The sequence below is a fragment of the Spinacia oleracea genome, chromosome 5 (assembly GCF_020520425.1).
Source record: "Spinacia oleracea cultivar Varoflay chromosome 5, BTI_SOV_V1, whole genome shotgun sequence".
Classification (NCBI taxonomy): domain Eukaryota; kingdom Viridiplantae; phylum Streptophyta; class Magnoliopsida; order Caryophyllales; family Amaranthaceae; genus Spinacia; species Spinacia oleracea.
Window position 1 is genome coordinate 86710016 of NC_079491.1, and position 144179 is coordinate 86854194.

Below are 144179 nucleotides of genomic sequence, written 5' to 3' on the forward strand. Positions count from 1 at the left end.
TTCTCAGATGTATTGTAGAAGTACCCCTTTGTTTCCTTTGGATAGCCCACAAGGATACATTTGTCAGATTTTGGATGAAGTTTGTCTAAAATTAATCGTTTGACGTATACTTCACATCCCCAAATCTTAAGAAAAGACACTTTTGGACGCTTTCCAAACCATAACTCATTTGAAGCCTTCTCAACAGCTTTAGACGGAGCTCTATTTATAGTGAGTGCAGCTGTATTTAGTGCATGTCCCCAAAATTCTATTGGAAGTTCGGCCTGACCCATCATTGATCTAACCATGTCTAGCAAGGTTCTATTCCTCCGTTCCGACACACCGTTCCACTATGGTGTTCCAGGAGGAGTCAATTCTGATAGAATTCCACATTCTTTCAGATGGTCATCAAATTCATAGCTCAGATATTCACCGCCTCTATCAGACCGCAGTGCCTTAATCTTCTTGCCTAATTGATTCTCTAGTTCACTCTGAAATTCCTTGAATTTGTCAAAGGATTCAGACTTATGCTTCATTAGGTAGACATAACCATATCTACTGAAGTCATCAGTGAAAGTGATAAAGTAGCTTAAACCACCTCTAGCATTTGTACTCATTGGTCCACATACATCTGTATAGATTAAACCCAATAGTTCATTTGCTCTTTCTCCAACTTTAGAGAAAGGTTGCTTTGTCATTTTGCCAAGTAAACATGATTCGCACTTACCATAATCCTCTAAGTCAAATGGTTCTAGAATTCCTTTTTTTGAAGTCTTTCTATGCGTTTCAAGTTAATATGGCCTAACCGACAATGCCACAGATAGGTGAGATTTGAATCATTCTTTTTGGCCTTTTTGGTATTTATGTTATAAACTTTTTTGTCGTCATCTAATATATAAAGTCCATTGACTAATCTAGCAGATCCATAAAACATCTCTTTAAAATAAAACGAACAACTATTGTCTTTTATTAAAAAGGAAAATCCCTTAGCATCTAAGCAAGAAACAGAAATGATGTTTTTAGTAAGACTTGGAACATGGAAACAATCTTTCAGTTCCAAAACTATCCCAGAGGGCAACGACAAATAATAAGTTCCTACAGCTAATGCAGCAATCCGTGCTCCATTTCCCACTCGTAGGTCGACTTCACCCTTGCTTAACCTTCTACTTCTTCTTAGTCCCTGCGAATTGGAACATAAGTGTGAGCCACAACCTGTATCTAATACCCAAGAAGTTGAATTAGCAAGTATACAGTCTATAACGAAAATACCTGAAGATGGAACGAATGTTCCGTTCTTCTGATCTTCCTTAAGCTTCAAGCAACCTCTCTTCCAATGCCCCTTCTTCTTGTAGTAGAAGCATTCAGATTCAGAAGTGGGTTGGCTCACCTTCTTCTTTTCAGATTTGGTGCCGCCAGACTGCTTAGTCGGGCTGGCCTTGCCACCTTTCTTAGCATTCCTCTTCTTTCTAGATTTCTTGAACTTGCCCCCACGCACCATAAGCACATCTTGCTTATCACTTTTGAGCGTCTTCTCGGCGTTCTTCGGCATACCGTGAAGCTCAGTGAGCGTTTATTCCAGACTATTCATACTGTATTTTAGTTTGAACTGATCATACCCGGATGAAGAGAATGGAGGATGGTGTCTACAGCCATTTCCTGAGAGAATTGTTGATCCAGCCGACTCATATTCTCAATGAGTCCAATCATTTTGAGAACATGTGGACTTACGGGCTCGCCTTTCTTAAGCTTAGTCTCAAGAATTTGCCTATGAGTCTCGAATCTTTCGACTCGAGCTAGATCTTGGAACATGTTCTTTAACTCACTGATGATCGTGAAAGCATCTGAGTTGATGAACGTTTTCTGTAGATCTGCACTCATGGTTGCAAGCATTAGACATTTCACATCCTTGTTGGCATCAATCCAATGATTGAGGGATGCCTGAGTGACCCCGTCGCCCGCGGCTTCGGGCATCGCCTCTTCCAGGACATACTCCTTTTCTTCCTGCATAAGAACTATTTGCAAGTTCCGTTGCCAGTCAAGGAAGTTTTTCCCGTTCAACTTCTCATTTTCGAGAATTGATCGGATGTTGAATGACTTGTTGTTTGCCATAGTAAAAACTACAATTGAAAAGAATAAACAAATAAATAACCATTCACAGTTTCTCTTAATAAACTTTAAATTCTAGCAAACATGCATAATTTATCATTTATTAAGCATTTTATTCAAGTTATGTGTTCCGGCAGGTGTGAATAAAATGATTCCAAGATCCTTAAATCATTGAAAAATTAAGCACATTATGTATTTAGACTCAATTCTAAAATATTTTAGGTAAGCAAAGCCTTTGCTAATAGTCTAAAAACTACTCTTGGTTGATAGGTACGTCTAAGAACTTATTAGGTAAACCTATCTCATTTGCCACGACATAAAAGGAATCCTTACTTATATCGTTGAGTTTCACCAAAACTAACATGTACTCACAATTATTTGTGTACCTTACCCCTTTAGGATCAATAAGTAACACCTCGCTGAGCGTAAAACTATTACTAGATTGATGTAAAGGTTTATCCAAGTAAGTGTTATTTTGGCATGGCACCTTTTAACTCATTTTTAAAGTTTCGAACTTAAGGCTCTTATATGTTGGTTAGATTTTAAAGTGAACTAAAATCCTTAATCATGCAACATAATCAAGCCAGAATCTCATGCATAATTAAGACATATTTAAAGCAATAAATAACTTAAAACATGTATAAGATATAAATGTGATCTAGTATGGCCCGACTTCATCTTGAAGCTTCAACTTCAAAGTCCATCTTGAAAATGGATTGGGAACTCCGTCTTGAATTTCACCATGGGAGGCGCCATTTTCTTCAAATAGGATAAGCTATAATTAAACTAATTACAACTATTTGATGGTACGCAGACCATATTTAAATTAAAAATTTTGGTGCATTAGACCAATTTTACATTCAAATTAATGGTACGCAGACCATATTTTCTATCCTATTTGGGCCATACTAGTCACTTTCAATAACCTGCAAAACAGTACATATACAATATATACCATTCACCCATTCATTATCATGAAAGACCCACATAGCTGGTTAGTAGAACATATTATGCATCACATAAATATTTGCAGCAATTAATCAAGGGTTCCAATAATCTACCAATTATTCAATCCTTATTAATTCTAATCAAGTTGTTTTAACCTTAAAGGAATGTAGACCTAATCAAGAGTTCATGACTAAAAGCTCCCACTTAAACCAATAAATTTACATGCTTTACTAATTTTAAACATAAAATTGTATTTCCTAGTCTAACCGGAAACATACAAATTTAATTTAAAATTTAAAGCTCATATAAATTATAATTGAATCCTTTTTAATTTTTTTTCAGTTGAATTAAATAAATGAATTTAAATTTATTAAAGGTTTTAATTTTAGTAAAATAATTAGTATAAATTAGAATTTATAATAATTAGATTATTCAAAATTAAATTCGGAGAAAACAATTTAAATTACGAATTTTAAAGTTAATTAAAATCGTTTCCGAACTGAAAAATTAAAATTAAATTCAAAACGCATCAATCGTAACAAGACGAGGCACTTGGGCTTGCGCCCAAGCCCCATCGAGTCACGAGGCAGCATCGCCCCAATGATTGATCGCACAACAAAGCACGGGCAGGCCACACGCATCGCAGCCAGCCCAGGCCACGCTGCGCGCAGCCCGCCTCACTCGACGCGCCTGGTCTGCTCGCTGGGCGAGGCAGCGTGCGCTGTGGCGCAGCATCCATCGCTGCCCACACGCGTTTGCTCGCTCGGCTGTGCCTTGCCCCCATCGCCCATCGCCCATCGTGCTGCACACACGCCCAGGCAGCAATGCCTTGCGCACGCGCCACACGCTTGTTCCTCGCTGCATTCGTACCGCATGGCGACGAGCTCCCTTGCTCGTCGTCGCATGCCCGCACTATACAACACCCCTTAAGGGTAACACGTAGTGTCCTTTGCTTTGTGCGTGCAACATTCATGAGCGAATTTCATAAAAATTAAAACTTTTTAATTCAAATTTATTGACAAATTAATAAATTATATTAATTTCATAAATTTAGGGCGAAAAATCAAAAATTTATTAATTAATTAATTTCCAATTATCATGGATTGAAGTCTAGGTCATAAAAATTTAAAATTTATCATAAATTAACAATTTTTATGATGGTTTTTAATCATTGATGCCTAATTAAATCGTCAATTAATTATGAAAATCAAATTAAATTCTAAATTATTTGAATTTCAACAAATTAATTACAATTACAAATTAGGTTGTATAATTAACAAGCTTAGGCACTTAAATTTGTTAAACATATACAGTAGGTCAATCCAAAATTCAAGATTTAACAACAAGAAGAACAAATATTTATTTTAACATCTTAAAATTATAAACTTTGCGTTTGAAAAACTAAAACCTCCGAAAAGTCATAGTTAGGCTTCGAATTAGGGAATTCTGGGTTCGGCCGAAAAATCGTCTTTTTGTCAAAATTTTAGAATGCCTTTTACATACAGAATTGACACAAAAATCACTCGATTTCGTTGAGTAACGAAGAAACTGCCGAAAAACTGCGAACATATAATCAAATAATCGCAAATTTGCAATTAATTACAATTACGAAATTAATCACCCCTTTTAATTCCTTGCAAATTTATAAAATTTAACCATGTTAAGAAATTATTATGAAATTAATTAGAGGCCCGTGATACCACTGTTAAGTTATGATACATATAAATGAATATAAATCATGCGGAAAAACCATAAAAGCCAGGATTCCAAATTAATTGTCACATAACAATTAGCATAATTTAGGATGCATACTCTTTGAGCGTGCCCTCCCTTGCTGCGCCGGAACCGAGCAAGAACAAGTCTTTGGGACCCCAAACGTCGTCCCTCCGTAGATAGTCCACAGCACGTCCGGATCCGCCTTAGGTTTAATTAACTAAAATTGCCCCAAAGGTACTATGTGTTTTTCGGTTTTTTTGTAGCAAATAATGACTGAGTTTTATGCCTAAATTGTGAACTATGATCACTTATTTATAGGGTATGGAAACGGGTATTCGAATCCTACTAGGAAACGAATTAACTAATCTGAATTTAATTTAAATTCTTTTAATTAATTATCTACTAGATTTAGGGATTTAATCTTTAAACGAATCCTACATGGTTAAGGTTTCGTACGCAAGCATAAACACACACGAGCATGGCCCGCATGCGAGCAGGCCACGCCCGCGCAGACGCAAAGCTCGAGCAGGCTACGAAGCCCAAGCTTGCTCGCTGCCATTGTGCTCGCAGCCTTGGCGCGCTGGGCCTGGCCTTGCGCTGGGCCTAGCATTGCCTTGGGATGCTATGACGCACGCTAGGCTTGCTGGACGTGGGCCTGGCTTCGTGGTGGGCCTTCGTCTAGCAAGCTAGTCCGATGCTAATTCGTACGACGCGCTTTCGATTAATTTCCCGATTCCGAAATTCATTTTCGATACGAACAATATTTAACATTTTCGATTCCGGAATTAATTTCCGTTTCGGACAAATATTTAATGTTTCCGTTTCCGGAATCATTTTCCGATTCCGATAATATTTCTGATTCTGACAATATTTCTGTTTCCGACAATATTTCCGATTCCGTTAATATTTTCATTTCCGATAATATTTTCCGATACGTACCATGTTTCCGTTTCCAGCAACATCTACGACTTGGATAATATTTATATTTCCGATACGATCCATATTTCCGTTTCCGGCAATATCATCGTTTCCGGAGTATTCATTATTTGCCTTTGACGATCTCAGCTCCCACTGGAACCAAGATCCGTCGATTCCGAATATCCATAGATGGAGTATTTAATGCTATTAAATACTTGATCCGTTTACGTATTATTTGTGTGACCCTACGGGTTCAGTCAAGAGTAAGTTGTGGATTAATATCATTAATCCACTTTAACTGAAGCGGCCTCTAGCTAGGCATACAGTTCACTTGATCTCACTGAATTATTAACTTGTATAATTAATATTGAACCGCATTTATTAGACTTACCATTAAATGCATACTTGGACCAAGAGCATTATTTCCTTCAACATAATGGTCTCCCCTCGCTAGACGTCACTCAGTGGGTTCCAAACCTCATGTGGCTCGCCAGCAGGGTACTCGAAAGCTTTATCCAGTTCAGGAGACAAGGCCACTTTCTCATCCTCAATGTAGTTCCTAGTCCGAACAGGAACCTCATACTTCAAACCAGAGCTGGCTGACTTGGTTGGACTGTGGCGACGATGGGACATCGTCCTGTGAGGAGGAGTAGGAATCAAAGCCGACTGCACCTGTTTGTGGTTAAGCTTCGACAAAGGATCCGCATCCAGTAACTCCAGTGAATCCTCAGGCTCTTCGACATCCTTAGCATTGAAAGCGCCTTTGTCGGCTCCAATAGCAGGTTGATCATGCACCCCAACCGGCTTAGCATCTCCATCCTGCTTATTGCGCTTAGTCTTCGCAGGCTCCTCATCACCGTCGAGAGTGGACCGTTTCCTCCTATTTTGGCCACCTCCGCGACCACTGGGAATGGCCTTATATCTATGGACCCCACAAATCTCAGCTTCTTCTACCTTTTTCTGAACAACGGTAGTTGGCTTGTTAATTTGAATACGTTCCGTACGTGGCACCTGACCCCAACTAAGGACTACAGCCGGAGTAGTCTGAGCAGACGTACGATTTTGAAAGATACGCCAACAGTAAGGGGGAAGCGTAACGTATTTTTTCTTTGACGGCCCAGGAGCAGAGTGCACAATCTTCTAGTTCTTGTCAAGTCCCAGTGACTCCCTTTTCAGCAAGTGATGACCTGCAGGAACACAACACAACAATGATTATATTCACAATAACAAGATCAAAAATTAACACAACACAACACTTACTATTACCAGTAGGATGAGTAGGACTAAGACCGACCGCACCCAATGTGGGGTTGGACAAAATATAATGGGTGTTCGGCAACCAGTAGGCCGACACTGTCTGTGGCATGCTTAAACCAGCGTCAATATATTCGCAGAGAACAAGGTCAAATGCCCTCTGTTCTCGTGCACATAACTCCCTCTGCTCAAAGTGTTCCATCAGAGGCCGCACACGATAAAAAGTCTGGCGAAGGGGATAATCAGCCGATACCTTCAGCCAGTAAAAATGATATTTCCAATCCCGTAAATTGGTTAGCTTGGGCCTTGGGGTATACAGTCATCCTTTGTGGCTTGGTTAAAATTGTATACCACCCAGTCATACTCTCATCCTTCTTCAGCCAGTGTAACTCCTTCAAATTCAACGTCAACGGCCACTGCTTGAAGTAGCACAGCCAGAAAAATGCAATCAGATCGCGAATCACTATTGGCGAGATCTGCGCCAGACAAACATTCCACGCCCGTATCACTCTAACTGTGAAAGGGTGGAGAGGAAAACGGAGACCAAAATCCAAATGCTTTGAGTAAACGGCAACACAACCGTCAGGACAATTAAATAAAGTCTCATCCTCCCCCGGTAAGATGAGGGATTATCCCGGAGGAAATTTGTAAAACGCAGAAGCGTGGACGGCATAACCATACTTCAGCGCGTCATTCCGAAAATTACTAGAAATTTTTTGACTCACCACCTTGCAAGTCGTAGCAGGCAAGGTAACTGTATTATACTGAGCCGATTCGTCCTCATAATCGGCAGCCTCCTCATCCATTACAATCTTTAGAAGCACCTCAGGCGGATCATCCTCAACAGACTCCACGATCGGCTTCGGCCTTAAACCCTTTCCCTCGGACTGGTTATCGTCTGACTCCAATATGGAGTCACCCGGAGTGCTAGGATCACTCTGGTGTTCGTCAGAACTTGCATCCACAATAGTGGGCTCCTTACCAGGTCGACGGCCACTCGTAGACGACTCTCCAGCATACGTCATTAACCTAGAAACTGCAAAATTTTCGGTGTTAGTTCCATATTCACCAAAACTGGCACCACCAGGGAGGGAAAACTACCGATAACTCCTAATATGATAACGAAAGGCTAAGGGTTCTACATCCAACATCTGCTCCGAGTCAAGGACATTATGCAAATCAGGGGCCGCAACTCCCTTTCCATCCTAGCCCGCAGATCATGCAGCTGCTTCGACTGACGTTCGACAACTGTTAGAGGCGCAGCCGAGCCAGAACGTCTGCGCATACCCATAAAATTGGGAAAAGGGGAGGAAAGGAGTCCTAGGTAAACCCCAACCGACATAGGGTCCACTAGGGCGTGGAGGCGGAACAGGGGGCCCGGAACTCGTGGCTAACCCAAAATAATCCCCCTCAGAAACACCACCAGAATCAACTAGAGGAGACGACTCACCAGCCACCATCGTCATACCCTGCCCCACTAATCCCATTCGCACTATCATCACTACCCGACATATTCAAGAGAAAATAAGCAATCAAAAGGGAAAATACGAAAGAAAGGGGAGAAATTTGTACCTCGTTATCACTCAGAAGAGAAGCGGGAAGGATTGCAGAACAGCCACCAAGAATCCCATGCAAAATTAATGAAATACCACCCGAACGAGCAACAACGGCAACAAAAGTGACGAGCTTGGTAGGCAAATGTGAGAGAGAGAGAGAGAGAGAGAGAGAGAGAGAGAGAGAGAGAGAGAGAGAGAGAGGGAGAGAGAGAGAAAGAACTTAAATTTTTTTCGAAAGAGGAAATAAAAACCGGCAAAATACGGAGGAAATCAGCTTATATACCAATCAAGGAACGGAAGCCGAAGAGTCATCATTAATCACCAAGTGAAAAGACATATACCCAAACACGTGGACGGTCATGATGAAACTATCATCCAGATAATGACACATGCATGGCAAATTTAAAAGCTAATTATCCCGCCACGCGTCCACTCGTCCAAGAAAAGCAAGGGGGCTAGTCCTCCAAGAAAAACAAAGGGGCTAGTTGTCCAAGAAAAGCAAGGGGGCTAGTAGTCCAATAAAATAAAGGGGGCCAGTTGTCCAAGAAAATCAAGGGGGCTAGTCGTCCAACAAAAGCAAGGGGGCTAGTCGTCCAAGAAAAGCAAGGGGGCTATTCGTCCAAGAAAAGCAAGGGGGCTAGTCATCCAAGAAAAAAAAGGGGGCTAGAAGTCCAATAAAAGCAAGGGGCTAGTCGTCCAATAAAAGCAAGGGGGCTAGTTGTCCTATAAGAGCAAGGGGGCCAGTCGTCCAAGAAAAGAAAGGGGGCCAGTCGCCCAAACACATACCAAGAAACTATTTAAGCAGACCACCCAGACCTGATGGAGGCTAGTCATGAGATCAAGCCTGGCTACCAACTCCTCAACTAGCATCTTTTACCATGTATTCTTATATCTTTTTTCTTTTTCAGAGCAACTACATCAGTAAACATACTACAGTCACTCTGAGGGGGCTAGTTGTACGGGGTCGTTCTTATCCCTTTTTTCTCAGAGCAACTGCAGCACTAAACATACTACAGTCACTCTGAAAGGGCTAGTTGTACGGGATGCCCTATCGGCATATGGCAGGACACCCTTCATGGGCAGAATGGTTAAAATGACCAGCCATAGGCATTTAGTCTCAGTCGACATTCTAACCTAATCAGGTTCAGTCGGCCTAATTAGGAAGGTACGGCCATGTAAGCCTAAACATGTCGATGCCCCACGAGTTTCCCGCTAGATCGTCCATACGGGCCACCCGTCTATATATATGGATCCTCGTTTATTGCCAAAGGTACGTGCACTCACCAATCATTATATTTCACAATTCATTAATTACAGAGCAATCTGCATTACTGACTTAAGCATGGGAAGGGTGATACTCGGACCACCCCCGAGGCTAGTTAACCCATTTTGCTGAGCAAGTCACTGTCGGATACGACACATACAATCTCAGGTCAAGTCCTCAAACCGTTCCAAGTTCTCAATCAGAACAGTAAAGTTATATTATTTCGAAACGGAGGTAGTAATTGATTAGGTAGATGCTCAACAAAGTCTAAGATGTCCAATCAATTAATCTATCTATACTTATATATTAAAAGGCGTTCTTAAGAACGTATACGTGTCACGTATACCTCTCCTTATTTTGCCACGTCATCACTAATTAGCATTATGGCACGTCATTACAACCAAAAAACATGTAACAAAGATCGAACACCAAACCTCTTTGTTAAAAGTTACACTTCCTACCATCTTAACCAACCACAACTTATGTTATATTTTTCTATATAAACATATACAGAGTATATTCTTTTTACGATAAATAATTCATTGAATAAAAGTGAATGCAAAAAAGGGAAAAAAAAGGAATGCTTACTTAATTTATATATGTACATGCAATTATTACTTTCTTAGTTTAAGCCTTAATAAAATCCCGGTGTAATAAAGTGTAAAAATGAGTAAGTGGGGAAACATTGACGGAGGTTGAGTAATAAATCAACTAATGATGAAGAAAAGGATCCGACTTTATTTTGATTTTCGTATTTGGGGTTTCAGATTGAGAAGGTTGTTGATCTGCCATTACTCTTGTGTCACCACTGTAATGTGATAACGATATCATCTATATGTGCACATATTTGCAAAAAAATCCCTAATAAAAGTCAAAACCCGGAGCAACGCCCGAACCACACACTAGATGACTTATAAATGTAGAAAAAATTGATTGATGTGAAATAAACTTTACTTTATACATTGCCAAATATAAATAAACCAGGAGATGCTTTTGGATCTTCCAGGACCATTACAAGGTATAGCTACGGTCTGATCCTCCTAGTAGACTACTCAAACCGAGCGTAAAAAATTTACAAGCTAACCAATCATTTAAGTTAGCTGCATGGTATAAAACATAGCCTGATATACCCTTAAGGACGCCGCGCAGTGAGTACAATTTCTCCCAGCACGGCTAAGGGTGATAAAAATAATTTACACTATAATGCACATCTTTGACTCTTAATTCATTGATGCTAAAGTTTATATACGTACACAAAAGTATAGAACTAGAAATTAAACAGCCAAAGATGTTGGCCATATATATATGTGTGTGTGTGGAGGAGTTCAATGTTACAATGCTTGTAAACTGCGCCAAGTTAATGGATACTTCATCAATTTATCGGTTCCAAAAACATAGGCTCCTGCTCAAAAGAAAGTTGTTAGAAACTTATAGTGCAAAAAGCCAAAAAGACAAGAGTGAAGTAGATGTTTAAATTTTTATTTTTTATTTATTTAAAGGAAGTAGATGTTTAAAATTAATCATCAAATGTACGTATGTGGATATATCTACTCTTTTGTTATTACTGCTTCTTTTCAAAATATTTTTTTGGGTGATGATAAAGGTTGCAAGTTGCGACAACATTTAGTTGTCGCAATCTTACATGTCGGAGTTTAATTGGTACATTTAAGCGTCACGTAGGATATTAGTCATCATAATATTTTTACTACCAATGCAAAATATTTATTATGAAAATATGTAAATAAGGTAATCGATATAAAGAAAGAAACAAATTAGAATATTTGTTATTTGCATCTCCTCATATTGGACGTTCCATGGTCCCAAGTCTGAACGTGCACCACACATTTGGACGTGCAAGAAATGTACAGCAAACTTAAAACTTTTAGTTATTTACATCGATCTTTTTAATTAACTAAAAAATATGGCATGAACTTAATTAGAAGGTAAAGAAGAAGTTGCTTACCAAGAGTAGGCATTAGAAGAGACAGAGCAATGGTGCTAAAAATCTTCAAAGGGAGGCCAACTTTCAGCATATCTTTGATCTCAATATGGCCAGTAGAAAACCCAACAATATTCGAAGGGGTTCCAGTAGGAAGCAAGAAAGCAAATTGGGCTCCAATTGCACCAGGGACCATGAGTAACAGTGGGTGCAAGTGCATTGTTTGTGCAATTTGAATAAGTAACGGGACCAACAATGTCGTGGTGGAGTTATTAGAGGTGAACTCGGTTATGACTCCACCTATGAGACACACTGCTGGGGAGATCGCCCAAAACGGGGCGGCCTCAAGAAAGTCTAACGCCTTGGACAACACATCTGCTAGGCCGCTTGAACGTACTCCTTCTGCTATAGCAAAACCGGCCCCTAGTAGGAGGACAATGTTCCAAGGCAGTTTCTTGCATTTGTTCCAATCCATTAGTTTTTCTCCCTTTCGTCTCTTGTTTGGTATTATGAATAACAAAGTTGCCATCAACACCTATACATTATACATACATATATGTACACAAGTATTATATAATGTGGTTTTATTATTAGCAAAGTTAATTAGGTCTAGTGTCAAATTTACAAGTTTGTTTAGAGTGTACTTACACTAGCAGTGCCATCACCAGCTCTCCCTTTAAAAAGAGCTCCCCATCCAGGAAGCTCATCTGTCAAGTTCCTTGTCATCCATAGCACTATTAGCCCCTACACATCCAAGGGATTTGAAACATTAGGATCCTATAGTTCAAGTGTTCAACCTTTACCATTGCGTTAATAGTTCAAATTAAGTTTTCAGGCCCGTTGTAATTGTATGCCCCACTTTCAAAAAAGGGAATTATCAAAATACTCTTCATAGGAAAATTAATGAAATACTCTTGACGATAATCCCTATATGGGCTTGTTTGAGAATCATCCATAATTAAGCTCAATAATTGCAAATGTTTACCCCCAATGGTATCACACGTTCCTATGAATACTGAATAGCCACATTATTTTTCAGATATAAATTCTGGTCATAATACCTTTTCTCTCTACTATTCTCTTTTTATTCTCTTTTTATTTACACAAATGATTGACCTGAGCGTTTCAAAGGATTTTTTCGATAACTCACTCTGTTAAATTTGTAGGACACAACTCTTTAAAAGAATAGGACGGTGGTCGTTATTAGATGAGCTCCCCGCATAATTCATTAATTACAGTGCCGAGGGGATGTTGAGGCCCAGGTAGGACATATATGGCCCCCCTCAAGCTTACTGCTGGACCTATAAAATATTTGTAAGAGTATATTTTTCTTAAGTATGTAATAGTTTGGTTCCCCTAGGAATATAGAATAGCTAGTTTAGATTTGTACTGGTATAAATCGAAAGGCTACATATATACGTTGGATAGCAAATAGTAACATACCCTGCCTGTGATTGGTTTAGAATTTTAAATTTCATGTGGGGTTGCTATTTTAGATTTAAATTTTAATTTCGTGTGGGGTTGTTTATGCGAAAACAACCAATATGAGCTCACGGTATGTTACTATTTGATACAAAGGGGGTGTATGTATTAGCTTCCGGTATAAATAGGTGTAGTTCTCTACAAAAATGTGGAGTAAATTATTTTTCTAGCATGAGAATAATGGCAGTTAATTGGGAAATATAAACTTTTGTTTTCATTTCAATATCTATTCAATGTTACAGAGTACTCAATTATCTTTTATTTTGTGGCACTAGAATTTATCAACTTGCTATTAAAAAATACTCTGTCCTTCAGATTTTTTACCTAATTTTTGATCGATACTCTTAAGTACAAAAACTAAGTTTGTCTATCTTTCATATATATCTTTATGTTTTTGGGTTGATTATTTTTTCTATCACCTAAACTACTCTACGTCTCTACTCTCTTTCATTCCTTTTAACTATTTTCATTTAGCGCGAAACACTTGCTAATGTATCATATAGTAATTAATTATCTTAATTTTGTATTGTAAAAAATATAAAATATACATTGTGATTTGTGACTAATCGAGCAACGTTTTACATAATAATATTTAATATTCATCTATTAATTAAAAAATTCAATTCAAAGTAAGTATGAGAACAGAATAAAAGTTAAAGGAATAGAAGATTTTTTTTCCCCTATTGTATATCGATCATTCATATTTTTTAATCCAATATCTATAATTTATTTTGTTTGATTAATACTTCTACTTTTTATGTGTTATTTCACCATTTATCAATTGTCATCTAATTAATTATGATTATCACTTACCCCGTACGTAATAGACTAATATGAAGTAGCTAGTATATTGTGAGAAAAATTTCACTCCCATCATAAAAAATTGTATGAGATTGGAGCAGATGGAAAAGTAATAATGAAGTCAATATGAGTTATTTTTAAATTTATACTTTGTTTATCACTAGTATTTTGTATTACTGTTTGTGTTTTAAAAGTTGTTGACTGACATCTGACTCCCTTCATGATCGATTATGGCTTCGTCCCTGATTACATAGAATATCTTTACGGAAACAATATATGATCATAATTTTCGAACAAGCGGAATAGTTTTGTTTAAAATAAAATAAAATAAAAGAAGTAGAAACTCACCGAGAAGACAAACAACACCATCTTTTCTGCAAAGGACATTGGACCTATTTCAAGAAACAAAACAATTAAATCGAACAGTCAAATAGTCCTTTGACAATAATCAATGGTCAAATATAGATTTGGATAAGTTCTAATTAAGGACTTAGCATACAACGTGTAATTCACACATAAGCATCAAAAAAGCCACGTATATAATATATTAATATGACATCTTCATAGTTTTGGATAAGATGTTTTGCACTTTGCTCATCTCTTTCCTACTTGTCAACTAATCAATCAATTTTAGAAGAGATTCTTAATTATTGCTTTTTGCAAATATTAAGTTCTTAATTCACCTATTTACACGTATAATATTACCTACTTGACTACTAATTAGCTACTATCATTACCTATACCATTTACGTATTGGTTTAACCATTAAAATTGAGGACATGGATACAATAGATCACACGTTCGAATATCTAAATCTCCATTTATAATTTGTATTTACTGACATCAATACAACAAACTACAAACTACTGTCGCTACATCATTATGAATCATTATACTACAATAATAATCTAATTAACAAAGTGGATGTCAACTATTACATAGCTTAGTTGGTAAGGTATTGAAAGGTGGTATCCAAGACATATGATAAAATCCCGTCTATAAATATTTTTCGCTTTGCCTTTTATAGCTCTCCCTACCCAAAAAGATTAATCTAATGAACGAGATATAAGTATGTGTCACAGCTAAATTAATTGTTTTGACTCATTTATGCCAAAAATTACTGAATTAGTACATATAATCCTAACATGTACTACCTCCGTTTCAAAATGATCTATACGCTTTCTGTTTTAGTTCGTCTCTTAATGTTCTTACACTTTATTTATTCTATTTTGAAACATAAATATACTACCTTATCTTTTTTACCCTGCAATATTTACAGTTTTCACTCACTTTATCTTACTTTATTCATATTTTTTACTTTATCTTAATGTTCGGCAAATAGTAACCGTAAAGATTTTATGAAACGGAGGTAGTATAGCCTCATTACTTTTGGAATAGATGAGTATCGAGACTCCTTAAAGTTTATTGAATATTTGAATGCATCTACTATCCTTAAATATCTTTAAGAGTGATATCGAATTTTCTTATATTTTTCCCAATATATAGGTTTGGTCAATTTATTTTATATCTTTATCCATGGAAAATTAAAGATGATCGAAATTATGCGTTGATATGTGTGTTCAGTTAAAATAAAATAAGTGGAAAAATCAAGTAAGTAGGGAGTATATTTTACCTAGCAAGTCGAGTTCTGTTTTAAGATGAGCCTTATCCAAGTAATTAGAAAGTGCCCTTGACGCGCCTTTTTTGCAATACAAGCAACAAAGAATGAGCCACATAAAGAAGAAGATGACGAGTGCCAAAGGAAACCCAAAGAAGAACCAAGTGTTGAAGCTAATGGGGCCCGCTTCAGGAAAATAACTCTTCCACATCCCAACCAATATCAGATTGACACCTGTACCTGTCAACGTGGACATTCCACCGATAGCCGCAGAGTATATCACCCCCAACACTACTGCCCTACAAAACTTGTCCACGGCGTCGGTTTGTTGCCCTACTCTCCTTGTCGTTGGAAGTCGTTGTAGGATACCTGTGGCTACGGGCATCATCATCACGGCCGCCGCCACGTTGTGCATCCACATGCTCACAAATGCCGTCGTGGCACATATGCCTAGGAGTAAAAGCGGAGGGTTTACTGGGTCCCCGCAAAATAATAGAGTAATCTGTATCCGATTCATCAGATATATTAACATCATATCATTTGTACTAATATTTTTTTATCATTATGTAAGACAAAATTATGAAATTATCCTATTAGGTTGTGCACTTTACCTTTAATGAGTTGTTTCAATTCATGTATAAATATTAGAGTGGTTTACAAATAAAACTCAGTTAACAAATATTTTCCATATAAACTACTCTTAATTGTTACTCTTATAGTCTTATGTAAAATATGTTGTACTATGTATTTAATGGTTAAGCGGATTTAAATTTGTGACGTACTGTACAAATGTTCAATTACAAATAGTTCTCCATAATTATGTCATTGTGGTGCATAATGTTGTGTATATACACGGAGTACTAGTAGTCAGACAATTTGACATGTTATTTGAATGAACAAATTCAATAATTTTGAATATTGAATATATTGTATTTGGACCAATATTAAATCAACAAGCCTCAATTATACGTGGCAATTAAATGAGTGGAAATGAATTATTAATCAGAGTGATGGGATCTAATCTTCGACAACACTAATTCATTGTACCAGCTGTCGTCTTTACAAAATGATTTGTTCTATCACCTACTTTGTACTAGTTTAACATGCATGTCTTTGTCAAGGAATGGAATGATTAAAAGTTTTGCAATTTCACTTGGTAAAATTAAAGTGACAACCCAATTTCTTACAATGATCCTACGTGATCGTGTGTTCATTAATTACGTAGACGGTTATAGGATAGTGTATAATCTGAGTAGTGTAAAAGTAAAATCGAAAACGAAAAAGTAAATACGAAAATGATAAAGGTCGCAACACGCGACCTTTAAGCTGTGTCACAATGATGACATGACATGCTTATGTGTCATGATTTAAATTGGAAACTAAAATATTTAACTTATATAATCCATTATACATGATTCAAAAAAGGTAAGAAAATTTTAATATTCTAATTTGTTTCCTTTTTTATATCGATTAATCTATTTACATATTTTCATAGTAAAAATATTGAATTGATAATAAAAATATCATGATGACACATAGCCTACGTGGCGCCTATATGTACCAATTAAACTGCGACACGTAAGATTGTGACAACTAAATGTTGTCGCAACTTGCGACCTTTATCATCACCCAAATACGAAAATGATATTTTTACCATTTCACTTAATCGTATTAGTGAACTTAATTATGGTCATATGTGAGTAAAAAAAATTGCGTGTCCAATTATACATTTATACGAAGAAACAGTATCTTCATACTCCCTTGTAACTTGAAGTTGTTTTCATTTTTCCTATTTAAGACATACGTACGTTACTATGTATCTCTAAAATTAATAGTTACCTTAATATTACGCAGAAAATAGTTGGTTACCAGCAACGGAAAAGTCTAAATTAAAAAAAAGTGCCGTCGATCATCAACTACGAAAACTTTTGGTATTTTTCAGTAATTATATTTTTTTGTACACATCCAATTAGCTAAATTAGTTGATAAAGTTTTAACGGAAATATGAATTATCGGAGCTCTAAAACTGAAAAAGTAGCGTAACAAAAAGAATAAAAAGTCAGGACTTACATTCAAGGCCAACCTCTTATGAATATTATAATGCTCAACAGCAAGAGCAAGAATGAAGCTACCAAGCACAAGAGAAATCACATCATCCATATAAGACTTGGCAACCACATCGGCCGACGAGATTCCGAAGACCGGAAAAAGAAACAACGGCGACATGGAGGTGACCGGCATAGGGACCGCCTCGGTTAGCCACCACGTAAAAATCCATGCAAGGATACCTAACATGTTTCTACTTGAGTCCAATTCACCAACTTTCAACCATAAGCATATTGCTCCACATAACAAAGGTCCTAGAAGGATGAAGAATGTATTGGGTGTGGCAAGGGACATGATAACGGAAGATGAACCCTCTTCATTAGTATCGTTGAGATTGATTGGGAGAAGGGGTGTTTTAAAATCATCGGTCGAGATTGGTTGATGATCATGTTTATCCATGGTTTAGAAACAAGGAAGAAATTAAATGAAGGAAAATTACTAGGAATATTAATTTAGTAATTATGAGAAAATAAAGGGGGGAAAAAATAGAAAGGTGGGGGATTTTATTTATGGAATTTGGATAATGTGATAGAACGTGGATAGCCTTGATGTCTTTTTGGACATTTTATGACCATTCTCTAATTTTCATAATATTTGATTTGGCTTTGGAAGCAATAATTGTTGATTATTTTTAGTAGTCTATTTCGAAATAGTGTCACATATATTAATATATAAAATTGTTCTTCTTGATCGTTTTTCGTTGAATCGAAAAGAAAATATAATTAAATTAGTATTGATGCCCGTGCGATACACGGGTTTGTAACGAAAAATACATATGTCTTATTATATCATTGTATACAGATAAGTGTTTTATAAATGCACGAGTTTGTAATAATAATCAGATAAAAATATAGGTTTAATGTAAGTAGAATCAATTATAATATGAATTAGTTCAAATATTAAATGTTTAATGTAAATAAAATTCTATAAGAATTTTTATCTAAAATTCTATTTGGTTCATAATAAAGTCCAATCTGGTCATCCTTGTACATGTACAAGTTCAACCCAAGAACAAAATACTCATCTTGCACCTCTACGCCTATCTCAAAGAATGGAATCACATCTACCGTATATTTATCTTTTTATCTTTATCGTAATAAGGTAGATTTCATAACTATCACTCTATCAGTTTAAATATTTATCTTTTTTTGAGAAGTTTAATTTCGATTTTTATTTTAAAGCTTAATGTGAATACAAATTCTATCTATTTTTCTTCTTTGACTATTCTATCCACTCTCTATGGTATTTTACATTTGAGAAAACTCACTATTTATAATTCTATCTTATTTTTTAAAAGGGGATAATTGTATCTTTTATACTATTACCGAAATTTATCTCTTCGTAATAGTAATTATCATATTCAGATTTGAGGATAAGTATATCAAAGATTGACAAACTATAAGGGGTTTGACAAAAAAAATCAATCAAAATTACATCTAACAATAGGAGGTTAATTATAGTTAGATCATCACTACCCCAACTCCTAATCAAGTTTAAGATCTAAAGAAATCAGACTTGATTCTTCAGTCCAATACACAACATAACAAACTGTTTCTGATTTATTCAAATTAATTAATTAATACGTAGTAGGTATCTATATAATATTTGAACCTATATATTTGAATATGACCAATCTATATACGTATTTAACACTGCAACAATATGATTTACCAATATTACCTACTCGTTAATTGTGTTTTATATTTTATAAAACTACATTTGAGCTTTATTTAAATATGTCTTTCATAGATAGTTAAGTTAGTGGAATGCTTCCAAGTAAAATATTTTTTAAATTTTTTGATGCAATATGATATTGGGGCGACCTTCCAGCTGTTGTCCTTCTAATTCTACCTATCTCAGGTTTGCGGTGAATATATTATGGACACATGTAGGCTTGCAACCGCGGTTACACACCTATATTGTAGTTCGTTGTGCTGTATAAAAGAAAACCTTTTGTCATCAATTGAACAGTAGCAGTCCAATATAACTTGTTGCATCAATCTCCCTCCTTGCATTAAAGTTTGTGTTTCACTTGTTATTGTGTGCAACCTATATGCGTAATACTCCACCATCGACTTTTACGCTGAAACACAATAAATAATTAATGTGCGTGAGTTAATTAAACAAGATGAAATCAAGCACAATAAATACTTAAATAATACAATACATACAAATCAAGGAAACTAATTCATTGCATACAAATCAAGGGAAACTAACTCATTGCATACAAATCAAGGGAAACTAATTCATACACCGACCAACAAAACTTAATGCATACATATGAAAGAAAACTAATTCATACACCAAGCAACAAAACTTAAATAATACAACGCATACAAATCAAGGGGAACTAATATGTTCTCATGGCCCGTTCATAGGCTAGCTCCGTTTGCATCTCCTCCATTAACTCACCTTTGTACTCGAACAAATCCCACCTGCAGCATTGTAAACCAATATTACTACCTACGTCCTGGGTTACAATATTTGAGAATGATTTGATTGTGAACGACGTTTGTCGTGGATGGTTTAATTGCATACTACGTTATTTATACAATAATATATAAGAATGATATATTTGTACGTGGTGGTTCTGTTAAGCTATAACTTATCATTTAATTAGATAAATTTTGTAAAGTAGCTTGTAAAAGATATTTGTGATAAGTTATTCAACCATATTATTTTATCCCCATTCATTTTTATCTTTTACGTAGTATTTAATATAGAATAAAATAAAATTGTGACTGTACAATCCTACGTGGCGCTCCAAAATCTCTTGAAAAAACTCCCCTTTATATATATATATATATTAGATTTTCCCTCCTCCTCACCATTTTCTATAATCTATCGCAAAATATATCAACTAAACTAGTTAGTCATTTACGACCGATCAGTCTTTGTAATACGATTTACAAATGCGCATCAAAGTGTATGGCTAACCGCCTAAACCCTCTTCTCCCGTCTTTGATTGATGAATCGCAACATGTGTTCATACCGGGCTGTTATATGTCTCACAATATTCTTATCAGTCATGAATCATTGACTTGTATAAATGGCCGAAGAGGAACTGGACCACCACTGGCTGTAATTAAAGTTGACATGAGTAAAGCTTATGATAGGGTTCACTGGAGTACATTTACTGCTTAAAGTCTTCAGGAGTTATGGTTTCCCACCTTTTTGGATTCATCTAGTGGAACAATGTATTTCAACGGTGTCGTACAAGGTTCTAGTAAATGGAAGAGCATCTCCTCATTTTAAGCCCAACTTATACGACACGGTGATCCTTTATCATCATGTCTATTTCTTTTCTGCATGGATATTTTGTGCCGCATGACAAAGTTAGGGCAAGGTTTTAATTTATTTTATGGTATTCAGACTGCACGACGTGGGCCACACATCTTACATCTGTTTTTTTGCTAATGACGCGATGATATATTTTCATGCCAAAAATATGCAACTGCAAACTGAGTTCTATAATTGGTACATTTTGCACGGCTTCGGGACAACAGTTGAATCTGCACAAATCATTTGTAAAATTTAACCCTAATTCAACACTTGAAACACAACAATGTTGCAAAGAAGAATTACGGATACCACAAGTTCCTGTGTTCCAAACTCATCTAGGAGTTCGACATTATTGGAAAGAAAACAACTCACTTCACATTTTTGGTAGTGTAGATGCCTACATTTGTCCCTACACCCGAAGCGGTGTGTTCGATGATAAAACTATAACCCACTTGCCGGAAATGCACTCTGATTAGCTGAAGAACGACCCTCGACTGACTGAAGAGACCATCCGGAGCATAATCTGTTAAATATAGTAAACTTCCATAAATAGAAAGCTATTTAAATAGACTGGACACATATTTAGTCGCATTCGCATTCCGATACGGCTTAATATGTGGTTGCATCGATAGAAAGATAGAATATGATTGTCCGCATTACAGCACACATGTATGCGCCACAATGTTCTAGTGCTTTCCTTTAGGCTCTAGAATAGCATAGCTCGAACAATAACACTTCTCAAACTCATACTTACTGGGCACAATACATGTAAATGTTAACCCAAGTTACTTAAAGTGCTTACGAGTGCCTAGAATACGCTCGTTAGCCCGCTTAGCAAATGATACGTCCTTACGAAGTCAAATTTTGTCTTATAATTTATGATTTGGATCATGAACATCACATGATTGTATAGGCCTTGGAATAAGCTTTCCATAGATTTATTGTTGTGGGAACTTTGTTGGTGATGATGTGTCACCCTTTTCTCGGAGGTATCAAGTATGCGCTGTCACGATCTTTCTGCAACCTGCAAAACAAGAATATTCCCGTAGGAATATTCCCTCCGATGCCTAAGTAAGTATTGGCTAGAGAGAGAAATAATTTGTAGAGAGAAGGCAGAGCAAAATAGTTTGAGGTAGGTAACCCTGAATTGATTGCCCTTTTACCTTGGGATTTGAACTATATATAGGGCTAGGGTTTTTGGAAAGTGTTCAGAAAAATCCTATTCATATGATTGGATTATCTTAGAGTTGAGGACATGTGTCCTTATCTGGTATTTCAGAAGAAAGGGCTTAAAGTGCCTTTGTAGTACTTGGGCATCTATAGGGCTTTTGGGCTTTTATGCTGTGCGTTTTAGAGATGATTTGTTTAGTCATATGCTTCTGACCAGCAAGTATAAGTCATATGTTGCCCCTTGTTAGGTACAGGTAGAGCCTGCCACACATAAGGCCACATCATTTGCCCCTCAAAGGGGTGCTCTATTTTTAGAGTATTCTCCTTTACATAGGTGTGTGCTGTTAGGTTATGATAAATATAAACAATATATTTCTTGTGGAAAAACCATAAATCCAGGAATCCAAATTAATTTCCACATAGTCAATTAGCATAATTTAGGATACATACATGTGATTCGTGCCTTCCCTAGCTGCTCCCGAACCGAACAAGAACAAGTTTAGGACTCCAAATGTCGCCCCTCCGTAGATAGTCCACAGCACGTTCGGATCCGCCTTAGATTCAACCAACTAGGATATTCTCTAAGGTATTATGTTTATTCGGAAAGCTTAATTATTAATTTAGGCAAATTATTAAATTCTTACTTGAACTTAATCGATGTGAATACTTATTGAATTATTGTGTATTAATTGTGATTATGAACCACATATTTATAGGGTGGAAATAACGGAATTAGAATTCTACTAGGATTCCAATAACTAAATCCATTAGGTTTCTAGTTGAATTAAATCATTAGAATTTAATGTTTAATCAAACACCTAAGTGTTTCAGATTTAACAAAAACATTCAATTTGAGTAGAATTAGGAAAACGATATTAAGCAAGCAATCCTAAACGACCAAGGACTCGGTCGTACGTAGCCTCGCAGCCACGCAGCCCACTAGGGGCGCTGGTGCACGGCTCGGCCCAAGGCTGGGGCGCTGGCAGCACGCGGCCCATTGATGGGTGCTGCTGCTGGGCCTGCCTTGGCGCTTGCGGGCTGGGCCTTCCTCGTTGCTCGCTTGTGCGCGCGGGCCTCGCTAGGCGTTGGGCCTGGCTTTGTGCTGGGCCTTGCGTCTAGCAAGCTCGTCCGACGATCGTTTCGTACATCGCGCTTCCGATTCATTTTTCGATTTCGGAATTCATTTCCGATTCGAACAACATTTAATATTTCAGATTCCGAAATTTATTTCCGATTTGAACAAATATTTAATATTTTCGATTCCGAAATTTATTTCTGATTCCGACAATATTTCCGATTCCGGAAATATTTCCGTTTCCGGCAATATTTCCGAATCCGACAATATTTCTATTTCCGATAATATTTTCCGATACTTAACATGTTTCCGTTTCCGGCAACATCTACGACTTGGAAAATATTTATATTTCCGTTATGATCCATATTTCCGTTTCCGGCAATATCATTATTTCCGGAGTTTTCGTATTTTGTCTTTTGACGATTTTAGCTCCCACGGGAACTGAGATCCGTCGTTTCCGAATATTCATAAATAGAGTATTTAATTCACTTAAATACTTGATCCATTCACGTACTATTTGTGTGACCCTATGGGTTCACTCAAGAGTAAGTTGTGGATTAATATTATTAATTCCACTTGAACTGACGAAACCCAGATTCCCTAAAATGGTTAGGGACAAGTGTGCATTGCCTAATTCCTTTGTCGCTTGATGCTTGCTCATGAACATAAAGGTAAGAGTAGTCATCCTTATTATGTCCAGAGGTATTTCTCGGTTTCAGAGTTCAACTGATCAAATAAACAGATAATCAGAGCCTATGATTCATCTGAGCACGACCATGCATTTTTCAGTTTCTAGCTCTCCGAGTGGCCTTGTACAACTTTCAGAATCTCATCCGATTTATGGGAGGACAATCCCAATCTTGTGATCTTGAGGTTAGACTTCATTTGATAGGTGATTACCTGAGCGTTGCCGTTATAGTCTCCTTTTACGGTGCGACGGTTGACAACGTCAAAGTAACCAGTTCTCAAACAAGTAATCTCAAATCACTCAGGTATTGAGGATTAGTGTTTAATAATGTAATGAACTTTACTTATGACAGATTTTCATCTCTTACAGTAAAGTTTCATAGGTCTGTCCGATACTAATCTTCTCAAAGTAAGTATCTATGCAAATGATTTCGACATTGCCATGCCCACATAGTTCAAGAAACAGAACTACTAGTCATCTTGCATTCTAGTCGTCTAGCGTTTTCTATGCGTCCACCTTTATAGAAAACTTCCGACCAGGGACCTTTTTTCAACTTTTGACATTCAAGTTTACTTGATAGACGTTTCTTAGTCATAGGACTGGTCCTAACAGTCTATCTTGAATATATCGTTAAATTGAAAGGACTCGTCATTTAATACTAAACCAAGATTAAATGGAATATGAAATTACATTTCATATATAATAAATGTTCAACTCCATTGTTTTACAACCATGGGACTCGAACCCATCTTTAAAATAATTAATGGAACTCAAAACTATGTTTGACTTCCAGTGCCTCAATGTGAGTGTTGTATTTCACTTGTTGCATAGGTTTAGTTATCATGCTTTGCCAATCTTAATATCTTTTTTCATCGAATGTCTTTTGAGATAGGATGATAAGATCTTTTGAGTATGTTTATTTTGTGATCTAGTCTTTCTTGCTACAATAGTGGTTCTACGCATTCTGCAATGAAGAACCATCAAGTCACAGACATGTGATCCACCCAAGTTCAGTGAAGAACTCTTTACGTAAACAACTATGTTTCATTGCTTCTTAGGCAATAAGTACTTTTACTTCAACTGTATAGGTTGCTAGTGATGCTTTGTTTGGATTTATTTATCCAAGTAGTTCACAGATATGTGGAAGACTTTCCATCTGTATCTCTGAACATATATATTAATGTTTAATTTCCGACACATGCAACAACTCATGGTCTTCAATCCATGTTGCCATTTCAAAACACGATGCATATAGCTCGTTCTTGCCAATGGTTAACTCCAAAGGGATATTTGCTTGATCCTTTGCCAGTGTTTATGCGTGTAGCATCAATATTTAGCATATCTTTATTTCCCTGAATCAAGAACTATTCCTATGTACCTTTTCAAGTACCATAAATTTTTCTTGATCTCAATCTAGTTGATCTTCACTTAGATCAATAGAGATTGGTATATGTTCGTCATGCCTAAAGCCATACGATACATTTTTGGCGATCCTCATATTATATCATATATGATAAATTCTTTTGCAGAATAATTCCCAATTGAATTCTATTCATTTAACTTTAGCTCATTCAGGTTCAGTAGATACTGAATCCAGCTGAATTCTTTGACATATAATATAGGTGAAGAATCTCATTAGATTCTTTGATGTTTAACTTAGTAAATTCTTATACATAGTTCAAACATTCATTAGTTAGATTTAATCATATGGTTCGAATATCTCCGATGGAGTCTTTCGTGTTTGATTTAGTAAATTCCATTACTTAATCCAAAACAATATTCTAAGATATTTGTAAATAGATCTTAATACCCAGTATGTACTAAGTTTCGCCTTGGTCCATCATTGATGAATAATTTCAAATCTAAGTCATTAGCATTTGAATGTTATTTCAAAATAGAGAGATATGTGTGTGATACACATATGACCAATTAAGTTTTACGTACTCCCACTAAACTTCTTATATATCTATAATACATTTTATGAAACTAAAATACTTATTAGCTTCACTATAATACAGTTCCCATTCCCAATTGCTTGCTTAAATCTGTACTTAGATTTTATAAGCTAGCTTTCCTTTTCAAGCATTTATTTGGATCCACAAATCCTATGACATACCATGTACATAGTTTATTCCAACATTTGATTGAGGAATACGTTTTGTCATCCAATTGCTATATGTACCAATATGCAATCATTGCTTGAATATAGACTTGAGCATTACGATTATGCATGAGGTTTCAACACAATCCATGTCATGAATTTGCTTGTAACCTTTAGCAACTAATCTAGTTTTGTGTGTGAACACAATTCCATGTTTGGTGGTTTTTATCCTTAAAACCAATTTGCAACCAATAGATCTAAACCATTCTTGCAAATCAACAAAATTTCAATTTTGTCATCCAAACATTGAGTGTGTTTTATGGCCTTTAACCATCTAAAACATTTGAGTCTATATATGGCCTCTAACCATTTTAGGGAGTTTGGGTTTCGTCATAGCTTTTTTACAAGTCACAAACTCATTAATCTTCATGATAATAGTTTAACTGCAAGTTTTAGGTTTCTTCACTATCTAATAGAAGAATCTCATAGCTTCAGTAACCTGAACTCTATGCCTACATGGGTATAGAACATCAAACAATAGAATATTAACAGACACCTGAAAGTCCTTTGATTATTTTGTTCTCTTTGAAGCACTTGTAAAGTCTTCTAAGAGATGTCCATTCTTTAAAGCCACTTCTAAAGTCCTTAAAGAATAAGTGTTCGGATTTTCTGAAGAACTTCTAAAAGCCTCCGGAATGTCCGTTTATGTTTGTTGTTCGCTTCGAAGACTTTCGAGGTCTATTTTCTCCAACTTGTCATTTTGGAAACGAATCTCCAAAATGACATTATTTCGAGCAAACAAACATTATGTTCTCAAAAATTCGTGGTAGAAACAATACCCTTGTGTCTCATTTGAATAAATCACAATGAAACATATATCTACATCTGGTCCTTAGTTTGTTGAATAACAAACACTAAGCTCCCACTGAGTTTAGCAACTCTTTAGATATATATTATTGAAAAGATATTCAGAAATTACTTTTCAATAGCTTTGACGAATTTGGTTTAGTTTGGTGGTAGTTGAGCATTTTGTTTTAGAAATTATAGGAAAAATCTTTATGATTCATCATTGATCGAATCAAGTACTAATTGACTTCGATCATTCCAACGTAGATATGACATATCTTATGGAGCTAGATCGTGAAATTACAACACACAATCATTGATGATTATTTTTGGCCTTAAAGTAACCATCGTCATGATCTAACCTAGATCTTTATGATTTCTTGCCATGTGAATTTTATACTTCTGAATCTTTGAACTAGCCAAACAGATTCAAACTTATATCACTTTGAGTAAATAAACCAATATTCACTCAAATCTAGGTGAAATATAAAGTCATAAAATCTTTCTTTAGCTTTAAACTCTATTGTCTAGGCGTTCTAAAAATAGCTCATTTTCTTTTGTTACTTTCAACAAGTAAGACTAGCTTGTCTTGAATGTTAACTTGTTCATATGGTCTAAGCAACAATGCCAAAGATTAGTGGAACTCAAATCAAGGGGTTGATTTGAACCTAGTAAATTTTTTATTGTTAAGGAGTTGTTTGTTTTAATCAAGCACACATGACTCAACCCGTAAATGACCATTGTATTCAAATAAACAAACAAACATTGTTTTTGTTTTTCTTGAATGTGAGTCTTTTTGTGTTTGAAGCAGAAATTCAGGTATGCTGATTATGGAACAAAATAGCCATTAAGTTCCAGCCTTGTAAGGACTTAAAACAAACTAGCTGACCCTACAACTAATGTAGCATTGCCATGCTTCATTTCCCACTTGTAGGCCATTAGTGTAGCATAGCTTCCACTGTTTGAGTTATTACAGAAGTAAGAACCTCAAGCGGTATATGATACCAAGGAAGTTTGATTGCTAGGTCACTTATCTTTAAACATAAACTTATAGGTAGAAACGGAATCGTAAATTCCTTTCATTTGTTCTTTATTTTCCTATTTCTTGTACCCTTTCTTATAGTCTTAAGAATTGACTTCTCTAGTGTTGACTTTTATACTTTGTTAGACATGTCCAATGTCACTCCAACAAATTTCTTACCATTTTATTTATGTTGAATATTCTGTTTCAACTAGATGATCTTACCAGAAGCTTCTAAATTCTCTAAGCATCGATCTATTCGAATGTCTAGGGACTAGACTCATTCGAGAATTAAATGGATAAAAGATATTATGTTGTTAACCATTGGTAAAGCTGAGCGTTTAAACTCAATGCTTTATGATCTCAAAACTACATTGTATTTTGAATTCACAAGCACCAATCGGTTTGCCATTCGACTTTGATACTCGAAAACAACCATAAAATCGCTAAAAGAAACGTACATTTTAAATTGCTCATTTCCTCTCATTTCCGTGAATCGTTCTTGGATTCACTACCAATCGAGGAAATTTACTGTTACCCTTCTAAAAGGATTTATTGCAGTAAAATATATTTAATTATAAACAATAGTTAAAACATACATTGAAGCATGCAAAGTATAAACATTTATCATGAGTAATAACTTGAAAATTAAAGCAATCATGCAATTTACACTACTACAGGCTAAGCAACCATTGGTAAGGCACCGCATAAGTCACTTATTAGGTTTCTTAGATAAAGAAACCAATTATCTTAGAAGTGTGGTTTCCTAGGAAAAATATAGGAAACCTCATACCTAAATTATATGGTTTCTTAGATAATATTATATTTAAGAAAGAATCAAAGAAACCAGAGATATTACAAAATTAGTTTCTTACTTATATATTATATAATAAAATTATAATTTTTATTTTTAATGTAAATAAGATTATGAGTTTTTTTTCCTACCTGCCGCCTAGCCTTAGGAAAGAAAAAACCCACGAACATTAGGCTCCTCGTACCAAAAAAAAACCTAACTTCAATTCACCAGGAAACCTTCACAAAGCTCAAGAAATTCACCACCGCCGGCGAAGGGCCGACACGTCTCCTTCCCGATCGATTCTCCATCTTCCCATTATCGGTGGCGAGTCCTGCACTTCATGGTTTTTCATTCTCTTTATTTTCCAGCTTGTCTGCATCAAACTCCTAAACATTGGTAAGAATTTCGTTTTCTACTATATTGAATGTGAAACTCCTCTTTTGTTTGAATTTCTTGATTAATTTCATATTTTCTGGTATTTAATTTTGATTTAGGGTTTCTGTTTGAGTACCCTTTGAATTTGATTTTTATTTTAGGCTTGTCAATTGTATAAAAGGGTTTTCAATCTTACACCCTAATTTTTAAATTGGCTCTCGTATGATATCTAGAAACATTTTAATTAAAATTCATCATATGTCTATCTGATTCTGATTGTTGCGAGAATGTGCGTTTGAGGATTAGTCAATTTCCCTAAATTTTGTTGGCTTTTGGTTATTATTTGTTGTCCATTTAGAAATGGGCTAATTTTCTATAGAGTGCTTTCACCTTTGTAATTAGTATGATTAGGTATGATTAATGAGTACTTGATTATTCTAGTAAAAAGTTTCTGATTTTTAGTTTGGTCCTCATTTTCCTATTCCACATTCGGTCTGTAGACAACTTATTCTTGTTGTATGAAACCAATTATGTGTTAAGCTTTCTGTGTTATGAAATTAAATAATTCTATGTATGTTCTAAAGAAATCATAGGGCATGTATATACAAGAAGTAGCTAGGATATTATTCTTGTTATATCAGGAACTCTCGAATTTTGGTTGTTGAGTTTAGATGTGGGTTTAGCGATCATGTAATGGAGTTGAACTGCTTTCATCTTTACTGACATCAAATGCATATTTCATTGATCATTGATCAAATCCAATTAATTAAACAGAAGGTAACAACTTACCACGTGATGCTAGAGCATCTTATATAGCAAATTGATGTGGGCTTGAATATCTCCACCACAAGGCCCAAAGAGGATATAACGATCAATACCGGCCAGCTGGGCTCAAACCTAGTAAGAAGGCCCAAACCATGGTACCCAAACGAAATAAGAGCAGAACCCCATTTTGGAAGGCCCATCCTCTCTGAGAAGGCAGGTCCAAATGGTAAAAGGTTCATCATTGCGGGCCGAGGGCCACGTGTCCTAAATCCCCAAGGGGCACACACCCCACAGCTAGGGTTGAGGGCACAGTCCCCAAGAAACCCTAACACTATAAATAGCTCAGATCCCAAGGTAAAAGGGCATTCAATTCATCCCCACCAACAAAAACTTATCTTTGCTCTGCCTTCTCTCTACAAATTACTTATCTCTCTAGCTTATACTTACTTAAGCATCGGAGGGAATATTCCTACGGGAATATTCTTGTTTTGCAGGTTGCCAGAAGTTCGTGCCAGGTCATACTTGATACCTCCGAGGAACGCGTGCCACGTCAGCACCGTAAAAGATCCCACAACATTTGGCGCCGTTTGTGGGGAGGTATAGTGTCATGGCTGAACTTCAAACTGACTGCGGAAAAACCAAGGGCAAAACAGAACTCCCAGCCAGAGAAGGGGTGTCTAAAGATGGGTCCAACACTCATTGTGACGCGGCAGCTAGCCGGCCTGCTGCCGTCATTTCTGTGCGGCCCTTGTTGGATGGTTCTCACGAAGTCAATCCTAAGCACGATAATGGCAGGATGGTAGAGTTTTTGTCAGAAGATCTCGACTCACCGATGAAGAGACGCACCCTGGAGGGAGAGAGTCGGCATTTCAAAGAGGAACGTCCAGGAAGACGGACGAAACGAACTTTACAAAAGAAAAGTGAGGCCCAGGGCCATTACTCTCTAGAGGCTCCTAGAAGACAGCATGAGAGCGTCACCCGAAGGAAGAATGGCTGTGGCTCCGAGGGAAAAAGGGGGCGAAGGAGGTCGTCCTCTAGGGGTCCCTTTATGTTCAACACGACTCTTGACGAGATCCTCCTTGCTGAAGGACCGAGTCTGGGAATAGAACCGTCTCCCCGACGATTGACCACCTCTTGCGCACAAGCCCCTTTATGTGCTTTCCACAACGACGAAGGGCATGACACCCAAAGTTGTCGGATGTTGAGGAAGATATTAGCTGATCGCGCGGCTGGAAGACACCTCCGCCAGTACGTCCATTTAGAGGACGCACACAAAGAAGTGAGCCCCACTCAGTATTCAAACGAAAGAGTTATGGTAATATCATGGGGAATAGCTGCAGGAGAACCATGTAAGGAAGGACGGCAAAAAGGTCCATCTCATCTTCACCCAGCACAGAAGAATCTACCCTCTGTAGAAATTTCCAAAGACGATTACAGAAGGGCGGCAGCGCCATATGATGATGACCCTCTGGTTATAGAGATTAAGGTGGCTAATCTCAAGGTGAAGAGAGTATTTGTGGACACGGGGAGCTCGTCCGACATAATCAGTCTGCAATGTCTGCGGAAATTAAGACACAATCCTGAAGATATAGAAAAAGTGTACGAGCCCTTGGTAGGATTCGGAGGGAGCATCGTTCGTCCAATCGGCTCCATTTTGCTCCCGGCCTCTGTTGGAGTTCCCCCAGTGACCAAAGAAGTTGTCATCAGGTTTATAATTGTAGCAAACCTCACCACATTCAACATCATACTTGGTCGTCCAACGCTCAACGACCTAAAAGTTGTGATCGTTCCTCATTTACTGTTGGTCAAATTTGTCGGAAGTAACGGACGCGTTGGGTCTCTCTATGGAAATCAACAGTTGGCCAGGGATTCTTACTTATCGACATTGGAGCCGACGGCCTTGGGAGCCTCTCCGAAGGGAAAAGAGCAAGCTAAACCTCTGGCAAGCCGTCGTAAAACCCGGGAGACACCAACGGAGCACAATGCAGAAAGACGACCTGAGCCAGTGGGAGCACACTATGCTATAATTCTGGACTTAGCAGACCCATCTCGAACGGTCCCCATTGGGGTCCACCCTGACGACCCCATGTTAGCAGCATTAGTGCAACTGCTCCGAGAATACAAGGAAATATTTGCCTTCACGGTAGAGGAGATGCCAGGTATAGACCCGGCGGTGGCCGTGCACAAGTTGAATGTGGACAGCGCTGTAAAGCCAGTACGACAAAAGAAGAGAAATCATGGAGAAGCAAGAAATTTGGCCGCCGCTGCCGAGGTTAAGAAACTAATGGATGCAGGCTTCATACGTCCGTAGCTAACGTAGTCCTGGTACCCAAGCCCAATGGGACGTGAAGGATGTGTGTTGATTACACCGATCTCAATAAAGCCTGCCCTAAGGACAGTTTCCCACTGCCAAAGATAGACTGACTCGTCGACTCAACAGCCGGACATGCCATGATGAGCTTCATGGACGCCTACTCCGGATTTCACCAGATCCCATTATGGCCCGAAGATCAGGAGAAGACATCATTCGTCACGGAACAAGGATTGTACTGCTACAAAGTAATGCCGTTCGGTTTAAAAAATGCTCCCGCCACCTTCCAACGGTTGGTGAACACAGTTTTTGCAAAGCAGCTGGGGAGGAATATAGAAGCCTATATCGACGACATGATTGTAAAAAGCAAGCAGAAGACGGATCACCTCGACGATTTGAGAGAAACCTTTGAGACCCTCAGGACATACCAGATGAGACTCAATCCCAAGAAGTGCATATTTGGGGTATCTTCTGGAAAGTTCCTTGGCTTCTTGATTGACGAAAGGGGCATTGAAGCAAATCCGGACAAAGTGCAGGCGGTCATCAATATGACGTCGCCAAGGATGGTCAAAGATGTGCAACGCCTAACTGGGTGTCTTGCCGCCTTGGGACAATTTTTATCTAGAGCTGGAGACAAGTGTCACTACTTTTTCAGTACCATCAAAAAGGGCACTCAGTTTGAGTGGACGCCGCAAGCTGAGGCTGCCTTCCTTCGCCTAAAAGAACATCTGCATACTTTGCCTCGACTAGTCAGCCCTCTCTTAGGGGAAGTTTTGTATATGTACCTTGCCATCTCAGAATACGCACTAAGTGCCGTCTTTCTTACAGAGAAGGATGGGACGCAACTACGTGTCTACTTTGTCAGTCACATGCTGCAGAATGCTGAACTCAAATATCCAACAGTAAAATTTTTTGGCTTTGCTCTGTTCTTGGCTAGTAAGAAGCTTCGTCCATATTTCCTGGCTCATCGACTGGTAGTATACACGGATCAACCGCTAAAGCGTCCTTTCACCAATCTTGAAGCTTCCGGAAGGATGCTCAACTGGGCAATTGAGCTTAACGCGTTTGATATCTCGTATGAACCGCGGAAGGAAATAAAGGGACAGGCATTTGCTGACTTCATCACGGAACTGACCAAGCCACCCTATTTGAAGAATGAGAAAACCCAGTGGATAGTACATGTGGACGCCTCTGCCACTCAGAACGGGTCAGGAGCCGGCATTATCTGCGAATCACCAGAAGGGGATATCTATGAATATGCAATGCGGTTTAACTTTCAGGCGTCGAACAACGAAGCTGAATACGAAGCCCTGATATGTGGAATTGAGATGAGCAGAGCCGCAGGGGCAACAGACGTCCTGGTTTTGTCTGACTCGCAGTTAATCGTCAGTCAGGTCAAAGGAGAATATGAGGCCAAGGATGAGGCCATGATAAAATATCTGGAAAGAGTCCGTCAAGAAGTTCAACAGTTGTCTAACTTTAAAGTACAACACATACCCCGGTATGAAAATAACAAGGCAGACGCTTTATCCAAACTGGCAAGCTCAGCATCCTGCGACACGCCACGTCATGTATTCTGGGAGGTAAAATAGTCCAAAAGCACTGACGCCTCGAGAAAAGACATCTTAGACCGAACAGCCACCTGGATGGATGATATTGTCAACTTCAAAATGAATGGAGTACTCCCTGATGACCCCAAGCAGGCAGAAAGATTACAAAAGAAATGCACCTGATTTGAGATATGGAATGGAACTCTATACAAAAAAGCCTTCTCACGGCCTCTTCTTCGCTGCGTAACCCCCGAGAAGGGGCAAGAGGTACTGGAAGATCTTCATCATGGATTATGCAGCTCTCACATAGGAGGGAGGGCCCTGGCCGAAAAAGCTTTAAGAACCGGATACTATTGGCCCACTCTCAAAGAAGACACCCTCAATTTGGTCAAGTTGTGTGATAAATGCCAACGATTTGCTCACCTAATTCGACGACCAGCACAGAAACTGACGCCAACCACCAGCCCTATACCATTTGCCAAGTGGGGGATAGACTTATTAGGCCCCTATACGACGGCGCCTGGAGGACTGCGATATGTAATAGTAGCCGTCGACTACTTCACTAAATGGGTAGAAGCTGAAGCTCTAAAGAACACTAAGGCACAAGATGTGAGAGCATTCATCTGGAAAAACATAATCACAAGATTTGGCGTGCCTCAGTCTATTGTCTTCGACAATGGGCCACAATTCAAGACGCCCAAATTGGAAGATTGGTTGGCTGACCATGGTATCACAACATGTTTTGCATCAGTAGGACGCCCCCAAGCTAACGGACAAGTAGAAGCATTCAACAAAATCATCTCTGAAGGGATGAAGAAGAAGCTTGATGAGGCAAAGGGTTTATGGGCCGACGAGTTACCCAATGTTTTATGGTCTATACGGACCACGGCAAAAAATTCCACAGGAGAAACACCATTCTTGTTAGCTTATGGGGCTGAAGCCGTTCTACCCATTGAAATGGGTGAACCAACCCTGCGCGTCATGTTGTTTAATGAAGATGCCAATTGGGAAATGATGAAGGCGGCCTGGGATTTCTTACCAGAAACCAGAGGGAACGCGGCTCTACGATAGCAGCTATACAAACTCCGAATGACGAGGGAGTACAACAAAAGGGTTTCTAGAAGAATACTTAAGGTTGGAGATTTTGTACTTAGGAAAATGGAAGCCGTCGGACGCGCCAATGAACAAGGGAAACTCACCCCTACTTGGGAAGGTCCGTATGAGATTTACGAGGAGGTTCGAGACGGAACATACCGGATCCAGGACATGCAGGGACGTCCGATCTTGCGTACATGGAATGCGAATAACCTCAAGAAGTACTTTTTCTAGATTGACACTTATCTTGATTATATGCTTTGTAAAGACGTCTAGAACCTAGACGCACCATGTAGCATGTTTTAAACATTAAATGAACAATTCCCTGCAAGCCGGCCTTGCTGGGAAATCCTTATGGCAAATATGTTATCAAATTCCTCGGAGAAATGCAAACTAACGCTCTCCCAAAAAAGACTAGTCGTTTAAAGGCCTAAGAAGTGGCCCAGATTAGCACCCTCACTAGGCTGATCACCTAGAACACAGGGGTTACACATTTCTAACACATAGCTATATAAAGTAGCAAAAGACCTTGGCAAAAAGACCAGGGCAGACATCTGACGTCTCAAGTTGGAGGCGTCAGACATAATCATAGCAAAAAAAAATGATGACAAAAGCTAAAAAGCAATAAGACGTTCAAAAGACGCCATGTCATTCCCAAAAAGTTAGTCATAATTACAAATATTATGCACAAAGCCACTAAGCAAGGCGTCACGAAAACATGTTCAAAATAAATACAAGACGCTTAGGAGCTCATTCCTCATCCTCGCTGGGTACAAACTCAGGAGGAGTGCGTCCTTCCTTTTGAGCCTTCTCCACCTCAATCTGATAGGTGAGGAACTTCTCGAACCAGCTAAAGGGACGTTCACTTGCAAATTCAGCATTCCATGCAAGCTCCATACCCTTTCGAATTGATTTCTCACCTAGCATGGCCGACTGGTCGAGAACGCTCTGTGACGAAGCAACCTCCTTGCTAGCCGCCTCCAGCTGGACCTCCAACTCCTTAAACTGAGTCTGAAGACGAGAAAACTCAGCTTCTTTCTCCTTGATTTTCTTGGAAAGGTCCTCCATTTCAGAAAAGTTCTGATCAATTTGCAGGAGACGAGTTGTGTTCTCAGCATTTTGGGAGGCCAGGGCGGTAGTCACAGCGTCAATCTGCTCCCGCCTGTCAAAGCGAAGCATCTCCAGCTCAGCAAAATGCTGGTCGCCACACTGACTGGCCAGAAGACGGTGTCGCGCTTCTTCATGCACTAAAGTAGTGCGCCACTTTTTCAGTGAGTCCAGCAGAATGAACATCTGCACGAAAATAGCAAGAGTCAAACAAAGAGAAACGAGTGTGTAAAAATAAAGGCATAATGAAACTCACGTCCAGTGCCGAGGACTGCATGGCGGCAAGCATATTCTCGGCCGCCTCGGGGAGAGTCTCAACATATTGGGGAGGAATGGCATTGCGCATCAACGTCATTATCTTCCTGCGGTCATGAGAATTGAACCCGCCCGAAGAAGGGATCTGATCCAATTCAGCATCAATGTCTTTCTGAGGATCGGGAATTTCTATGGGAAAAACAACGGCCTTAGAATCCCTGGGGGAAACTAGAGAACTGCTAGACGAGGAACGACAGGTGGTTACGATGTTGGAGTAAAACTTACCCCCAGAATTCCTAGCTCTTTCCGCCGTCTTCAGAGGGATGTTTCGGCGGACGACTTCAGGAATCCCCGCAAGAGGATCAACCGTCTCACCAGCTTTCTGGAAGCTAGGAGAAGCGGATGCAGCCTTGAGGACGGCAAACCCCTTAGAAGCCTTCGAAGCCACTGACTTGAAGACGGGTTTCCCTGTGCCGCCAGCCCTGCGCTTAAAAGAAGGAGCCGCGTCCGTGGCCGCCTTCCTCGTCTTCTGAAGAAATGAAAACATATAAGTTGCAAACAATAAAGGGAATTACATAGGAAGGTTTGATCAATACCTTCTCCTCAGCAGGAGGGGGAGCCATTTGCTCTGGGATGGCTTGCTCGGCCGCCTGCTGACGCTGCCAAGCCTTATAGGTGCTGGCGTCGAGTACCTTCGCCAACTAGGACGACATATCCACTTGGCCTTTGGAGGCATCGTCCAGCTTATCCATGGCCTCGTCTGAAAAAACAAATAAAGACATTGGTACAGTTTTGATAAAACAGTGAAGGATTGGAAGTATAGATACATTACCTCTCGGCATATACGGACACAAGCCTACAGCCGAGAGGAAAACGGGATCGCCCAGTTGATCCAGATGAGGCAACCACCCCTCGGGTATGTAGGACGTCTTGTCCTTAATGACGAGTGGCTTGGCCTTGAACAACGACAAGATCCGTTCCCAGAGATCGGCGGAGACTAGAGGAAAAGAGCTGCCTTTTCCAACCAAGTTGGGCTTGACGTTCCAACGTCTCATCCGCTCGCACATCTCCAGATTTGTGGTTTTGATGACCACCCACTTCTTCCTCCAGTGATGCCATTTAGACGCCTTCCCCATCACCGTCCGATAAGCTCCCTTGTATGTAAGAATTAGCCAGCCCGCGGCGGCTCTTGAAACTTGGGACATGGAGGCGATCCTTAGGAACGCCGGAAGGGAAGGGGTGATACCTGCGAGCTCGCAACGAGCGATATAGCCAAACACACCCGCCCAGGAGTTGGGGGACATTTGGTTCAGGCCAATGTTGAAGTCGTCCAGCAACTCCACCACAAAGGGGTGAGGGGGGAATCTCATACCCAGCTTCAGAAATGAGCTGTACACGGCGAACTCTCCTTCCACCAGTCCAAAGCTGGTGCAGTCCATGCCAGCCGGCATACGAAACTTGTACTCCGAACCTAGATTCAGAGACTTCCCATAGACCTTCCCCTTGAGAGTGAGAAAGTTCAGCCACGTCTGAAGTGGGAAGATTGCACTGGGATGAAGGTGACCTTGCTCCCCACCTGACGTGCTCGCCGGCGCGACATCGGTGCATTCAGGGACGTTCTCCTCTATAGGAGAAGAGGATTCTCCTTCGAATTGCTCTTCGTCCTCTATCCGCGCCATTTAATCCTGCACAGGCTAGAGACTTGGCTCAAGACATGGGCATACTTGAAAAGAGAAGGCGTCAAAGGGGACAAGTTGACGCCCTCAGTTTGACGAGACCCTTGCATGATTAAGAAAAGAATTGGGAAGGATCAAAATCAACAAACAAATTTTTCTAAAGAAAGCATTTACCTGATAGATCAAAGAGAGTTTGTGAAAGAACTTTGATGAAGAACTGCAAGAACACGACTTTGAAGATCGTGGCGGTGCTACAGTGGATTTCGGTGGATGTTAGACGCCGGAAATCGCCTTCTCCTATTTGCTCTCAAATGATCACTAGAAATGAGGGGGAAAATCACTCAAATTGGCCACTTATTTATAGAGGGGTAAGAAATGATTACCCCTGCCACGCGTCATCACCTCATTGGACACTCCATGAGCAGTGAAAACTAACGTCTGTTTTCACTCCTCATGAGGGGCAAATGATGTGGGCTTGAATATCTCCACCACAAGGCCCAAAGAGGATACAACGATCAATACCGGCCAGCTGGGCTCAAACCTAATCAGAAGGCCCAAACCATGGTACCCAAACGAAATAAGAGCAGAACCCCATTTTGGAAGGCCCATCCTCTCTGAGAAGGCAGGTCCAAATGGTAAAAGGTTCATCATTGCGGGCCGAGGGCCACGTGTCCTAAATCCCCAAGGGGCACACACCCCACAGCTAGGGTTGAGGGCACAGTCCCCAAGAAACCCTAACACTATAAATTGCTCAGATCCCAAGGTAAAAGGGCATTCAATTCATCCCCACCAACAAAAACTTATCTTTGCTCTGCCTTCTCTCTACAAATTACTTATCTCTCTAGCTTATACTTACTTAAGCATCGGAGGGAATATTCCTACGGGAATATTCTTGTTTTGCAGGTTGCCAGAAGTTCGTGCCAGGTCATACTTGATACCTCCGAGGAACGCGTGCCACGTCAGCACCGTAAAAGATCCCACAACACAAATCTTAAACAGACATCAATTATCCTTAAACTTCCTCACTGTAGCTTCAAATAAAGAAAAAGGAGAGTTTATGTTTTTTGAATTATAGTTAGGTTGATTTTTGTTGTCCTTCGTGCACTTTATAGGCTCGAGTTGATCGTGAGTATTATTTGAGGTACAAATTACATGGCACATTGGCCATTATCTTTGCTCATTGGCTCATCTGGAGAGCATGAGAAAAAATGAGTGTGGACACACCATTATAACAAAGTTGATATGTTCATTGTGACTATAAATGTAAGATGTGTTAGACATATTTATCATGGAAAAAATGCAAGATGCACTGTATCTAAATGCAGGTATAGTGGACATTCTTGGATCCCATATGGTTAAAAAAAGTTGGGTGTAACTAGGTTATTTGTGCAAGGGTCAACTTGCATCAGCAATATCTCGTTCAGTACTCATCTTTTAAAGGTTAGTCCACTGGCATACAAATTATGTTAGAGAGCTTTCCAACAATGGATTAGAGACCGAAATCAACCAAAAGAATGGACCACAAAATGAACTTGGAAATTTTTTATTAGACTAGATCATAAAGGAAAATAAAATTAAAGGAGTTCGGAAACGACAGAATACAGTTTTTTCCTTCTCTTTGTTGAACTTTGTGATTTTTTTAGATTTACTTAGCTGCTTACATATTAATAAAAAATTAGAGTACTAATTATTGATGGAGTGATGAACACCTACCAACTTCTAAGTTTTGGGCTTGCAACTTATCAAAAGATATTGAATAAACTTTTTGGCACCTAATTACCAACAAAGATTAGCAGAACAGCAGAAAAAAATTGTGAGAAGAGAATTTTATTTTTCGTTAGATGCAGCATTGCCCTTTCTCCACCATCCTGGTTTTTCATATTCACTTAAAATCTCAACAAATTAGTATTGGTAGGTTTCCAAATAAAGACACAAGTAAATTATAGGATTCGTTGCACGGTTTTAAATCTTGGGTACAATAGCAATTGAGATAAAAGCCGCAGACTCAATTTTGCGGGCAATGAATAGGTTAACAGTTCAGACACCCAAATGGTGCAGTGAGCTCAAGTGCAGCTTGTTGCTGTGACTCCCGAAACCAAAACATTATCTGATTCAAACTGGGAAATTTAGGGTCTGGACCAGACCACAACCCAAGCTCCGGAAAATAAGCTATGATGACCTAACCATAATTTTCAAATCCGGGTTTATTTTGGAATCTATGTCCAAGGTTCTGGTCTGGCAGGATTCTAATCATTCAACAAGCCTACCCAAGAAATAAGACAGACAAGGTAGTTTGAAATTGAAATTTCCACGGCAGTGCAATGGCGACGCACAATTGCTAGCTAATTAGGTAAGTACACTCGAGGACAATGCAATGATGTAAGAACCTGCACTGTGCCAAATGCAACCGCCAATCACCAATCGATTGCACTACTGTGGAAAATTCTGCTTGTTGCTGCGTGAAATTAAATTTGTGTCATGCTAGGTCAGTTTAGGGTTGAATTAGTTTCGTGTCATGCTACCTGGTTTTGCTTTGCCTGTTCTCTGATATGCTATTAAGCTAGTTCTGGTCTGCTTAATAGTTGTTTTGGTTGATTTGCTTTTCGTTGTTGATTTCTGTTTTGCTGCTGCTGTAATTCTACTGTTGTTGTTACTGTAACTTTTCAGCTGCTGTTGCTGAAATTATGATGTTATATGATTTTCCATGTTTGTGTCAGTTAAACAATACCAGAAAGAGTCCTCAACCTAAACTGGTCATTTAGGGATTGAACTGATTTAGCAAAAGTGACCTCTGAAACTACAAACAACAATTTTAATGCATCTGCTGCTTCTACTTCCAATCCGGTTTCTGGAGGTGACCCTTTTCCTGCCTTTTCAATGAGCAAACCAGGTTCTTCTCCAGCAACATCTTCGGCTATAGTTCCTGTATCTTTTTAACCTCCACATCCTCTATGATGACTTCATCAACAATCGTTCCAGTAGCCTCTGCAACTCAGCCTACATTAAGATCCAATTCTCTTAATTCATTACAGAGCACCTATGTGATGCAACCTGTGGGTGGTCAACCACAAGCTTTCTCATATCCATCTCAAGTCATTTTCTCTGGTGTTTCACCTGGTAAGTCTACATTAGAACATCTAAGCCACCTTGGCCAAAGATGACTACTCCTGGTATTTAGAGATATACCAAAGTATTCATGTCGATTGACACTGATTGAGATGGAAAATTCACCGATGAACAAGAACGTAACCTGTTTCTGAGCTGGAGACTACCATGAGGTAGGATGCTATTTCACTTCTTGTTGGATTTAAATTACCGAAATTTAAGTTATTCTTGTTTCTGTTTGTTGTAATGCTTGCCTTCTAGATAGTGAGTTCTTATATGTTATCTTTTGAATTATAATTTAACTATTTATGGCTTATATTCCTAATAACTACCCTTACACTCATGATTATGTATGATTGCTCAAGTCTTTTGGTTAAATGAGTTTTCTTAAGTCTCTTGGTTTAGATTCCTATCTACATATATATATATAAAATAAACTTTCTATGAATGTCTATACTAGTTAACTATATGGAACTTGTGTGCCAAATTACTACCACCAAAACTTCTAGCAGAGCTTTCAATTGTGTGCATAAGTTCCAATTAGTTTATTAGCAAATCATACCCCAAACTAAGCCTTGTTTCCTTCAACTTAAAAAATAGTACCAAGTAAAATGAGTTCTTTAATAAGTTTTATCAGTAAAACCTAATATGTAGTTATAAGAAAACTTTAATTAAACAAATTTCAGTACTTTCAAGTACTTAAACCACTTACCAGCCTGAGGATTTGATGAGATCTAGAACTCGCTTCGTTTAGATTAGTCTCTCCTGTCTGTCTTTGAGTTATGATTAATGAGAAACAGAACCATCATTATTATTTCCAGTGACATTGTACTCAAAATTAAGAATAAATTTGTTGCCTCAGAAGACAAGTCCCTTACTTTCGTATCTTGCAGAGTCTCCTCGGTTATCTTTCAACGCCTCTCCGTGAAACAAAAATTGACCATACTTATTTTTTTCTTTCATTTTCTCGTGACATAAATCTCACAGCATGCATTATTGAACCAATCAATGATGCATATGGAATCCCATTCATTCGTCTACGCTCATCAAGTGTTTTTGGGCACTGAGTCTTGCTTAGAGTCATTCCATGAGACATGGGTAGGTAGCCTCGCTTGGAGTCTGCCATCTTGAACCTATCAAGCACCTTATTGATATAAGTGCTCTGACTAAGTCCAATCATCGTTTTAGATCTATCTCTGTAAATCTTGATGCCCAATATGTACTGTGCTTCTCCTAGATCCTTCATCGAAAAACATTTCCCAAGCCAAATCTTGACAGAGTTCAACATAGGAATGTCATTTCCGATAAGCAATATGTCGTCGACATATAGTACTAGAAAAACAATTTTTCTCCCACTGACTTTCTTGTATACACAAGATTCGTCTGCATTCTTGATGAAACGAAAGTCACTGACTGCTTCATCAAAACGTATATTCCAGCTCCTGGATGCCTGCTTCAATCCGTAGATTGATTTCTTTAGCTTGCATACCTTTTTAGCATTCTTTGGATCCTCAAAACCCTCAGGTTGTGTCATAAACACAGTTTCTGGGCCGTTTAAGAAAGCGGTTTTGACATCCATCTGCTATATTTCGTAATCGTAATATGCAGCGATTGCTAACATTATCCGAATAGACTTTAGCATTGCAACTGGTGAAAAGGTTTCATGGTAATCCACACCGTGGACTTGCCTGTAACATTTTGCAACCAATCTAGCTTAGAAAACTTCAAGTTTTCCATCCTTGTCCTTTTTCAGTTTGAAAACCCATTTGCTTCCAATGGCTTGGTAGCCATCTGGCAAATCGACCAAATCCCAAACTTGGTTTTCAGACATGGAGTCTAATTCAGGTTGCATGGCTTCTTGCCATTGCTTGGAGCTAGGGCTCGTCATAGCTTGCTTGTAAGTCGCAGGTTCATCACTTTCAAGTAATAGAACGTCATAGCTCTCGTTCGTCAAAATACCTAAGTACCTTTCCGGTTGAGATCTATATCTTTGCGATCTACGCGGGGTTACATCTCTAGATTGTCCATGATTCTCACCAGAAACTTCTAAAGATCTCTGAGTTTCATCCTGAATGTCATCTTGAGCATTCTCTAGAGTTTGTTGTTCGACTCGAATTTCTTCGAGGTCTACTTTTCTCCCACTTGTCATTTTAGAAATGTGATCCTTTTACAAAAAGATATCATCTCGAGCAACAAACACCTTGTTCTCAGATGTATTGTAGAAGTAATACCCCTTTGTTTCCTTTGGATAGCCCACAAGGATACATTTGTCAGATTTTGGATGAAGTTTGTCTGAAATTAATCGTTTAACGTATACTTCACATCCCCAAATCTTAAGAAAAGACAAATTTGGAGGCTTTCCAAACCATAACTCATATGGAGTCTTTTCAACAGCTTTAGACGGAGCTCTATTTATAGTGAGTGCAGCTGTATTTAGTGCATGTCCCCAAAATTCTGTTCCTCTGTTCCGACACACCGTTCCATTGTGGTGTTCCAGGAGGAGTCAATTCTGATAGAATTCCACATTCTTTCAGATGGTCATCAAATTCATAGCTCAGATATTCACCGCCTCTATCAGACCGCAATGCCTTAATCTTCTTGCCTAATTGATTCTCTACTTCACTCTGAAATTCCTTGAATTTGTCAAAGGATTCAGACTTATGCTTCATTAGGTAGACATAACCATATCTACTGAAGTCATCAGTGAAAGTGATAAAGTAGCTGAAACCACCTCTAGCATTGTACTCATTGGTCCACATACATCTGTATGGATTAAACCCAATAGTTCAGTTGCTCTTTCTCCAACTTTAGAGAAAGGTTGCTTTGTCATTTTGCCAAGTAAACATGATTCGCACTTACCATAATCCTCTAAGTTAAATGGTTCTAGAATTCCTTCCTTTTGAAGTCTTTCCATGCGTTTCAAGTTAATATGGCCTAATCGACAATGCCACAGATAGGTGAGATCTGAATCATCCTTTTTGGCCTTTTTGGTATTTATGTTATAAACTTTTTTGTCGTCATCTAATATATAAAGTCCATTGACTAATCTAGCAGATCCATAAAACATCTCTTTAAAATAAAACGAACAACTATTGTCTTTTATTAAAAAGGAAAATCCCTTAGCATCTAAGCAAGAAACAGAAATGATGTTTTTAGTAAGACTTGGAACATGGAAACAATCTTTCAGTTCCAAAACTATCCCAGAGGGCAACGACAAATAATAAGTTCCTACAGCTAATGCAGCAATCCGTGCTCCATTTCCCACTCGTAGGTCGACTTCACCCTTGCTTAACCTTCTACTTCTTCTTAGTCCCTGCGAATTGGAACATAAGTGTGAGCCACAACCTGTATCTAATACCCAAGAAGTTGAATTAGCAAGTATACAGTCTATAACGAAAATACCTGAAGATGGAACGAATGTTCCGTTCTTCTGATCTTCCTTAAGCTTCAAGCAACCTCTCTTCCAATGCCCCTTCTTCTTGTAGTAGAAGCATTCAGATTCAGAAGTGGGTTGGCTCACCTTCTTCTTTTCAGACTTGGCGCCAGTTTGCTTAGTTGGGCTGGCCTTGTTGCCACCTTTCTTAGCATTCCTCTTCTTTCCAGATTTCTTGAATTTTCCCCCACGCACCATAAGCACATCTTACTTATCACTTTTGAGTGTCTCTTCAGCGGTTTTCAGCATACTGTGAAGCTCAGTGAGTGTTTTGTCCAGACTATTCATACTGTAGTTCAGTTTGAACTGATCATACCCGTTATGAAGAGAATGGAGGATGGTGTCTACAGCCATTTCCTGAGAGAACTGTTGATCCAACCGACTCATATTCTCAATGAGTCCAATCATTTTGAGAACATGTGGACTTACGAGCTCGCCTTTCTTAAGCTTGGTCTCAAGAATTTTCCTATGAGTCTCGAATCTTTCGACCCGAGCCAGATCTTGGAACATGTTCTTTAACTCATTGATGATCGTGAAAGCATCTGAGTTGATGAACGTTTTCTGTAGATCTGCACTCATGGTTGCAATCATTAGACATTTCACATCCTTGTTGGCATCAATCCAACGATTGAGGGCTGCCTGAGTACCCCTTCGCCTGCGGCTTCGGGCATCGCCTCTTCCAGGACATACTCCTTTTCTTCCTGCATAAGAACTATTTGCAAGTTCCTTTGCCAGTCAAGGATGTTTTTCCCGTTCAACTTCTCCTTTTCGAGAATTGATCGAATGTTGAATGAATTGTTGTTTGCCATAATAAAAACTACAATTGAAAAAGAATTAACAAATAAATAATCATTCACAGTTTCTCTTAATAAACTTAAATTCTAGCATACATGCATAATTTAATGTTCATTAAGCATTTTATTCAAGTTATGTGTTCCGGCAGGTGTGAATAAAATGATTCCAAGATCCTAAAATCCATTGAAGAATTAAGCACATTATGTATTTAGACTCAATTCTAAAATCTTTTAGGTAAGCAAAAGCCTTTTGCTAATAGTTTAGAAACTAATCTTGGTTAATAGATACGTCTAAGAGCTTATTAGGTAAACCTATCAATTTTGCCACGACATAAAATGACTCCTTACTTATATCGTTGAGTTTCACCAAAACTAACATGTACTCACAATTATTTGTGTACCTTACCCCTTTATGATCAATAAGTAACACCTCGCTGAGCGTAATCTATTACTAGATTGATGTAAAGGTTATCCAAGTAAGTGTTATTTTGGCATGGCACCTTTTAACTCAATTTTTTAAGTTTGCAACTTAAGGCTCTTACTATGTTGGTTAGATTTTAAGTGAACTAAAATCTTTAATCATGCAACATAATCAAGCCATAATCTCATGCATATTTAAGACATATTTAAAAGCAATAAATAACTTAAAGCATGCATAAGATAATTGTGATCTAGTATGGCCCGACTTCATCTTGAAGCTTCAACTTCAAAGTCCGTCTTGAAAATGGTTGGAAACTTCGTTTTGAATTTCACCGTGGGAGGAGCCACTTTCTTCAAATAGAATAAGCTATAATTAAACTAATTACAACTATTTGATGGTACGCAGACCATATTTGAATTGAAAAACAAATTTGGTGCTTTAGACCAATTACATTCAAATTAATGGTACGCATACCATATTTTCTATCCTATTTGGGCCATACTAGTCACTTCATAACCTGCAAAACAGTACATATACAATATATACCATTCACCCATTCATTATCATGAATGGCCCACATAATTGGTTAGTAAAAACACATTGTATGCATCACATAAATATTTGCAGCAATTAATCAAGGGCACCAATAATCTATCAATTATTCAGTCCTTATTAATTCTAATCAAGTTGTTTAACCTTAAAGGATTTGTAGACCTAATCAAGAGTTTATGACTAAAATTGCTCCCACTTAAACCAATAAACTCATATGCTTTACTAATTTTAAACATAAAAAGGTATTTCTAGTCTAACCGGAAACATACAAATTTAATTAAAATTTAAAGCTCATATAAATTTATAATTGAATCCATTTTATTTAATTTATTTTCAGTTGAATTAAATGAATTTAAATTAATTCAAGGTTTAATTTTAGTAAAATAATTAGTATAAATAAAATTTATAATAATTATAATATTCAAAATTAAAATCCGAGAAAACAATTTAAATTATTAATTTTAAAGTTAATTAAAATTATTTCTGAACTGAAATTCTTAAACTAATATCAAAACGTATCAATCGTCTCAAGACGAGGCACTTGGGCTTGCGCCCAAGCCCCATCGAGGTACGAGGCCGCATCGCCCCGCACGACTAATCGTATGGCATACGCGAGCAGGCCACACGCAACGCAGCAAGCCTAGGCCACGCTACGCGCAGCCCGCTCACTTCGACGCGTCTGGATGCTTCGCTGGGCGCTGCAGCGCGCGCCTGCTCGCTGCCCACACGCGACTGCTCGCCTGGCTTTGCGCCAATGCCATCGCCCTTGCCCCTTCGCCCACGTTGCATACGACACTCGACACAAGGGCAGCGTGCTGCCTTGTGCTCGTGCGCCATGGCCCTTGCTCGCTGCATTGTACCGCATGGGCGACGAGCTCCCTTGCTCGTCGTCGCATACCCGCACTATACAACATCCCTTAAGGGTAACACGTAGCATCCATTGCTTTGTGCGTGCAAGATTTATGGGCGTGCTTTATAAAAATTTTAAATTTTTAATTCAAAATTAATGACAAATTAATAAATCATATTAATTTCATAATTTTAAGGCGAAAAATCGAAAATTTATTAATCAATTAATTTCCGATTAACATGGATTCAAATCTAGGTCATAAAATTTTAAAATTTAACATAAATTTACAATTTTTATGGTGGATTTTAATCATGGATACCTAATTAAATTATTAATTAATTATGAAAAACAAATCAATTCTAAATTATTCGAATTTCAACAAATTAATCATAATTACAAATTAGGTTGTATAATTAACAAGGCTAGGCATTCAAACTTGTTAAACATATACTGTAGGTCAATCAAAAACTTAAGATTTATCAACAAGAATCGCAAATATTCAATTTAACATCTTAAATTTACAAACTTTTGCATTCGAAAAAATTAAGCCTCCGAAACGTCATAGTCAGGCTTCGAATTTGGGAATTCTGCGTTCGGCCGAAAAATGATATTTTTGTCAAAATTTTAGAATGCCTTTTACATTCGGAATTGACACAAAAATCCCTCGATTTGGTTGAGTAACGAAGAAACTGCCGAAAAACTGCGGACATATAATTAAATAAACGCAATTTGCAATTAATTGCGAAAATTAATCACCCCTTTAATTCTTTGCAAATTTGTAAAATTTAACCATGTTCATGCAATTTAGATTATGAAAATAATAAGAGGCTCTGATACCACTGTTAGGTTATGATACATATGAATAAACATAAATCATGCGGAAAAACCATAAAGCAAGGAAACATATTATTTACACATAATCATTTAGCATAATTCAGATGCATACACTTTGTAGCGTGCCCTCCCTAGCTGCGCCCGAACCGAACAAGAACAAGTCTTTAGGACTCCAAGTGTCGTCCCTCCGTAGATAGTCCACAGCACGTCCGGATCCGCCTTAAGATTGACCAACTAGATTCGCCCTTAAGGTACTATAAATTTCGGCTAAATAGGGCAAGTGTTTGTGGCTGATTTTTGCTTGAAAATCTTACATTTGAATACTTCAATCCTCGATGTAAATATGTGACCATAGGCACCTATTTATAAAGTTATGGAAAAGGACTTGGAATCCTATTAGGATACTAATTTGTTTAATTAGAATCTTATTAAAACTCTATTAAACAAATTCCATCTTTATTAGGATTAGGATTTAATCATATGACGAATCCCGGTAGCCTTAGGATTCGAGTAACACACTTCGAGTGACACGCTAGCACCGCACGTAGGCCTTGCGGCCCACGCACAGCGCCAGCCCACTCGACGCAGCCCCGCGCGCGCGCCAAGGCCATTGATGGGCCTGGCCTTTCACTGGGCCTGGCGTGGCTTGGCAGCATGTGTTTGGTGCGCTTCGGCTTGCTGGGCGATGGCCCGACTTCGTGCTGGGCCTTCGTCTGGCAGGCCTCGTCCGATGCAAATTCGTACGATACGCTTTCGATGAATTTCCCGATTCCGGAATTCATTTCCGATACGAACAATATTTAATATTTCCGATTCCGGAATTAATTTCCGTGTCGAACAAATATTTAATATTTCCGTTTCCGGAATTATTTTCCGATTTCGAAAATATTTCCGATTCTGACAATATTTCCGTTTCCGGCAATATTTCCGATTCCGGCAATATTTCCATTTCCAATAATATTTTCCGATACGTACCATGTTTCCGTTTCCGGCAACATCTACGACTTGGATAATATTTATATTTCCGATACAATCCATATTTCCGTTTCCGGCAATATCATCGTTTCCGGATTATTCATTTCTTGCCTTTGACGATCTCAGCTCCCACTGAAACCAAGATCCGTCGATTCCGAATATCCATAGATGGAGTATTTAATTCCATTAAATACTTGATCCGTTTACGTACTATTTGTGTGACCCTACGGGTTCAGTCAAGAGTAAGCTGTGGGTTAATATCATTAATTCCACTTGAACTGAAGCGACCTCTAGCTAGGCATTCAGCTCACTTGATCTCACTGAATTATTTACTTGTTAATCAATACTGAACCGCATTTATTAGACTTAACATTAAATGCATACTTGGACCAAGGGCATTATTTCCTTCTGCATTTGCCTGAGCAAAAGTTGAATCTTGTTGTTAGGCAAACCACAAACATACACGGGCAATTAGCGTCGTGATTAAAAGGTGATAACATAGGTTCTAAACCATATGTGATGCATGGGAAACTGGATCAATGATTAGTTTCCAAGTTTTCAGATGAAAGATGTATCTCCCACATCTCTTTGAACTGGTTGGAGTATTCCAAAAGGATAACATCGTTTGCAATTATACATAATTGAAATGAATTCATTATTGCTTAAGAAGAAATGAAAGGAAATTTTTTCTAGTGGGAGTTCGTCAATGAACTCAGGTTGATCACAAGTCTGCTATCTGGCTGATTTTGTATTTTGAATATGAGTATCATTCTAATAGCAATGAAAGACTAGATCATTCTATAAACATATTCAATGATCTTTCCATCTTACATCGAAAGACTTTCGATGGAAAAGATTCTAAGAATATCAAAGTATGATAAAATAAACCTCTGCATCGAATGAGATACAACACTCATATGCAGAAATGGAATCAAGTTTGAGTTCCATAAATGTTTTAAGTATTAGGTGAAATACCTATATTAGTAAAATATTAAATGCTTGATTTTGGGTTAGAGGCCCACAAATTGGTAAACATTTGGTTTAAACATTTATCATTTATGAAATTATATTTCATAGATCATTTAATCTTGGTTTAGTATTAAATGATGAAGTCCAAGTGATTCAAAACATTCAAATGGCATGTCAAGATGGATTCTTTGAGAAAGAAACACCCATAAGTGAACTTGAATATTGAAATAACAAAAGGATCCCTAATCCACGTCATTGAAAGGTTGGACGACCAATGACTAATGAAGATTAGATTGCAAGTTGATCTATAGTTCAGTTTCTTGAACTAGATGGACTGGATGTCCGAAATCATTTGCATAGATACTTATTGGATCTTGTATCAGATTGACCATGGGAACACTTTAAGAGATTAAGGTCATGTCATCAGTAGTTCTCATTTAATGGTGATTGGAACCTATTCCTCAGAACCTGGGTAGTTATGGCTCCTTGTTTGAGAATTAGTTCTCTTTAATGCTCGCTAAACGTCGCACCGTAAAAGGAGGCTATAAAAGTAGTTATTGGGCGTACTATGAATCAAAGTAAGTTGTTCATAAGTTACAAGAAGGGATTGTCCTCCTATCTTTGATAGGATATGGTGTTGTTGTTGTACATGGCCTCTCGAAAAGTTAGATACTGTGAAAATGCATGGCCTTGCTCAGAATGGTTAAGGCTTAACCTTCTATAAAAGTTTAACGGTTGAAATCCGTAATTCGAGAAACACTTCTGGACCTAATAAGGATGGCTTGGATCTTACCTTATGTTCAGTAAGTAACACCAAGAGACAAAGGAATCGGAATGCACACTTGTCTGAATGACGTACAAGTGGGAGACCGAAGGAAATATGTCCTTCACCTAAGGTGCATTAGTCTAATACCAAGGTTCAGATTAATTAAGAACAATTAATTCAGTGAGATCAAGTGATCGGAACAGCTAGCTGGAGCAATGCTTCCGATCAGTGAGTTCTAATCTATATTAGGCTCACAACTTACCCTTGACTGAACCTATAAGGTCACTCCATTGGCATGTAACAGATCATCGGATTATATGAATCGGATATTCATTTAATAGCTTTCCGGGAAATTAGTTTGGAAAACATAATTATACGATTTAACATTGGATCGTAAAATCGTATATCGTGATTGCATATATTCGTAAGCTAAGCGAGACGAATAATCATATTGTACGACAATGGATTGTCAAGTACGAAACGATAAATAAATTGTCGAAGGATAATTTAATCGCAAACACGAAGGCAAACCAAAGAGCCAAGCAAATAAGTCGCAAGGCCCATGGGCGCAGCACACATGACAGCAGCGCTGCCCCATGCATGGCCTTGGCTGCTTGGATGCGTGCACAAAAGGGGCAGCAGCTGCTGCGTTGTGGCCCGCGGCCCAGCAGCAAGCTAGCTGCGTTTGCTCGCACACTCGTGGGCCTTGCTGGCCGTCTAAGCCTTGTGCTTGGCCGGTTAGCTTGGTCCATTAGAAAGATTATTTTAATAACCTATTCTAATATAATGCAAAATTCAGTTTACACATCAAACCCTAAGGAGGAGAGAGAAACCCTAATTCTCTCTTTGCCTCCATGGATGTGTTCTTCCCAAAAGCACAAATATCTTGAGTGACGTCTAACCTACGAATCTCAATACACATCTGAACGTGTCGGTGAACCAAATAGAGGAACGACAATCGGAGTTCTTTGTTCGTGTTCGTGATCGTTGAACTAGGGAAAACATGCTTTGAAAGTATGTTTTCTTAATTTGTACTCTATACATGTTTCCTGGCTTTGGGGATTGTTCCGCTATGTTGAATATATAGTTAACTGTATTCCCCTACATGGTGTAGGTAACTCCCTTTTTTCTTCGTTGACCTCCTTGATTTGTGCAGAGTCTGCTATGGATCGTTCCTCCCCGGAAGACAAGGGGGTAGTGAAGTTACCTGTGTGGCTATCCCAGGTTTATAATGTCGAGGTTCTTAAAGCTGTGGAGGCTAAAAGGAAAGAGTCTTCAAAGAAGTTTGAGGAGGCTGCTTCTAGTGACCTCCCCAAAGTACGTCTGATTTTCTTAGTTACGTGCTATTCGGATTTTTGTTATGCTGATTTGTGCACTCTTGTCTATAGGCACCTACTACATCTGCTTTAGGAAAACGTCCAGCTCTTTCTTCGGCCGCTCCGAAGGCGAAGCCTCCTTTCTTCTTGCACTGATAACACCGTGACGCCTGGGTTGGAGCCGACGGCCCCTCCTGTTGTAGATGTGGGGGCCTCTTCCCCCTATTTTGAAGATCGCTGTGCGGCCAATGTACCCAGCGAGTCTAATCCGGTGGTGATAGGAGATGGGGGCCCAGAGGCCAATGAGGCATCCTCTAAGGCGACAATGAGTGCTAGTTCTGTTGTAGATCCGTCGCCTAGGAAGAAGACGACCAGGGAGTCAGACGATTCTTCTCCCGCCAAGGATAAGGCGGTGCACTAACCTCCACCAAGGGCGACTCCTGGTAAGTTTTGTTGTGAACGGGGCATCTTTGTAACAACCCGCCCTTAACGAGCTGCTTTCTAAACACACTTAGTCATAATTTAAACAAACTCAACATAATTACAACTTTAAACCCTGCTAAACATACTTTAACTCTTCAAACAACTTCAGGGATTTAATCACGGGTTTAGCCTACCTCAAAGACACTAATCAGGACCCTTAAACTTAATTAGTTATTAAAAATTTCGGCAGCACTTCCCCTAAATATGGACAACCTAAAATACTGTTTAGGAAATTACGTCAGATTCTCTTTCACCTGCTTCAATTACATCAACATATCCCAAAATATAACTGTAACAGCCCACACTTAATGAGCTACTTTTAAGCACACTTAACCTTAAACCAAAGAAACTTAACTTAACTACGACTCCAATACAAATATATAATCCATAAATTATAAACCAAAAGCTTTAAGAAGAAATTATACAACCATTAACAAACTCTAGAAAACTAAATTACATTTCGCAAATCCATAATCCAACCTTGGACACATAAGGCCATTGGAGAACTCTACGAACCTTGAATCTGAACTGAGACTCGACTCTTGCTACTGGCAAAACATTTTAACTTTGCGCCCACCGGGACAGGTTCATAGAACAAAATCAGCGAAAATCCGAGTACACACATCCAAACTGAAATGCGTTTTATAGGTGGCTCAAAATAGTTTTTGATTTAGTTTTATGTTTATTTTGAAATGCATCTTTACTTATTAAAAACACCTGAAAATTTTTACTTGAAGACAGAATTCGAATGCCTTTGAAAACAATATCGTGAAGTCTGTATGATTCAAACAATGTTATTCTTTAAAAAAACGCGATGCAACCACATCACCATAGTATAATCACAATGATTCACGACTTTACTTAATATCCCACATGATTCCCAATTCACAATCACCTCAATAATTTGGCTCGCAACTTATTACTCATCTAGTTATTGTCGTGCTCTTATTCATTTCCAATCATAAGATAAATCATGTACTCATAATATATATTTATTCATAGCTTATTACGAAACTCATTGCCACAATGTTACCAAGTCTTATAACTTTGCTATATAACGTTTTCACAAACACAATTCAAACTCACAATGCATATTCGATATAATTTCATAACTCAATGTGAAAAGAGATAACTTATTTCTACATATTAGTTTGCAGTTGGGGAAAGTGAACACGATTAGAGAGGGGTCAGCACGACCAGCTGTCTCTATACGGTGGGGGTCGTCGCCCTCCTGATAAACATACACTTGCAAAACTTAACTAGGACATGTCCCTAACTACGGGTCTATCCCGCTTCTACGAGTCTACTTTTGTAGCACTCGCTTTACGGCCAAGCCGCTTTAACGGGTATATCCCGCCCAACTACGGGTCAAGCCCGCTTACCACGAGTCTACTGATGTAGCACTCGCTTCCAAACATGGGTCAAGCCCATTTACCACGAGTCTACTGATGTAGCACTCGTTTCCAATGTTTTTCATCACCGATGCATATTAACACTACGCAAAACATACTCGGCTACTTTCCCCTACTTAAGCATTTTATTATCAAGTAAACATATTTGATTTCGCTCTCAAATTACTATTCGTGTTCTTTAATCATCTATTTGCTTCTTTCTCATAACATTTCAACTCGACTCCTTTCTCAGAGTAATTCCTCAACTAATAAGTAAATCATCCTCGAGACTCGTTGAGTCTTTGAACTTACACCACTCACATTGTAAAGATCTAGTTAACCCATGAATTCACTCTTATTGATTTATTCCTTTGATTAAACTTCTTAACCAACAAACTCATAATTTGACCTCAAAAGGGTAACATCCTTAACTACAGTCCATTAGAGAATCTAATTGAATATTAAATAACCTCGTAGTATGATTTACTTATAAAAGTTAAATTGGGTGAGCTTAGTCTCCCTGAAATGTGTTTTATAAATGTTTATATAAAACTCAATTACTCAAACTAAACTTTATTATTCATAGAAATGCCCACTAGTTATATCTCAAACTAATAGGTTTCAAAAATATGAAAACTTGATTATTTATTTTAAAGTATATCGTTATTCTTTACAATAATTTCTTTATAAAACTTGTCAAAGATTTACTTATTTGCAAACTATATGTATTTAAAGAACTTAAAATAAAACCGGAAACATCTTTAGTTTATTGTTTCAACTCTTAAGTTCATTAAACGCTTTAATATTGTTCAAAGCTAGTTTAAGTTCCATAATTCATAGTTTTAGGAAAAACAAGTGACTTTTAGGAAATTCCAAAATAAATATGGCTTGTTAGAAATGATTACAAACCTTTGAAACGACTCATTCAAGAATATTAAAGAATCATTAAAGACTCGGCTTTTGTTATACTTAAAATAGTTTAGAGATTTCTCATTTACTACATTAAAAGAATCCTTTTATTATTAACCCTTGATTAAGATAAACATTTGTCCTTTAAGAAATTAAAAACAAGTATGACCCAGTTGAAAGATTACATAAACCTTCATTGAAAACAGGAATTTAAAATTAAAAGTGATATCTTTGGTTCCACTAAATCTTACTTTAGAATCTCTTATGTAGTTTAACACTAAGACCTCAACTCCTTAGAAACTCAAGTAGGACTACTTCCATTATGCAATGACTTTTACCTGATCATTAACGTATTCACTGATGATTAACTCTCAATTAACACTCCCTTAAACTTTTGACTCTTTCACATATCTTACGATTCCCAAGTTCGATCTCAAGATACTCAATGAACTCAATTCTCTAGCCGCTCAATGCCTCAACTCAAACCATCTCTCACTTGGGTTCTCATTGACACAAACACTCGTTTAACAGAAACATGATTCTTGAAAGCATTACAATCAAATTCATTTTGCAAAGAACAAATCAATTTGCAAATAGATTCAGTTTTGCAAGACATAATTTAATTCGCAACATAACATTCGATTTCAAAACAACATTCAATCTATACATACATATGTATATATATATATATATATATATATATATATATATATATATATATATGTTTATATATATATATATATGTTTATATATATATGTATATATATACATATATATATATATATATATAATACTTAAACTCAAGATATATTTTCAAATATTAAAGTTTGTTGGACGATGTGTACCTTCGTTCACTGACACATAATCTATGAGTGCTTATACATTTGATCCTAACTCCATAATCCCACTCTCCTTATTCTATAACCGAAAACTTACCTCCACAAATAAAGCCAACAATAAATAAAACATTCATTTAAACCGAGTTATAACTAAATTGAATTCTTTTAGAAATAATCCCTCCAAAATTCATTTAAAGACTAATATAGAATGCCTTTCACTTAATATAAAACTGAATGGGATTGCTCGACGTGGATTATGATTCAAATCATAATTCAAATACTCATTTGATTAAATTAATTAATTTGGAAAAACTCAAACATATTTTCATTTAGAACCCTTCTTTGTATCAAGAAACATTAATCAGAGTCACTTTAATAAATTATCAAAAACCAGTTTAATTCAATAACCAAAATCATATCAATGAAATCAAAGTAAGAACTCAATAACAATTAATTCCATAAGCTAATACAACTGAATCAGGATAACTAAAATAGATGAAAATTTAATTGAGTTTGAATTTATACCTTCAAAAAAATCGAAAGCAGGAAGGAAGACAACAACGACAAGGAGCAACAACGAGAATCAAAGACAAAAACACTGCCAACAACAACCGTGGCGAGCCAGAGCTGGGTGACGCTCGTGACCAGAGGTGGAAGTGCTCGAAGGAGAAAGAGGACACCGACAAGGGGAGCTAGGGAAAGTAGGGCATTATTGACAACAACAACCAATTAGGGAATCACAACCACATCAATCAACGGAAATGGAGAAGCAGAGCACCCAAACAAGAAGAGAGAGAAAAATGAATTTAATTAGGGTTTGCTCAATTTGGGGATTTTATTTCAATTCAATAGTTTAATGAACAAGAGATAAAGAGATTACCAAGTTATGAGGAAGTAGCCTCAGCAACAACCATAGCAACCTCGGCGTCGGCTCACAGCAGTGGAGAAAGAGGAGAGACGGAAGTTGAGGAGAGCAATGGAAGCAACAACATTCAAACACTATCCCCCCAAAGCCCTAGAAATCTCGCCGACAAGGAAAACTGCGAGGGGAGATCGTCCGGGGGGGCAACAGCTTCGGCGGTGGCGATAGAGGACAGAAGCAACGAGGGTGGAGAGAGAGAGTTTCCGTGAGTCAGAGGGTGAGAGACGGTGTCAGGTGAGAGTGAGGCCCAAGAGAGAGAAATAAAAATAAAAGGGTCTCTCGATTTTTCTAGAGATGACACATATAGAATAAAATAATAGGAATGAATTACATAATTAAGTTAACAATATAATTTATTTATTTTTAAAGCTAAAATATAAATATACTTAAAAATTAAAAAAAATTCGTATCAATTTTAATTATAATGTTTTTTACTCATTTAGGAAAACATATTATCAAAACTAAATTGCAAATTCGTTTTAAAGTAGAAATCTTAATTTTATAATCACTCGTCGATATTCAGCAAATTATTTTAGAATAACAAACTCGAAATCCTAATTTTCAAATTAATTTTCAAGAGTCATTTAAGAGCGAAATTAAGGTAATAAACATACTTTAACACCAAATTGAAAGCTGCTGAAAGTCAGAGTTATTACAATCTTGTTTACTTAGTAGTCTCTTGCTAATGCTCGTGTTATATGTCAATGCAGTTGGCTTTGATTTTCAATGGATGAGGAAGGCCGAGGTGGCACAGATTCCCTCTTCCGACGGCTTTAGCTCGGAGGAAAAGGATAAAATTCTTTCCTCCGTTTATGCGGTGATTCCTAAGGAATATGTGAGATCCCTTCCAGGGATTGGAGAAGGGTTTTTTGGGGCTATGCAGTCCCTTGTGCTGGATGTGAGTCTTTAGAGACTTATTTTTCTTTCAATTGATTTATCAGGTTCCCTGGACACCTTAGGTAACTGGTTTGTTTATTCTTTGTACAGCTTTTCATCAGGTTCGCCGAGGCTAGGTTCGACGCCTTGGGGCCATGCACCAGGAGCTGCTGGATCACAAGGATCAAATTGAGAATCACGATAAGTACGCCAAAAAGAAGGCGGAGCTAATCCGTGATGAAATGGACATGGTCATCAGGTCGCAGGCTTCCGCTCTTCAGCAAGCCGAGGCAGATGCCGAAGCCAATGAGGCAAAGCTCAAGGAGCATGAGGGGAAGCTAGTTGATCTCAAGGCTGGGTACGCTGTTGTTTCTGAGCGGGTTGCCAATTTCTTCACAAAGGTGGATGCCCTAGAGAAGAAGCTTCAGGCTACTCAGGGTGAAGTGGATGCTACCCGGGGAGAGGTCGCTTGTTCCTTCAAGCTGGGGGAGGAAGTCGTCTTGGAAGGTGCTCAGCGGGCTTGGGACCAGGAGATGAAGGGTAAGGACTTCTTGTAATATCCGTATTTTACTATCAAAAATAATATTTATCATCTTGAATACATAGTAATACTTTATACTAAATACTTTGTACCGTATTTTAAAACTAGTTTCCTACTCCCTTACAAAGTTAGCTATTAATATTATTTATGCACTTTAAATATCCACCATAATAAATTACTCAGTAAGCTTCACTTATGTGTATTACGGTTCTTTTACCTTACCAAATTAATAAATCAATGTTGAAGAAAGTATATTGTAGTGGAGCATCCTTAACCATTTATTTTTCTCACTTGTATTTACCTATATTCTAGGAAGCTTAACGTATTTATCCTAGATTCTTAGACCTCTATCCATACTAGAACTCCCTAAGCATATCTTTACAACTAATTCCTATTTTGAAGCTAACTACGTGCATTCCTAATTCCCTATCCAAATTGGAGATTTGAATTACAAACCTTATTTGACTTTGTAACAAACTGATAAGCTAGAACAGATAATGCTTATCTACCGCTAAATCGTAACTTCTATCTCTTGAACCCCTCCCTATAAATAATAGTCAGAAACCCTAATACACTAGTTTTGCAAAACAAAAAAACCTTATACTCTCAAATACCACCAGAAAGCTCCGCAAGAAAACCTCGATCGCCGAAATTGATTTCTAGCCACTTTCGGCTTCACCGAAACACCATCAAACCACCCTCGAAACCACCGCGAAAAAACACTAGTTCATAGTCCTCACGACCCTCTTCGTAACCGACCATTCCTCTCTAAGAACCGTCAATAAACAGAGGTACGATAATCAACCAAAGTTGGTCTCTCGTTCATATATATATATATATCGCATTTCATAGTTTCACTCAACTAGGTAGTTGTAATTTTGGCGGCAACATCCTTATCTTAACCATGATCAAACTTCTCTTATTCTATTATTACTCTTCTAAAAGTCCTGATATTTTGGTAAAACAAATAAATTAATAAATAGAGTAGTAGTATTGACGCTGTTACGGGTGATGTTTTCTTATATTAAAGTCTTTCTTAAACCTAGAGAACAATCACTATAATACACCCACTATGAATTATTATGCTGATAGATATATACTATACAACACGTGACGCTAATATTGGTAATATACGAAAGCTTAGGGTACTAAAAATACTAGATAGATAGCTCCTAATATACGATGTATACTTGTTTGTAGAGTCCGTAGAGCGGGAAGATCACTACTAGTGTTCGTGTTTGTGATTTGTGAAGCTAAGCTTAATAAGGTAAGCTACTACGTTCACCACTTTACTAAACCCTGTAAAGAAATATGGTTTTGACGTGAATATGTGCGACATGCTATTTGTATAGTATATGAATATGGGAATTATTATGATATGTGGTTCGTATAATTACATGAGACATGTTTTATTGATGGGGTTTGATAAACAATGACTGTAGTCAAATTGGTGATTTACTTATGAGCTATACTCCTAGATTTAATGTATTGCAAGTACGTAATTTAGCATGTGATGAATGTTTAAAAGTGGTAGCAAGCTAACCCTCCATTGCGCCCACGTTAATCATTCAGTGGAGGATAATAAGTGGTTGATCTTGGTTTTATGATGATACGATGGAATAATTAAGCTACTTGTTCGTATATGATCACCGGCACTCCCTATTAAAATATAAGTACTTAAAATGTAATACACTTGGTCGGTAAGACATCTTAGGCAGGATCCCCTAAGATGATGAACACATTGGTGGTATGACACATCGTGTCTTAATATTATAGTCGGAGCTAACTAGCACGACCTAGGCTTATTCTACTCCTTTGAGTTCAAAATACTCACTGGGGGGTGTGCACACTTAAGGACTAAGACCTATTTTGGTGGTTACACCCATTAGGGTGGTAGTCTCGAACTACAATTATGGTGGAATTATCTTGTTCTCTTACCTCTAAGTAATTAATTAATTGTTAATTATGGACTGAGTGCGTGTGCTTGTTACGTGCTAGTTGTGCATGAAATGTTTTAAGATAAAGTGTTTTCCAAAGTAAGAAAAAGGTTTTCGAAAATTGTTTTACAGGGTGAAGTAGTACTTACTCAATTTCTACTGATTTGTGGTTTCTTTTCTGTATATGTTTTTCCAATTTACAGGTATGCATGGCACGTCACGAGCGACCGTTTCACAGCAGTAGTAGCAAGTTATTAATAACGTAGATCACCTAAAGACAATCAGTTGAATTTTATTTAATTCAGTTTATAACGACATTTTGGGTAGATGGTTTAAGTTATCTGATTGTGACAATGTTAGTTTATTTATAAAGGTTGGATTATTGATGGATAATATAGCCTTACATTTGGGTTGTAACCTAAATGTGGCGGTAATACCCTTAATTTATTATTTTATGCTTCCGCTATAAGTCTTAAACAGGTATTGAAATTGGGGGTGTTACAAATTGGTATCAGAGCAATAGGTTTTAGGACTAAATTGGTAAATGTTAAATAAGTATTAGGATCTTTAAGATGAATTAATTAAGAATTAAAAAATTGGCAAAGCCGTTTGTGAGATTGAGCGACGTTTATCATGCTTTTATGTGCTATCTATTTTTGTATTTTATTATGTGTTTACATGTTAGTATTTTGTGTTGTAGATGAGTTTTACACCCTACTTGCCTAATTACAAGAACATACTCGAAGAGTTTGATGCTTGGGTACAAGGAGAAGATGTGTGGGTAAAATATATAGAAGATTTATATGGTGTTACACTCGTTAAACATGAAGTATATGAAGTGATTAAAGTAGAGCCTATGTCCCCTCCTGCATCTTCAAGAAACCAAGAAGAGAACTTAGAGATAAAGGATATGCCACTACCAAATCTGTCTAGCATAACTGGATGTTTTTGCGCTTTCTGTTCTGGGGAAAAGATTGATATTATGTTGAGCGACAATACGGAAGTCCTCAGTAAATGCCCTATTTTTGGAGATGAAGTTAAATGAATTTTTATTTAGGAATTATTTTGAGTTATGTTAAATAACCATGAGTCGAATTATAGTTTGGAGTGTTGGACATATATCTACTCGAAAATAAAATTTCAAATGATGGTTGTTACTGATGATAAATTTGGATACATCTGTATGATTTTTTCTATTTTGATTTATAATTGATTATTATATGTTTAGAATTCTAATAATGGGATAAAGGGGGTAAGTGATTAGTTTTTATTTTATTGTGATAGATGGAGGACCACCCAATGTACCCCTACAACCTAAGGATGGGACAACATGAGGACATACCTCCCTATGTAGAAAGAGTAAAGGAACGTTGTGAAGAATGGGGAGATCTCCTAGGAGGCCTGAACAACTATGACACACACTCTAGAATAATAGACGTCTTACTCAAAACCATATAACGCTATGAGCCTTGGATCCCAATCATTGAAATGTACGATGACGTTCTCACAGAACCAAATACAGATATGAGGGTCAATGGTTCCTTACCATTGAGTATGTCTCAACGAGGTTGATGGAGGCTTGGTCAAAATGGGAACCTGAAGATGAGATGGGGGAGGTAATCGATGCGGAACCACTCGCGTTAGAGAATGAAGGAATGGGAGGTGAGAGAGATGAAGTGGAAGATGATATGCGAGTGGACCTCCCAATAGAAGAAGACCCTGAAGAAGAAGACCCTGAAGAAGAAGACCCCGAGGAAGAAGATCCCGAAGAAGAGTTTGATGAGTGAAATTTTGAAAAGACTTAGTAGTGGGGCTATGTGGCCACTCATGGAATAGAAGTAGTCATAGGAATAGTTTATTTTGACCAAGGGTACATTTTAATTTATTAGTTTTTTTTTTTTGTTACTTGTTTAGTTAAGTTTGCTTTCATTAATGGACGAACCCTATTGGGATATTCGATGCCAATTGATTATATTATTGAAATGACAAAGAGAATTATTATTAGTTTTACGTGTTGGATATTTTCTTGAATTACATGAGGTGGAAATCTTTGTAAATTTTGTCTGGTGGAAATTGTCTGTGATTAAATTGTCTGAATGTACACGTAAACTAGAAGAGAAAAGTAATTAATTGAGGAATACATCAATCCTTTTATGCAGATAACCATGTCAGGAAGAAACAATCGTCCTCCCACTAATGCTGAGTTGGCTGCACGACTTCAGCAACTCACAGAACTGACCCAAACCTTAGGAGCTGCTTTGTTGAACAACAACAACAACAACAACAATGGAAACAACAATCCTGACTATGCTAAGAAAGTTGCCAGTAGAAACCCACCTTACTTCCAAGGTGAAGAGGACCCTAGTATCCTAGAAAACTGGATCCGTGAATTTGATAAACTGTTTGAGGCTATAGGGTGCCCTGAGGAAGAGAGAATCCCTTCTGCAACCTATTATCTTAAGGCAGAAGCTGATATTTGGTGGTCCACCTCCCGAGATGACCTAGTTGCTGGACATGGATTTAACTGGGAGGCCTTTAAGGATGCTATGAGGGATAGGTTTTACCCTGAACATGTCAAAATGCAGAAATTCGATGAGTTTGCTAACCTTAGGCAGAGAAACATGTCTGTCCAGGGATATCATTCCAAGTTCCTAGAGCTAGCTAGGTTTTCACCTACCATGGTCCCAGATGAGAGAGCTAAGGCAAACAAATTCATTCGAGGTTTGAACTTTGACACCCAGAAGGTTGTGATTGTTTTGAGATGCCAAACCTTGCAAGAAGCTTATGTTAGCGCAGCGAGTCACTACAGAGTTGAGAAGCTAGAGGAGGAAATCAAGTCTAGGGGTAAGAGAAAGGAGGAAGATTCGAGGAACAACAATCAGAATGGGGGAAATTCTGGAGGCTATGGGGATAAAAGGGCTAGGTACAACAATGGTGATCAGGGTTCGGGTAGAGGATACCATGGAAATAACAACAATTATCGAGGAAACAATGGAGGGAAACCCCAAAACCAAGGGCAGAACCAGAAGTATGGGAATGGGAACGGAAAAAGAAATGAGAGACACTACTATTGCAAGCAGTGTAGTAAGGACCACCCAGGAGTTGATTGTAAGGGAAATGCTGTGCAGTGCTTTGGTTGCAAGAAGATGGGACATCGTGAGTTCGAGTGTTATGCTAAGCAAAATGGTGGTCAGCACCAACAAGGGAGGCAGAACAATTTCAGGAACAACAACAACCAACGGAACCCTTCAGGGAGCCAATCTGCTCAAAATGACCCTAACAAGACCTTGTCTACCCCGAATAACAACAATGGGAATGTGAATGGTGGCAACAAGGGAAGGATTTTTGTGATGAACCAAGCTCAGGCTAATGGAGAGGCTAATGTGGTGACTGGTACTTTTCTTATAAACTCTATTCCTGCACATGTACTTTTTGATTCTGGAGCTTCACATTCATTCATATCATCTGCCCTAGTTAAGAAGTTAGGTCTAGAACCTTCTTCTCAAATTTCTGCTCAAATTTCTATTCCAACTGGGGAGGTAGTGTCATGTAGAAAACTTTACAAGGATGTTTCAATAAACATTAGCGGGACTATACTACCAGGAGACCTTATAGAGTTCAATCTTGATGATTTAGATGTCATATTGGGAATGGATTGGTTGGGAAAATATAGGGCCCGGATAGAGTGTCATGATCAAAAGGTTGTTCTGAAAGGTCCAAATGGGAATAGAATATCCTACCAGGGCATTGTAACCAAACCTGGGGTGAAGATCATATCAGCCTTAGCTATGCATAAGTACCTTAGAAAAGGACAAGAAGCCTACCTGTGTCAGATTCAAGATTTGGGGAGAGAAGATAGTGAATTAAGTGATATTCTTGTTGTTAAGGAGTTTCCTGATGTATTTCCTGAGGATATTCCAGATATTCCCCCGGATAGAGAGGTTGAGTTCACCATAGAGCTGATTCCAGGAACTGCACCAATTTCTAAAGCACCTTATCGTATGGCCCCTGCTGAGACGAAGGAATTGAAGGATCAGATAGAAGATTTATTGAATAAGGGATATATTAGGCCAAGCGTGTCACCATGGGGAGCCCCTGTGCTCTTCGTGAAGAAGAAGGATGGAAGCCTGAGGTTATGTATAGATTATAGGGAGCTAAATCAAGTCACGATCAAAAACAAGTATCCATTGCCTCGTATAGATGACCTTTTTGACCAGTTGAAGGGTGCTGGAACCTTCTCTAAGATTGACTTGAGATCTGGGTACCATCAGTTGAAAATTGCGGAAAAAGACGTGGCAAAGACTGCTTTTAGAACAAGGTATGGCCATTATGAGTTCACAGTTATGCCATTTGGGTTAACCAATGCCCCAGCTGTTTTTATGGACCTCATGAATCGTGTATTTAGACCCTACCTTGATCAATTTGTGGTAGTATTCATTGATGATATTTTGATATACTCTAAAACCCCTGAAGATCATGAACAACACCTGCGTGTGATTTTAGAGACCTTGAGAGAGAAAAGATTTTATGCAAAACTATCTAAGTGTGAATTCTGGAAGAAGGAAGTAGCTTTCCTAGGTCATATCATATCAAAAGAAGGAGTTTCTGTAGACCCCTAAAAGGTTCAAGCTGTAATGAGTTGGCCTAAACCAACTAATGTGACTGAGATTCGTAGCTTTTTGGGTTTAGCTGGTTATTACCGTAGATTTGTGAAAGACTTTTCGAGAATTGCGAGACCCCTTACCAACCTTATGAAGAAAACTGTGAAGTTTCAATGGGATGATAAATGTGAAGAATCTTTTCAAGAGTTGAAAACAAGGTTAACCACAGCCCCGGTGCTGACATTGCCATCTGGAGATGAAGGATTTGATGTTTATAGTGATGCTTCAAAGAAAGGTTTAGGGTGTGTTCTTATGCAAAATGGTAAAGTTGTGGCTTATGCTTCTAGACAATTGAAACCGTTTGAGGAAAATTACCCTACTCATGACCTGGAGTTAGCTGCAGTCGTTTTTGCACTCAAGATATGGAGACACTATTTGTATGGGGTAACCTGCAAGATATTCACAAACCATAAGAGCCTTAAGTATATTTTCACACAGAAAGAGCTGAATATGAGGCAGAGGAGATGGCTAGAACTTATCAAAGATTATGATCTTGAGATCCAATACCATGAGGGAAAAGCCAATGTAGTGGCGGATGCGTTGAGCAGGAAATCCAGTCATTCAGTCAATTCTATGTGGGTACTCCCAGATAAGTTGTGTGAGGAATTCTCGAGGTTGAACTTGGAGATTAAGGAGCATGGAGAGGTGGAATCTGAAATAAAACTATATTCTATGACTATTACCCCTACCATATTTGAGAAGATTAGAAGTGGTCAACCAGATGATGTCAAGCTAAAAAGGGTGATGTCCAAAATGGAGAACGGTGAAATAGGACCTTTTAAGATGCATGATGATGGTAGCATTCGCTATGAGGGTCGATGGTGTGTTCCAATGAAGTGTGAAGAAATAAAGAACCAGTTGATGAAAGAAGGACATTTCACGCCATACTCGGTACACCCCGGAGGCGACAAGCTTTATAAAGACCTCAAGCAACATTTTTGGTGGCCTAGAATGAAGAGGGAAGTAGCTGAATTTGTCTCTAGATGTATGACATGCCAGAAGGTAAAAGCTGAGAGAAGCAAACCTAAGGGATTACTTCAGCCATTAGATGTTCCAAAATGGAAGTGGGATTCGATATCTATGGATTTTGTGACTGCCTTACCTCTGACTAAAACCGGAAAGAACACTATTTGGGTCGTAGTAGATCGTTTGACCAAGACTGCTAGGTTCATTCCAATGAAAGATACATGGTCGATGGAGCAAATGGCAGCTGCGTATGTAAAGAATATTGTGAAGCACCATGGTGTACCTGAAAGCATTGTTTCTGATAGAGATGCAAGATTTCTTTCGAATTTTTTGGGAGAAAGTACATTTGGCATTTGGAACGCAATTGAAGTATAGTACTGCATTTCACCCAGCAACAGACGGACAGACTGAGAGAACCATTCAGACCTTAGAAGACATGCTTAGAGCCTGCGCCATCGATTTTAAAGGTTCGTGGGAAGAGCAATTGGACTTAGTAGAATTTTCCTATAATAATAGCCACCATGCAAGTATAGGAATGGCTCCTTATGAAGCTCTCTATGGAAGAAAATGTAGAAGCCCGTTATGTTGGAGTGATATGACTGACCAAGTGGTGCTAGGCCCTGAGTATTTGCATGACACAGTTGAGAAAGTACGAATTATTCAAGAGAGGATGAAAGCAGCACAAGATAGACAGAAATCATATGCTGATCAGGATCGTCGCCAAGCTGTCTTTGAAGTAGGAGAAAAGGTGTTGTTGAAAGTTTCACCAACCAAAGGTGTTATGAGATTTGGTAAAAAGGGAAAACTTAGCCCGAGGTATATTGGCCCCTATGAAGTGTTAGAAAGAGTTGGAGAAGTTGCTTATAGACTCGCCATGCCAACCGAGTTGTCTAAGGTGCATGACGTTTTTCACATTTCACAACTCAAGAAGTATATCCATGATCCGTCGCATGTGATTGAGCCAGAAATAGTAGAATTGGATGAGACCTTGACTTATGAAGAGAAACCCATAAAAATATTGGATGAGAAAGTTAGAAAAACAAGAAATAAGGAGGTGAAAATAATAAAAGTCTTATGGTCGAACCATCAAACCGAAGAGGCTACCTGGGAAGCAGAAGACACCATGAGACAAAGATACCCTGAATTGTTTTCCTAGGTACGTATTAGAGTTACGGGGACGTAACTCCCTTTAAGGAGGATATATTTTAACTCTTTTTCACCAATAATAAGCTAAAATTACATTTATTATCTAAGATTCGAAGACGAATCTTTCTTTAAGGAGGATAGATTGTAATATCCCGTATTTTAATAGATTGTAATATCCCGTATTTTACTAGATTGTAATATCCCGTATTTTACTATCAAAAATAATCTTTCTTTATTTCATCTAAGATTCGAGGACGAATCTTTCTTTAAGGAGGATAGATTGTAATATCCGTATTTTACTATCAAAAATAATATTTATCATCTTGAATACATAGTAATACTTTATACTAAATACTTTGTACCGTATTTTAAAACTAGTTTCCTACTCCCTTACAAAGTTAGCTATTAATATTATTTATGCACTTTAAATATCCACCATAATAAATTACTCAGTAAGCTTCACTTATGTGTATTACGGTTCTTTTACCTTACCAAATTAATAAATCAATGTTGAAGAAAGTATATTGTAGTGGAGCATCCTTAACCATTTATTTTTCTCACTTGTATTTACCTATATTCTAGGAAGCTTAACGTATTTATCCTAGATTCTTAGACCTCTATCCATACTAGAACTCCCTAAGCATATCTTTACAACTAATTCCTATTTTGAAGCTAACTACGTGCATTCCTAATTCCCTATCCAAATTGGAGATTTGAATTACAAACCTTATTTAACTTTGTAACAAACTGATAAGCTAGAACAGATAATGCTTATCTACCGCTAAATCGTAACTTCTATCTCTTGAACCCCTCCCTATAAATAATAGTCAGAAACCCTAATACACTAGTTTTGCAAAACAAAAAAACCTTATACTCTCAAATACCACCAGAAAGCTCCGCAAGAAAACCTCGATCGCCGAAATTGATTTCTAGCCACTTTCGGCTTCACCGAAACACCATCAAACCACCCTCGAAACCACCGCGAAAAAGCACTAGTTCATAGTCCTCACGACCCTCTTCGTAACCGACCATTCCTCTCTAAGAACCGTCAATAAAAAGAGGTACGATAATCAACCAAAGTTGGTCTCTCGTTCATATATATATATATCGCATTTCATAGTTTCACTCAACTAGGTAGTTGTAATTTTGGCGGCAACATCCTTATCTTAACCATGATCAAACTTCTCTTATTCTATTATTACTCTTCTAAAAGTCCTGATATTTTGGTAAAACAAATAAATTAATAAATAGAGTAGTAGTATTGACGCTGTTACGGGTGATGTTTTCTTATATTAAAGTCTTTCTTAAACCTAGAGAACAATCACTATAATATACCCACTATGAATTATTATGCTGATAGATATATACTATACAACACGTGACGCTAATATTGGTAATATACGAAAGCTTAGGGTACTAAAAATACTAGATAGATAGCTCCTAATATACGATGTATACTTGTTTGTAGAGTCCGTAGAGCGGGAAGATCACTACTAGTGTTCGTGTTTGTGATTTGTGAAGCTAAGCTTAATAAGGTAAGCTACTACGTTCACCACTTTACTAAACCCTGTAAAGAAATATGGTTTTGACGTGAATATGTGCGACATGCTATTTGTATAGTATATGAATATGGGAATTATTATGATATGTGGTTCGTATAATTACATGATACATGTTTTATTGATGGGGTTTGATAAACAATGACTGTAGTCAAATTGGTGATTTACTTATGAGCTATACTCCTAGATTTAATGTATTGCAAGTACGTAATTTAGCATGTGATAGAATGTTTAAAAGTGGTAGCAAGCTAACCCTCCCTTGCGCCCACGTTAATCATTCAGTGGAGGATAATAAGTGGTTGATCTTGGTTTTATGATGATACGATGGAATAATTAAGCTACTTGTTCGTATATGATCACCGGCACTCCCTATTAAAATATAAGTACTTAAAATGTAATACACTTGGTCGGTAAGACATCTTAGGCAGGATCCCCTAAGATGATGAACACATTGGTGGTATGACACATCGTGTCTTAATATTATAGTCGGAGCTAACTAGCACGACCTAGGCTTATTCTACTCCTTTGAGTTCAAAATACTCACTGGGGGGTGTGCACACTTAAGGACTAAGACCTATTTTGGTGTTTACACCCATTAGGGTGGTAGTCTCGAACTACAATTATGGTGGAATTATCTTGTTCTCTTACCTCTAAGTAATTAATTAATTGTTAATTATGGACTGAGTGCGTGTGCTTGTTACGTGCTAGTTGTGCATGAAATGTTTTAAGATAAAGTGTTTTCCAAAGTAAGAAAAAGGTTTTCGAAAATTGTTTTACAGGGTGAAGTAGTACTTACTCAATTTCCACTGATTTGTGGTTTCTTTTCTGTATATGTTTTTCCAATTTACAGGTATGCATGGCACGTCACGAGCGACCGTTTCACAGCAGTAGTAGCAAGTTATTAATAACGTAGATCACCTAAAGACAATCAGTTGGATTTTATTTAATTCAGTTTATAACGACATTTTGGGTAGATGGTTTAAGTTATCTGATTGTGACAATGTTGGTTTATTTATAAAGGTTGGATTATTGATGGATAATATAGCCTTATATTTGGGTTGTAACCTAAATGTGGCGGTAATACCCTTAATTTATTATTTTATGCTTCCGCTATAAGTCTTAAACAGGTATTGAAATTGGGGGTGTTACACTTCTCCTGGTCCAGGCGTCGGATTTCGTATCAAATGGCCGTCCTGGAAGCTCAGCGCCTCGGACTTGATCCTCCTGAATTCGTCAGTGACGGAGAAGAGGAGAACGTGGAGGAAGAGGAGGAAGAGGAGGTAAACTCCCCAGCCGAACAAGACTTCTATGATGGCAGTTCGACCGCTCCTTGTCCCTAGAATTTTTCCTTGACTTGTTGTTTTCGTAGAGCCATTAGCGCTTGTATTAACATTGGTGTCTTAGGCACTTTTTATTTGGATATTCTGCGCTTTGAGCGCATGTATGAATTATTGTGCCTTCTGTGCACTGTTGACCTTTTATGTCCTATGTCTTGTTTTTATTCAACTCTTTGCAGACACATGTTTTGGTTTTGGAATGGGCTTTTTTACCCATATTTAGAAGGCAACCCCAGTGTTTTAGGTGATCAGCCTAATTGGGCGCTAATTTAGGCCACTTCTAAGGCCGTCAACCAATTAGTTTTTCTGGCGCCGTCAGTGAGAAGGCATCAGTGTTGATTGACTATCTTGTTGAGTCGATATTTGCGTTTTACGTCATTTTATAGGTAAGAATTTTTATCTGTTAGACGTCTTATTATGCCATATAAATTTAGCTCACAATTGATGCAAATACCTCAACTGCCTTAGCTAACGAAATATGACCGTTTTTGTTTGGCCTTTTACAAAGATTGGCAGTTTTGTTGGCTCTTACAGGCTATGACCGTTTTGTTGGCTCTTACATAATATCGGTCGTGTTGTTGGCTCTTACATGCTACTGGCGGTTATGTTGGCTCTTACATAATACCGGTCGTTTTGTTGGCTCTTACATAGTACTTGACTAGTCTATTGAGTGGGCTATCATCTATCCACTTTCTTCTATCTTGACAGAGATACCTTTTTCAGCTGCTGGGGAACTCTCTTCGTGCTTTCTTTTGACTCCGGTTCCGGCCGGCTCCTTCCTCCATGTGGACGGGTTGGGAATAGTTAGATAGCAGTCTCGTGCTTCTTGGTGATCTCCATGAATAGTTCCTATCGAACCGTCGTCACATACGTACTTTAAGAGCATTAAATGAGTGACAACCACAACTTTTATCTTGTTGAGAGTAGGGCGTCCCAGAATGACATTGTATGTTGTTAAGTATTTGACAATCAGAAAGTTCACAACCATCTTCCGTCCATCGCTGTGTCCCCCTATTCGTACTGGTAGGGTTATGACGCCTACGGGGTGTATGATGCTTCCTCCAAAGCCGATGATGGGATAGTGAATGCTTTCGATAGTATTAGGATCCTGAAATAGACGGCTTAAGCACTCCATACTCATTATGTCAAATGAACTTCCTGTATCTATAAGTATACGCTTTACTCTAATGTTAGAGATCTTGATTTCTATGACTAGTGGATCATCATGTGTAGTGCCTATGCGTCCTCCATCGGACTCGCATATTTCAATCCGGGGGAATGGATCCATTGGTGACTTCCCTGATAGCATTACTTGTCCCAATCGACGAGCATAGTCTTTCTGTCCCCTCATGGTTGGTCCCCCGGAGGCAGGGCCTCCTGATATGACAGCTACAAACCCCCCTTCAGTATGATTTCCTTCTCCAGCTGAAACGGGTTACTTGTTCTTCTTATAATGGCTTTTTCCTTTGCCGTGAGTGTTCCTCTGTAGATAATTTTTCAAGTGCCCTTTGAAGCCAGCCCGTCCAGAGCCCTTTTCAGACTCCTACAGTTTTTGGTATCATGACCTATATCTTCGTGAAACTGGCAGTATAACTTCGGATCCCGACTCTCAGCGGGAGATTTCATTGGAAAAGGCCGCTCTAGGTCGAATCTAATCCCTACGTCTACCAGAATGGTAAGGAGATCCGTGTTATACTCAAAAATTCCTTTCTTGTGGTTGTCTCCTCTTTTGTCTAGGAGAGGTGGAGTCTAGCTTGTTCTTTAGATAGTGCCCAGGTGTCGTTGACCCGTGTGATTTTCCGATCATTCCTTTCCTTTTTCCCGGACGAGTCCATTGCTTCCCCAATATTTCCGTCTTTGGACACACTACATATTTCTGTGGCATGGATAATGCCTCGGCTTCGTCAGAACTTCTGCCATCATTTGTACGCTGATCTTGACTAAATCAAATTTAAATGATCCCTTCTTTAAGCCCCTGATAAAGTTATAGAAGGAGACGCCATCGGGCAAATTTGGAATTTGTCTAGCTTCCAAGTTGTAGCGTTTGACGTAGCTTCACAAAGATTTGTCTTTTCCCTGCTGAATGCGGCCTAGATGCATACTCATCTTCCTTTCTTCCTTGTATGCCATAAACCTAGTGGAAAATAGTGTATCTAGCTCATTGAAGGAGGCAATTGATCCTGCAGGTAGCCTTTCGAACAATTTGGATGCGACACCTTTGAAGGTGGCCGGAAAGTATTTGCACCATGTAGCCTCATTGGTGCCTTGTACGTACATATGGTGACGGTATGCAACTAAGTGCATATCCGGGTCAAAGGTGTCGTCATAGGCCTCAATAGTAGGAGTCTTAACTTTGCGCTCTTTGGGAGTGTTCATTATAGTCTCACAAAAAGGAGTACTAATGTGCCTTAACGTTAGGTTATTCAATCCTTGCTGGATGTGATAAGTAGGTTCACGACGGCTGGAAGCCATTCGATGACGCACCCACACTCTGGGAGAGGTTATCTGAGTTTGCCCTCGAGTGGAGGGGTAGAAAGGATGGTCTTCCATGACGGGGATTGATCCGGTGTCCGATAATTTAGACTCGGCCTCATAGTTCTCTTGCCGCCTTATTGACGGGCGCAAGGTGGTGGATGGATTCACTCGAGAAACTGGCTAGACTATTTGTTCTCGCCAAGCTGGAGGGGCTCGATTGCCACGGTCCCCGACCGGACGTTCTGCCAAATCACTGGCTCCTCTGCTAGCTATTGGACGAGAACTTTCTCCTTCGGCATTCTGCTTATTCGGTTAACACTAAGGCAGAAAGGTCCTTGTGGGGCCGTCCTTTCAGTATTGTAGATCAGCATATTCCTTCGTATTTCATCTGGCAGCGTGGTGCTCATATGCTGTTGAATGGTTTTATTCATCTGCTGCTGGAATCCGACTAGGATTTCTCGCAGCGCTCCTACTGAAACTGGCAGATCTAGATTTTCCTCCAGTACCGTGTCCTTTATGTTGGGGCTTAAATGTCCACCGGGAGGGGGTGCCTCGAAGTCCGACTCTTCCTCAATGCTCACTTCGGCTTCCTGGACGCGGCGAAGAGTGTTCCCGGCATTGGCGATCCGATTAGCCTCTTCAATATGGTGTTGGATCCTCTCACGCGGACACCTTTCTCCTGAGTTGTCATTATGCCCCTCACCATCAGATTGCAGCTCCGCCATGATACTATACCTCCCCACAGACGGCGCCCAAATATTGTGGGAACTTTGTTGGTGATGATGTGTCACCCTTTCCTCGGAGGTATCAAGTATGCGCTGTCACGATCTTCCCTGCAACCTGCAAAACAAGAATATTCCCATAGGAATATTCCCTCCGATGCCTAAATAAGTATTGGCTAGAGAGAGAGATAAGTAATTTGTAGAGAGAAGGCAGAGAAAAATAGTTAAAGGTAGGTAACCCTGATTGATTGCCCTTTCACCTTGGGATTTGAACTATATATAGGGCTAGGTTTTTTGGGAAGTGTTCCAAATAACCCTAGTCATATGATTTGTTGATCTCAGAGATGAGGACATGTGTCCTTATCTGGTACTCCCTCCGTCCCAGATTAGTTGTTACACTTTCCTTTTTTGTCTGTCCCAAATTAGTTGTTACACTTTTAGATTAGGAATGACCCCACCATTATTATATTGTCTCTCTCTTCCCACTAAATTTTTTTTGTCCCCACATCCTCTCTCATTCAATTGAAAAAAATACCCCACTAACTTCTATCACAACTACTTTTTCAATAAAATAACAATTGATAACCAAACAAACACTTATTACCTAAAACTTTGTGGAAAGATAAGTGTAACAACTAATTTGGGACGGAGGGAATATTTCAGAAGAAAGGGCTTACAGTGCCTTTGTAGTATTTGGGACTCTTAAGGGCTTTTGGGCTTTTATGTTGTGCGTTTTAGAGTAGATTTGTTTAGTCATATGCTTCTGTCAAGCAAGTATAAGTCATGTGTTTCCCCTTCTTAGGTACATGTAGAGCCTACCACATATAAGGCCACGTTACTTACCATAAGCCCAAATCCGATTTAAAATGAATAAGTTATAAGGCTTTTACTTGGGCTTCGCTGAAACAGACCGACCTCCACTCTTTGGGCCATAAATCGAGATTTTCGAAGCCCATTAATACGAGACTAGCAGCATTAGAAATATGGATTCTATAGCGTTCCAACAAGATTTTATTTGCAAGAATCCGAGTTTGTATGAAGAAGTTATGAGCTGTTAAAGATCGAGTTTTCTGAAAATCTGCAGATCAGCCTATGCTGGAATTTTCCAGCGCACAGCTGGAATTTTCTAGCGTTGGCATAGCGTGCGCTGGAAAATTCCAGCGTCTCAATTCGAGCGCCACTTTTTTCCAGCGCTGCAAAATGATTCTGACAAAAACTCAAACTCTTCAAATCCTATCTTATGAAGCACTATAATATTCCAGCGCTCGAGCTTTTCAAATATCTATCTAATTTCGGCTACCTAGCTACACTATAAATACAGTCCCTGTGCACCCCGTTTTTAATCATCAATTTAGTCTCACTCCTCTGATATTTTGAATTATCTCTTCCCTCTCTGGTATACTAAGTTTCTGTTGACGTCCTGTCCCATAATCATAATAGTTCTAACGTATTAGCTCCTGTCACTACTACATTTCTTATCAGATGCGACGCCTAAAATCGTTGCATTAGGCATCAAAAACCGTCGCATTAGACCTAATGCGACGACAAATGACCCTTGCATCCGGTGGCGTTGCATTAGGTCTAATGCGACGATCAGTGACCTAATGCTACGGGAAATTAATACCGTCGCATTAGATAAACATCTAATGCGACGGTCCTTAGATGGGGTGTCGCATTAGTTCTTTAGCTAATGCGACGGGCATTTTAGCTAATGCGACGGTTATTTTAGCTAATGCGATGATTATTTTAGCTAATGCGACGGATATCTACGATGGCTTTAAGAAATAATGCAACGCGTTTTAGCCTAATGCACCGGTAATTTATTGTCAAAATAAATCGGTTGATCGAGCACCTAATGCAGCGGGTTTATTTATTCATAATAAATAATAATAATATTATTATTTAAGAAATGATGCCAATAACAAAGGAATTTCATTGACTTAAAAAGTAATATTACAATATTAGTGCCCATAGGACACATGCATTACAAAATAGTTGTTCACTAATTATTTAGTGTTTTTAATGACAAAAATACATAAAACTAAAATCCATAGCCTCCTAATTCAACATTACTGGAAATCATAAAATGCCCCCAAAACAAACAAGAGCCTCCACCGTTCCATTTGCTAGATCTACATTTCTTCTCCATTTAGCTCACCATGCTCCTGCAAGTTTAAATCACGAATGGGCACAAGTTAAAGATGGTACACTAGCTAAAACATGATAAATAATATGGATTATGGACAATACAACCTGCGATTATGGATGGAGTGTGCTAAAGGGAAGTTTAATCGCTGATGATAAAACACCAATTAGATCAGGGGATGAAGGTGTAGAATTCCATTCAGTACAGGTCTCTACAGTCGAATTGTCCTTTGATCAAATTAAACAAATCAAAACAACAAAAGGAGCGGTTAGATCCCCTTTACTTTATATGTATCAACTGTATTGAAATGGAATCTTTTACAATAAAGATGCATGATGCAGCTACTAACATGACCAGCTTACTTCTGCAGACTATAAATGATGTGCTTATTGGTATAATTTTATATGAGACTCAATTATACATGGAAGCAGCAGGAAAAGAATTTGGCACTTCTGAAAGAACAACATTGTTGCTTAACACTCTAACATCAATGGTTACAAGTCCATGGAATACATGGTTAAAACTAACTCTGAAACTAAATGGGGAAACCAGTTTGCAGTTTTACATGTCATACTACCTTAATTATTCAATGATAAATCTTCCAAACCCCTGCAATTTATTTTTGAAGCACAGAAAACCATTAAGAGGGAGAGAAGTTCTTTGGTTGTCTATCTCACTGGTCAGAGCTTGAAGCTTTTAAGAAAATACAGAGGTCCTGAGGTGCGTGAATGATCATCTTTCACTATGTTAATACTGCCGAGTTCCCCATTTGTTTATGCTTGACAATGGTTTCAATAAGAAAGCTAATATTAAAACAAGTACACGTGTATTCTTTATGATACATTGTTTTTTCTCAGCAGGTTATGTATATTCAGACTGAAATCCTTCCCAAAATTAACAACAAATCAACCAAAGACTTAAACATCAACTCTCAATTTTAACACCAAAACTCAGCGAGTGAAGGAAAATTATCGCTAATGTGAAATTAATACGGGGTACTAAATTAGATTAGGCCGGCATCAGATTTGAAATATGTAAGAACACCCTTTCATGTCTGCATTTATCCTGTCTGGCTCATGATTTTGGCTCATAACAAAATCTAAATTAATATCAGAATCATATACTAGTACTTTACTATTAAACGGGATATGGTTTATTCACAACCCAAATCTCCAGCCGGTTACAACCTGATTTATACTTCTGATGTATGAAAAGGAGAACACTTATAGTTCTAGATATTTAATCATATGCTAGTACTTTCCTATTAAACAGAATATGGTTTATTCACAACCCAAATCTCCAGCCGGTTACAACCTGATTTATACTTCTGATGTATGAAAAAGAGAATATTTTTAGTTCTAGATTTTGTAATGTAGAATACCAAAGTGAGAAAACATGATCACGGAATAGGGGATTTGATTTCTTCCTGAAGAAAGATAAGATATTGATTTTATTGCTTATAAAGTATGTGCACATGTATTCTTAGGCATACTCAGACGATTCAATATTGACTTGCCTCGTCACTAATCTATCCTAAAGTAATATAGCAAAATGAACTAACCCTTTCTTCAAACAGTTCATGATAACTATCCCTTGAGTATTGGTGGCAATCTATTATTTTTTGATAAGTTAATATGAAAACAACCGTGACCATAAGTATTTACAAAGGAAGACACCCTACCTCAACAACAAAACAAACAAAAACAACAAGAAAACCAAATAAAACAATAACACCAGACACTCAAACTAAAGCAGCAGCAACAAAACAAAATGGCAAGCTAACCCAAAGAACACCCCCAAAAAAACAGGTATTTGAATCTTAACTTGCTATATCAAGTTCGCCTCAACTTCCACATCATTGAAAAGATACATTAATCCTTCATCGGAGTAAACAAACAATATAACATCACAGAACCATACTCTTAGTGTAGCCATTAATATATAGTTACATGTAATTTGGGACAGTCCTGCCAAAAATAACTGATGAACTTGATTATAACCTGAATAATTCAAAAACAACTCAATAACAACCTAGGGGCATTATTCTCGCGATCATTTCGGCTAATGAATAATATAAACAATACATCAACATGTAGGCAATGACAATTAGAAGCTGCAAAAACCAATTATTGCCAAAATTACTTGAAGCAAGAGGGAAATCAAAGCGCTATGAGAGAAAAAAATATTAATTTAAGTGGATAAAAAGAAGCGAAGGGTAAAAAAACCCCGAGATTCTCAATTATATATGCTATTCAGAAAATTAGTCACAAAACAAATAGTAAGATGAAGAAAATGGAACAATTAACTTGAAATTAGGGCTAATTAAAGGTTGCAAAACGACCAAATATCCAAATTCCCAGAAAAAAGAGGAAAAATCAGGCTAACATCATATGATTTGAAAAGAAAACACCCTAATACGAGAAAAGAATCAAAAATGTATTATTTACCCCCAAATCCTTCATCTTCATTTGAAATCTTTCATCTTCCTCTCGTTCTTAATCAGTGAATAAAGAATTACACAATTGGAGAAGACTAGAGGAAATCAAGGAAGGAACTAGAAATAACAAACCTTTTAAGGTCTTTTCAAAGAAATACCAGTTGAAATTGGAGCAACATTTACTTGCAATTGTTGTCGGAGCGACGACCAGATCGAATTATACAGGCGAGTCCCTCAACGGCAGAAGAAGGTTGCGGGACGGCGGAACAAGGTTGCGGGAGGTAAGAAAGGGGAAATAGGGTTCCTTACTCCTCTACATTTTCTCTCTCTTCTACGTTCAATTGCGGTTTAAAATTATACGAAGTATTTAGGGGAAAAGAGTGTGAATTCGGCGCGGCCAATAAATTTGACTGTAGGTATTTTCAACGGCCGTTGCATTAGCCTTGTCAAATTTAATTGCCCATGAATATTTGAAGGGCTAATGCAACGGTAAAGAAGATGTCGTCGTATTAGATTGACTAATGTCACGGTTTGGTAGTGGTCGTTGCATTAGCAACACATAATGCAACGGTATTGAGGTGAGGCGTTGCATTAGCTCATTAAGAGGCGTCGCATTTGATCGAAAATGTAGTAGTGTGTTAAGAAGAACTCTGCCCGCATAAGTATTCGAACCATCCCAATTACTACCAAAGTTCTACCCAATTCATAAGCCAAAACCAAGGAATCTAAGAGGAAACACTGCCGGAATCAAAGGAAGGATAAAAAATCTAAAGGTCAGTATGAAGGTTGTTCTAAAAGCTAAAGGGAAGCTTGAAGGAAATAATGCCCTTGGTCCAAGTATGCATTCAATGTTAAGTCTAATAAATGCGGTTCAGTATTAATTAACAAGTTAATAATTCAGTGAGATCAAGTGAGCTGAATGCCTAGCTAGAGGCCGCTTCAGCTCAAGTGGAATTAATGATATTAATCCACAGCTTACTCTTGACTGAACCAGTAGGGTCACACAAATAGTACGTAAACGGATCAAGTATTTAATGGCATTAAATACTCCATCTATGGATATTCGGAATCGACGGATCTTGGTTTCAGTGGGAGCTGAGATAGTCACAGGCAAGAAATGAATACTCCGGAAACGATGATATTTTCGGAAACGGAAATATGGATCGTATCGGAAATATAAATATTATCCAAGTCCACTAGTAGAAAAAACCCCTGTTGCAGCCCCCTTGTTGCAGCGTACATGTATTAATACGCTTCAACAAGCAGTAGGTCAACGCGGGTCAAACCCTTTAAAGGGTTATTGCAGCGTACAAATTAAATGCCCCCTGCAAAAGAGTTTTTTGCAGCGTACATATTAAAAGCCCCCTGCAATAGCTATATACTGTTGCAGCGTACATGTCATTGTACCCTGCAATAAGTCCGTGTAACAAAATTTATTTGCTGCAATAATATTATTGTTGATTAATGATTTTATTTAACCAAAATGCCTCTCTCAAAACTTTGGAGTTCCCCGCGCTCAACTCTTCCCTCAGTTTTCAATTCCCTCCGTCGTCGTCGAACTCAGAGCTTGCCCGGTCCTGCGCCGCCGTCGAACTCAGCTTGCTCGGATCCGCCGTCACTCTCCTCGCCGGTGAGTGTCTTTCCTCGCTTCCTCGCCACCCGTCGCGTCCTGTATGTTCTCCGCGCTGAACCATGACTGACATAGTCGCTGAAAACTCAGCTAGCTCGGACGGTGGTTCCAAGAAAGAACGGTCTGTTCTTCGGTGCTTGCTCGGCCGTCAATCTAATCGCCACAACAAGTAATTCTCTTCCTGTCCCCTTTTGATTTTCGTTTTCAGAATTAGGGTTTGTACAATTTTTTTTTTTTTTTGCTAGTTGTTCAATTCGTTCTAATTGTATTCAGAATTTTCTCTTTTTCCTCTAATTGAGTCATGAATCAATGAGTCATGAATTTGAGTTAAAGCTATAAACAAGGCAGCTATGAAAAAAATTTACAACTAAATTGACAAGTAGCTTCCATATGAGAAGCTGGTGAAATTAAAATACACTAGAACAGATATGCAACTCATATTAGCAATTGGAGCTGTAGAACACTCAATATTATAACTTATTTTTTCATACTCGGGATAAAATGATGCATACTACAAAGCAATAAATCATTGGTAGAACTTGAAATGATACATTCCAGGGCCATAAAACTGTTGTTAGCTTCTACGTGGTTTTCATTGTTAGTTACTTGAAATGATATATTCCCGAGCCATAAAACAGTTGTTAGCAATGCAATCTCCCTGTCTTCCTGAAGTGATAATTAAGTGAAGAAGAATGCGCTTAAGATGTTTGAAACAAGCAGACTGCAGAATACAATTTTTATCATCGTGAAAAAATTTCGATCACCTGTACTTATGGAAGTTCAGTACATCGTCAATGACCAAGTAATTACTCTGATTTAGATGGTTATATTCATTCTCCATTTTTTATGTTCAATCTACCTGCAACAACATTTAAGTGGCAGTGACGACAAATTAATAGCTAGAATGATGGACAAATGAAGGGGTCTTGGGGAAGGGGTCATGCATGAATTATTTTCATCAAGAGGAAGGTTGAGGCGAGGGGTGGTTGGTGTCAAGGATTTGGATTTTTTAATGGTTATTTAAGTTCCATTTTTGTGTTGTTTCTATATTTAAGGAAACACTATTGTCTATTGAAAGGGGTAGTTGCTGACTTGCTGCATCACAAACATCAATTTATCTTTTGTCTGTAGAGTCTGCAGTATACAGAATATATACTGGTACTATAATTAGTTATCTCTGTAACTTATTTATGTATTCCATAATTGCTAATCTGAAACAGTGATTTATTCTCTGTGCAGTAAGTTAGGTTAGAAGTTAGCTACATTATTCTCTACTCCGTCCTTGGATTTGTGAAGGATTTAGTATATATTAATGTTAGGGGATCTATTAATCTGTTTTGTTTGTTTTGTTTTTAGGATCTCTTTTAGTTTGATGGTATTAATAGCTAGTTTCTTGAATCCAATATCCATTTCATGTCGAGATGTGAAATAATCAGATGTTTATGATAGTTTCAGTAGGTTAGCTTATGGTCTCTTGTTATGTGAATTTGTAATTCCCTCTTTTGCGCTCATATGAGCCTTTCCTTGGCTTATTGTTGATGATTCTATAGGGTTCATGCAAAAGTGGTTTTCCACTTTATTCTCTTCTTGTTGAGATTTATTGGACGACTCAACTGATTAGTATATAAATCGCTCAAGTTATTGGTCAACGACAACATGTAGAGAAATTTTACCGTGTTTACAAAGATGAACAGTAAGTGCGTGCTTATATTCTTGCTACTTTATGCTATTTCCCCTATAACCCTATGGTGGTTTGCTGTCCGTCTTGCATCTCCTTAGCTAGGCGAATACATCAGTGACACTAATAACTAATTTTATTCGCACTTACAGTGTCGTTGTATGTCTATCCGTCAATAGCTTTCATGTACTAATTGTAATTTGCTTAAAATATGCAGTCACCGTTGGTTTTTTTCCAAGGAAGTGAAAAAGGTGGACATGCTGACAGATGACTTGGTATGTCTTTAAATTGCTTTTTATTTACCATAATTATAATTAGCCTTATACATCATGCAAACTAGTCATCTCCTGCTTGTGAAATACCCCCTCGCAAACACAATTATTAAACTGATTTTATTTCTATGTGGAGTTTGAGTTTTCTATGTAGAGTTTTCTCATTTCAAACTTATAACATAATTCATATGATTAGTTTTAAGTTTCCAAGACTCAATCCAATCTATTTATTCACATTTGAGACTTGTTTGGTCGGTATAGGTCATATTTAGGCTAAAATAAGGCATTTTCGCTCCCAATTTTTAGCTAGATAACCTAAGGACTCATTTCAAACTTATTACATGATTAATATGCTCAGTTTTAAGTTTTCAATACTCGTTCCAATCTATTTATGCAAATTTAAGGATAATTGGATCGTTATAGGTCATGTTTAGGCTAAAATGACATTTTCGCTCCCAACTTTGAACTAACGAACCTAAGAACTCATTTTAAACTTACTACATGATTCATATGATTAGTTTTAACTTTCCAAGACTTAATCCAATCTATTTATGCACATTCGAGACTTCTTTGGCCGTTATAGGTCATATTTAGGCTAAAATGACATTTTCACTCACAACTTTGATCTAACGAACTTACGAACTCATTTCAAATTAATAACATGATTCATATGATTATTTTTAAGTTTCCAAGACTCAATCCAATCTATTTATGCACATTTGAGACTTGTTTGGTCGTTATAGGTCATATTTAGGCTAAAATAAGGCATTTTCGCTCCCAATTTTGAACTAGATAACCTAAGTACTAATTTCAAACTTATTACATGATTAATATGCTTAGTTTTAAGTTTTCAATACTTTTTTCAATCTATTTATGCACAGTTAAAGATAATTTGATCGTTATAGGTCATATTTAGGCTGAAATGACATTTTTTCGCTCCCAACTTTGAACTAACGAACCTAAGAACTCATTTCAAACTTACTACATGATTCATATGATTAGTTTTAACTTTCCAAGACTAAATCCAATCTATTTATGCACATTCGAGACTTCTTTGGCCGTTATAGGTCATATTTAGGCTAAAATGGCATTTTCGCTCCCAACTTTAAATTAACGAACTTAAGAACTAATTTCAAACTTATAACATGATTCATATGATTATTTTTAAGTTTCCAAGACTCAATCCAATCTATTTATGCACATTTGAGACTTGTTTGGTCGTTATAGGTCATATTTAGGCTAAAATAAGGCATTTTCGCTCCCATTTTTGAACTAGATAAGCTAATGATTCATGTCAAACTTATTACATGATTAATATGCTTAGTTTTAAGTTTTCAATACTCGTTTCAATCTATTTATTCACATTTAAGGATAATTGGATCGTTATAGGTCATATTTAGGCTAAAATGACATTTTCGCTCCCAACTTTGAACTAACGAACCTAAGAACTCATTTCAAACTTACTACATGATTCATATGATTAGTTTTAACTTTCCAAGACTTAATCCAATCTATTTATGCACAATCGAGACTTCTTTGGCCGTTATAGGTCATATTTAGGCTAAAATGACATTTTCGCTCCCAACTTTGAACTAACGAACTTAAGAACTAATTTCAAACTTATAACATGATTCATATGATTAGTTTTAAGTTTCCAAGACTCAATCCAATCTATTTATGCACATTTGAGACTTTGGTCGTTATAGGTCATAGTTAGGCTAAAATAAGTCATTTTCGCTCCCAATTCATAACTAGATAACCTAAGGATTCATTTCAAACTTATTACATGATTAATATGATTAGTTTTAAATTTCCAACACTAGTTCCAATCTATCTCTGCACATTCGAGACTTCTTTTGCCGTTATAGGTCATATATAGGCTAAAATGTCACTTTCGTTCCCAACTTTGAACTAACGAACCTAAAAACTCATGTCAAACTTAAATACATGATTCATATGATTAGTTTCAACTTTCCAAGACTTAATCCAATCTATTTATGCGCATTTGAAACTTCTTTGGCCGTTATAGGTCATATTTAGGCTAAAATGACATTTTCGCTCCCAACTTTGAACTAACGAACTTAGGAACTAATTTCCAACTTATTATATGATTCATATGATTATTTTGAACTTTTCAAGACTCAATCCGATCTATTTATGCACATTTGAGACTTGTTTGGTCGTTATAGGTCATATTTAGGCTAAAATGAGACATTTTTGCTCCTAACCTTGTACTAAGGAACCTAAAAACTCATTTTAAACCCTTTACATGATTAATATGGTTAGTTTTAAGTTTTCAAGACTCCTTCCAATCTATTTACGCACATTTAAGTCTCATTGGGTCGTTATAGGTCATATTTAGACTAAAATGACATTTTCGTTCCAACTTTGAACTAAAGAACCTAAGGACTTATTTCAAACTTATTACATGATTAATATGCTTAGTTTTAAAGTTTTCAATACTCATTCCAATATATTTATGCACATTTAAGGCTCATTGGGTCGTTATATGTCATACTTAGACTAAAATGACATTTAATCTAATGCTCCCATCAAATTTTTGTTTTTGAAGGTCTATACTACGAGGAATGCGCCTTATGCTAGTGAGGAAATTGATGTGGTTCTTGAGGAATGGGCTAAGTTTTTTACCAGAAAGTATTTATTATTGGCCTGAGCGCGTTTGATCGAGTTGGCTTAGATGTTATAGAACAATCTTTTATATTAAAATGTATGCGTACGTTGAAATTGGAACGTACATATTTTTGAATGTACTACATGAACTTTGTTTTGGGATATATAATATACAAAACACCAGTTATTGTTTTTATAATTGTTATACAGGTTGCGATATTATTAGCGATATTATTATTGATGTGACAGGTTTCTATATTTGTGTGCAAGGCACTCCAGATATCCCTAAATAAATTAAAAAATTTCCGCCTAAAGCTCTTTGTTGCAGCGTACATATATATGTACGCTGCAACAAGGGTGTAAAATTTAGCAAAAATCATTACCTGTTGCAGCGTACAAAGAGATGTTCGCTGCAACAGAATGGGTTTTTTGCAGCGTACACCAATTTGTACGCTGCAACAAGTCTAGATTTTGGCCAAATTTTACACACTTGTTGCAGCGTACATATAAATGTACGCTGCAAAAAAGCACTTTTCGCAGCGAACAATGTACGCTGCAACAAGTTCAGACTTGTTGCAGGCCCCCCAGTTGCAGCATACGATGTACGCTGCAACAGGGGTCTAAAAGCCCACTGCAATAAGGGTTTTTTCTACTAGTGGTCGTAGATGTTGCCGGAAACGGAAACATGGTACGTATCGGAAAATATTATCGGAAATGGAAATATTGCCGGAATCGGAAATATTGCCGGAAACGGAAATATTGTCAGAATCGGAAATATTATCGGAATCGGAAAATAATTCCGGAAACGGAAATATTAAATATTTGTTCGAAACGGAAATTGATTCCGGAATCGGAAATATTAAATATTGTTCGTATCGGAAATGAATTCCGGAATCGGGAATTTAATCGGAAGCGCATCGTACGAATAAACATCGGACGAGCTTGCTAGACGCAAGGCCTAGCACGAAGCTAGGCCCAACGCCTAGAAAAGCCCGCGCGCGACCAAAGCAAGCAAAGCCCAAACGCGAGAGCAAGGCCAGCAGGCGCGCGCCCCTCGTGGGCTGCGAGCACTTGCTGGGCCTAGGCTCAGCGCGCGCGCGCGCACGGCGCCCCTCGTGGGTTGCTGCGCCTGCGTGTGTGTTTGTGCTTGCGTACGAAACCTTGATCGGTTAGGATTCGTATAAAGATTAATTTCCTAAGTCTACTAGATAAATTAAGTGATTGAATTTTAGATTAATTCAGATTCACTAAATCGTTTCCTAGTAGGATTCTAATATCCGATACCCATGTCCTATAAATAGGTGATCAATGCTCACAATTTATATCGAGATTTCAAGTATTCAAAGTGATTTTTGAGAGCAAAAATTCAGTCATACAATTGCCTAATAAGTGCCGAAAATTCTAAGTACCTTAAGGGCGATCCTAGTTGGTCAAGCTTAAGGCGGATCCGGACGTGCTGTGGACTATCTACGGAGGGACGACACTTGGAGTCCTAAAGACTTGTTCTTGTTCGGTTCGGGCGCAGCTAGGGAAGGCACGCAACAAAGAGTATGCATCTAAACTATGCTAAATGATTATGTGTAAATAATATGTTTTCCTGGCTTTATGGTTTTTCCGCATGATTTATGAATTGTCATATGTATCATAACCTAACAGTGGTATCACGAGCCTCTTATTATTTTCATAATCTAAATTGCATGAACATGGTTAAATATTACAAATTTGCAAGAATTAAAAGGGGTGATTAATTTTCGTAATTGTTAATTAATTGCAAATTGCGTTTATTTAATTATACGTACGCAGTTTTTCGGCAGTTTCTTCGTTACTCATCTAAATCGAGTGATTTTTGTGTCAATTCCGCATGTAAAAGGCATTCTAAAATTTTGACAAAAATAATCTTTTTCGGCCGAACCCAGAATTCTCAAATTCGAAGCCTAACTATGACTTTTCGGAGGTTTTAGTTTTTCGAATGCAAAATTTCGTAAATTTAAGATGTTAAATTAAATATTTGCGATTCTTGTTGATAAATCTTGAATTTTTGATTGACCTACTGTATATGTTTAACAAGTTTGAATGCCTAGCCTTGTTAATTATGCAATCTAATTTGTAGTTATGATTAATTTGTTGAAAATTGGAATAACTTAGAATTAATTTGATTTTCATAATTAGTTATAATTTAATTAGATACCTTAATACCTATGATTAAAAACCACCATAAAAATTGTAAATTTATGTTAAATTTTAAATTTTTATGACCTAGACTTGAATCCATGTTAATCGGAAATCAATTGAATAATAAATTTTCGATTTTTCGCCCTAAAATTATGAAATTAATATTATTTATTAATTTGTCATTAATTTTGAATATAAATTTTAAATTTTTATGCGATTCGCTCCTATAACTTGCACGCACAAAGCAATGGACGCTACGTGTTACCCTTAAGGGGTGTTGTATAGTGCGGGCATGAGACGACGAGCAAGGGAGCTCGTCGCCCATGCGGTACGAATGCAATGAGCAAGGCCATGGTGCACGAGCACAAGGCAGCAGCCCTGCCTTGTGTCGTGGGCTGTGTGCAAGGGCGAATGGGCGAGGGCGAGAGCAAGGCACGAGCAGTCGCGTGTGGGCAGCAAGCGAGCTGCGCCACAGCGCGCACTGCCTCGCGCAAGCGTGCGAAGCCTCGCGCGCAGCGAGCGTAAGCTCGCGTGCCACGAGTGCTGCGCCAAACATCAATCGCTCGCGCGCAGCGAGCGCTATTGTGCGTGCGACGAGCGCTGCGCCCAGCGATGGCGTGCGAGTGCTTGTTGTGCGTGCGACGAGCGCTGCGCCCAGCGATGGCGTGCGAGTGCTTGTTGCGACGTGCGACGAGCGCTGCGCCCAGCGATGGCAAGCAGCTCGCTATTGCGACGTGCGACGAGCGCTGCGCCCAGCGATGGGCTGCGGCAGCATGCTCGTGCGTCGAGCGCTGGCGCGCGCAGCGAGCACCAGCTCGCGTGATGCCTTGCGATGGTGAGCAGCAGCAATGCGAGGCAGCGCATGGGCTGCGCGCACATGGCCAGCGATGGCTGTGTGCGTGTTGCCCATGGGCGTGCGATGCGTGGGATTGTTGCGTTGCGATTAGATCGTTTTGAAATTTTAATTTGAAATTTTCAGTTTACGTAATTTTAATTAATTTTAAAATTAATAATTTAAATTATTTTCTTGGATTTTAATTTTGAATATTGTAATTATAATAAATTTTATTTATTCTAATTATTTTACTAAAATTAAAATCATGAATTAATTTAAATACGACTGAAATTAAATTAAAATTTTTGGATTCAATTATAAATTTATATGAGCTTTAAATTTTAATAAAATTTGTATGTTTCCGGTTAGACTAGAAATACATTTTTATGTTTAAAATTAGTAAAGCATATGAATTTATTGGTTTAAGTGGGAGCCCTTTTTAGTCATATACTCTTGATTAGGTCTACAAATCCTTAAGGTTAAAACAACTTGATTAGAATTAATAAGGACTGAATAATTTGTAGATTATTGGTGCCCTTGATTAATTGATGCAAATGTTTATGTGATGCATAATGTGTTTTACTAACCAGCTATGTGGGCCATTCATGATAATGAATGGGTGAATGGTATATATTGTATATGTACTGTTTTGCAGGTTATGAAGTGACTAGTATGGCCCAAATAGGATAGAAAATATGGTCTGCGTACCATTAATTTGAATGTAATTGGTCTAAACTACCAAAGTTGTTTTTCAATTCAAATATGGTCTGCGTACCATCAAATAGTTGTAATTAGTTTTAATTATAGCTTATCCTATTTGAAGAAAATGGTGCCTCCCACGGAGATTTTCAAGATGGACTTTGAAGTTAAAGCTTCAAGATGAAGTCGGGCCATACTAGATCACATTTATCTTATGCATGTTTTAAGTTATTTATTGCTTTTAAATATGTCTTAAAATGCATGAGATTACGTCTTGATTATGTTGCATGATTAAGGATTTTAGTTCACTTAAAATCTAACCAACATAGTAAGAGCCTTAAGTTCCAAACTTAAAAATTGAGTTAAAAGGTGCCATGCCAAAATATACACTTGCTTGGATATCCTTTACATCAATCTAGTAATAGTTTTCGCTCAGCGAGGTGTTACTTATTGGTCCTAAAGGGGCAAGGTACACAAATAATTGTGAGTACATGTTAGTTTTGGTGAAACTCAACGGTATAAGTAAGGAGTCCTTTTATGTCGTGGCAAAATCGATAGGTTTACCTAATAAGTTCTTAGACGTACCTATCAACCAAGAATAGTTTCTAGACTATTAGCAAAAGGCTTTTGCTTACCTAAGATGTTTTAGGATTAAGTTGACAAACTGTGCTTAGTTCTTCAATGATTTTAGGATCTTGGAATCATTTTATTCACATCTGCCGGAACACATAATTCGAATAAAATGCTAATGACTTGTTTAAATTGCATGATTGCTTTCATTTTCAAGTTATTATTCATGATAAATGTTTAGACTTTGTATGCTTCAATGTATGTTTTAATTATTGTTTATAATTAAATATCTTGCACTGCGGTAAATCCTTTTAGAAAGGTAACAGTAAATTTCTTCGATTGGTAGTGAATCCAAGAACGATTCACGGAAATGAGAGAAAATGAGCAATTTAAAATGTACGTTTCTTTTAGCGACTTTTATGGTTGTTTTCGAATATCAAAATCGAATGGCAAACCAATTGGTGCTTGTGAATTCAAAATACACTGTAGTTTTGAGATCATAAAGCATTGAGCTTAAAACGCTCAACTTTACCAATGGTTAACAACCTAATATCTTTGTCTATTTAATTCTCGAATGAGTCTAGTCCCTAGACATTCGAATAGATCGATGCTTAGAGAACTTTAGAAGCTTCTGGTAAGATCATCTAGTTGAAACAGAATGTTCAACATAAATTAAATGGAAAGAACCTTGTTGGTGACATTGGACATGTCTAACAAAGTATAAAAGTCAACACTAAAGAATTCAATTCTTAAAACTATAAGAAAGGGTACAAGAAATAGGAAAACAAGGAACAAATGAAAGGAGTTTACGATTCCGTTTCTACCTATAAGTTTATGTTTAAAGAAAAGTGACCTAGCAATCAAACTTCCTTGGTATCATATACCGCTTGAGGTTCTTACTTCGGTAATAACTCAAACAATGGAAGCTAGGATACACTAATGACCTACAAGTGGGAAATGAAGCATGGCAATGCTACATTAGTTATAGGGTCATCTAGTTTGTTTTAAGTCCTTTCAAAGGCTGGAACTTAATGGCTATTTTGTTCCATAATCAGCATACCCAAATTTCTGCTTCAAACATAGAAAGACTCACATTCAAGAAAAACAAAAACAAATGTTTGTTTGTTTATTTGAATGAAATGGTCATTTACGGGTTGAGTCAATATGCTTGATTAAAAACAAACAACTCTTTAAATAAAAACTTTACTAGGTTCAAATCAATCTCTTGATTTGAGTTCCACTAACCTTTAGCATTGTTGCTTAGACCATATCAACAAGTTAACATTCATAAGCTCTATTTTGATGGACTTTTGAAAGTTGATTGATTTCTAGATCAATTTAAGACAAGCTAGTCTTACTTGTTGAAAGTAACAAAAGATACGAACTATTGTTAGAATGCCTAGACAATAGAGTTCAAAGCTAAAGAAAGATTTTATAACTTTATTATTTCACATGGATTTGAGTGAATATAGGTTTATTTACTCAAATGTGATATAAGTTGAATCTGTTTGGCTAGTTCAAAGATTCAGAAGTATAAAATCCACTTGGCAAGAAATCATAAAGATCTAGGTTAGATCATGATTACTTGAGACCAAATATGATCATCAATGATTGTGTGTTGTAATTTCACAATCTAGGTCCATAAGATATGGCATATCTTAGTTGGAATAATCAAAGTCAATTAGTACTTGATTCGATTAATGATGAATCATAAAGAATTTTCCTATAATTTCTAAAACAAAATGCTCAACTACCACCAAACTAAACCAAATTCGTCAAAGCTATTGAAAAGTAATTTCAGAATAACTTTTCATAAAATATATCTAGAGAGTTGCAAAACTCAGTGGGAGCTTAGTGTTTGTTATTCAACAAACTAAGGCCCAAGTATAGATATATGTTTCATTGTGATTTATTCAAATGAGACACAAGAGTATTGTTTCTACCACGAATTTTTGAGAACATAATGTTTGTTTGCTCGAAATAATGTCCTTTTGGAGATTCGTTTCCAAAATGACAAGTGGGAGAAAATAGACCTCGAAAGTCTTCGAGGCGAACAACAAACATAAATGGACATTCCGGAGGCTTTTCGAAGTGCTTCAGAAAATCCGAACTTATTCTTTAAGGACTTTAGAAGTGGCTTTAAAGAATAGACATCTCTTAGAAGACTTTACAAGTGCTTCAAGGAGAACAGGATATTCAAAGGACTTTCAAGTGGCTATTGATATTCTATTGTTTGATGTTCTATACCCAAGTAGGCATAGAGTTCAAATCACTGAAACTATGAGATTCTTCTATTAGATAGTAAAGAAACATAGAGTTCTGGTCAATGAAACTATGAGATTCTTCTATTAGATAGTGAAGAAACCTACAACTTGCAGTCAAACTATTATCATGTAGATTAATGAGTTTGTGACTTGTAAGAAAGCTATGACGAAACCTAGATTCCCTAAAATGGTTAGAGGCCATATATAGACTCAAATGTTTTAAATGGTTAGAGGCCATAAAACATACTCAATGTTTTGATGACAAAATTGAAATTTTGTTGATTTGCAAGAATAGGTTCACACCTATTGGTTGCAAGTTTGTTTTAAGGATAAAAATCATCAAACATGAAATTGTGTTCACAACACAAAGCTAGATTAGTTGCTAAAAGGTTACAAGCAAATTCAAGGTGTGGATTGTGTTGAAACCTCATGCATAATCGTAATTCTCAAGTCTATAATTCAAGCAATGATTGCATATTGGTACATATAGCAATTGGATGACAAAACGTATTCCTCAATCAAATGTTGGAATAAACTATGTACATGGTATGTCATAGGATTTGTGGATCCAAATAAATGCTTGAAAAGGAAAGCAGCTTATAAAATCTAAGTACAGATTTAAGCAAGCAATTGGGAATTGGAATTGTATTTTAGTGAAGCTAATAAGTATTTAGTTTCATAAAATGTACATGATTCTTATAGATTTATAAGAAGTTTAGTGGGAGTACGTAAAACTTAATTGGTCCTATGTGTATCACACACATATCTCTCTATTGAGAAATAACATTCAAATTCTAATGACTTAGATTTGAGATTATTCATCAATGATGGACCATGGCGGAACTTAGTACATACTGGGTATTAAGATCTAGGAAAAATTGATATTATCGGTCCCAACTATGGCCGATTTACTTTAAAAGGTCCCAACTTTTGATTATGTCAGGGTGGTCCCAACTATAGAGAGTGTTTTCCAAAAATGGTCCCTTAGTTAAAATTAAGTGCTAAATAACTTAATTAACACTCATATCTCTCGTGCAATAATCATATTTTTTAATTAAATGAAGTAAATGGAACAGTATGATATGCTTAAATCAACTTAATTAATAGTTTAATAAACCAAAGGACCATTCTTGGAAAACACACCTTAAAGTTGAGACCACTCTAGAATAATCAAAAGTTGGGACCTTTAAAAGTTAAACGGCCATAGTTGGAACTGTCAATATCAATTTTTCCTAAGATCTATTTACAAAGATCTTATGATATTGTTTTGGATTAAGTAATGGCATTTACTAAATCAAACACGAAATACTCCATTGGAGATATTCGACCCAGGTGAATAAATCTAAGTAATGAATGTTTGAACTATGTATAAGCATTTACTAAGTTAAACATCAAAGGATCTAAGTGAGATCCTTAACCTATATTATATGTCAAAAATTTAGTTGGATTCAGTATCTACTGAAACTGAATGAGCTAAAGTTACATGAATAGAATTCAATTAGGAATTATTCTGCAAAAGAATTTATCTTGTATGATATAATATGAGGATCGCCAAAAATGTATCGTGTGACTTTGGGCATGACGAACATACACCAATCTCTATTGATCTAAGTAAAGATCAACTAGATTGAGATCAAGAAAAACTTATGGTACTTGAAAAGGTACATAAGATTAGTTCTTGACTCAAGGAAATAAAGATATGCTAAACTTTAATGCTACACGCATAAACACTGGCAAAGGATCAAGCAAGATCCCTTTGGAGTTAACCATTGACAAGGACGAGCTATAGAGCATCGTGTTTTGAAATGGCAACATGGATTGGAGACCATGAGTTGTTGCGTGGGAAATTAAATATTAATTTCTATGTTCTAAGATACAACTGGAAAGTCTTCCACATATCTGTGAACTGCTTGGATAAGTAAATCCAAACATAGCATCACTAGCAACCTAAACAGTTGAAGAAAAAGTACTTATTGCCTAAGAAGCAATAAAACAGGGTTGTTTGTTTATGTTAAAGAGTTCTTCACTGAACTTGGGTAGATCATATGTCTTCTGACTTGATGGTTCTTCATTGCAAGATGCGTAGAACTACTCTTGTAGCTAGAAGGAATAGATCACAAAATAAACACACTCAAAAGATCTTATCATCATATCTCGAAGAACATTCGATGAAAAGATATTAAGATTGGCAAAGCATGATAACTAAACCTATGCAACAAGTGAGAAGCAACACTCACGTTGTAGCACTGGAAATCAAGCATAGCTTTGAATTCCATGAACTGTTTTAAAGATGGGTTTGAGGCCCATGGTTGTAAAACAATGGGGTTGAACATTTATCATATATGAAATGTATTTTCATATTCCATTTAATCTTGGTTTAGTATTAAATGATGAGTCCCTTCAATTTGACAAAATATTCAAGATAGACTGTCAGGACCAGTCCTGTGACTAAGAAATGTCTATCAAGTGAACTTGAATGTCAAAAGTTGAAAATGGTCCCTAGTCGGAGTTTTCTATAATATTGGACGCATAGAAAACGTTAGACGACTAGAATGCAAGATGACTAGTAGTTCTGTTTCTTGAACTATGTGGACATGGCAATGTCATAATCATTTGCATAGATACTTACTTTGGGAAGACTAGTATCGGACAGACCTATGAAACTTTACTGTAAGAGATGAAAATCTGTCATAAGTAAATTTCATTAAAATTATTAGACACTAAATCCTCAATACCTGAGTGATTTGAGATTACTTGTTTGAGAACTGGTTGCTTTGACGTTGACCAACCGTCGCACCGTAAAAGGAGGCTATAAAGGCAACGCTCAGGTAATCACCTATCAAACGAAGTCTAATCTCAAGATCGCAAGATTGGGATTGTCCTCCCATAAATCGGGATGAGATGCTTAAAAGTTGTACAAGGCCACTCAGAGAGCTAGAAACTGTGAAATGCATGGCCGTGCTCGGATGAATCATAGGCTATGATTATCTGTTTATTTGATCAGTTGAACTCTGAAACCGAGGAACACCTCTGGACATAATAAGGATGACAACTCTTACCTTATGTTCAAGAGCAAGCATCGAGCGACATAGGAATTAGGAAATGCACACTTGTCCCTAAGGACAAGTGGGAGACTGAAGGAAATAATGCCCTTGGTCCAAGTATGCATTCAATGTTAAGTCTAATAAATGCGGTTCAGTATTAATTAACAAGTTAATAATTCAGTGAGATCAAGTGAGCTTAATGCCTAGCTAGAGGCCGCTTCAGTTCAAGTGGAATTAATGATATTAATCCACAGCTTACTCTTGACTGAACCCGTAGGGTCACACAAATAGTACGTAAACGGATCAAGTATTTAATGGCATTAAATACTCCATCTATGGATATTCGGAATCGACGGATCTTGGTTTAAGTGGGAGCTGAGATCGTCACAGGCAAGAAATGAATACTCCGGAAACGATGATATTGCCGGAAACGGAAATATGGATCGTATCGGAAATATAAATATTATCCAAGTCGTAGATGTTGCCGGAAACGGAAACATGGTACGTATTGGAAAATATTATCGGAAATGGAAATATTGCCGGAATCGGAAATATTGCCGGAAACGGAAATATTGTCAGAATCGGAAATATTATCGGAATCGGAAAATAATTCCGGAAACGGAAATATTAAATATTTGTTCGAAACGGAAATTGATTCCGGAATCGGAAATATTAAATATTGTTCGTATCGGAAATGAATTCCGGAACTGGGAATTTAATCGGAAGCGCATCGTACGAATAAACATCGGACGAGCTTGCTAGACGCAAGGCCTAGCACGAAGCTAGGCCCAACGCCTAGCAAAGCCCGCGCGCGACCAAAGCAAGCAAAGCCCAAACGCGAGAGCAAGGCCAGCAGGCGCGCGCCCCTCGTGGGCTGCGAGCACTTGCTAGGCCTGGGCTCAGCGCGCGCGCGCGCACGGCGCCCCCCGTGGGCTGCTGCGCCTGCGTGTGTGTTTGTGCTTGCGTACGAAACCTTGATCGGTTAGGATTCGTATAAAGATTAATTTCCTAAGTCTACTAGATAAATTAAGTGATTGAATTTTAGATTAATTCAGATTCACTAAATCGTTTCCTAGTAGGATTCTAATATCCGATACCCATGTCCTATAAATAGGTGATCAATGCTCACAATTTATATCGAGATTTCAAGTATTAAAAGTGATTTTTGAGAGCAAAAATTCAGTCATACAATTGCCTAATAAGTGCCGAAAATTCTAAGTACCTTAAGGGCGATCCTAGTTGGTCAAGCTTAAGGCGGATCCGGACGTGCTGTGGACTATCTACGGAGGGACGACACTTGGAGTCCTAAAGACTTGTTCTTGTTCGGTTCGGGCGCAGCTAGGGAAGGCACGCAACAAAGAGTATGCATCTAAACTATGCTAAATGATTATGTGTAAATAATATGTTTTCCTGGCTTTATGGTTTTTCCGCATGATTTATGAATTGTCATATGTATCATAACCTAACAAAGCTCTGCTAAGGCGAGTGGTAAGCATTCCTGAGAACCACAGTAAAGCCTACGCTTTGCTGTAATCTGAATCTACATTTTTATTGCTTTCCTCGCCATATAAAACTGTTAACTTTAATCTATTATATTTCTCACGCCTAAAGCAGATAATACTTGGACAAATCGGTTTATTGTTAAGCACCTTAAATCAATCAGCGTTTTGACATCTGTTTAGTAATATCTGTGCATTAAAATCAATCAAGAGTAGTAATGTAGCATAACGCATGTCCTATCATCGTCACTATTGAACTAGTAAGGACCGCGCCGCGTGGGCTAATGCTAGGCACTCCCCGTATTAGTAAACGTCCCTCGAACTCTCAATCTCTACTCCGCTGGATGTATGTTGAGCGGTCTCCACATCAGGGATCACAAGGGAACCTATGGCCGTTGTGAGTCAAATATGTTTGCACTCCAGGCATATCACGATAACCGTGTTTTGTCAGTTTTTTAAAACTGAATGGCGACTCCTAAAGACTAGTAAAAAGAGGCTAACGCCCACAGTTAGTTATTATTTACTTAATATGCTTGCCACATCCAGAGGGGAAAAGTCGTGCGGGACGCATACTCTTTCTAAGAGGCGCCGCGCCCCGTCGTGTTTTTCCACCCCCTCATAGTGGCGAATCTTTCTAAAACCGCAAATTCCTCACACTGACTAAAAAGAGTCACCAGAGCCTTGGTCCAGGCGGACTTCGGCTTATTGACCAGCTTAACCATGGCTTTGTCGCCTAACACGACACCTACAAAGAAAAAACGACAAGTAGAAATTACTACTTGTTCTTTGAACATACTTGCATTAAACAAGTGTACTTCAAACTATTCATGAACTATTGGTAGCCAGAAGATTTATGTTCCTCCTGGATATCACAAACATGCAAAACATGTGCCAAGCATCATAGCACAAATCAAATCCCAAAGCTATGCTTGGGGGCTTGGAGAAAGCACCTCAAAACTGCTCTAAACGCCAATTTTATCGCGAATTGTCGATGCTAATGCAATACATATGTCGTAGGGAGCAAACCCTAGTGTGCAGTTGCGTAAAGCAAGCCTTAATTTGCTAATCCCTTGCCTCGGCTCTAAGAAAGGTTAACTAGTTAGAACTTGAGGTTGCTCCAAACTAACAGGGCAATAAACATCGCGAGTTCATGAGAACTTCGATCATCCAACTGCATCGAACATGTAAGATAATCACTCTGCACATATCCGTTCGTACAGTTCAACCGTTGCTGCAGAAGACTCTGAAAAACTATAAGAAAATTTCTACCACAAAAGATGAAAGAAAAGTTAAACACTCGGGGTTGAAACCTCTGAATTCCTATTCGAAAACAGGGCACATAAGGTAAATCCTTTCCGCAAACACCAAGTACCCATGAGGCATACCCCTCATGACGCCGTATATTAAAGACACTCTTCACATCTACAACATAAACAAAAGACAAAAACGAACAATTAAAATCTCGCATGAAACGAGACGATACAAAGTAAGCAAATCCTTACACTTACCTGAGTAAGACTCATAGTCCCGAACATCTCCTGCAACACCGACAGGTTAAGCTGCCTCTTTCAGTTGCTTATCAGCACCCTAGAGAGTAACAATTGGATATCCATAGTTCTCCCTCCCCGACCAAGGAATGAGAAAAGACAAATACTCAAAGGCCCACAACTGCAAACAAACAACAGTAAATAAGGCTTAAAAGAACAATCTACAAATTAGCATTTTTAAAAGTAGAGAGGCATCATACCTCAACCCAATGATTGGCACATACTATGTCTAAAGTATTCAAATTCATAACAAGTTTGTCTTACTTGGCGGAGTCAAAAAAAATTTGTTCCCTGAGTAGGAACATGCTACTAAGTTCAAATTGGTAGCAAAACAAGTACATGCAAAGTGATCAAAATAACTCCAAAGCAAAAATTCATGCATAGACCATGTAAACCGCAAGCAACAAGCCAAGAACACCTACATTGTGTCATTACAACAATTCATAGGCACACTTGGGGGCTAATTTTGAGCAATCTCAAAATCACCGAAAATCAACAAACTTGTGAAAATCAATATGCAAGATACTTATACATGTTATTAACATCGCATGCAAGCAAACAATTGCAAGAAATTGGGGCAAAATCAAGAAACTCCAAATCAATTTGAGCATCAACTTCTACACGAATTTTACTCGAAATTACACCAAAGACTCAAGTAAGATCCGAATGACTTACATACTTGGAAACGAATTTGGTAAAGACATCGGTGAAATCCGAGAAAATGGGCAGCAAGAGTTAAGAGAAAGTGCGAAATCGCGAAGAACAACCACGAAATAGCCGACGAGATCGCGAAGCTTGTATTTCCGCTTTTAGTAACTACCATTTATAGTAGCTTCCATACTTAAACAGCTACCAAAATAGTAACCGTACAAGATGAATATTCAAAGTGATTACATTGCACTACAATTATCCTTGAGGAAAGATAATGGTTGCACTCCAACCAATATCCTGAAAAAGTGATAAAACCGTGAATGAGACATAAGATTCGGAATGAAACCCAAAAATTCTCGAAAAGTGGAAGTAAAAAACCAGAGCTAGATATTTCTAGCGCTAGGCATACATGCGCCACTAATATTCCAGCACACCAAAACCAGCGCCAGGAAGATCTGGCGTTACAGTTTGGTTCTCATCTAATCACGACAAAGATAAAGTTTTAAACAAGTCAGTATGAATAATATCTAGCTCCCATCCAGCTAGCGCCGGGAAATAATAAGCGCTCCTGATCAAAGCGCTATAATATTCTAGCGATGCTGGTTGTTTCACGAAAAGCTCAAATCCCTTCAAACGCCACTCTTATTTGGCCGGTTACACCTCAATCCTTATATAAATGGCAAAGAAACTGCCTCTTCTGCCCGTATATAAAGAATGCACGCACTGGAAAATTCAAGCGCAACAAATGAAAGCGCCAGAAAATTCAGGCGCATGATTATTCTCATTCAGAAAACTATCGCGCCACCTCGCCCTTCGTGTACTGCAAATAACCGTCAGCTTTACTCTATTTTCTTCCAGTAGAAAGAGTAACGGTTTTTCAAATTATTTTTGTAAAAAATAGTAAGTTATTCCGTTGGCCCACCAACAGGCAGCGACATTTCGCGAAATCACTGTAACCCATTTGGGTGACGGTTACTTTTAAAAAAAAAAAGAATTTCAAAACTTATTTCCAAAAAAAATTCCGTAATCTGCATTCAAAAAATCTGTATTCTGAAAAAAAAAATTGTAATCCGTATTCCGGATTCCGTTTAGCTTTATTCATTCCTTAAAAATGTCGCGGTTTTGTAATCCGTATCCCGGATTCCGTTCAGGTTTATTCATTTCTTGCTAAAAAATGTCGCGGTTTTGTAATCCGTGTCCCGAATCCCATTCAAGTTTATTCATTCCTTGCTAAAAAAAGTCACGGTTTTGTAATCCGTATCCCGGATTCCGGTAAGGTTTATTATTCCTTGCTAAAAAAAATTGCGGTTTTGTAATTTGTATCCCGGATTCCGTTCAGGTTATTCATTCCTTGCTGAAAAATGTCGCGGTTTTGTAATCCGTTTTCCGGATTCCGTTTAGGTTTATTCATTCCTTGCTTAAAAATGTCATTATTTCGCATTCTTTTATTTCGTATTTCGTATTTTGTGGTCTATGTCCCATTCCGTATGTAGTATTCTGTGAGAAGTCCGTTCAAGTCAGTAGATTCCCAAGTACTCGTGAGGGAACTAATGACATTCATAGTGATGACCCTTCAGTCAAATGTTATAACTCGGGGGCTCGTGAGACCCTCGTTCGGACTTGGTCTCAACCATGCTAGGTTCCAGACGCACTCCATCTACCAATACTTTGATCAACGTCTTGCTTAGACTCAATCAAAGTGGGGGCTAACTATAGACGCCTACATTTGCCCCTGGGCCCGAAATGGTGTGTTCGGTGATGAAATTATAACCCACTTGTCGGCAATGCACTCTGATTAGCTGAAGAACGACCCTCGACTGACTGAAGAGGCCATCGGCGCATAACCTATTAAATATAGTAAACTTCCATAAAATGAAAGTAGCCTGAAATAGAATGGACACATATTTAGTCTCATTCGCATTTCGATATGTCTTAATAAGTGGTTGCATCGATAGAAAGGTAGAATATGATTGTCCGCATTACAGCACACATGTACGCGCCACAATGTTCATGTTCTTGCCTTCAGGCTCTAGAATAACATAGCTCGAACAACAACACTTCTCCAACTCATGCTTACTAGGCAAAATACATGTAAAATGTTAACCCAAGTTACTTCAAGTCCTTACGAGTGCCTAGAATACGCTCGTTAGCCTGCTTAGCATATGATATGTCCTTACAAAGTCAAATTCTGTCTTATAATTATGTTTTGGATCATGCACATCACATGATTATATAGGCCTTGGAATAAGCTTTCCATAGACTTATCATAAGCCCAAATCTGATTTAAAACGAACAAGTTATAAGGCTTTTACTTGGGCTTCGCTGAAATAGACCGACCTCCACTCTTTGGGCCATAACTCGAGATTTACGAAGTCCTTTTATGCGAGACCAGCGGCAATGGAAAGATGGATTCCGTAGATTTCCAACAAGATATTATTTGCAACAATCATAGTTTGTATATAGAAGTCATGAGCTATTTGTAGACACCTACTTTTGTCCCCATTCCCGAAAGGGAAAGGTTCGATGATGAAAACATAAATCTCCACTTGACAACGCATCTCCTATAAAATAAACGAATCTCAATTCCCCTTTTCATTTCACCCGAAACCTGCTATTTACGGAAACCTACTAAAAATAGTAACTGCCATAAAAGGTAGCCTCTAAAAGTGGCAAGTCATAAAAGATAGAAACCTGTCAGAATTAGGTGTTGCACTCCAACATAAATCCTAAATGAGATAGAAAACTGCGAGAATCCTATTCCTAATATGATTCGGAAATAAGAGTTACGTATTAATTAAAATCCTAACGAGCCTAGAGTTCGTAACGGGCCCAGACGCATTCCGTCATGAAATTGATACGCACTAAAAGACTCGATTAAGTCTCAAACACTACGGATTTCAGGAATCCGAATCTGACTAAGAAAACAGCCCAGACCCTATTTTCAACGCCTGGCTCTGGGCGCCGAAATCTTCGGCGCCCAGGCCTGGGCGCTGAAAATACCTGGGTACGTGTTTTTTCCTAATTCTTTGTGGATTAGAACTCTGCAATTCTATCTTTCCACGAACTCTTCCCTATAAATACAGCCCCAAATTCAACGTGAAAGGAACACAACACACAATTCATATTCTGAGTATTGACTCCAACCCTTAGCCTAAGCCTCACGCTGCGAAATTGTTCACGCGTTCTGTCGCAATCGATCCATAAATCGAACAGAACGTATCCTGTCCCATAATTTGAGATTCGTTAAATAAAAAGGAGAAATAGCAAAGTCAAAGTGGTTAGTTTTATGAGAACCGTGACGCACCTCTCAAGGGTGCGTCGTAACGTGTCCCATTTCGATGATTTAATTGCTTTCCTCGCCCTTTTTATGAACTGTTAAACTAACTAAATCTGATTGTTCTACCACGCCTAACAAATATAATATTTTTGGGAAATTGGATTATCATGCTAGGTCCCTTAATGCTATTTAAATCAGATAATCGCGATCGATCTAGTATTATATGTTGCATATTGCTAAAATCAACTCAGATTAGTTTAATAGTTAACGCATGTCCCTTCAATTATTTATGCTGAGCTAGTAAGGATATCCTGCCTCTGGAGTTATCGACGAGCGAGTACTCCTCTCGGTAGTTACAGTCCCCCGAACCCTCAATCTCTACCTTGCGGGTGTATGTTGAGAGATCCCCACACCAGGGATCACAAGGGAACCTACGACCGTCGTGGTCAAACATAATTGCACTCCCTTTATGTCACGATAACCGGGTTTTGTCAGTTGTTCTCATTGTCGTTAAAAACTGAATGGCGACTCCTATATTACTAGTCAATTGGGTGTAAACTCACAGGAAATCCAATTACACTTGATTGAATAAAAAAGAATCGTCACACCCACGAGGGACGAGGTCACGCATTAGCCTCGTGCTTTTTCGACCCCCTCACAGTGGCGACTGCGCTGGGGATAGTGAAGGAAATACTCGTGCTTGTAGGTAATCAAAATAGCCGAAGGGTGAAGCGATCCTACCCCGCGTTTATTTCCCCATCAAGTTGGGACGACCTGAAAATCAGCATATTAATGTGAATGGGCAGAACCGCATAACGAATCTCGACTCCCTCGGGAGTTGGGACTAAGGATACCTTTTTCCGCCAATAGGGGGGTGCATACGCCGCGCATGTTGCCCACTCGGTACTTGTGCAGGTAGTACACCTATCCCGAACCCAATTGCTCGCTCATTAGGTCCCTCTCGCCTGCATGCCCCCTTGGCTTGCACTTGCGGGTTGGCCTCTTAAGCGAAATTCGTCTGTTGAAGACACTACCTCGACCGAGGCATGTGTTGGATCTACGATAGAAGCGGTACCAAGCCAGGCGCAAATAACTACCCATAGAAGCCTATCATAAACTACATGACATGTTATTATCGCCTCATGATGAATGTTAGTTATGTGTAGCGAAATATGTGATTGTGTGTGACAAACTATCCTAGAAAACCAACGACCATAAAAATTTCCCAAACATCCATAGACTAATTTGCCAAAGAGTTATACCGAAATACGTGTTCCGCAAACCCGAATGATCGCCACAAAAATAAGCGACGCTTGGGATGGCCTGTAACGAATCCCACAAACGCTGCTACGCGTAAAGGACGTTATTAGGCAAGCACGCAAGTCGAAGTCGCATAAACAGAAGACAGAAAACGAGAACCAGCCAGGGACGCATTTTCAACGCCCCTGGCTGGGCGCCAGAATTTCTCACACCCCTCGTTGGGCGCTGAAGTTGCTGCTTGGCCTTCTGGTCAGGCGCAGCAGCCTCGGTGCCCGCGCGAAAGGGAAATACGTAACACAAAAAATGTTCGTAAAAAGAATTGCTACGAAGGCGTAAGAAAAGCAATCGATTTCAAAAGCGACTCGTAAAAAATTAATAACTCTTTGTGTCGTTGTTAGGCCTCCTACGCCGACAATGCTCGGCACCAAAACCGAACATTCTAATAACTATGAATGTCACACGGGCAAGTGTTTCGAAAATCCAAAGAATGACCAAAAGAAAAAAAAACTAAAAAGTGTACCAACAAAAGAAAGAGTGAAAAACCAATAGAGAGAGTCGAAGTCTAGACTAAGTAATGCTTGAAACTTTGGGAACCTAAACTTTAGCTTATCTTATGCCTAGGATTGGTCCTGCCACTTGGTGCCGATCAGGGAATCAACGGTTAGTGCATCTCGAAGATACATCGCCAACATCAGGTTTAGTGACTCCAAGATCCGTCCGTCGTCCCCCATTTCAAGGATCTCCGCTTCCCCAACCTTGATTCGCACCTTCAAACATGTCCATCGAAGATTTGCGAGACCAGATGGTCCAAATGACCCAACTCATGGGCCAACTGAAAATGGAAAATGAAGCTTTAGCGGCTGCGCAAGCCAAAATTGACCTCGATAACGAGAAGAGGATTGAAAAAATGGTCCTACAGCAAACCATGGGGAGCAAATACTTCTCCCTCGATCCTGAACCTTTTCCTGGCAAACTATTAGAAAAGTTCAGTTCATCTGACTTACCAAAGTTCAAGGCCACGGACAACCCCCGTGATCATCTACTGAGCTTTGTGAATGCCATGAACTTGAAAGGCGTGGATAAGTCCATGTACTTACCTGCCTTTCCTTTGTCCTTGGAACCTGTGCCGCTTAAATGGTACTAACACCAGGACCCTAAGCTCTTCCCCACTTGGGAAGACTTTGTCAATGTCTTCATCAAGCAATACTCGTCGAACATGGATTTCCAAGTCACCATGCGCGAGCTGGAAGTTCTCTTCCAAAAGAAAAATGAGGGTTTCACGACCTACTTTGCTAGATGGAGGGACCAGGCGGCCCAGCTAATCAATAGGCCTCCCGAAACAGAATTGGTCCAAAAATTCATTGACAACCTGGACCCGGCTTACAGACAACACCTTAGGTACCTGGGACTTGACACTTTCAAAAGAGTTTATGATGTGGGAATAAAGATCGAGGACGACCTCGCCAAAACCATACAAAGCAAACCCACATATAAAAACAACACCTATAATCGGGTAACACATCCCAACCCCAAGAAGTCCATGCTGTAGAAGAGACTCCCGCCCGAAGAAGCCCTTGAAGATGGGTCGACTTTGGTACAAGCCTTTGAAAGACTAACCAATCAAGGAAAGTTGAGACCTATAGGCCCCACCCGTGACCCTCCTGTCAAAAGCAAATATTGGGTCGAAGGTACTTACTGTAAATTCCATCAAGGAAATGGGCATGACACTGAAAACTGCTGGAATCTAAAACATACGATCCAGGACATGATAGAGGATGAAGTGATACATCTCCCTAACGTTGGAAAACCCAACAACAACAAGAGCCCACTCGGCTCTTGTCACATCTCTCTCTACCAACCAGAGAATTTCGACCCCACGGTGTACATCACGCCTGAAGGTGCACCACTCGCTGTGGTCCCTATGGATCGAATCGAGAGAGAAGTGTGCGGTGTGTGGAATGATGATGCTGAAGATATTTACCTATCTCAAGTATCGGGCCAGGACCTTTTCACCGAAACTTGGCCCGGGTATGCTCTCATTGACACCACCCCCAGGAGCCCGAGGTCGACAACCTCACCCGATCCGGAAAAATATACCAACTGGATATTCACCCACCTCCTATGGACGACATCCCGGTTAGGTAAACTCTTGAGAATGGACGGCACGCCACCGTCGCAGAAGTCATTGAAAATCCTCTCCTGAAACAACGAAAAAGAACCAAGGCCGAGATTACCATCTGGGATCTCATGTGTACTTCAAAGGAACATCGCGAAAAACTTATTCGCTCACTCGACCTCATCTCAGTACCTACATATATCACACCTGACTCATTGGTTAGCCATGTCACGAGAGATGCCGGAGAAAAAGCCATAGTTTTCACTGACAAAGACTTGCCCAAAGAGGGGGGTGCTCACAATAAAGCCCTTTACCTAGTGGTTGGATGCAAAGGACAAAACATCCCCCTAGCGCTCGTAGATAATAGTTCGGCGGTTAATGTCTGCCCATTGCGAACCGCCCATTGCTTGGGGCTAGGAAACGATGACTTCCAAACCTCCACGCAAGGGGTACGAGCTTATGATAACTCCCGAAGGCCTGTATTGGGAAAAATCAACCTTACCATACAAACCGGGCCTGTGGCACGCACCACGGAGTTTCAAATAATCGACATCAAGCCCACTTTCAACCTCCTCTTGGGGTGACCTTGGCTCCATGACTTAGGAGGTGTGGCTTCTACCTTGCACCAAATGGTTAAACTTAACCATAACGAGGTAATACTAGAAATCCGCGCCCCTCCTCTCGACGTCAGTTGCACTATGGTTGGAACGGCCGAAACTGCAGACGACCTTTACGGGTTTCAAATGGAAGAAACAATCCAGTTCATCGAAGATTATGATCCAGCATTCCTAGACCCGCATGCATCCCGAGTCATCCCTAGAATGCTGTTAGCTCAAGGTTATTTCCCAGGAACCCCATTGGGCATAAGGAAGAAGGAATACACATTCCATCCTTTTCCCAACAAATCTACTCCCTTTGGCTTAGGCTATGAACCAACGAAGGAAGATATTGCTGACCGCCTGTCTAGACTACGCCTTAACAAAGCCAAACAAACCACCCTCCTTCCCCCGTATCAAAGGACCCTTAACGGGATGTTCGTTGGGGAAGGAGAAGAACACCCATGCTGTGATTTCCCTGAACCCTTCGTTCAGGATGGCTTGCTAAAACCCGGATTTGAAATTTTCCATGACTGCCACACCTTGGATGAGGCACCCCACCTCACCAAGACTAAAACAGTTGAAATATTGGACAACCAGGCTCTATGGACATTGTTTAACGAATCGAGGCCTATGGAGAACGAGAATGTGATGACTACCCTAGATTTACAAGATGAAGGTTTCGATCCAACCCGGTTAATCTCTCCTGCATCAGCATTAGAAGAGGTCGAGAACGGATGGGTGAAGACATATTAGTGGGTTAATGCAAAAGGAATAGAATTCAAGATGAGTACCGGTGAAGGACCGAAGTTTTATGAGACTAAACCCCAGGCTTGAGCCACATAGAGCACCATTAGTAAAAAGCGCCTAGTAGTTCCTTAGATTGGTAGAAAAAATAATAGAGACTTTAGATGGTCCTAAAAGCCCCTTAGAATATAGGGCAGTTTTTATTTCAGTGTGTTTTCCTTACTTTCCGAATCAATAAAGGCGTAATATTTCTCCTAAAATTTTTATTCTAACACTAAATAAACACCGAATGTACTTGCAAAATACAAAAAAATAAAGAGGCGGCCCACTCTAGGCCCAACAAACAAAGCCCACTCGGTTTTGAAATAGTGTCATGGGAACCAATTCCCGAAACCCACAAAATAAACCACACTATCCCATTCATATCCCCAAAACCTAAAAAGCCAACCAGTGTCATCATAAGAGTAAATCCATGCAACCCAAAATCAAAGGAAATCAAAATCCAAAACAATGAAAATGTTACCAAAAAACAAATTCATAAAACATAATTCCATCATACCCTTCACTAACAACACGCACTTCAACCCACCACAAAAGCCTACACAAAGATCTTCATAACTTCCGCACCCTAACCCCATTTTCAAAACTGTTTCGAGTCACGAATAAAAAAATTAATCCGGACAAAAACGCATTTCACGCTAACGGTAAAAAAAGCCTCCAAAATAGCCTCAAAATTGACTTTGAATACGAGCAAAATATCAAGGCACAAAAAAAAGAAATAAATGCAAGAACATGTGAAGCAAAGCGTCCAAAATTGACCGCCCAAGTCATTTTCAGCGCCCAGGGCTGGGCGCCGAAATTTCTGACGCCCCAACCTGGGCGTTGAAACTCTCTGCCTGCCAAAAATTTTCTTTTCAAAAGTGCTCGTCATTTTATCCGCAGACAACGGAAAAATAACGAACACTTGGGGGGTACAATACGTATCCAAATAGGCTTACCAAAAATATAGCCATACAAAACATAGTCGGATTTCATTTTTTACGCGACTTACGGCAAAAAAAAAACGGCAGACGAAAATAATGATAATACTTCACTCATTTGACCGGTTAAGTAATATGCTACCACCTCAGGGCATATCTACCGAAATCCGGCATAATAGAACTTATTCTAAAGCTAGAACTACGCGCGACCTGATTCTGATAAGATACGTAGGCAATCCTTACCAAGGATTCGGTCCAATAAAAAAAACAAATATTCTTTGTGCAAAAAGTGTTAGACATATAAAAACATAAAAATGAGGAGAAACAAAATAAATGAAAATGAAAAATAAAAATACGCCTTTATTAAAAAATAATAAGAAGGAAAACAAAGTGCTAAGAATAAAAACAAGCACAACTGAAATAAATAGAGGGCACCTACACCCTAGCAAGAACTACACTACTCTAGTTCTTTCGGATCATCAAATAAAGTCTTGTAGAGGGCAATGTTCGCAGGATCCACCCCCACAGTCTTCTGCGCTGCCCCAATATCAATCTCTATAAGAACCGGCTCCTGGAAACTAACTTCCAAAGATGCCAAGGCTTCAGGAACATTCTCAGTTATAGCCCGCTCAGCCTCAAGGGCACAGACAATGGTGGGAGAAGGATTATTATCATCAACTAGACTTGCCACTGTTTCTACAGGCGGCTGAGCCTTCCTAACCCATACATTGTTCCGGCGACGATCTCCGCGAGAGCTTGCATTTCTTTTAACAACAGCAGGCCCCTTCATGTTAGGCGTCTTTTTTGGCCTGAAACTGGAACGGGGAGGAACTTCCTTTCGCTTTCGATCAGGACGAGCTTTCACAGTCTTAATACTATAGGTTCGAGGTTTGGCAGAATCAGGACCCTCATACTTAACACAAATACGAGGTATCAAAAGCTCAGTCGGCTCCCCATTACGAGCCTCGGCCCTCACATCTTTATCATCGGAGCTCATCCACAACTTGTAGTTTTCAGCAAGACCCACAAAGCCATTTGTAGCTACGGCCCAACGCGGGAGACCATCATAATACTTAGCCCACGCGAGGACCCGTGTTTGTGAAAAGGCCGCTACCTTAGGTGGTACCGTATCAGAAAAGGGGATAATCTACCTTAAACCATATTGACGCATGACTCGGTAAGCGAAAATATAAATGGGACGAGATAGCCCCAACAAGGAAACATAAACCGATACATCAGAACCCCCCGTCATAGTAGTCAAACCCCACCACGGTACCACCCACTTAATAGAACAGATGCCATAAGTAAAAAAGGAGGTCCATTCGGCCTCGTCCTGGCCTTGGTGCAAGTATTTTCGGTTACCCAAGGCTATAGGGCGATAATGTTTAGGATCGGCAGGAGCTTCCAAAAGTCTAAGCCGTTCCACGAGCCAAATCTGCGAAAAACGGGCACGATCAAAAAATAATAAAAATGAAAGAAAACGGTTCCTGGGGCGCAGTTTCAACGCCCAGGATCAGTGATGAATCATATTTATATAGGGTATTCTAGGCTCATTTAGGTTGCATTTCTAGGCATTCGTCTCATTTTAGTTGCATTTAGAGTCATAATTGCATAAGTCGTCGTTATTGTACTCTATTACGCTCCGTTTGTGTTTTCTTTGATATTAAAGGTGATTTTACAATCATTTGGGTGCTTTCGGAGTGTTTGGAGGTGGAACGAATGATCACCGGATGGTTTGAGTCGGAGAAGAAGTGTTTGATCGGAGAATTGAGTTTTCCGGGGATGATTAACTTGATATATCGCTTGTGCATAGCCTCGCAAGATCCCCCGTTGGCTCGCAAAATCCCTCGTTGGCTCGCAAGATCCCTCGTTGGCTCGCAAGATCCCTCGTTGGCTCGCAAGATCCCTCGTTGGCTCGCAAGATATCTATCATTGGCTCGCTACATCTATCGTCGTGCCTCATCGCTTCATGGTTGCTTGCTTCACTAGGCCAGCGAGGGATGGCTCGCTAGCTCCCTCGCTGCCTCGTTGCTCGTCGCCTTGGCCTGCTATGCATCTCACTAGGCCAGCGAGGGATGGCTCGCTAGCTCCCTCGCTGCCTCGTTGCTCGTCGTCTTGTCTTGCTGCACTTCACTAGGCCAGCGAGGGATGGCTCGCTGGCTCCTCGCTGCCTATAGCTTCGTGGCTTAGCTTGCTACAAATACGCGCAGGGCAGCGAGGGATGGCTCGCTAGCTCCCTCGCTGCTCTACCTTCTTGCTAGTCGCTCATCATGATGCCAGCGAGGGATGGTGCGCGAGATCCCTCGCTGCCCATGCCTCGCCATCTATCTTCCCGTGTGCGCGGCTCGTGCTCGGGTTTGGCTGCCACATCATCGCTCCATCGACCAATCATTGACGACTTTTATTTTTTATTTTCATATTTATTTATTTATTTTATTTTAGAAAATAGGAGCATATAAATACTCAAGGGAACTAATTTATTTCCCTCATGTTATTATTTCCGGAGAATTCTTTTAAACGCTTAGTTTTATTTTTCTCTCTACACATTATTGAGCCCTAGTTCATTCCATTCAATTAATCAATATAGAGGTATTTTTCATAATTTCTTTTGCTTTAATTTATTATTATTGTTTTCGTTCCTTAGTTTAATTTTTCCTTTGATTATGAAATTCATGTTTATTATTTCTATCATGTTTGTTAATTCAATTATGAGCGAGTAGTCGTACTCTAGGGCTAAGTTAGGGAAGCCATGTTTATACCATGATTATTATGCATAAAGTTTGTTAATTTATAGATTATTGCTTGAGTATTCCGATTGATTTGTTTTAATTGTTGATTCATGTTATCGGCCAGTTTCATGAATTGATTATCTAGCTAATAGGAATTAGAATCGAAAGATCGTATTTTTAGAGGCTTAGTGCAATCGGCAATTCTGATTATGTTAGCGACCGTACTGCAGATGTTGAATTGAAAGTGTTAAGACCCGACCGTAGGATTAACATGTACTTTAATTACTCGGCTTAGTTTATTCATTTATGGATTGATTTGTGTTCTTGGATTGGTATAAGCATGGTGAACCGAACAGACGCCCTAGACCTTTTAATTCATTGATAATTTCACATTTACATTATTGCTTTAGCTTCATTAGTTAATAATATCCAAAATCAACTTTCGTTATTGAAATAGTTCGTATAGTTGGGCAAAAACTAATAGAACTTGTCTCCCTGTGGGATCGACCCGTATTTGCTAAGTATCTGCTAACAACAGACACCGTGCACTTGCGGTATCACTTTTTAATTCATCAAGTTTTTGGCGCCGTTGCCGGGGAGACGGCTAGATTCTATTAATTTTAGTTTGATTATTTGAACTGTTTCCATTGTCTCATTGGAACTCTCAGTTCCAATTGAGGCAAATCTCACTGCGTTTTCTTTCGTTGTTGTTTATGCCCAGGTCTGCCAGAACGGGTACCTTGGTTCCTCCCGATCCCGATCTCGGAAAGACCCTTCGTCAACTAAAAAAGCAACAGAAAAAGAAGAAGCCGTCAGGGTCCCAAGACTCACAGACTCCACCGAGTCACACGATGTCTAAATCCCTGAAATCATATGGGGTTCCTTCCTCGAATAGTGTTCCGACTGGGCTCACAATGCCAACTATTGATGCAGTCAACTTTGAGATCAAACCCGCTCTAATCTCCATGGTCTCACAAAGTCAATATGGTGGCCATCCATCAGAGGAACCCACCAACCATTTGCAGAGGTTCAACCAACTGTGTGGTATTATCAAGCATCAAGGGGTCACTCAAGACCAATTGAAAGTCATGTTGTTTGGTTTTAGCCTTCGTGATAAGGCTCAGACATGGTTGAATGATGTCAAGGAGACAGAGTGGAGTGCTATTTCACAGGCCTTCCTAGAAGAATTCTTTCCACCCACCAAGACTGCTGAAATAAGGCATAAGCTGACTACATTCACTCAAGAACCTGGTGAATCACTTCGAGAAGCCTGGGATAGATTCAAGGCTTTGCAGCGGTCGTGTCCGCATCACAACATTGAAAAATGGTTCTTGGTTCAGATTTTCTACCATGGTTTGCAAGATGAAACAAAGAACACGGTTGATTCTGCTGCTGGGGGTGTTTTTCTTGACAAAGAAGTGGATGCAGGTTATGATTTTCTTGCCAATTTAGCTGCCAACCATTACAGCACCACCAGATCCACATCTAAGAAGGGAAAATTGGATGTCGATGCTTATGCTCTATTGTCCTCACAAGTGGCAGCCTTGAACCTGAAGATCGATTCTTTGAAGGCTCCTCAGTCTAGTACTCCCCCAATGAGTATCAATGCTATGTCTAGTGTAGCTCCAGTGACAACTTCTTACTGCGAAGTATGTGGAATCCAAGGTCACTTTGGTCATGAGTGCTCTTATAGTTTACAGGATACTACGCAATTGGAGCAAGTGAATGCTTTTCAACAGAGACAACCCAATGACCCATATTCCAATTCATTTAATCCGGGTTGGAGGAATCATCCAAATTTCTCATATCGGGGCAACAATGTTCAGAATCCTCAACCCCAACAACAATGGTCGCAACCACAGTTCCATCCACCTCAACCACATGTTGCTAGGCCTCCATTTCAACAAGGAGCCTCACATAATTCTCCCCCGGGGTTTAATAGGCCCCCGCATCAAGGATATCAACAACCCCCTCAGAGCAGTGCTACTCCAGAGCCTAACATGGGTGATCTGTATAAGCTCATTGCAAATATGCAGAAGACCGCAGAGATAGATCAAAAGAACCATGATGAGAGCATCAAAGAGTTGAAGAATCAGAATAGAATGTTGGAGAATCAAGTTGCTCAACTTGCTGACACTCTATCTCAAAGGCAACCGGGTACACTACCAGGGCAACCTACTCCGCCCCAGAACAGAGAAAGTGTCAATGCTATCACTCTTAGAAGTGGCACTAAATATAATGGACCCCCGATGCCCACTGATGATGCAACTCTTGCTAAGGAGAACACATATGGACCAGGGAAAGCAATTGATGCAGAGCCTCAAGTCCTGGAAGTTGGTAATGCTGATGATGTTGGTGCAAATAAGGGGAAAGAGAAGAATTCTGATTCTCTCCCTATTGTGCCTAAGTTACCTTTCCCTCACCGGATGCAGAAAACTAAGGTCGATCAACAGCTTGGTAAGTTCTTGGCAATGGTCAAGAATCTTGAGGTAACGGTCCCTTTTACTGATTTAATATCTCAAGTTCCTGTTTATGCAAAATTTTTGAAAGAGATGATCACTAAGAAAAGGGATTATGGTGGTGTGGAGAGAGGCGCTCTAACTGAAGAGTGTGGTGCCATATTGCAAAATAAGTCTCCACCCAAACTTAAGGATCCGGGTAGTTTTTCCATCCCCTGTCATGTAGGTGCATTGTTCATTAATAAAGCATTATGTGATTTAGGTGCAAGTGTGTCTGTCATGCCCCTTTCTGTCTGTAATAGGTTGAATATGGGAAAACTAAAATGCACACAAATCACTTTGCAAATGGCAGATCGTTCTATAAAATATCCTTTAGGTATTTTGGAGGATGTTCCTGTCCGGGTGGGAAAATTCTACATTCCTGTTGATTTTGTGGTGCTAGATATGGAGGAGGATAGTCAAATCCCCATAATTTTGGGTAGGCCATTTTTATGTACTGCAGGTGCTGTTATTGATGTCAAGTCTGGGTCTCTTACTTTGAGTGTTGGTGATGATACTGATACTTTTAATCTAACCAATGCTGTGAAGTCTCCTATGCTTGAGAATACTGGTTGTAGGATTGATATTGCAGAAGAAAATTCTCTAGACAACATTCCTAGAATGTTGTATGATGATCTATTGCTGGCGACTCTCACCTTGGAAGCCCATAAAGGAGAAGGAGATTGTGAGATTGATTCCTTGATCTCGGATTTAGATGGAATTGAAGTTGAGAAGGTCAATGGTTTTGAGGTATTGGCAACTGTTTTCTCTATTTCCGAGCCACAGGTAACGAAGGTAGAACTAAAACCATTACCATCTCACCTTAAATATGCATTTCTTGATGATAATGAGGATTTTCCTGTGATCGTTAATGCTGCACTCGACGATAGCCAGCTTTCTAAGCTTCTGACCGTGCTACGTATGCACAAAAAGGCAATCGGGTATAGCATTGACGATCTCAAGGGCATTAGTCCTGACTTTTGTATGCATAGAATTAACTTGGAAGCGGATCACCGCCCTCGCATACAGCCACAACGTCGTTTGAATCTTAATATGCAAGATGTGGTGAGAAAAGGGGTAGTGAAACTACTTGATGCGGGCATCATCTATCCCATATCAGATTCTAAATGGGTGAGCCCGGTGCAAGTCGTTCCTAAGAAGGGGGGGACAACGGTCGTTAAGAATGATAAGGATGAGCTTATCCCCACTCGTGTTGTCACAGGTTGGCGTATGTGTATAGATTATAGAATGTTGAATACGGCCACCTTGAAGGATCACTTTCCCCTCCCCTTTATTGACCAGATGCTAGAAAGATTAGCAAAACACAACTTTTTCTGTTATTTGGATGGATATTCAGGTTTCTTTCAGATTCCCATTCACCCAGACGACCAGGAGAAGACGACGTTCACCTGTCCATATGGAACTTTTGCATACCGCAGAATGCCGTTTGGTTTGTGCAACGCCCCTGCTACATTTCAAAGGTGTATGATGGCCATCTTTTCTGACTTCATCGAGGATATCATGGAGGTATTTATGGATGATTTTAGTGTTTATGGTTCTGACTTTGATGTATGTTTGCATAATCTTTCTAAAGTGCTTAAACGTTGTTCTGACGTGAATTTGGTATTGAACTGGGAAAAGTGCCACTTTATGGTCAATGAAGGAGTGGTACTTGGTCATCTTATTTCTGAGCGTGGCATCCAAGTTGACCGAGCAAAAATTGAGGTGATCGAGAAACTTCCCCCTCCCGTGAATGTCAAGGGAGTGAGGAGTTTTCTCGGTCATGCGGGTTTCTATCGCCGTTTCATAAAAGATTTTTCTAAAATTGCGAAACCCCTCACTCAATTACTGCTCAAGGATGCCACATTTGAGTTCACTGATGCTTGTTTGGAGTCTTTTGACAGGATAAAGAAAGCATTGATAACTGCTCCGATCATTCAGCCTCCGGATTGGGATTTGCCGTTCGAAATTATGTGTGATGCGAGTGATTATGCTGTTGGAACAGTGCTTGGCCAAAGAAAGAACAAGGTGTTGCATGCCATCTATTATGCAAGCAAAACCTTGGACGGAGCTCAGATGAATTATGCTACTCCTGAGAAAGAGCTCCTTGCGGTTGTTTATGCACTTGACAAATTTCGGACGTATCTTGTTGGTTCGAAAGTCATTATACACACTGATCATGCCGCTTTGAAGTATTTGTTGGCCAAGAAAGAGGCCAAACCAAGACTTATTCGATGGATTCTTCTTCTCCAGGAGTTTGATTTGGAGATTCGGGATAAGAAGGGTGCTGAGAATGTTGTTGCAGATCATCTCTCTCGGTTGAAATTTCAATCTAGCACAGACGGGCCTATCAATGATTCTTTTCCTGACGATCATCTATTCTCTGTGTCTTCTTAATCCCCATGGTATGCGGACTTTGCGAACTATTGTGTTGGTGGCTCCCATCCTCCGGAATTGACATATCAACAACGTAAGAGATTCTACCATGATGCTAAGCGGTATTTTTGGGATGATCCACATTTGTATCGGAAGTGTGCCGATGGTATGTTTCGTAGGTGTGTAGCGGATTGGGATACCCACGGGGTTCTTAAGCATTGCCACAGTTTACCTTCTAGTGGCCATCTTGGTGCTATTCCGACCGCCCATCGAACTCTTCAAAGTGGTTTCTATTGGCCTTCTATATTCAAGGATGCTCGTTTCTTTTGCAATGCATGTGATGAATGTCAACGGACGGGCAATGTTTCGAAAAGGCAAGAGCTACCACAGACCGGAATTCTTGAAGTTGAGCCATTTGATGTATGGGGCATTGATTTTATGGGACCGTTCCCTTCTTCATGTGGGAATCGGTACATCTTGGTTGCCGTTGATTATGTTACAAAGTGGGTGGAAGCTATTGCATCGCCAACCAACGACTCTAACGTCGTAAAGAAGCTTTTCAAGAAAATCATCTTTCCGCGCTTTGGAGTCCTAAGGGTCGTGATTAGTGATGGGGGTTCCCATTTTCATCAAATGACTTTTAAGGCTCTTCTGAAGAAGCACGGAGTTACTCAAAAGGTTGGCATGGCTTATCATCCTCAAACGAGTGGCCAAGTCGAAGTTTCTAATCGACAGATCAAGAGAATTCTCGAAAAAGTGGTCAACAAGTCTCGAAAAGATTGGTCGTTGAAGTTGGATGACACATTGTGGGCGTTGCGCACGGCCTACAAGACTCCGTTGGGGACAACTCCGTATAGGTTGGTGTATGGCAAAGCTTGTCATTTACCAGTTGAAATGGAATATCTCTCTACTTGGGCCGTCAAGGAGATCAATATGGATTTAGAAGCGGCCGGTGAAGCGAGACTTCTTCAATTGAATGAGCTAGATGAACTACGGTTTGAAGCTTACGAGAATCATAGGCTCTATAAGGAGCAAACGAAGAAGTTTCACGATAAGATAATTCAAAAACGGGAGTTCAACATCGGTGATAAGGTCTTGCTTTATAATTCACGACTACGGCTTTTTCCAGGAAAGCTTAAGTCTAGATGGTCCGGACCTTTTACTATCACCGAAGTCAAGGAACATGGAGCTATTGAGGTTGCTAGTGAAAATGGCACCAAGTTCAACGTTTGAAGCTATACACTGAAGGAGCGTTTATTGGAAAATTGGAGACGATCTATCTCTCCGATCCACCCACCGACGCTTGAGTATTGAGGTTTGGAGTCAAGCTAATGACTTAAAACGAGCGCTTATCGGGAGGCAACCCGATTTCTAACTCTTTTTATTTTCAATTTCTTTCATTTAATTCTATTTTTAATCTAATTTATTTTATTTATTTGGTTATTTTATTAAAAAAAAAGAAAAAGAAAGTATATAAACAACAAAAGAACAAAAATATTTTATTTTTGAGTTCACTTGAATTCATTTATTTATTTTCGTATTTTTTTAATTATTTTATTTTTAGATTAGTTTTTCATTCATCGTAATTTTTAATTTATTTTTGCGTGTTTTAATTTTACTAACGATTCTAATATTTGAGTTTAGTGGTGTTTGAATTTTTTTAGGATGTGTAGGTGCACGATCAAGCTATTCCGAGAATTTTGATGCATCGACAAGCTGTAGCAGCTCCTCGTGTGACCGCATTTCCCAGCGCCTATCCAGCGTGCTCGCTGGCCTATATCCATCTCCAATTGAGAGCTACTGCTTTGCGCGCTGGGGAACAAGCGAGGGCGCTGGCTCATTTTATTGCGCGTTTAATGGCATCCCAGCGAGGGATCTCTCGCCTGTAGCGAGGGATGTCCCGCTGCGCCATGGCTATGCTGCCCGTATCTCCTCGCGTTGCTCATTCCGTATGCGCCAGCCAGCCCGCCTCGCCCAGCATTCGTTGCTCGCAGCACCAACGAGCGCTGGCTCGACGCCAGCGAGAGAGCTCGCGCAGTACCAGCGAGCGCTGGCTCGATGCCAGCGAGAGAGCTCGCACACCCCTCGCGCCCTGCCAGCTCGCAGCACCAACGAGCGCTGGCTCGACGCCAGCGAGAGAGCTCGCACAGTACCAGCGAGCGCTGGCTCGATGCCAGCGAGAGAGCTCGCGCACCCCTCGCGCCCTGCCAGCCCGCAGCACCCGCTCTTCATCGTGCACGATCCTCGCGCCCACAAACAGCCCACCCACACCTCCTTTCACTCACACTCGCCTCTCTGTCACCCTCACTGTCCAACACTCTCCATCTCCATCACCCACCATCACCCCACTCACCAACATCCCACCGCTAGCCACCCACACAAACTACCGGCGGTCGGCGACCACCCCTGTTGCCGGCGCCGCCCTAGCCCAGCCACCCACCCTCAACAATCCTTCACCTTTTTCCCCACTTTAACACCATAAACCCTAGACTTAATCAATTTGGGGGTTTTTATTTCTCATAATTGGAGCTCAAATTGGTTGAATTGTGAACTTCATAAGGGTCAAAGGAGGAGATTTACATCAATTTCATGCTCTATTCATCACCAAATTGGTAGTAAGATTCGAATTACTCCCTCTATTTTACTCTTTGAGATTATTCAAGAATTTCTATGCTTATGGTTAAATGGAATTACATGAATTACTTGATTGTCAATTGAAATTGATTGAGGGACAAATTGCTTCATTGTGAATTCTGGTTTCATTGATTTGATTGTTGCTTGGAGTACCGGAGTTTTGATTTACTTGGATTATTAGCATTGTTGATTGCGGTGACACTTATCACAGATTTCATACACCATGACACCACCAAGACGCTCAAATCTTAAGCGTAATGCCACTAAACCAACTGCACCCAAACCTGCCACATTCAAAAAGCCACCCACCCCAAAACACCCACCATCAAAAGTCACCACACCCATATTACCACCACCCTTACAAGCCCCCACACCCATAATACCATCACCACCACCACATCTAAATCCTGAGCTTCGCCAACAATCTTTGCTAGCCGCCTTGCACAAAAGACCGGTCCGTTCTACACTTTTCTACTCCATAGATGCGGCTACCAAATTGGGACTTCATTCTAGTATTGACGAACTTCTTTCTGGTTCGTCTTGGGAGAAATTTCTTGGTATTACTGAGCTGACTTTTGCAGATTGGACTTATGAATTCCTAGCTTCCTTTGAGTTTAAAGGAGAGCCCTCAAATATGTATTTTAAACTTGGTGGTGTAGCTCGTGAATTGACTGTCGATGAGGTAAATGATATATTTGGATGGGAGAAAGGATGCTTAATTGATTCATACGGGTTCAACACCTTCTTGGATGACAAGATAGGCGAGGATGGTACACCTTTTGATCTCTCCCACTTTTGGTTTCGAATAACTGGAAAAAAGGATTGGAATCCCGGCCATAGCAAGTGTGGCTCGATCATCAATCCTTCCCTCAGATTACTCCATCGGGTGATTAAGAGTGTCTTCTACCCTAAAAAGGAGATGAATCAAGTCACCTCATCTGACCTCAGACACTTATTGGCTTTCACTATTGAAATGACCCCAGACCTTCCTACGATTGATTATGGTTCTTTCTTGGTCTCAGCTTTTCATACTGCTCGCAACAGAGATGTTGGAGATATCCATTGTGGCGGTTTTATCACTAGTATTGCCAAGAATTTTGGGTTGTCAACTGAGGGCAAGAAGCCGGTTTCATCGAAAAACTATTTGCTTGATATTAAGGAATTGGGTCGTTTTGGTTGGCTCAAAGAGACAGGAGATCGTTATATTTGGAACGTGAAACGAGGGGGACACCGCCTGGCCGACTCCCCTTATGCCTATCTCCCGTGTTCTCGAGCGGATCTCACTACCTCGGGATGTTTGACATTCTCACCTGACTTTCGACGATCCGGGAGCCGGACGGCAGACTCCGCGCGTCCACCCCCCGGACCCTCAGTGAGTCCTCCTGCGTCTCCCATTGCTGCTACCCTCGAGGGTCCGACATCACCTACTCCTATTACTGGCTCTGTACCATTTGAGCACCAGCTGGGTGCCTTTGTTTCGCTCTGCAAAACTTTTCATACTGCTGTCTTTGAGCGTCTCTCTGCTCTTGACGACCAGGTTGCCTCTTTGCGACAGGATGTTTCCACCATTCTTGCACGGCTTCCAGCTCCTGCCCCGACTCTTGCTGAGTGAGTCGTTCCTTTTCTTTTCCCTTGCATTACTATGTATTGTCGCAGTGAGGTCACTGCATCATTCTAGCTTGGGGGAGGGATATTCTATCCTTTATTGCTTTCTTAGTGTACTTTTTATCGCTTTCATAGGTGTTGTACGCTTTGTACCATCCCTTAGGGGTGGGAGTTTACGTGCAACGAAAAAAATGTACTGCTTTCCTAGTATTATTGATTAGTTTAGTTGTTTTTTCTTTACGTGCATTCATACTTCTTTATACCCTGCATTGTGTATTTGACCTTCAAACCATGTTCGGACTTTATTTGACTTTATTTATATAGGGTATTCTAGGCTCATTTAGGTTGCATTTCTAGGCATTCGTCTCATTTTAGTTGCATTTAGAGTCATAATTGCATAAGTCGTCGTTATTGTACTCTATTACGCTCCGTTTGTGTTTTCTTTGATATTTCAGGTGATTTTACAATCATTTGGGTGCTTTCGGAGTGTTTGGAGGTGGAACGAATGATCACCGGATGGTTTGAGTCGGAGACGAAGTGTTTGATCGGAGAATTGAGTTTTCCGGGGATGATTAACTCGATGTATCGCTTGTGCATAGCCTCGCAAGATCCCCCGTTGGCTCGCAAGATCCCTCGTTGGCTCGCAAGATCCCTCGTTGGCTCGCAAGATCCCTCGTTGGCTCGCAAGATCCCTTGTTTGCTCGCAAGATCCCTCGTTGGCTCGCAAGACATCTATCGTTGGCTCGCTACATCTATCGTCGTGCCTCATCGCTTCATGGTTGCTTGCTTCACTAGGCCAGCGAGGGATGGCTCGCTAGCTCCCTCGCTGCCTCGTTGCTCGTCGCCTTGGCCTGCTATGCATCTCACTAGGCCAGCGAGGGATGGCTCGCTAGCTCCCTCGCTGCCTCGTTGCTCGTCGTCTTGTCTTGTTGCACTTCACTAGGCCAGCGAGGGATGGCTCGCTAGCTCCCTCGCTGCCTATAGCTTCGTCGCTTAGCTTGCTACACACACGCGCAGGGCAGCGAGAGATGGCTCGCTAGCTCCCTCGCTGCTCTACCTTCTTGGTAGTCGCTCATCATGATGCCAGCGAGGGATGGTGCGCGAGATCCCTCGCTGCCCATGCCTCGCCATCTATCTTCCCGTGTGCGCGGCTCGTGCTCAGGTTTGGCTGCCACATCATCGCTCCATCGACCAATCATCGACGACTTTTATTTTTTATTTTCATATTTATTTATTTATTTTATTTTAGAAAATAGGAGCATATAAATACTCAAGGGAACTAATTTATTTCCCTCATGTTATTATTTCCGGAGAATTCTTTTAAATGCTTAGTTTTATTTTTCTCTCTACACATTATTGAGCCCTAGTTCATTCCATTCAATTAATCAATATAGAGGTATTTTATAATTTCTTTTGCTTTAATTTATTATTATTGTTTTCGTTCCTTAGTTTAATTTTTCCTTTGCTTATGAAATTCATGTTTATTATTTCTATCATGTTTGTTAATTCAATTATGAGCGAGTAGTCGTACTCTAGGGCTAAGTAAGGGAAGCCATGTTTATACCATGATTATTATGCATAAAGTTTGTTAATTTATAGATTATTGCTTGAGTATTCCGATTGATTTTTTTTAATTATTGATTCATGTTATCGGCCAGTTTCATGAATTGATTATCTAGCTAATAGGAATTAGAATCGAAAGATCGTATTATTAGAGGCTTAGTGCAATCGGCAATTCTGATTATGTTAGCGACCGTACTGCATATGTTGAATTGAAAGTGTTAAGACCCGACCGTAGGATTAACATGTACTTTAATTACTCGGCTTAGTTTATTCATTTATGGATTGATTTGTGTTCTTGGATTGGTATAAGCATGGTGAACCGAACAGACGCCCTAGACCTTTTAATTCATTGATAATTTCACATTTACATTATTGCTTTAGCTTCATTAGTTAATAATATCCAAAATCAACTTTCGTTATTGAAATAGTTCGTATAATTGGGCAAAAACTAATAGAACTTGTCTCCCTGTGGGATCGACCCATTTGCTAAGTATCTGCTAACAACAGACACCGTGCACTTGCGGTATCACTTTTTAATTCATCAACCAGGCGCCGAATATTCCAGCGCCCAGCCCTGGGCGCTGAAACTCATTCTATACGCAAAAAAAAAAAAGAAGAAAAAACGTGTAAACGTGCGCAAGAAAAAAATCGATTACCTGCATTAATAGGGGGCTTCCCTTAAAATGTTCAGATTTGGCATCCTTCTTCAGCTCATCCGCACTCAGCAAAGTCTCGGCAACAACCAACGGCATAATAGAATAGCAACTTTCCATCTGGCTAATCAAGGGGATCAACCTTATGTCACCGAACTCACCATTGTTATTCGACAGCAAATAGTGATTCAACAAGCAAAATACAAGGGCTCGAATATTCAATTTCTGTTCGGTCATATTCTTACTAGGCCTAAAATGATGTTTTACAAGTTTGCCAAGTTAACCTCGTCACCTACAACAATTTCAGCAAACATGTTATCATCTAGTCCTAGGAAAGTCCCTATGGTTGTTTTACCCTCTTCAATAGTGCCAGGGGTAACAGGAGTAGCATTAGTAGGATAACCAAGGATCGCAGCAAATTCATCTGGCAAAGGACATATTTCGTTGCCCCGAAAGGCAAAAACATGATGATCGGAGTCCCAAAAACTTAGGGCAGCATGCAGAAAGTTATAATCAATATTAATTTGTTGTAAGCCTAAAAGTGCCTCTAAGTGATATTCTTTTAACAAAGCCTTTTCTGTGGGAGTAAGGGCCCGTAGCCAACGCCTAACAGTCCGTTGGAGTGAGAAAGTAGGGATCGACATGGCAAAAGCAATGAGTAATTAAAACACAGCAAAAAAGAGAGAAAGAATTTGAGAGTGGTAGAAAATAGGGACGTATCTAGCCCCTATATATAGCTGGACGCACCCAGTGACATCCTGATCCCATTCGAAAACGTGTTAGGAAGTCCGAAAGTCAAATAACACCAGGAAAAGACTTTCAGCGCCCATGGCTGGGCGCCGAAATGTTTAACGCCTGGCCTTGGGCGCTGAAAAAGCAGCCCAAGGCCTAGATTTCACAAAACGCGGAACAGGAAAGGACTTAAGACCGTGCTGCTAAACACGAGGCCCTATTGCAAGTAGGATCAAGCCCAAAGCACCTTTAGCTCCCAAATCAGCAAATATAAACATTAAAACTTGGTCGAAACTTAGACTCGTCTCAGAAAATGCTTATGTACACTTTTCAAAAAACAAGTTAAATATCATGGTCATTCTTCGAAACACTAAAAATGTGTATCGTTAAGTCGTTGGTTTTCCAAATAAAAAATGTTTGTCTGTCAAAGGATTAATCCGGGCCAAGCTAAAACCGGATGTCGCCTGAACACTAAAGTCGCACTCCACGGCTTCGCTAAAGTAGCACACTACTATAAAAGGTCGCTCGCACATACGAGCATGACCCCAAACATGATTTCAAAATGCGAAAAACGACCGACGAGCCACAGTGCTTGGGGGCTCGCGAAAAATAGACTCCAACAAGGAGCGCACGATCAAAATTGCATTCCCGGACTGCGCCATACACCATATCATGTTTGGATATCTCAAAAAAAAACCAACAGGTTCGACCTCAGGGAAAGGTCGTCATTGACACTTGTGCACGGTCCTCTAATCGAAGACCAAGTCGAGACGTAAAGACTAGCTCAAAATCACGAAAGCAGACGGTCGCAAGACAAAGGTCCGTCTGAACACGTTGTCAGCCCACATTCAGGTTACAACTAAATTCGTGCATCCCTCGAAAGAATTCGCTCTTGGAAGAATGAATAAAAAGAAATTCTCAAAAGAAATCACAAAGAACCAAAGAAATAGGAACTTGCCCATCTTCAGTTGGCAAGACCGCGGCACGCGAATCCCAAATCAAAAAGACGAATTCAGGTTCGCTCACCTCCAGCGAGCGGGGCGTCCACCCTTAGCGGACAGGGCTCGCCCACCTTCAGCGGGCGGGGTCTGCGTCACTAGCCGCGCAGGTCCTCAGTTTTCCAAAAATGAAATTTTCAAAATTCAAAATGAAATAGGCTCGCCATCTTCAGCCGGCGGGGTCTACGGCGCAAACCACGTAGGTCCTTATTTCCAAAAAATAAAACAAATTTCAAAATAGATTCGTCCACTTCTATCGGACGGGGTGTCCACCCTTAGCGGACAGGTTTGCCATCTTTAGCTGGCGGGGTCTACGTCACAAACCGCGTAGGTCCTTATCTTCAAATTTCAAAAACAGATTCGTCCACTTCTATCGGACGGGGTGTCCACCCTTAGCGGACAGGCTCGCCATCTTTAGCCGGCGGGGTCTACGTCACAAGTCGCGTAGGTCCTTAGTCGCTGCAGCGATAACTTTTTCTGGTTTTCCCTTTTCCAAAAATTAAAAGGATTGGTTTTCCGTTTTTTCCAAAAAAGAGCGATGTGCTGGATTTTCCTTCGTTTTATGTCCCATAAAAACAAGGGGGTTTTCTCGTTTAGCTAGCCCTGAAAATGAGAATCTTTAAAAACATTTTTACCTCGTGGTTGGGCTTGGCCAGGCCCAACTACACTTTATAGCTTTGATTTCAAAAACATCTGTAGCTACTCCCAATGACAAAGTGAGGGAGTTTCTACGCCTCTTTAGATACTTCCAATGACAAAGTGAGGGAGTATTCTATACTATCCGTTGACAAATCCCAATGATACGTGAGGGATATGTCGACATTTCAAGTGATGACCCTTAAGTCAAATGTTATCACTCGGGAGCTCGTGAGACCCTCGCAAAACATGTCACATACACCATGGCTTGTGTGACGCACTCCGTCTAATACTTTGACCATCGTCTCATCCCGAGACTCAGTCAAAGTGGGGGCTAACTGTAGACACCTACTTTTGTCCCCATTCCCGAAAGGGAAAGGTTCGATGATGAACATAAATCTCCACTTGACAACGCATCTCCTATAAAATAAACGAATCTCAATTCCCCTTTTCATTTCACCCGAAACCTGCTATTTATGGAAACCTGCTAAAAATAGTAACTGCCGTAAAAGGTAGCCTCTAAAAGTGGCAAGTCATAAAAGATAGAAACCTGTTAGAATTAGGTGTTGTACTCCAACATAAATCCTAAATGAGATAGAAAACTGCGAGAATCCTATTCCTAATATGATTCGGAAATAAGAGTTACGCGTTAATTAATATCCTAACGAGCCTAGAGTTCGTAACGGGCCCAGACGCATTCTGTCATGAAATTGATACGCACTAAAAGACTCGATTAAGTCTCAAACACTACGGATTTCAGGAATCCGAATCTGACTAAGAAAACAGCCCAGACCCTATTTTCAACGCCTGGCTCTGGGCGCTGAAAATACCTGGGTACGTGTTTTTCCTAATTCTTTGTGGATTAGAACTCTGCAATTCTATCTTTCCAAAAACTCTTCCCTATAAATACAGCCCCAAATTCGACGTGAAAGGAACACAACACACAATTCATATTCTGAGTATTGACTCCAACCCTTAGCCTAAGCCTCACGCTGCGAAATTGTTCACGCGTTCTGTCGCAATCGATCCATAAATCGAACAGAACGTATCATGTCCCATAATTTGAGATTCGTTAAATAAAAAGGAGAAATAGCAAAGTCAAAGTGGTTAGTTTTCTGAGAACCGTGATGCACCTCTCAAGGGTGCGTCGTAACGTGTCCCTTTTCGATGATTTAATTGCTTTCCTCGCCCTTTTTATGAACTGTTAAACTAACTAAATCTGATTGTTCTACCACGCCTAACAAATATAATATTTTTGGGAAATTGGATTATCATGCTAGGTCCCTTAATGCTATTTAAATCAGATAATCGCGATCGATCTAGTATTATATGTTGCATATTGCTAAAATCAACTCAGATTAGTTTAATAGTTAACGCATGTCCCTTCAATTATTTATGCTGAGCTAGTAAGGATATCCTGCCTCTGGAGTTATCGATGAGCGAGTACTCCTCTCGGTAGTTACAGTGCCCCGAACCCTCAATCTCTACCTTGCTGGTGTATGTTGAGAGATCCCCACACCAGGGATCACAAGGGAACCTACGGCCGTCGTGGTCAAACATAATTTCACTCCCTTTATGTCACGATAACCGGGTTTGGTCAGTTTTTCTCATTGTCGTTAAAAACTGAATGGCAACTCCTATATTACTAGTCAATTGGGTGTAAACTCACAGGAAATCCAATTACACTTGATTGAATAAAAAAGAATCGTCACACCCACGAGGGACGAGGTCACGCATTAGCCTCGTGCTTTTTCGACCCCCTCACACTATTAAAGATAGAGTTTTCTGGAAATCCGCAGATCTGCCTGCGCTGGAATTTTCTAGCGCTGGCATAGCGTGCGCTGGAAAATTCCAGCGCTCTCAATTCGAGCGTCACTTTTTTCCAGCGCAGCAAAATGATTCTGAAAAATACTAGAACTCTTCAAATATCTATCCTATGAAGTGCTAAAATATTCCAGCGGTCCAGTTTTGAGCGCTGGAAATTTCCAGCGCTTACAAATCGAGCGCTACTTTTTCTAGCGCTCGAGCTTTTCAAATATCTATCTTATTTTGGCTACCTACACTATAAATACATCCCTTCTGTACCCCGTTTTTAATCATCAATTTAGTTCACTCCTCTGATATTTTTAATTCTCTCTTCCCTCTCTGGTATATTTTGAATTCTGTTGAAGTTCCGCCCCGTATTCATAATAGTTATGCCGTATTAACTCTTGTTAAGAAAAACTCTGTCCGCATAAGTATTCGAACTATCCCAATTACTACCAAAGTTCTAGCCAATTCATAAGCCAAAACCAAGAAATCTAAGAGGAAACTCTAGAGAAATTAAAGGAAGGATAAAAATCTAAAAGTCAATATAAAGGTTGTCCTAAAGGCTAAAAGGAGGCTCTGCTAAGGCGAGTGGTATATGTTCCTGAGAACCACAGTAAAGCCTACGCTTTGCTATAATCTAAATCTACATTTTTATTGCTTCCCTCGCCATATAAAACTGCTAACTTTAATCTGTTATATTGCTCACGCCTAAATCAGATAATACTTGGACAAATCGGTTTATTGTTAAGCACCTTAAATCAATCAACGTTTTAACATCTGTTTAGTAATATTTGTGCATTAAAATCAATCAAGAGTAGTAATGTAGCATAATTCATGTCCCATCATCTTCACAATTGAACTAGTAAGGATCGCGCCGCGTGGGCTAATGCTGGGCACTCCCCGTATTAGTAAATGTCCCCCGAACTCTCAATCTCTACTCCGCTGGATGTATGTTTAGCGTGTAGGGGAATATAGTTAAACATAATAACATGTGCGGAAACAATCCCCAAAGCCAGGAAACATGTATAAAGCACAGATTAAGCAAACTTACATTCGAAGCGTATTTTCCCTAGTAATCTATCAACGAACACGAACTTAGAAGTCCACTTGTCGTTCCTCTACTTGGTTCACCAACACATTCAGATCCGTCTTGATAATCGTAGCTTAGACAATCACTCAAGAGTTTGTGCTTTTGGGAATAACACATCCATGGAGGCTGAGAGAGAATTAGGGTTTCTCTCTCTTCCTTAGGGTTTGATGTGTGTAATCTGATTGGGGTGTGTTGGAAAAGTGTACTGAAGTTATTAGAATAACCTAGTAGTGATTAGAAGCAAACCAACCAACTTGGTGGGCAAGCCAACCAAGTTGGCCGGCCAAGCCCACACGCAAAAGAAGCAGCAGGCGCGCACAACTGGACCGTAGGCCGCGTGCCGTTGCTGCTCCTTACTCCTTTGGTCCGTGCGCGCTACACAGCCAAGGCCTTTGGGCTAGTGCTGCAATGCCATGCACGCTGCGCCCATGGGCCTTGCGCTTGTGCGCTCCGTCTCGTGGGTTGCTTTCGTATTGCGATTAAATTATCCTTCGACAATTTGTTTATCGTTTCTTACTTGACGATCCAATGTCGTACGATATGTTTATTCGTCTCTCCTAGCTTACGAATATACGCAATACGATATACGATTTCACGATCCAATGTTTAATCGTACAATTATGTTTTCCGAACTAATTTCTCGAAAAGCTATTAAATGAATTTCCGATTCATTTAATCCGGTGATCTGTTACATGCCAATGGTGTGACCTTGTAGGTTCATTCAAGAGTAAGTTGTGAGCTTAATATTCATTAGATCTCACTGATCGGAAGTATTGCTCCAGCTAGCTGTTCCGATCACTTAAGCTCACTGAATTAATTGTTCGCAATTAATCTGAACCTTGGTATTATACTAAATGCACCTTGGTTGAAGGACATATTTCCTTCAGAGCGATCTCCACATCAGGGATCACAAGGGAACCTATGGCCGTTGTGAGTCAAATATGTTTGCACTCCAGGCATATCACGATAACCAGGTTTTGTCAGTTTTTGAAACTAAATTTCGATTCCTAAAGACTAGTAAAAAGAGGCTAACACCCAAATTTAGTTCCTATTTACTTAATATGCTTGCCACATCCAGAGGGGAAAATTTGTGCGGGCCGTATATTCTTTCTAAGAAGCGCCCCGTCGTGTTTTTCTACCCCCTCACATGTAGATAAAGTGGTAGCTCTCCTAAAATCCTGGAATGGTATTCCTTTCTCCCAACAACAAAAATTTGTTCTCATTAATTCAGTGGTTATTTACATGATTTCAAATATTCTTAATAGTTGCTTGGAAATTCCGAAAGGAATTGGGAACAAAATAGATTCCATGATCGCATGATTCCTATGGGTTAAACAAGGAGTTAAAGGAATGCATTAGGTTCGGAGGGATATTCTTCACTTACCAAAAGACATGAGATGGCTAGGGATTCGTAATATTTCCACCTTTAATACGTTCTTTCTCATGAAGCAAGCTTAGTGAATGCACCACATTCCCCAAAGTTCAATCTCAAGGTTAATGCAGCCAAAGGAATGTCGGCCATGACAGCTGGTCGACAACTCAAGATTAAAGGTAACATCTCTTGAGGGTTTAGGGGTATAAGGACGGAAGAAGGTTTTCGTGTAAGGTTATGAACAATATAATTCATGCGAAAAAACCATAAAATCCAGGAATCCAAATTAATTGCCATATAGTAAATTAGCATAATTTAGTATAAATACTATATGATGCGTGCCTTCCCTAGATGCTCCCGAACCGAACAAGAAAAAGTAAAGGACTCCAAGTGTCGTCCCTCCGTAGAAATTCCACAGCATGTCCCGGTCCGCCTTAGATTCAACCGACTAGAATATTCTCTAAGGTTTTTATGTACACTCGGGAAACTCGCAATGGTGATAGGCAATTGTAATTGTCATGATATAAATTGTGATCATGAACCACATATTTATAGGGTGGAAATAGGGAATTAGAATTCTACTAGGAATCAATTAACTAATCTTATTAGGACTCTAGTTAATTAATAATATTAGAATTCTAGGGATAATCAAATACTAAGTATTTCAGATTACCCTTAACATCTAATTATAGTAGATTTAGGAAAACAATAACTTGATGCCCTAACTACTTGCCACGCAAGTAGCTTGGCACCCAAGCTTTCTTAGCGTGCAAGCAATCGGCCAGCCAAGGCCTTGTGGCGTGTGGATCAATCCCACATTGCATCCCAAGCCTTGGCGCCAAGGCACACAACGCGCGACCCATGAGTTGGGCGCTGCTGCACTTGGTTCGGCCCAAGCGAGCTGCTCTTGTGCGGGCTTGCTTGGCGCTTGGCCTGGCACTTGTGACGGGCCTTGCGTCTCGCAAGCTCGTTCGTCGAGCACTCGCACCTTGCACTTCAGGTTCGTTTTCCAATTCCGGAATTTTTTCCATTTCGAACAATATTTACGTTTCCGTTAATATTTCCGATTCCGATAATATTTTTAGATTTCGACAATATTTCCGATTCCAATAATATTTCCGTTTCCAGCAATATTTCTGATTCCGGCAATATTTCTATTTCCGATAATATTTTCCGATAGGAACCATATTTCTGTTTTCGGAAATATCTTCGACTTAATTGGATAATATTTATATTTTCATAATGATCCATATTTCTGTTTCCGGCAATATATTCATTTCCGGTAAATATTCCCCTTTGCCTTTTTGATGATTTTAGCTCCCATTGGAACCTAGATCCACCATTTCCTAATAACCATAAATAGAGTACTTAATGAATATTATATTCACTTAAATACTTGATCTGTTTACGCACTATTTGTATGACCCTACGTGTTCAGTCAAGAGTAAGATGTGTTCATTAATTCCACTTGAACTGAAGTGGCCTCTAGCTAGGCATTCGGATCACTTGATCTCACTGAATTATTATCTTGTTAATTAATACTGAACCACATTTATTAGACTTAGCATTAAATGCAAACTTGGACCAAGGGAATTATTTCCTTCAGTCTCCCACTTATCCTAGGGACAAGTCTGCATTTCCTAATTCCTTTGTCGCTTGATGCCTTCTCATGAACATAAGGTAAGAGTAGTCATCCTTATTATGTTAAGAGGTATTTCTCAATGTCATAGTTCAACTGATCAAATAAACAGATAATCATAGCCTATGATTCATCTTAGCACGACCATGCATTTTACAATTTCTAGCTCTCCAAGTGGCCTTGTACAACTTTTGGAATCTCATCCCGGTTTATGGGAGGACAATCCCAATCTTGTGATCTTGAGGTTAGACTTCGTTTGATAGGTGATTACCTGAGCGTTGTCGTTATAGTCTCCTTTTACGGTGTGACGCTTGACAACGTCAAAGTAACCAGTTCTCAAACAAGTAATCTAAAATCACTCAGCTATTGAGGATTAGTGTCTAATAATTTTAATGAAATTTACTTATGACAGATTTTCATCTCTTACAGTAAAGTTTCATAGATCTTGTCCGATACTAGTCTTCCCAAAGTAAGTATCTATGCAAATGATTACGGCATTGTCATGTCCACATAGTTCAAGAAACAGAACTACTAGTCATCTTGCATTCTAGTCGTCTAACGTTTTCTATGCGTCCATCTTTATAGAAAACTCCGACCAGGCACCATTTTCAACTTTTGACATTCAAGTTCACTTGATAGACATTTCTTAGTCACAGGACTGGTCCTGACAGTCTATCTTGAATATATCGTCAAATTGAAGGGACTCATCATTTAATACTAAACCACGATTAAATGGAATATGAAAATACATTTCATATATGATAAATGTTCAACCCCAATGTTTTACAACCATGGGCCTCCAATCCATCTTTAAAATAACTAATGGAATTCAAAGCTATGCTTGATTTCTAGTGCCACAATGTGAATGTTGCTTCTCACTTGCTGCATAGGTTTAGTTATTATGTTTTGTCAATCTTAATATCCTTTCCATTGAATGTATTTCGAGCTAGGATGATAAGATCTTTTGAGTATGTTTATTTTGTGATCAAGTCTTTCTTGCTTCAATAGTGGTTCTACGCATTTTGGAATGAAGAACCATCAAGTCAGCAGACATGTGATCCACCCAAGTTCAGTGAATAACTCTCTAACATAAACAACTATGTTTTATTGCTTCTTAGGCAATAAGTACTTTTACTTCAACTGTATAGGTTGCTAGTGATGATTTGTTTGGATTTTCTTATCCAAGCAGTTCACAGATACGTGGAAGACTTTTCATCTGTATCTTCGAACATAGACATTAATATTTAATTTCCCACACAACACCTCATGCTCTTCAATCCATGTTTCCATTTGAAAACACAGTGCTTTATAGCTTGTCCTTTCCAATGGTTAACTCCAAAGGGATCTTGCTTGATCCTTTGTTAGTTAGTGTTTATGCGTGTAGCATCAATATTTATCATATCTTCATTTCCTTGAATCAAGAACTATTCCTATTTACTTTTTCAAGTACCATAGGATTTTCTTGATCTCAATATAGTTGATCTTAACTTAGATAAATAGAGATTGGTATATGTTCGTCATGCCTAAAGCCATACGATATATTTTTGTCGATCCTCATATTATATCATACATGATAAATTCTTTTGCATAATTATTCTCAATTGAATTCTATTCTTGTAACTTTAGCTCATCCAGTTTCAGTAGATACTGAATCCATCTAAATTCTTTGACATATAATATAGGTTAAGAATCTCATTTAGACTCTTTGATGTTTAACTTAGTAAATTCTTATACATAGTTCAAATATCTATTACATAGATTTATTCATATGGGTCGAATATCTCCTACGGAGTCTTTCATGTTTGATCTAGTAAATACTATTACTTAATCTAAAACAATATTCTAAGATCTTTATAAATAGATCTTAGTACCCAGTATGTACTAAGTTTCGCCTTGATCCATCATTGATAAATAATGTCAAATCTAAGTCATTAGCATTTGAATGTTATTTCACAATAGAGAGATACGTATGTGATACACATATGACCAATTAAGTTTTACGTACTCCCACTAAAATTCTTATATATCCATGAGAATCATGTACATTTTATGAAACTAAAATACTGAAGGAAATATGTCCTTCACCCAAGGTGCATTAGTCTAATACCACGGTTCAGATTAATTACGAACAATTAATTTAGTGAGATCAAGTGATCGGAACAGCTAGCTGGAGCAATGCTTCCGATCAGTGAATTCTAATCTATATTAGGCTCACAAGCTTACTCTTGACTGAACCTATATATATGGTCACACCATTGGCATGTAACAGATCATCGAATTAAATGAATCGAAAATTCATTTAATAGCTTTTCGGGAAATTAGTTCGGAAAACATAATTATACGATTTAACATTGGAATGTGAAATCGTATATCGTAATTGCGTATATTCGTAAGCTAGGCGAAACGAATAATCGTATCGTACGACAATGGATCGTCAAGTACGAAACGGTAAATAAATTATCGGATGATAATTAAATGAAGCAAACACGAAAGCAAGCCCACGAGCAAAGCACAAGGAGCAAGGGCCCATGGCCTTGCTGCCTCGGTTGTGCCCGCGCGTAAGGAAGCCATAGCAGCAGCAACAACAACGTCGGCCCAAGCCCAAGCGTTGCAGTGTTGTGCGCTTATGCGTGTCAGCGTGCTTATGGGCCTTGCTGGCCGGTTGAGCCTTGTGCTTGCCTGGTTGGCTTGGCTTACTAAATAGGTTATTATTAATAACCTAATCTACATGTTTTCCCTAACCAAATGCAAAAATCAGATTCTAACCTAAGGCAAGAGAAACCCTAAACTCTCTGTGCCTCCATTAGAATTGTTCTTCCCAAAAGTAAAAACTCTTGAGTATTGTCTAAGCTACGAATCTCAAGACGGATCTGAACATGTCGGTGAACCAAATAGAGGAACGACAATTGGAGTTCTTTGTTCGTGTTCGTGAATCATAAACTCCGGAAAACACGCTTTGAATGTAAGTTTTCTTAATTTGTGCTTTATACATGTTTCCTGGCTTTGGGGATTATTCCGCACATGTTATATGTATTTAACTGTATTCCCTTACAAATACTTATTAGCTTCACTAAAATACAGTTCCAATTCCCAATTGCTTTCTTAAATCCATACCCGAATTTCATAAGCTAGCATTCATTTTAAGCATTATTTAGATCCAAAAATCCTATAACATACCATGTACATAGTTTTTCCAACATTTGATTGAAGAATACATTTTGTCATCCAATTGCCATATGTACCAATATGGAATCATTGCTTGATTTTTAGACTAGAGCATTGCGATTTTGCATGAGGTTCAACACAATCTACCCCATGAATTTGCTTGTAACCTTTAGAACCTAATCTAGCTTTGTGTGAAGACACACTTTTATGCTTGATAGTTTTCATCCTTAAAACCAATTTGCAACCAATAGGTGTTAATCTATTCTTGCAAATCAACAAAATTTCAATTTTGTCATCAAAACATTCATTCTGTTTTAAGGCCTCTAACCATCTAAAACATTTGAGTCCATATATGGCCTCTAACCATTTTAGGGAATCTAGGTTTCGTCATAGCTTTCGATTCACAACCTCATTAATCTACATGATAATAGTTTGACTGCAAGTGTTAGGTTTCTTCACTATCTAATAGAAGAATCTCATAGTTTCAGTGATCTGAACTCTATGCCTACTTGGGTATAGAACATCAAACAATAGAATATCAACAAACACTTGAAAGTCTTTTGAATATTTTGTTCTCCTTGAAGCACTTGCATAGTCTTCTAATAGATGTCTATTCTTTAAAGCCATTTCTAAAATCCTTAAAGAATAAGTGTTCGTATTTTCTGAAGAACTTCGAAAAGCCTCCGGAATCTCCGTTTTATATTTGTTGTTCACCTCGAAGACTTTCGAGGTATATTTTCTTCCAATTTTCATTTTGGAAAAGAATCTCTAAAAGGACATTATTTCGAGCAAACAAACATTATGTTCTCAAAATTCGTGGTAGAAGCGATACCCTTGTGTCTCATTTGAATAAATCACAATGAAACATATATCTATACCTGGGACTTAGTTTGTCGAATAACAAACACTAAGGTCCCACTGAATTTAGGAACTCTTTAGATATATATATATTTGAAAAAGTATTCTGAAATTACTTTTCACTAGCTTTGATGAATTTGGTTTAGTTTGGTGGTAGTTGAGCATTTTGTTTTGGAAATTATAGGAAAAAAATTTATGATTTATCATTGATCGAATCAAGTACTAATTGACTTCGATTATTCCAATCTAGACATACATCTTATGGCGGTAGATCGTGAATTTAGAACACAACAATCATTGATGATCATTCTTGGTCTCAGTAATCATCATCATGATCTAACCTAAATATTTATGATTACTTGCCAAGGGGATTTTATACTTTCGAATCTTTGAACTAGCCAAACAGATTCAAATTTATATCACATTGAGTAAATAAACCAATATTCGCTCAAATTCAAGTGAAATAATTAAGTCATAAAATCTTTCTTTAGCTTTGAAATCTATTGTCTAGGAGTTCTAACAATAGTTCATTTCTTTGGTTACTTTCAACAAGTAATACTTGCTTGTCTTGAAAGATCTAGAAATCAATCAACTTTAAAAATTCCATCAAAATAGAGCTTTTGAATGTTACTTTGTTGATATGGTCTAAGCAACAATGCCAAAGATTTAGTGGAACTCAAATCAAGAGATTGATTTGAACCTAGTAAAGTTTTTATTGTTAAAGAGTTGTTTGTTTTAATCAAGCATACATGACTCAACCCGAAAATGACCATTTCATTCAATTAAACAAACAAACAAACATTGTTTTTGTTTTTCTTGATGTGAGTCTTTCTGTGTATGAAGCAGAAATTTAGGTATGTTGATTATGGAACAAAATAGCCATTAAGTTCCAGCCTTGAAAGGATTTAAAACAAACTAGATGACCCTACAACTAATGTAGCAATGACATGCTTCATTTCTCACTTGTATGTCATTAGTGTAGCCTAGCTTCCATTGTTTGAGTTATTACTGAAGTAAGAACCTCAAGCGGTATATGATACCAAGTAAGTTTTTTTGCTAGGTCACTTCTCTTTAATCATAAACTTTATGGGTAGAAACGAAATTGTAAATTCCTTTCACTTGTTCCTTGTTTTCCTATTTCTTGTACCCTTAATTATAGTCTTAAAGTAATGACTTTTATACTTTGTTAGACATGTCCAATGTCACTCCAACAAAGTTCTTACCATTTTATTATGGTTGAATATTTTGCTTCAACCAGATGATGTTACCAGAAGGTTCTAAAGTTCTCTAAGCATCGATCTATTCGAATGTCTAGGGACTAGACTCATTTGAAAATTAAATGGACAAAGATATTAAGTTGTTAACCATTGGTAAAGTTGAGTGTTAAACTCAATGCTTTATGATCTCAAAACTACATTGTATTTTGAATCCACAAGCACCAATTGGTTTGTCGTTCGACTTTGTTAGTCGAAAACAACCAAAAAAGTCTCTATAAGAAACGTACATTTTAAATTGCTCATTTTCTCTCATTTCCGTGAATCGTTCTTGGATTCACTACTAATCGAGGAAATTTACTGTGACCCTTCTAAAATGATTTATTGCAGGGGAAGATATTTAATTATAAACAATAATTAAAACATATATTGAAGCATGCAAAGTCTAAACATTTATCATGAGTAATAACTTGAAAAGCAAACATGCAATTTAAACAAGTCATTGTCATTTTATTCGAAATATTTAGTTCCGGCATGTGTGAATAAAATGAATCCAAGATCCTCAAAATCATTGAAGAATTAAGCATATTATTTATTTGACTTAATTCTAAAATATTTTAGGTAAGCAAATCTTTTGCTAATAGTGTAGAAACTATTTTTGGTTGATAGGTACGTCTAAGAACTTATTAGGTAAACCTATCCCATTTGCCACGACATAAAAGGACTCCTTACTTATATCGTTGAGCTCAAACAATATCAACAGGTACTCACAACTAATGTGTACCTAGCTTACCCCTTTAAAATCAATAAGTAACACCTCGCCATGGCAGAAAACTATTACTAGATTGATGTAAAGGTTATCCAAGTAAGTGTTATTTTGGAAATGCACCTTTTAACTCAATTTAAAGTTTGGAACTTAGGGCTCTTACTATGTTGGTTAGATTTTAAGTGAACTAAAATCATTAATCATGCAACATAATCAAGCCTCAATCTCATGCATAATATCAAGACATATTTAAAGCAATAAATATCTTAAAACATGCATAAGATTTAAATGTGATCTAGTATGGTCCGAATTCATCTTGAAGCTTCAACTTCAAACTCCGTGTTTGAAAATGGATTGGAAACTCCGTCTTGAATTTCACCATGGGAGACACCATTTTCTTCAAATAGGACTTTGCAATAATTAAACTAATTACAACAAATTGATTGTACAGACCATATTTAAATAAAACTATGGGGCATTAGACCATCTTTACTTTCAAATTAATGGTACGTATACCATATTTACTATCCTATTTGGGCCATACTAGTCACCTTCCGCAACATGCGAAACAGTACATTTACAATATATATACCATTCATCCATTCATTTATCGATGAATGGTCCACTTAGCAAGTTAGCAGAAAAATATGCATCACATAAACATTTGCAGCAACTAATCAAGGTTCCAACAATCTACAAATTATTCAACCTTATTAGTTCTAATCGAGTTGTTTTAACTTTAAAGGCATCAAGACCTAATCAAGAGTTTAGAAATTATGAATAAAACTCCCACTTAAACCAAGAATTTACATGCTTTACTAATTTCAAACATAAAATGTCTTTCCTAGTCCAACCGGAAACTACAAATTTAATTAAAATTTAAAGCTCACATCAAACAATTTTAAATCCCTTTATTAATTTTTGTTGATCAAAATTAATTAATTATAATTTTACCAAGGTTTTAATTTTATTAAATAATTAGTATAAAATTATTTATAATAATTAAACTAACAAAATTAAATTCCACGAAAAATTATAAGTACGTAATTAAAATTAATTAAAATCGTTCCACAATGAAATATTACAACGAACCAACTGAAGGAAATAATGTCCTTGGTCCAAGTATGCATTTAATGTTAAGTCTAATAAACGAGGTTCAATATAATTAACAAGTTAATAAATTCAGTGAGATCAAGTGAGCTGAATGCCTAACTAGAGGCCGCTTCAGTTCAAGTGGAATTAATGATATTAATCCACAGCTTACTCTTGACTGAACCCGTAGGGTCACATAAATAGTACGTAAACGGATCAAGTATTTAATGGCATTAAATACTCCATCTATGGATATTCGGAATCGACGGGTCTTGGTTTCAGTGGGAGCTAAGATCGTCAAAGGCAAATAATGAATACTCCAGAAACGATGATATTGCCGGAAACGGAAATATGGATCGTATCGGAAATATAAATATTATCCAAGTCGTAGTTGTTGACGAAAACGGAAACATGGTACGTATCGGAAAATATTATCGAAAATGGAAATATTGTGCTGAAATATTACCGGAAGCGGAAATATTGTCGGAATCGGAAATATTATTGGAATCGGAAAATAATTCCGGAAACGGAAATATTAAATATTTGTTCGAAACGGAAATTAATTCCGGAATCGGAAACAATTAAATATTGTTCGTATCGAAAATAAATTCCGGAATCGGGAAATTAATCGGAAGAGCGTCGTACGAATTAGCATCGGACGAGACTTGCTAGACGAAGGCCCAGCACGAAGCCAGGCCCGCAGCCAGCAAGCCCGCTCGCCAACACAACGCAGCCAAGGCCACGCCAGGCCCAGCGCAAGGCCAGGCCCAGCAGGCCAAGGCGCGCGCACATGGGCTGCGAGCTGCGCTGCTCGCGTGGGCCGCAAGGCTTGCGTGGGCTGTGCGGCATGCTCGTGCTCGTGTGCGTTTGTGTTCAATGCAAATCCAAAATCTAATGGGATTCGTTCAATGATTAATTCCTAATCCTAATAGATAGAATTAGTTTAAAAAGAGTTTTAATAAAATTCTAATTAGCTATTTAGTATCCTAATAGGATTCCAATTCCCTTTCCATACCCCTATAAATATGTGCCTAGGTTCACAATTTATGGACGAGTTTTTCAAGTATTCAGAGTGACATTTTGAGAGCAAAATTCATTCATATTGTTGCCCATATTAGCCGAAATTCTTAGTACCTTAAGGGTGATTCTAGTTGGTCAATCTTAAGGCGGATCCGGACGTCCTGTGGACTTTCTACGGAGGGACGACACTTGGAGTCCTAAAGACTTGTTCTTGTTCGGTTCGGGCGCAGCTAGGCAGGGCACGCTACAGAGTGTATGCATCCTAGACTAATTATTTGATTATGTGCAATTAATTTGAATCCTGGCATATAGGTTTTTCCGCATGATTTATGTTGTGCATATGTATCATAACCTAACAGTGGTATTATGAGCCTCTTATTAATTGCATGATCAATTATTGCTTAACATGGTTAAATTTTACAACTTTGCAAAAAAATAAAAAGGGGTGATTAATTTTCGTAATTGTTAATTAATTGCAAATTGCGTTTATTTAATTATATGTACGCAGTTTTTCGGCAGTTTCTTCGTTACTTAACGAAATCGAGTGATTTTTGTGTCAATTCCGCATGTAAAAGGCATTCTAAAATTTTGACCAATTTACTATTTTTCGGCCGAACCCAGAATTCCCAAATTCGAAGCCTAACTATGACTTTTCGGAGGTTTTAGTTTTTCGAACGCAAAAGTTTGTAATTTTAAGATGTTAAATTGAATATTTATTCTTGATGTTAAATCTTGAATTTTTTATTGACCTACTGTATATGTTTAACAAATTTGAATGCCTAAGCTTGTTAATTATACAACCTAATTTGTAATTGTAATTAATTTTTTGAAATTCGAATAATTTAGAATTTGATTTGATTTTCATAATTAACTGACGATTTAATTAGGTATCTATGATTAAAAACCACCATAAAAATTGTTAATTTGTGATAAATTTTAAATTTTTATGACCTAGATTTGAATCCATGTTAATCGAAAATTAATTGATTAATAAATTTTCGATTTTTCGCCCTAAAATTATGAAATTAATATGATTTATTAATTTGTCGTTAATTTTAAATTAAAATTTTTAAATTTTTATAAAAAACGTTGTGCGATGGGCGAGGGCGATGGGGCAAGGCACAAGCGACGAGCAAGACGCGTGTGGGCAGCAATGGGGCTGCGCCACAGCGCGTCTGGCTCGCCCAAGCAAGCAAGACAGAATGCACGAGCAGGGAGCGATCCCTCGCCCAGCGCGCGCTGCCTTGTGCAGCAAGCAGACGCGACGAAGCACAGGGGCTGCGCGCAGCGTGGCCAGCGATGGCTGCGTGTGCGTGTGGCGCTGTTGCTCGTGCCTTATGCAGCGATCAGTCGTACGGGGCGCAGAAGCCTCGTAGCTCGATGGGGCTTGGGCGCAAGCCCAAGTGCCTCATCTTGCGACGATTGATACGTTTTGATTTTAAATTTAGATTTTCAGTTCGGAAATAATTTTAATTAACTTTAAAATTAATAATTTAAATTGTTTTCTCGGAATTTAATTTTGATTATTATAATTATTATAAATTTTAATTTATACTAATTATTTTACTAAAATTAAAACCTTGAATTAATTTAAATTCATTTAATTCAACTGAAAATAAATTAAAAATGGATTCAATTATAATTTTATATGAGCTTTAAATTTTAAATAAACTTGTATGTTTCCGGTTAGACTAGAAATACATTTTTATGTTTAAAATTAGTAAAGCATATAAAGTTATTGGTTTAAGTGGGAGCCTTTGGTCATAAACTCTTGATTAGGTCTACAATCCTTTAAGGTTAAACAACTTCATTAGAATTAATAAGGACTGAATAATTGGTAGATTATTGGTGCCCTTGATTAATTGCTGCAAATATTTATGTGATGCATAACATGTGTTTTTACTAACAAGCTATGTGGGCCATTATAATGAATGGGTGAATGGGTGAATGGTATATATTGTATATGTACTGTTTTGCAGGTTATTGAAAGTGACTAGTATGGCCCAAATAGGATAGAAAATATGGTGTGCGTACCATCAATTTGAATGTAATATTGGTCTAAAGTACCAAATTTTATTGCTTTTAAATATGGTATGCGTACCATCAAATAGTTGTAATTAGTTTAATTATAGCTGATCCTATTTGAAGGAAATGGCGCCTCCCATGGTGAAATTCAAGACGGAGTTTCCAATCCATTTTCAAGACGGACTTTGAAGTTGAAGCTTCAAGATGAAGTCGGGCCATACTAGATCACATTTATATCTTATGCATGTTTTAAGTTATTTATTGCTTTTAAATATGTCTTAATTATGCATGAGATTATGGCTTGATTGTGTTGCATGATTAAGGATTTTACTTCACTTAAAATCTAACCAACATAGTAAGAGCCTTAAGTTCCAAACTTAAAAATTGAGTTAAAAGGTGCCATGTCAAAATAAAACTTACTTGGATAACCTTTACATCAATCTTAGTAATAGTTTTCCGCCATAGCGAGGTGTTACTTATTGATTCTAAAGGGGTAAGGTACACAAATAATTGTGAGTACATGTTAGTTTTGCTGAAACTCAACGATATAAGTAAGGAGTCCTTTTATGTCGTGGAAAAATCGATAGGGTTACCTAATAAGTTCTTAGACGTACCTATCAACCAAGAGTAGTTTCTAGACTATTAGCAAAAGTCTTTTGCTTACCTAAAATATTTTAGAATTGAGTCAAAATACATAATTTGCTTAATTCTTCAATGATTTAAGGGTCTTGGAATCATTTTATTCACACCTGCCGGAACACATAATTCGAATAAAATGCCAATAACTTGTTTAAATTGCATGATTGCTTTAATTTTCAAGTTATTACTCATGATAAATTTTTAGACTTTGCATGCTTCAATGTATGTTTTAATTATTGTTTATAATTAAATATCTTGCACTGCAGTAAATCCTTTTAGAAAGGTAACAGTAAATTTCCTCGATTGGTAGTGAATCCAAGAACGATTCACGGAAATGAGAGAAAGTGAGAAATTTAAATGTACGTTTCTTTTGGTGACTTTTATGGTTGTTTTCGAGTATCAAAATCGAATGGCAAACCGATTGGTGCTTGTGAATTCAAAATACAATGTAGTTTTGAGATCATAAAGCATTGAGTTTAAACGCTCAGCTTTATCAATGGTTAACAACCTAAAATCTTTTTCCATTTAATTCTCGAATGATTCTAGTCCCTGGACATTCGAAAGATCAATGCTTAGAGAACTTTAGAAGCTTCTGGTAAGATCATCTAGTTGAAGCAAACATTCAACATAAATAAAATGGTAAGAACTTTGTCGAAGTGACATTGGACATGTCTAAACAAAGTATAAAAGTCAACACTAGAGAATTTAATTTTTAAGGCTATAAGAAAGGGTACAAGAAATAGGAAAACAAGGAACAAATGAAAGGAATTTACGATTCCGTTTCTACCTATAAGTTTATGTTTAAAGAAAAGTAACCTAGCAATCGAACTTCCTTGGTATCATATACCGCTTGAGGTTCTTACTTTGGTAATAACTCAAATAATGGAAGCTAGGCTACACTAATGGCCTACAAGTGGAAATGAAGCATGGTAATGCTACATTAGTTGTAGGGTCATCTAGTTTGTTTTAAGTCCTTTCAAAGGCTGGAACTTAATGGCTATTTTGTTACATAATCAGCATACCAAAATTTCTATCGTCTAACACAGAAAGACTCACATTCAAGAAAAACAAAAACAACGTTTGTTTGTTTATTTGAATGAAATGGTCATTTACGGGTTGAGTCAATATGCTTGATTAAAACAAATAACTCTTTAACAATAAGAACTTTACTAGGTTCAAATCAATCTCTTGATTTGAGTTCCACAAACCTTTAGCATTGTTGCTTAGACCATATCAACAATTTATCATTCTAAAGCTCTATTTTGATGGACTTTTGAAAGTTGATTGATTTCTAGATAAATTTAAGACAAGCTAGTCTTACTTGTTGAAGGTAACAAAATATATGAACTATTGTTAGAACACTTAAGATAATAGAGTTCAAAGCTAAAGAAATATTTTATGACTTTATTATATCACCTGGATTTGAGTGAATATAGGTTTATTTACTCAATGTGATATAAGTTTGAATCTGTTTGGCTAGTTCAAAGATTCAGAAGTATAAAATCCACTTGGCAAGAAATCATAAAGGTCTAGGTTAGATCATGTTGATGATTGCTTAAGTCAAGAATGATCATCAATGATTGTGTGTTGTAATTTCACGATCTAGCTCCATAAGATATGGCATATCTACGTTGGAATGATCGAAGTTAATTAGTACTTGATTCGATGAATGATGAATCATAAAGACTTTTCCTATAATTTCTAAAACAAAATGCTCAACTACCACCAAACTAAACCAAATTCGTCAAAGCTATTGAAAAGTAATTTCAGAATATCTTTTCATAAATATATATCTAAAGAGTTGCTAAACTCAGTGGGAGCTTAGTGTTTCGACAAACTAAGGCCCATGTCTAGATATATGTTTCATTGTGATTTATTCAAATGAGACACAAGGGTATTGTTTCTACCACGAATTTTTGAGAACATAATGTTTGTTTGCTCGAAATAATGTCCTTTTGGAGATTCATTTCCAAAATGACAAGTGGGAGAAAATAGACCTCGAAAGTCTTCGAGGCGAACAACAAACATAAAACGGAGATTCCGGAGGCTTTTCGAAGTTCTTTAGAATATCGGAACACTTATTCTTTGAGGACTTTAGAAGTGGCTTTAAGAATAGACATCTCTTAGAAGACTTTACAAGTGCTTCAAGGAGAACGGAATATTCAAAGGACTTTCAAGTGGCTATTTATATTCTATTGTTTGATGTTCTATACCCAAGTAGGCATAGAGTTCATGTCACTAAGCTATGCGATTCTTCTATTAGATAATAAAGAAACCTACAACTTGCAGTCAAACTATTATGTTAATTAATGAGTTTGTGACTTGTAAGAAAGCTATGACGAAACCTAGATTCCCCAAAATGGTTAGAGGCCATATATAGACTCAATGTTTTAAATGGTTAAAGGCCATAAAACATAACCAATATTTTGATGACAAAATTGAAAATTTGTTGATTTGCAAGAATAGGTTAACACCTATTGGTTGCAAATTTGGTTTAAGGATAAAAACCATCAAACTTGGAATTGTGTTCCCACACAAAGTTAGATTAGTTGTTAAAAGGTTACAAGCAAATTCACGGCGTGGATTGTGTTGAAACCTCATGCATAATCATAATTCTCAAGTCTATAATTCAAGCAATGATTGCATATTGGTACATATGGCAATTGGATGACAAAACATCTTCCTCAGTCAAATGTTGGAAAAAACTATGTACATGGCATGTCATAGGATTTGTGGATCCAAATAAATACTTGAAAACAAAAGCTAGCTTATGAAATCTAAGTACAGATTTAAGCAAGTAATTGGGAATTAGAACTGTATTTTAGAGAAGCTAATAAGTATTTTAGTTTCATAAAATTAACATGACTCTTATAGATATATAAGACGTTTAGTGGGAGTACGTAAAACTTAATTGGTCCTATGTGTATCACACACATATCTCTCTATTGTGAAATAAAATTCAAATGCTAATGACTTAGATTTGAAATTATTCATCAATGATGGACCATGGAGAAACTTAGTACATACTGGGTATTAAGATCTATTTACAAAGATCTTATAATATTGTTTTGGATTAAGTAATGGCATTTACTAAATCAAACACGAAATACTCCATTGGAGATATTCGACCCATGTGAATAAATCTAAGTAAAGGATGTTTGAACTATGTATAAGCATTTACTAAGTTAAACATCAAAGAGTCTAAATGAGATTCTTAACCTATATTATATGTCAAAGAATTTAGCTAGATTTAGTATCTACTGAAACTAGATGAGCTAAAGTTACATGAATATAATTCAATTGGGAATTATTCTGCAAACGAATTTATCATGTATGATATAATATGAGGATCGCCAAAAACGTATCGTATGACTTTAGGCATGACGAAAATATACCAATCTCTATTGATCCAAGTGAAGATCAACTAGATTGAGATCAAGGATAACTTATGTTACTTGAAAGGGTACATAGAATTTGTTCTTGATTCATGGAAATAAAGATATGCTAAATATTGATGCTACACGCATAAACACTGGTAAAGGATCAAGCAAGATCCCTTTGGAGTTAACCATTGACAAGGACGAGCTAAAGAGCATCGTGTTTTGAAATGGCAACATGGATTGGAGACCATGAGTTTTTGCGTGGGAAATTAAATATTAATAAGATACAGCTGGAAAGTCTTCCACATATCTGTGAACTGATTGGATAAGTAAATCCAAACAAAGCATCACTAGCAACCTAAACAGTTGAAGTAAAAGAAATTATTGCCTAAGAAGCAATAAAAAAGGGTTGTTTATGTTAAAGAGCTCTTCACTGAACTTGGGTAAATCATATGTCTGTTGACTTAATGGTTCTTCATTGCAAAATGCGTAAAACCACTATTGAAGTAAGAAAGACTAGATCACATAATAAACAAACTCAAAAGATCTTATCAACATATCTCGAAGAACATTCGATGAAAAGGATATTAAGATTGGCAAAGCATGATAACTAAACCTATGCAACAAGTGAGAAGCAACACTCACGTTGTAGCACTGGAAATCAAGAATAGCTTTGAATTTCATGAACTGTTTTACAGATGGGTTTGAGGCCCATGGTTGTAAAACATTGGGGTTGAACATTTATCATATATGAAATGTATTTTCATATTCCATTTAATCGTGGTTTAGTATTAAATGATGAGTCCCTTCAATTTGACGATATATTCAAGATAGACTGTCAGGACCAGTCCTGTGACTAAGAAATGTCTATCAAGTGAACTTGAATGTCAAAAGTTGAAAATGGTGCCTGGTCGGAGTTTTCTATAAAGATGGACGCATAGAAAACGTTAGACGACTAGAATGCAAGATGACTAGTAGTTCTGTTTCTTGAACTATGTGGACATGGCAATGTCGTAATCATTTGCATAGATACTTACTTTGGGAAGACTAGTATCGGACAGACCTATGAAACTTTACTGTAAAAGATGAAAATCTGTCATAAGTAAATTTCATTAAAATTATTAGACACTAATCCTCAATACCTGAGTGATTTGAGATTACTTGTTTGAGAACTGCTTACTTTGACGTTGTAAACCGTCGCACCGTAAAAGGAGGCTATAAAGGCAACGCTCAGGTAATCACCTATCAAATGAAGTCTAATCTCAAGATCGCAAGATTGGGATTGTCCTCCCATAAATCGGGATGAGATGCTGAAAAGTTGTACAAGGCCACTCAGAGACCTAGAAACTGTAAAAATGCATGGTCGTGCTCAGATGAATCATAGGCTATGATTATCTGTTTATTTGATCAGTTGAACTCTGAAACCAAGAAACACCTCTGGACATAATAAGGATGACAACTCTTTCCTTATGTTCAAGAGCAAGCATCGAGTGACAAAGGAATTAGGAAATGCACACTTGTCCCTAAGGACAAGTGGGAGACTGAAGGAAATAATGCCCTTGGTCCAAGTATGCATTTAATGTTAAGTCTAATAAATGCGGTTCAGTATTAATTAACAAGTTAATAAATTCAGTGAGATCAAGTGAGCTGAATGCCTAGCTAGAGGCCGCTTCAGTTCAAGTGGAATTAATGATATTAATCCACAGCTTACTCTTGACTGAACCCGTAGGGTCACACAAATAGTACGTAAACGGATCAAATATTTAATGGCATTAAATACTCTATCTATGGATATTCGGAATCGACGGATCTTGGTTTCAGTGGGAGCTAAGATCGTCAAAGGCAAATAATGAATACTCCGGAAACGATGATATTGCCGGAAACGGAAATATGGATCGTATCGGAAATATAAATATTATCCAAGTCGTAGATGTTGACGGAAACGGAAACATGGTACGTATCGGAAAATATTATCAAAAATGGAAATATTGCCGGAATCTGAAATATTGCCGGAAACGGAAATATTCTCGGAATCGGAAATATTATTGGAATCGGA

General features: G+C 38.5%; 3 protein-coding genes, 1 long non-coding RNA gene and 1 other non-coding gene across 23 annotated transcripts; 2 read left to right on the forward strand and 3 right to left on the reverse strand.

Moving 5' to 3' along the window:
- Positions 1 to 10648: 10648 nt before the first annotated feature.
- On the reverse strand, positions 10649 to 18246 carry LOC110798226 (tonoplast dicarboxylate transporter). Its single transcript, XM_022003402.2, has 6 exons — positions 17652 to 18246; positions 15597 to 16083; positions 14312 to 14355; positions 12329 to 12424; positions 11705 to 12215; positions 10649 to 11143 (listed from the first exon to the last, which is right to left on the reverse strand). The coding sequence occupies exons 1-6, from the start codon at positions 18084 to 18086 to the stop codon at positions 11073 to 11075; spliced, it is 1644 nt and encodes a 547-aa protein (XP_021859094.1). The 5' UTR covers positions 18087 to 18246; the 3' UTR covers positions 10649 to 11072.
- A 10309-nt stretch (positions 18247 to 28555) lies between these two features.
- On the forward strand, positions 28556 to 69598 carry LOC110798227 (uncharacterized). Of its 18 annotated transcripts, XR_008920423.1 has the most exons (9): positions 28717 to 29062; positions 40518 to 41078; positions 51656 to 51816; positions 51888 to 52258; positions 57070 to 57257; positions 57347 to 57775; positions 58977 to 59043; positions 67955 to 68021; positions 68896 to 69598. XR_008920423.1 is itself a non-coding variant. In XM_056827848.1 (8 exons), the coding sequence occupies exon 8, from the start codon at positions 61879 to 61881 to the stop codon at positions 64330 to 64332; it is 2454 nt and encodes an 817-aa protein (XP_056683826.1). In that variant the 5' UTR covers positions 28694 to 29062; positions 40518 to 41078; positions 51656 to 51816; positions 51888 to 52258; positions 57070 to 57257; positions 57347 to 57775; positions 58977 to 59043; positions 61873 to 61878. The 18 variants fall into 18 exon arrangements, 9 of the variants coding, with proteins under 9 accessions (XP_056683831.1, XP_056683830.1, XP_056683829.1 ...); XM_056827848.1 differs by lacking the exons at positions 67955 to 68021; positions 68896 to 69598 and adding an exon at positions 61873 to 64332 and having other exon boundaries at positions 28694 to 29062; XR_008920424.1 differs by lacking the exons at positions 67955 to 68021; positions 68896 to 69598 and adding an exon at positions 60998 to 61618 and having other exon boundaries at positions 28718 to 29062.
- Positions 69599 to 74492: 4894 nt separating this feature from the next.
- Positions 74493 to 78068, reverse strand: LOC110798228 (uncharacterized). 2 transcript variants are annotated; one of them, XR_008921001.1, is made up of 3 exons: positions 77295 to 77655; positions 74833 to 74952; positions 74493 to 74744 (listed from the first exon to the last, which is right to left on the reverse strand). It is a non-coding gene; the product is annotated as an uncharacterized lncRNA (long non-coding RNA). The 2 variants fall into 2 exon arrangements; XR_008921000.1 differs by having other exon boundaries at positions 74493 to 74952; positions 77295 to 78068.
- An 18601-nt stretch (positions 78069 to 96669) lies between these two features.
- On the forward strand, positions 96670 to 113254 carry LOC130461674 (uncharacterized). Its single transcript, XM_056829841.1, has 5 exons — positions 96670 to 96748; positions 109788 to 110080; positions 110186 to 112079; positions 112242 to 112384; positions 112499 to 113254. Exons 1-5 carry the CDS (start codon positions 96670 to 96672, stop codon positions 113252 to 113254), a joined length of 3165 nt encoding a protein of 1054 aa, XP_056685819.1.
- Positions 109572 to 109677, reverse strand: LOC130462268 (small nucleolar RNA R71). The gene has a single exon (XR_008922366.1). It is a non-coding gene; the product is annotated as a small nucleolar RNA R71 (small nucleolar RNA).
- Positions 113255 to 144179: the final 30925 nt, after the last annotated feature.

Coding starts and splice junctions, on each gene's coding strand:
- LOC110798226 (XM_022003402.2), bottom strand. CDS start 18,086: ATGGATAAACATGATCATCAACCAATCTCGACCGATGATTTTAAAACA. Junction 16,084..17,651: donor ATAAGAGGTTGGCCTTGAAT/GTAAGTCCTGAC, acceptor AATCGGATACAG/ATTACTCTATTATTTTGCGG. Junction 12,216..12,328: donor CTGGTGATGGCACTGCTAGT/GTAAGTACACTC, acceptor TATAATGTATAG/GTGTTGATGGCAACTTTGTT.
- LOC110798227 (XM_056827847.1), top strand. Junction 59,044..61,872: donor GTGAAGCTAAGCTTAATAAG/GTAAGCTACTAC, acceptor CCTTTTATGCAG/ATAACCATGTCAGGAAGAAA.
- LOC130461674 (XM_056829841.1), top strand. CDS start 96,670: ATGACTTACATACTTGGAAACGAATTTGGTAAAGACATCGGTGAAATC. Junction 112,080..112,241: donor CCCCACTCGTGTTGTCACAG/GTTGGCGTATGT, acceptor CCATTCACCCAG/ACGACCAGGAGAAGACGACG. Junction 112,385..112,498: donor TCATCGAGGATATCATGGAG/GTATTTATGGAT, acceptor AACTGGGAAAAG/TGCCACTTTATGGTCAATGA.